We start from the raw sequence: 144179 nt of genomic DNA on the forward strand, positions 1-144179 counted from the left end.
ATGTTCCATATGCACTTGAGAAAAACATACACTGTATTAGTCCTTTTTCATGCTGCTGATAAAGATATACCCATGACTGGGCAATATACAAAAGAAAGAGGTTTAATTGGACTTACAGTTCCACATGGCTGCAGAGGCCTCACAATCCCAGCAGAAGGCAAGGAGGAGCAAGTCACATCTTACATGGATGGCGGCAGGCAAAGAAAGAATTAGACAGAAGGGAAAGTGGAAACCCTTTATAAAACCATCAGATCTTGGGGTCAGGCACAATGGCTCATGCCTATAATCCCAGCACTTTGGGAGGCTGAGGTGGGAGGATCACCTGAGGTCAGGAGTTTGAGACCAGCCTGACCAACATGGAGAAACCCTGTCTCTACTAAAAATACAAAATTAGCCGGGCATGGTGGCGCATGCCTGTAATCCCAGCTATTCAGGAAGCTGAGGCAAGAGAATCACTTGGACCTGGGAGGCAGAGGTTGCAGTGAGCCGAGATTGTACCATTGCACTCCAGCCTGGGCAACAAGAGCGAAACTCTGTCTCAAAAAAAAAAAAAAATCAAAACAAAAAAACCATCAGATCTCATGAGACTTACTCACCGCCACAAGAACAGTATGGGGAAGACCACCCCCATGATTCAATTATCTCACACCGCATCCCTCCCACAACGTGTGAGAATTATGGGAGTACAACTCAAGATGAGATTTAGGTAGGGACATAGCCAAACCATATCATTATGTCCCTGGCCCCTGCCAAATCTCATGTCCTCATATTTCAAAACCAGTAATGCCTTCCCAACAGTCTCCCAAAGTCTTAACTCACTTTAGCATTAACTCAAAAGTCCATAGTCCAAAGTCTCATCTGAGGCTGGGTGCAGTGGCTCACACCTATAATCCCAGAACTTTGGAAGGCTAAGGTGGGGGCATCACCTGAGGTCCGGAATTCAAGACCAGCCTGAACAACATGGTGAAACCCCAACTCTACTAAAAATACAAAAATTAGCCAGGTGTGGTGGTGGGTGCCTATATTCCTAGCTACTCAGGAAGCTGAGGCAGGAGAATCACTTGAGACCAGGAGGTGGCGGTTGCAGCAGTGAGCTGAGATCATGCCACTGCACTCCAGCCTGGGTGACAGAGTGAGACACTGTCTTAAAAAAAAATAAAAGTCTCATCTGAGACAAGGCAAGTCCCTTCCACCTATGAGCCTGTAAAATCAAAAGCAAGTTAGTTACTTCCTACATACAATGGGAGTACAAGCATTGGGTAAATACAGCCGTTCCAAATGGAAGAAATTGGCCAAAACTAAGGGGCCACAGGCCCCATGCAAGTCCAAAATCCAGCGGGGAAGTCAAATTTTAAAGGTCCAAAATTATCTCCTTTGACTCCATGTCTCACGTCTAGGTCACGCTGATGCAAGAGGTAGGTTCCCATAGTCTTGGGCAGCTCCACCCTTGTGGCTTTTCAGGGTACAGCCTTCCTCCCGGCTGCTTTCATGGGCTGGCATTGAGTGTCTGTGGCTTTTTCAGGCACATGGTGCAAGCTGTCAGTGGATCTACCATTCTGGGGTCTGGAAGACGGTAGCTCTCTTCTCACAGCTCCACTAGGCAGTGCCCCAGTAGGGAGTGTGTGTGGGGGCTCCCACCCCACATTTCCCTTCCACACTGCCTTGGCAGAGGTTCTCCATGAGCACCCCCACCCCTGCAGAAAACTTTTGCCTGGGCATCCAAGCATTTCCATACATCCTCTGAAATCTAGGCAGAGGTTCCCAAACCTCAATGCTTGACATCTGTGTACCCGCAGGCTCAATACCATGTGGAAGCTGCCAAGGCTTGGGGCTTCCACCCTCTGAAGCCATAGCCTGAGCTGTAACTTGTCCCCTTTTAGCCATGGCTCTGGAAGGAGTGGCTGGGATGCAGGGCACCAAGTCCCTATACTGCACACAGCACGGGGACCCTGGGCCCAGCCCATAAAACCATTTTCTCCAAGGCCTTGGGCCTGTGATGGGAAGGGCTGCCATGAAGGCCTCTGACATGCCCTGGATACATTTTCCCCATTGTCTTGAGGATTAACATTCTGCTCCTTGTTACTTATGCAAATTTCTGCAGCCGGTTTGAATTTCTCCTCAGAAAACGGGATTTTATTTTCCATTGCACTGTCAGGCTACAAATTTTCCAAACTTTTATGCTCCGCTTCCCTTATAAAACTGAATGCTTTTAGCAGCACCCAAGTCACCTCTTGAATGCTTTGCTGCTTAGAAATTTCTCCTGCCAGATACCCTAAATCATCTCTCTCAAGTTCAAAGTTCCACAAATCTCTAGGGCAGGGTCAAAATGCCACCAGTCTCTTTGTTAAAACATAACAAGAGTCACCTTTACTCCAGTTCCCAACAAGTTCCTCATCTCCATCTGAGACCACCTCAGCCTGGACCTTATGTCCACATCACTATCAGGCGTTTGGTCAAAGCCATTCAACAAGTCTCTAGGAAGTTCCAAACTTTCCCACATTTTCATGTCTTCTTCTGAGCCCTCCAAACTATTCCAACCTCTGCCTGTTACCCAGTTCCAAAGTCGCTTCCACATTTGCAGGTATCTTTTCAGCAGCATCCCACCGTACTGGTGCCAATTTACTGTATTAGTCCATTTTCACGCTGCTGATAAAGACATATCTGTGACTGGGGAATTTACAAAAGAAAGAGGTTTAGTTGGACTTACAGTTCCACATGGCTGGGGAGGCCTCATAATCACGGCAGAAGGCAAGGAGGAGCAAGTCTCATCTCACGTGGATGGCGGCAGGCAAAGAGATAACGAGAGAGAAGCGAAAGCAGAAACCCCTTATAAAACCATCAGATCTCATGAGACTTACTACCACAAGAACAGTATGGGGAAAACTGCCCCCATGATTCAATTATCTCCCACCAGGTCCCTCCCAAAACACGTGGGAACTATAAGGAGTACAATTCAAGATGAGGTATGGGTGAGGACACACAGCCAAACCATATCATACACTTTGCTGTTCTTGGGAGGGAGTGATGTCCTATAAATGTCTGTTAGATCTAGTTGGTTTATGTGTTGTTCAAGTCTTCAACTTTTTTGTTGATCTTCTATCTGGGCCTTTATGGAATGCAAGGTGTTGAATTCTCCAACTATTAGGGTAGCACTGTCTAAAATTACATCTTTACATATTATGTGCTCATTAACATAGATTTATAATTATTCTTTTATGCATTTATTTTTTAAATCCTTTTTCCTTAAAAAAGAGGAGTTACAAATCCAAAAATACAAAACTACTTACTTTTAATTTCACCTATGTAGTTACCTTTACTGATATTCTTTAGTTCTTCATATGGCTTTGAGCTACTCTCTCCTAGCCTCTTTTCAGGCTGAAGGACTTCCTTTAGTATTCCTTGTAGTTATGAACTCCTTCTGTTTTGTTGTTCTAGGAACATATTTATTTCTCCTTCATTTTTTAAGGATACTTTTGCCAGATTCAGGATTCTTTTTTGGCTTTTCTTCACAGCACTTACGTCATTCCACTGCTTTCTGAGCTCCATGGTTTCTGATGATAAGCCTACTGTTAATCTTAATGAAGATTCCTTATACATGACCAGTCATTTCTTTCTTGCTGTTGTCAAAATTCTCTGTTTTTGTCTTTTAACAATTTAATCACAATTTGTCTTGGTGTAGATCCCTTTCAATTTATCTGCCCTGAAGTTCATTGAGCTTCTTAGATGTGTAGATGCCTGTCTTTCATTAAATTTGGTAATTTTTCAGCTATTATTTCTTCAAATATTCTTTACACTCCTTTCTTTTCTCCTCTCCTTTTGGAATTCCCACTGTGCAAATGTTTGCTTGATGGTGTCCCACAGTCCTTACAGGTCTTGTTCATTTTTCTTATTTTTTCTTTCTGTTCCTCAAACTGTATACTCTTGATGTATCTTCAAATTCCCCAATCTTTCTTCTGCCTGCTCAAATCTGCTATTGAACCCCTCCAGTGAACATTATATTTCAATTATTGTGCTTTTCAACTCCAGCAACTCTATTTGGTTTCTTTTTATAATTTCTACCTCTTTAATAGTATCCTCTATTTATTGAACAATTCACTTTTCCTGGTTTCCTTTAGTTATTGTCTATTATTTTCTTTGTTCTTTGAGCATATTGAAGACAGCTGACAATGTCTGGGCTTCCCAAAGGAATGTTCTTTAAAAATTTTTTCCTTATAAATAAGCCATACTTTTTTTCTTTGCATGCCTCATAATTTTTTCTTGTTGAAAACTGGACATTTTTTATACAATATGGCAATTCTGGATATCTGCTTCTCCCACTCCCCACCAGAGTTTGTTGTTGTTGTTTATTTCTTTTATTAAATGCCTCGAACCAAAAAATAAAAAGATAAAAGCCCAAAATGCGAGAAAACACTCCCAGTCTTTGCCAGTTAGCTATGTGTTGTGGCACCCCTTCAATGCTTAACGAGGTAGTTTACAACGCCACCTTAGCCTTCACTTCCTGCTTGCATGAAAGCTGACCGTCAGTCAGAGGTGAGAGTTTACAGTGTTCTTAGGTTTTTCTCTGAGTATGCATCCAGACCAGGGCATGCCGATGGCCTTCTAGATTCCCCAGAATAAAATGAAGCTTTCCAAAGCCTTTATTCCCCCAACTATCTCCCTCTCCAGCCTCTTCCTTCCCAGGATTTTTGGTCTGTTTATTGCTTGTCCTGGCTTTCATACCTTGCTTTCTGTGACACTGGCTGTTTGCCTTTAATGTTTTTGACAAACACTGCCTGGGAAGCTGCCTGAGCCCTGAGGAAGCTCTGAGGCAGGTGAAACAAAGGCAAGCCGTTGAGTTGAACCTTCAGGAAACCATCAGAGAGGTCAAAACACACCTACAATTCCTTGAGGATAAGGTCCATAGTGCTCCCTCTGGTGCCAGCAACCCACACCAGGAATGTGGCTGCCATCTTCAAGGCCACTGACAACTTGGAGAGTAGAAGATGACCACAGAACTCTCTTACCAAAATTCAGCAGTTTTTTCTTCATTACATGTTCCCCTGGATTTTGTGAGGTTTTTTTTTTATCAGTTTCAGAGTTTCCAAAAAAGGTGCTCCTGACAGTTTTGCCAGCTTATTCATTTTTGAGTTCCCTACTTTTTTCCCATTTTTTGCTGACATCATTTCATACTATTTACTTTTGTGTTTCCCAGCCTTGCTTGAAATTATTTTCTCAGCCTGGAATGCAGAAAAAAAAGAAAGGTTGCTATCACTGAAACTATCAAAAGAATGTATTACTGACTTGTGTTACTTGACCAGCCCTGACTTGAAGGCAGGGCCAATGAGCAGTTAAAAAAGTTTTTGAACAAGAATACCATCAGCAAAACAACTTTTATCTCCCTTAAAGACAACATTCATTAAATCGTTTGCCTTGCATTTGTCAAGCCCTCCATAATAGACGCAATGTTTGAGAGCACGCAGGCTTTGGGATAAGATCTTAGTATGAATTCCAGATCTTCTGCCACTTAGTAGTTGTTTGGCCTTGTACAAGGCACTTAAATTCTCTGGGACTATTTCCTTTTCTGTAAGACTGGAAAAATATACATTTCTAGAGCTGTGATAAAGACTTAAAGAGATATTATCATTTCCAGAACTGTGGTAAAGACTTAAAAAGATATACACGTAAAATTCTTGGCATTCAATGTTAGCTATTTGTTAAATTTGAATTTTTATTTTATTTTATTTTAGAGACGGAGTCTCGCTCTGTCGCCCATGCCGGAGTGCAGTGGCACAATCTTAGCTCATTGCAACCTCCGCCTCCCGGATTCAGGCGATTCTCCTGCCTCAGCCTCCAGAGTAGCTGGGATTACAGGTGCACGCCACCACGCCTGGCTAATTTTTGTATTTTTAGCAGAGACGGGTTTCACCATGTTGGTCAGGCTGGTCTCAAACTCCTGACCTTGTGATCTGCCCTCCTCAGCCTCCCAAAGTGCTGCAATTACAGGTGTGAGCCACCGCACCCAGCCTAAATTTGAATTTTCAAGTTTTAGGTTTTTTGTTTGGTTTCGTTTTGTTTTTGAGACAGGGTCTTGCTCTGTCACCCAGGCTGCAGTGCAGTGGCACCATCATAGCTCACTGCAGCCTTAACTCCTGGCCTCAAATGATCCTCCTGCCTCAGCATCCCAAGTAAGCTTGACTACAGGCAGGTGCCACCCTGCCCAGTTAATTTTTAAAATTCTTTTGTAGAAATGGGGTCTCCCTATATTGCCCAGATTGGTCTCCAACTCCTGGCCTCAAGTGATTCTCCCACCTCAGCCTCCCAAAATGCTGAGATTACAGGCATAAGCCACGGAGCCGGCCTAAATTTTTAGTTTTTTTTTCTGGCATTACAGACACTGTTTCTTCTGGTTTAAACAGAAAAAAGAAAAAGAAACAAAAAGAGCCACTGGCTTCCTTTGTAAGAAGAGCTTAGGGTGGCCATATGCTTTTCAGGGACTGACCTTGAACTGATTTTCATAACAAGCACATTAATTTTACTTAGACTGTATGTTTACTTGGGGAGGTTTTGGGGAAAATTGCTGGGTATGTGGGGTGGGCCTCTAAAATCCTTCTAAAGCCCCTTTTAGCCTAGAGACTAATTTGCAAACACATTTTTAAAAAACAAACCCAAATATCTAGACGACGGAGGGAGCATGCCAACTCAACAGTTTTTTCAAACCAGCTTCCCTTTGTGTCTGTAGGGTCCAAGGACGTAACCAGATCATACAACACGCGCCAGGAAAGCCCAAAAGAGGGGTGATCCCTCGATGGAGGTGCCGCATCAGTGTTTTCTCACGTGGCCTCCGGGGCTCTATGAATGGCAAGAGATTGCATTCCTTCTACTATCCCTCCCAGCCTCCAGCCGGGACAAGGAACTGGAGCAAACTCGGGGCTGCAGTTCCGACTGGACTCGCCCACCTGGGCGCGCCGGCTGCCCCGCCTCCTGAAGCCTCGGGGCTGGGCCCTGCGGTGATGGGCGTGCTGGCCGTCGCAGAGCCCTCTGGGAGTTGTAGTCCGTAGCGGCGAGAGGTTTGACAGTGACCGCGGACTTGGCGCATTCAGAACTCCAACTCCCGCCGGCCCCTGCGACCCAGGCTGTTGCCGCTTCCTGTTTGGACTAGGAGCCCCGCGGTAGCAAATTGCGAGAATTTGGGAAGGGAATCTTTATCTTCTCGTCTAGTTCTCCGAGGTTGAAGGCTCGGCCTGCTCAGGTAGATCACGTTCCCACGTCTAGCAAACTCGCCCCTCGGGGAGGTGGGAAGGTATCCGAGGGAAGGCGGCGGGAAGGGTTGAGGTTGGGGCGAAGCCGGCTGTCACCTGGGATAGTTCTTTGCAGCGCATCGGAACCGTCTCTTCTTTTGGGGCTCAGGGAGGCCATAGCCTGGAGCCGCGGAGACTGCTCCGGAGGCACGGCGCGCGCTCCTCAGGGGCTCAGGGAAAGGAAGTCAGGAGTCCCTCGGGATCTGAGGGAATCCGAGTGTCTATGGGAGTCGGTGTCAGCTGGAGCCTTAGAGAAAAGATAGGGTTGGGGTAAATGAACACCCTGACCCTCGGTTGAGAGAAGGAGGGAGTAGGAGAATTGTGGGACTTGCAGGAATGGGAGCACCCTTCTTTCTCTCTCTTGAGATAGGGTCTCGCTCCGTCGCTTGGGCTTGAGTGAGGTGGCGCGATCACGGCTGGGAGCACCTTTCTCCATCCCGAGTTGGGGACATCTAGAGGGGGAACATGAGGGAGGAACCCCCTCTGGGCCTTGAGCTAGGACCACAGATGGGGTGAGGGCCATGACTGGTAAGCCCTCGCCACGCTTTTCACACGACTCAGTTGTGAGAGTGTGTGTGTTGATAGTGGGTAGCTTGACATCTCAGCATAGTAAAGCTGGAAGAGGGGTTTGAGAGCAGCTAGTCAAGCGCATTCTCCTCATTTTACAGAGAAGGAAACTGAGGTCCACCGAGTTGGAGAAACCCACTCAACACCAGGTAACCATTTAATGGCAAACTCGACCAACACCTAATTGTCATGACTCCCAGGCAGTGTCTTATCCATTGCCGTGCTCTGTAGATGAGCACACTATAAGTTGTAAGTTGTACCTCCACCTTGTTTTCTTTTTTCTTTTCTTTTCTTTCTTTTTTTTTTTTTTTTAGACAAGAGTCTCGCTCTGTCGCCCAGGCTGGAGTGCAGTGGAGTGATCTCGGCTCACTGCAACCTCCGCCTCCCTGGTTCAAGCGATTCTCGTGCCTCACCCTCCTGAGTAGCTAGGATTACAGCTGCCCGCCACCACGCCCCGCTAATTTTTGTATTTTTAGTAGAAACGGGGTTTCACCATGTTGGCCAGGCTGGTCTTGAACTCATGATCTGAAGTGATCCGCCTGCCTTGGCCTCCCAAAGTGCTGGGATTACAGGCGTGGGCCACTGCGCCCAGCCTCTTTTTTCTTTTTAATACCTTCAGACATGACAAAGATCTGACATATGTAGGATAGCAGGCAGCTGCTGAGGAGAAAGATTTTTTAAAAACGTTTCGGCCAGGTGCCGTGGCTCACACCTGTAATCCCAGCACTTTGGGAGGCTGAGGCAGGCAGATCACGAGGTCAAGAGATCAAGACTATCCTGGCCAATATGGTGAAACCCAGTCTCTACTAAAAAAAAAATACCAAAATTAGCCAGGTGTGGTGGCACATGCCTGTAGTCCCAGCTACTCAGGAGGCTGAGGCAGGAGAATCTCTTGAACCCAGGAGGCGGAGGTTGCAGTGAGCTGAGATCGTGCCACCGCACTCCAGCCTGGTGACAGAGTGAGGCTCCGTCTCAAAAAAAACAAAAACAAAAACTAAACAAAAAAAGTTTCAATAGGTCAAAATTACCCATGTCCTAACTTGAGAAAAATCTCTCTGCCTCATAAACAACTACAAACTTCGTGTTAAGATAGAAGGTTCGGCCGATTGCGGTGGCTAACACCTGTAATCCCAACACTTTTGGGAGGCTGAGGTGGGCGGATCATTTGAGGTTAGGAGTTCAAGACCAGCCTGGCGAACATGGTGAAACCCTGTCTCTACTAAAAATACAAAAATCAGCCAGGTGTGGTGGTGTGCGTCTCATCTGTAATCCCAGCTACTTGGGAGGCTGAGGCAGGAGAATTGCTTGAGCCCGGCAGTCGGAGGTTGCAGTGAGCCAAGACTGCACCACTGCACTCCAGCCTGAGCCACAGAGGGAGATCCTGTCTTTAAAAAAAAAAAAGTTGTCACCTATAGTTTCTTTGTTTCTAAGAAAATAAAATTTACCTTTCCTTCCCCTAGACTTCTGAGAACAGTTAAACTTAGATTCCTTTTCTTTTCTTTTTCTTTTCTTTTTTTTTTTTTTTTTTTGAGATGGAGTCTTGCTCTGTTGCCAGGCTGGAGTGCAGTGGCGCAATCTCAGCTCACTGCAACCCCTACCTCCCGGGTTCAAGCGATTCCCCTGCCTTAGCCTCCCAAGTACCTGGGACTACAGGTGCTCGCCACCATACCCGGCTAATTTTTCGTGTGTGTTTTGGTAGAGATGGGGTTTCACCATGTTGGCCAGGATGGTCTTGATCTCCTGACCTCTTGATCTGCCTGATTCGGCCTCCCAAAGTGCTGGGATTACAGGCGTGTGCCACACACGCCCAGCCAGTTAGCCTTAGATTTCTAATGACAATCTTAAATACTATATATTTCAGTTACATACATAAAATAATATGCTTTTAATTGTGATTTTATAATACTCTAAATACTTACAATAAAGGGTAAACTCAGCATAGGAGGATGGAATACCAACCTGAACTACAAATTAAAATAGTATTGTTTAGTATTTTTTTTTTTCTTTTTGGGGTTAGGGGCAGAGTTTTGCTCTGATACTCAAGCTTTAGTGCAGTGGCACTATCATAGCTAACTGTTACCTTGAACTCCTAGGTTCAAGCAATCCTCTTGCTTCAGCCTCCCGAAGCATTGGGATTACAGGCATGAGCCACTACACTGGACCTATATGGTATTTTTTAAAAAGTATATATGGGCTTAAAAGTTAAAAAAAAAAAAAAAAAGAAATCACTTAGAGGTTAAAAATGTCTACCAGGCCTGCATTTTATAACATACTTAAATTTCTGTCCTTTGCTAGGGTTTTTTCTTTCTTACCACTGAAACATAACTTGAGAGCATTTAGTGTTCCCATTGTAGAAGGAGAGATTCTTTGGTACCACAGCGTTGCTTTGGTAATTTCTTTGTGAGACCACACTATCCTCCAGCACTGTCAAATTTAACGCCTTTTGAAGCATTTATTGATCAGGTTGGAAGCATGTTCCAACTGTCACATCAGAATAGGAGCATTATAGATCCTATTGGCTAACCAGTAAATGATTCATCAGGAAGAGATTTAGATAAGTTTGTTATTGGAGTTTATAGCTGTTACAGACTAATACAGAAGAAAACATATATACATAGCATTAACTGCTTCCACCAGGGTGACTTTTTTGTGGTGTAGTTCCATTTGCTTTTATGTTGGCATACTACAGAGGTGAGTAAACTATGACCAAATTTGGCCTGCTGACAGATATATTTTTTTCATAAAGTTCTATTGGAACACAGCCATGCACACTCAATTGCCTTTCATGCTAACAGGTAGAATTTAGTAGCTGCAGAAACTATATGGCTCAAAAAGCCTGAAATATTTATTATCTGACCCTTTACAGAAAAAAATATGTCAACCTCTAGCCTAGGACACTGAGTATAAATGTAGTATCTGAAACTCTATAACATACACAGAAGTATTCAGTAATATTCATTTTTAGTCTCTGAGAAAGAACATATATAATAGTTGTATGTGGGTCCATAGTCACATTTATTTGGGCACAAGCTAGTGTATTCTATTGCAGATTGATGCTAGCATCTTGGCATAGATTCTATAGATTTATTTTTGCAAAGAATTATGAAAAGACATTTCTGAGCCTAGTATGGAAAGGGCTGATATTCTTTGAGATATGCCAATAATCACAGTCAATACCTTTTTAAAATAATGTCATACCAGTTTACTTTGATTGCTCTCTATGTCCTTTTTACAGAGAGAAGTGCTTCAGTACAGGCACTAACATTTTTTGTTCTTTTAGAGACAGAGTCTCACTCTGTCACCTGGGCTGGAATGCAGTGGTGCCATTGTAGCTCGCTGCAGTCTCGAACTCCTGGGCTCAAGCAGTTCTCTCACCTCAGCCTCCCGAGTAGCTGAGATTACAGGCATGAGCCACCATGCCTGGCTCAGTCACCAACATTTTAAATAAAAGTCGAAAATACCAAGCAAGTCAACTAAGCTGTTCATTCCCTACTGGGACCTATCTCAGTCTCTTGGTGCTGCTCTAATGAAATACTTGAGGCTAGGTAATTTATAAACAATAGAAATTAATTTCTAGCAGTTGTGGAGGCTGGGAAGTCCAAGATCAAGCCAGCTGCAGATTTGATGTTTGGTGAGGACCTGGTCTCTGCTTCCAAGATGGTGCCTTGATGCTGTGTCCTCACATGGGGGAAGGGGTGGAAAGACAAAAGGGGTCTAGCTAGTTCCCTTCAAACTTTTCATAAGGTTACTAACTCCATTCATAAGGGTTCTGCCTTCCTGACATAATTACCTCCAAAAGGGTCTACCTGTTAATACTATAACATTGGCAATTAAGTTTCAACATATGAATTTTGGACGGGACACAAACATTCAAATCATAGCTGGACTCCTTATTAAAACCAATCTTAAACAATTAGAGACTCATTTAATGACCTAGATTTGACTTAGTGGTCTTGCATCTGGGACTTTGTTTTAAAACTCAGAGACTGAGTGAGATGTTAAAAGTGATTATGTCTGGGTTTTGTTTTGAGACAGAGTCTTGCTCTGCAACCTCTGCCTCCCAGGTTCAAGCAATTCTCCTGCCTCAACCTCCCGGGTAGCTGGGACTACACGTGTGTGCCACCACTCCTGGCTAATTTTTGTACTTTTAGTAGAGACAGGGTTTCACTATGTTGGCCAGGCTGGAATATGTTTGTTGGTCATCTTGTATATTTAGCCCCTACCAAATTATATCAATGTAATGTCTGACAAATTAATACTATAGAAGTATTTAGCATTTTTGTTAATCATTGATAAACTATTCTGCATTATCACCTATGTAATATTTGCTATGGAACTCTAATTCACCTCTCAACCTAATTCATCAAACTTGGGGATATTTTATACTTCTCATCAAGACATTCAGAAAAGCTTTAAGACTAGGTATGGTGGCTCATGCCTATAATCCCAGCACTTTGGTACTTTGGGAGGCTGAGGCAAGAAGATTACTTGAGGCCAGGCTGGGCAACATAGTGGCGCACAACTGGGATCCCAGCTATTTTAGAGGCTGAGGTGGGAGGATAGCTTGAGCCTGGCGGGAGGAGGTTGCAGCAAGCCCAGATGGCACCACTGCACTCCAGCCTGGGTAACAGAGTGAGACCCTGTCTCAAAAAAAAAAAGAAAGAAAAAAAGAAAGCATATCTGTTGTCACCTGAAATTCTCAGGAGCAACGAGTACAGTTGTTTCTGTTGTGACAAAACTTGCACCATCTACAAAAAAAAATTAAAATTAAAAAATTTAAATAAAAAAATTCCACCTTGGCTCTGTGTGGGGAAAAAAGGAGGGGGCATTAAATTTCTGTTGAAAATTTAACATCATGCTAATTGACTGAGACAACTGCAAATTACCAATTTTCTTACAGTTCTTCATATTTACTTGAATATTATAAATCTTTGAAAGGCACCAGGGACTTTGAACTCCTCATTTATGATTTGTTATTTGAAATCATCAGTTTTCTACTTATTTAGAATAAATAGCTAATTCTACTATGCTGCAGAACTTTGGATTTGCTCAGAACAAATACACATAGGTGACTAAACTGGAAATTTTAATTCCTCAGTGGCCCTTACATTTTTCCTCAACCTTGATTTCACTTTTTGGTAAGGTTCACTGAAATCCAAGGATCTTTCTAGATTTCTCCTCTTTCCTGGTTTCTTCACTTTCAATCTTTAAGTAAAGTATTAATTTCCAGAAAGTGAAAGGATCTTCTCTCTTTAAACTCACCCACATTCTCAGTTTAGTTTAGGAACCAATACTACAGAGTATATTGGTTTACAAAGTAAATTAGAAAGTATAGCCATATATTTCTGCCATTGTTTAGGCAGATATGTTTTTGCTACTCTCACTTGGCTTCTGTCCTTTCCCTTGTTTCACTGCCACTGGAAGGGTTGTTGCTGGCTAAGGAAATATTGAGCCTTGAGACAAAAAATTTTGCAACAAAAGAAATTTACCTAAACTAGCTTGCTTCAAGAAAAACAGATTCATGGTGTTTAATGTGTAATCCGGATACCCAGGCATGAAGTTTCACTCATTCTAGCCCTGATTATGTCTTAAAGAGTTTAAAGCCGGCCAGGCACGGTGGCTCATGCCTGTAATCCCAGCACTTTGGGAGGCCGAGGCAGGCAGATCACAAGGTCAGGAGTTCGAGACCTGCCTGGCCAATATGGTGAAACCCCGTCTCTACTAAAAATACAAAAAAATTAGCTGGGTGTGGTGGCGGGCACCTGTAGTCACAGCTACTCGGGAGGCTGAGGCAGGAGAATTACTTGAAATGGGGAGGCGGAGGTTGCAGTGAGCCAAGATTGTGCCACTGCACTCCAGCCTGGGTGACAGAGCGAGACTCCGTCACAAAAAAAAAAAAAAAAAAAAAGAGTTTAAGGCCATTTGCCATTATAGCTATTATTTTATATTTACAAAACTAAACAAAGAAGACCTGATTTTCAGATGCTTCTTTTGTCTTCCAGCCTAACTCCTCCTTTTTAAGGCAGACATCAGAGTATACTGGAAATAACATTTAGAATCAAAGTGACCTGGTTTCAATCCCAAGTATGGTTTTCTTAGCTTAGTGATTTAGGACAAATTACTTCTCTGAGCTTCAATTAATTTCTTTCTTTCTTTTTCTTTCTTCCTTTCTTTTTTTTTGTAATATGAAGGTAATACCCATTTCCCAAATTCTAAGGATTTATTGGATTTAAACAATAACATGTAAAACATTAGGCCAGTATTAGGCATTCAATAAATAAATGTTAGTTCCATCTCCCACTATCTTCTATTAACTTGTCTTTTTCTCTCAATTTTCCTTCAAAAATGACACCAAGTTTTGTCTTTTTGATATCCTTTAGTGCTATCTTGTTTGTGGCAGTTCAATAATTCTATTATATAAAGGTCAACCTTTTTATTTTTCTTACCTTGCTGAGTTTGCTTACTTTATACTAAAGGCATGTAGATACATCAGCTGATTTTGTTCAGGCCGCTAAGTTAAGGCAATACATATTTTTTCTTTTTCTTTTAAAAAAAGTTTCTTCTTGTATGTCCTTCCAACGAGTAATTTTTCTAGTTTTAAACAGCCAAATTCATAATAAAAGTGATAGCTATGTTTGTTGAATATTCACTGTGTACCAGCCACGTTATATGTATTATCTCATTTTAATCTGAAACCCTGTAAGACTAGTATTTTTATTATCTCCAAAACCAGTGAATCTTAGGGAATTTAAGTAAGTTGCCCAAAGTTGCACAGTTAATAAATGGCAGAACCAAGATTCACATCCAGGCAATCTTACTTGTGAGCTATCAACCACCACACGCTACTTGATAGCACCAGAATAGCCCAAATCTCAAATTACCCAATGTGTGTAATTCAGACAAATTAATGCCTTGCAGTTCTTTCTGAAAGTGCTTTTATGCATTGTTGGAGATTTAGGAGTAATACGGTTCTGGCTACTTATCAATATTAAAATTTTTCTCTAGCATTTCTTAACAATTCTATGGATTGCTGTTCTTCCCTACAATATAAAAATTTTATTAACCTTCGTTAAGTTCAAAAATAATAATAGCAAAGTCTTACACAGAGTTTGGTAAAAGTTTGACATTGTTCTAAATGCTTGTACTTACTAACTTATAGGTTTTTAAAATTTTCATGTGTTTCAGAGTTTCCTGAATAAGTTTTTCCCAAGTTCTGTGTTATTCTTTTTGATGAAAGGATACTGGCTTCCCTACAATCATCTTTTCAACTTCTAAAATGTTTAATTTTTTAAATTGAGATAATGCTTTAAAAATCGATAAAGCTATAATACAATTCTAAATAGAACTTCTCTACAATATGTTTATTTCTTTCCTAAGCTTTTAGTTCTGGTGCTACACCCAGGCTAATTTAAAATGTATTTTCTGTTGGTATTGTATTTTATTTTATTTTTTGAGACAAGGTCTCACTCTTCCGCCCAGGCTGGACTGCAGTGGTGTGATCATAGCTCACTGAGACCTCAAACCCTCTTGCTCCAACTGTCTTCCCACCTCAGCCTCCTGAGTAGCTGGGACTGCAGGTGAGCACCACCATGCCTGGCATGCCATGTTGCCAGGGTTGGTCTCAACTCTGAATCTCCTGGCCTCAAAGGGTCCTCCTGCCTTAGCCTCCCGAAGTGCTGGGATTACAGGAATGAGCCACCATGCCAGGCCTATTTATATAGAATGTTTTCATTTATTACATCTGGGGAATCATCTTTTTCAAGTTAATTAGTCAATTTGACAGTTTTAAACTAAGAAGATTTAACAGATTCTATCAATCCTAACTTCATTCCATCTTAATGTCATAAATTAGTAGGTTAATTTTGAAAAATTCTGCCTTTTAGTTTTAAAACTTAAGACCAAACAAGTCAACCGAATTGTTAATCAATTTTATTATGTAAAGGAAGGAAGAGAAAGAGCAGGCTTTTGTTTTTTGCTTCTCAACTATTTTAATGAAATTAACAGTAATGAGTAACTTTATCTCAGTTGGTCCTATCTTACTGGGATTTTCGTAACAATTATCACTGAATTATGTACTTTATAGTCAAGAACATTTTTATGCTATAGATTTTCGAATATGTATAATACATTATATGAATCTGTGTCTCAAAGAGTCAACTTACTTATTCTTTTTGGCTTAAAAGAATAAATTTTACACTGATCTATTACTAAGCTAATTTGACAGCTAGAGCTAGCAGTTGGTATAGATTTGAGCTAAAAGTGAAATGATGAACTGAAAATTGGAATTGGTTATTAGCATCCTAATATGTTTTATTATTCAAGTGATTTAGGACAAGTTACTTGACTTCTCTAGGCTTCATAAATGATTTTTTTTTTAACTTTATTGAGGGTAGGGATCATGACTTAAATTTTTTTTCTATGTTTTTCAATACCTCAGTATATTGTAGGGACTTGTTGAGAACTTGTTGAATGAATATATTGTTCAGAGTTTACCAGTACTCAGTATTTTCGTTGTCACATCTTAAAATAGATAATCATTTTTACCATCACACTCCCTTCATAAGATATAGAAATAAAGCCCTTCTTGTTTGGAAATGGTGGTATTTTGGTTTTACTTTTTTTTAAGTTACTGTTGTAAGGTACTACTTTAATATTTTTATTTAACTTTATTTGTTTGTCTTTAGTAGGACTAAGCTAATGAGAGCTTTGACTTGCTTAAACGTTGGGCAGGAAAGCAGAAGAGAAAAGGGAAGTGGAAATCAAAACAACAGAGAAAAGAAAATGCACATATTTGGGAAATAGAACATGTTACTAACATCTGTGTCACATAATAATCAGTGGTAGGTTGACATCATTTGCCTAGATGTTCATTACTGAAGAAAAATTTTTCACTTAAAAAAGGAAAAACCTCAAGAGGCTGCCTATGTTTAAAAAAAAAAGAGCAGGTATTTTCATTTGGTTTTTGATGGAAATGATAATACATTTGAACATTTTTTTTCCCGTTACGAAGTACTAAATGAGGTCAGACATGGTGGCTCATGCCTTTAATCCTAGCACTTTGGGAAGCTGAGGCAGAAAGATTACTTGAGGTCAGGAGTTCAAGACCAGCCTGGGCAACATAGTGAAACTCCGTCTCTACCAAAAAAAAAAATAGCCAGGCATGGTGGTGCACACTTGTAGTCCTAGCTACTTGGGAGGCTGAGGTGGGAGGATCACTGGAGCCCAAGAGATCGCGGCTGCAGTGAGCCATGATCATGCCACTGCACCACTCCAGCCTGGGTGACACAGTGAGAACCTGTCTCAAAAAAAAAAAAGTAAAGCTAAAATGTAATATGTATAATCTCATTTAATCCTCAAACATTAATTTGTTTAAATTTTGAAGATGCAGAGATAGTCTCACGGAGATTAAATGGTTAGTGCTAAGTTACACAGGTAGTGAGTTAGATACAGGATTTCTAATTCAAAAACTTTATTTTCTTCCTACTGTTTCATAAATGTTACATTTAGAAAATTAAGAAAAGTGGACATATGAGTCCATTAAACAAATATGGCAACAATAAAACTGTACTTGTTAAGTAGTCTGGGCAGTAACAAGTAACAGAAGAAAGTGAAAGATACAAGGGACTGAGAAAGAAATGACAAACAGGAAAGACAGCATAGCATAGTGGTAAAGAGAACAGGCTCTGGATTTAGACTGCCTCGTTTTTAATTCCAACTCTGCCACTTACTAACTTTGTGATCAGTTACTTCTCTGCTGTGTATCCTTATCTATAAAATGAGGATAATAATAGTAATTTACAGGGTAAGTAATAAAGCTTTTACATGTTAAAACCTATTTATTTCATCAGCATCCCCGACCTCTACCCACTGGGTGTCAGTAGCACTCCCTTTAATTCTAACAACCAATTGGGTAAGGCCAAATTCCTTATTACCCTTTTCTACAATTCTTGACATGCTGTGTAGAGTACAGTGTAGGGGGATAAGGATAGAAGCAGGGAGCTCCATTAGAATGCTGTTGTGGTAATCTTGGTAACAAATGGTAGTGATTAGATTCTGGATATATTTGAAGGAAAAGCCAATAAGATTTCCTAATAGGTTGAATGTAGACTGTGAGAAAAAGAAGTCATGAGTGATTCCAAGAATTTTGGCCTGAGCAAGTAGAAAGAGATTTTATCAACTGAAATAGGAAAACACTAGGTGGGGTAGTTTTGGGGGAAGAAAATCAGAAATTCCATTTTGGACATGTCAGGTTTGAGTTGTCTATTACATCTAGCTAAAGATGTTGAGTAGGCAGTTGAATAAGCAAGCCTGAAATTCAAAAAAGAAGTTTAGGCTAGAGATATTAGTGTGGAAATTGTCATTGCCTAAATTAATAGAACTTTCTACAATGATGGAAAAATGTTTATGTCTATACTGTCTAATATGGTAGACACATGTGGCCACATGTGGATTTTGAGCACTTCAAATGTAGCTAGTATGACTGAGGTACTGAATTTTTTTATTTTAGTTAATTTAAGTAGCCACACCTAACTAGTGGCCACTGTATTGGACAGCACGAGCTATGATAGTAAAACCATAAGACGCATAAGATTACCAAGAGATCAAGGGTAGGTCAAGACTGAACCTTGGAACTCTGCAACTGTAAAGGGATCTGAGAAATGAGAAAGCAGCAAAGGAGACATAGAAGGAGGAGGGACCAGTGAGGTAGAGAAAAAACCTGGAGGCCCAGTGAATCCAGCTTGTCAAGGAGGAAAGTGATTCTTTTGGCAAATATTTCCAATAGGTCAAGTAAGTTAAGGACTGAGAAATAACCCTTGGGGTTACCAATGTGGAGATCTTTAGTGATCCAATAAGAACAGCTTCTGTATAGTGATAGGAAAGATATCATGATTAGCACAGGCTGAAGAAAGAATGAGAGGATCTTATTTATCTTGTGCTTTCTATTTTTTCCCACCTATATTTTTTTCTCCTCTTTTGCTTTCCTTTAGTTCAGTTATTTTTTATCCTTCTTCTTTCCCCTCTACTAAATTTAAGGTTATACACTGCTTTCTATTAATAGTTACCTTAAAATAACAACATCAATGTGTGATGTTGATCTGGACAACATAAGGACCTTTGGACATTTTAATTCCAAGACCTTCGTCTGACTTTTTTTTTCCCCTTTGGTCTGGGATTTTAATTCTTTTTTTTTTTTTTTTTTGCTTGTTTTATTTTTTTGAGATGGGGTCTCACTCTGTGACAACCAGGCTGGAGTGCAGTGGTGCAGTCTTGGCTCACTGCAACCTCTGCCTCCCTGGTTCAAGTGATTTTCCCACCACAGCCTCCCAAGAAGCTGGAATTACAGGCGCCCACAACCACGCCTGGCTAATTTTTATATTTTTAGTAGAGATGGGGTTTCACCATGTTAGCCAGGCAGGTCTCGAATTCCTGACCTCAAGTGATCTGCCCACCTCGACCCCCCCAAAGTGTTGGGATTACAGATGTGAGCCACTGTGCCCAGCTGTAATTATTTTTTTCAAACCCTGTAATGTTTATTCTCTTACATTCATTAAATTTCATAAATCTGTAGATAGGTATCTTTAATGGTCAGCCATTATCTCTACAGATATTACTTCTGTCTTCTTACTTTCTGATTCTCCAATTACATGCTTTTCAGACCTTCTCATTCTATCCTTCATGTTTCTTAAACACCTTCCACATTTTCTGCCTTTATTTTTCTCTCTCTGCCACATTCTAGGTAGTTTCTTCTGACTTATCTTCTACATCGTTAATTTTCTCTTCAACTTTTAAACTCATTCATTGAGTGTTGAATTTGGGCTCTTGAATTTTTTTTTTCCTAAAAATTCACTCTGGTCCTTATTTAAACATACTAAGTCACTTTTTGAAAATGTCTACTTTTTCTGTTATTTATTTAAACATAGGAAACATTATTTTATATTTTTATTCCATTGATTTTTATAGTTGAAGTTCTTGTGGGTCTGTTTCTGCTTTTGTTTCTTGTTCTCACTCATAGTACTTTATTTCCTCATATGCTAGGTTATTTTTGACTCACTGTTTGTTGTCTTTAAATGATTGTTAGCAGGACTTCTTTGAGGCCTACGATGAAGGTGTATCTTCACAGGAAAGATTTACATTTGCTTCTATTGGTTACCTAGAAGTGCTACCAAGCAGGTTAATCTTAAATTACATTCATAGCTTTAAGTGTTCCTTGCAAATTCTCATGAGGTGCAGTTTATGCTAACAAAAAAGTTCATACACACACATGATGTGGTCAGTAGTTTTGGGTGTTTTTTTTATTTATTTTTTTGAGATGAGTCCAGCTCTGTCACCCAGGCTAGAGTGCAGTGGCGCGATCTTGGCTCACTGCAACCTCCACCTCCTGGGTTCAAGCTATTCTCCTACCTCAGCCTGCCAAGTAACTGGGATTACAGGAGCGTGCCACCATGCCTGGCTATTTTTCTATATTTTTAGTAGAGACAGGGTTTCACCATGTTGGCCAGGCTGGTTTTAATCTCCTGACCTCAAGTGATCCACCCACCTCTGCTTCCCAAAGTGTTGAGATTATAGACGTGAGCCACCACGCCTGGCCAGTTTGTTTTTTTGTTGTTTTTTGTTTGTTTGATTTGAGACAGGGTCTCACTCCATCATCTAGGTGGCTGGAGTGCAGTGGCGCAATCATAGCTCACTGTAGCCTCCAAATCCTGGGTTTAAGCAATCCTCCCGCTTCAGCCTCAGCCTCCAAAGTAGCTGAGACTACAGGCATGTGCCACCATGCCCAGCTAGTTTTGTTTGTTTTTTAGTGGAGATGAGGTTGTGCCATTTTGCCCAGGCTAATCTCAGACTCCCAGCCTCAAGCGATCTGCCTCAGCCTTTCAAAATGCTGTGATTACAGGTGTGAGACACTATAGCCTCTGGTCCATTTTAAGAAGACTTCTTTGTAGTTCCCTTGTGAGGGAATAAGCCATTTTACTTCTTGTTAAACCTTACTCTGATGGCAAAGGTCTTTATAGTTCCAGCTGTATTGTGGTGGGGAAGTGGGGAAAGGGGATGATTTCTTATTATAATAATTCCTTACTTTGGATGAACACTGAGCTTTGACTTCTGTTTCCCAAATACTACACAAGGCTTTGAAAACCTCAGCTGGAATTCTTCTGGTACAGCAAATACCCTCCAGGCAGCAGCAGTTTCCTTCAGTCATTTTCCTCTCTTGGTTCTTTAATTTCACCTACAAATGGCCTGATTTTCCTTACTGTTTTTGATGCTTTTCAAAGATTTTTAAAATATTTTATTCAGTATTTTTAGTTTTTTTCTGCAGGAAAAGTGAGTCCGAATAGCCTAATCTGTTTTATTACTGAAAATGAATTGCCCCACTTATTTTTTAGTAAGCTGAAAAACAAGAAATAACTCCATTTAAGGTTAGCAAGTTTCTGATAAATATTTCAGGCATATACCTCATTAAGATATCTTCAGCAAATTCCAGTATTTTTCCAATTTGTTATTCATGAATATTTATTAGTGATGGATAATAAAATATTTTAAAATTAAACTAAATTATTTATCTTCTTTGTGTAGGACTAACTTCTTCAGTGCTTAGAGTGTGAGAAAAATGGCAGATATGAATAGTGATTCTAGGCATCTTGGCACCTCTAAGGTAGATCATGAAAGAGATCCTGGACCTATGAATATCCAGTTTGAGCCATCAGATCTAAGATCCAAAAGGTAAGCATTTAAAATAAAACACTTATTTCATAATTAGGGTCTTTAATGATTAAAATACATCTAATTATAACCAAACATGTATAGATTTGATTATAAAATATCCACTTTCTTACAGGATTTCTGTGTATACATGTGGAGAGAAGTAAATAGGAATACTATTTACTGGTTTATATTTGATTTTTTTTTTTTTTTTTTCATTAAACTCAACATCTCTGTTGGGGCAGTGGTTGGGGTAACTTTACAAAGTAAGGTATATTGATATAATTCATTTAACAAATATGTATTGATTACCCACTTTCCGCAAGGTAATATGCTAAGTGCTCGAGGTAGAAGAGTAAAAGTAATAGAAAATCTTCATCTTCATTGAGGTAAAATTTCAGCAGATAGTTTAAAATAATTTGAGTTTAAATTTTATTTCATTGTATACCTGTAAAACCCAAAAGAATCCACGAAAAAATTATAAACAGTAAGATAATTCAATAAAGTAGCTGCTTACAAAACAGGCAAAAATAAATAGACTTCCAATGAGAAAATGTAAGAAAAAATAAAATACATAGAAATGGTCTTAACATGAATGTGTAAAATCTATATGAGAGAAACTAAAATGCTTCTGACATAAAATAAGATTTAGAGTATTTCATAAAATCTGAGATGCTACTGATTATAAATTGCATATTTAAAAAAAATTTAACACTAAGAAAAACTGCTGCCCATACCTCTGATGCAATAACCTCTTAGGACTTAGAGTTTTTGTTTTGTATTTACTGCAAGAACTCTTGGGCCACGCACGGTGGCTCATGCCTATAATCCCAACACTCTGGGAGGCTGAGGTGGGTGGATCACTTGAGGCCAAGAGTTCCAGACTAGCTTGGCCAACATGGCAAAACCCCATCTCTACTAAAAGTACAAAAATTAGCTGGGCGTGGTGGCGCACACCTGTAATCCCAGCTAATTGGGAGACTGAGGCATGATAATCACTTGAGCCTGGGAGGCAGAGGTTGCAGTAAGCCAAGATCGTACCACTGCACTCCAGCCTGGTGACAGAGCAAGACTCTGTCAGGAAAGGAAAGGAGAGGAGAGGAGAGGAGAGGAGAGGAGAGGAGAAGGGTGAGGAGCAGAGGGGAGGGGAGGGGAAGGGAGGGGAGGGGAGGGGAAGGGAGGGGAGGGGAGGGGAGGGGAAGGGAAGGGAAAAGGGAAAAGGGAAAAGGGAGAACTCTTGGACTTATGTGATATTTTATCCTATATTTCTTGTGCAATTATAAAAATGAAAATAGAAACAAAGTATATTGATTAAGGTATTACTGACACCTCACATTTAGAATATGATTCTTCTGAATTATTTTTTGACGTACAGTCATCAAAATAGTTGTTTCCCCCACCACACACACACACAGAATTGTCCTTAGTGCCATTAAGAACCCTGGTGCTGTAACATTTCCTGAAAAGATTTTCTTCCAGGTCACCGACACTGAAGTTTTGATGCTTGCACTTTCCTGATCTTACCAGAAGATGTCACAAAACGTTTTCTAACAAGAACATGACCCATCTGTCTTCCTCAAATGGTCCTTAAATGGTTTGTCTGACATGACCACGGATGGCAGTTACCTGTCATGCCATCAGGAATAACTACTATCATATTGTCACTTGCTGACAGTGATTTTTTTTTTTTTTTTTTGAGACAGAGTCTCACTCTGTAGCCCACACTGGAGTGTGATGGTGCAATCATGGCTTGCTGCAACCTTGATCTCCTGGGCTGAAGCAGTCCTCCCACTTCAGCCTCCTGAGTAGCTGGGACTACAGATGCATGCCACTGTGACCAGCTAATTTTTTTTTAAATTTTATTTTGTAGAGAAGGGGTCTTGCTGTGTTACTGGGGCTGGTCTTGAACTCCTGGGCTCAAGCAATTTGTCCATCTTAGCCTCCCAAGTAGCTGGGACTACAGGTGCACACCACTGCACCTGGCTAATTTTTCGAATTTATTTTTTGCAGAGATTGCATCTCACTTTATTGGCTGGGCTGGTCTTGAACTCCGGGGCTCAAGTAATCCTCCCACCTTGGCCTCCCAAAGTGTTGGGATTACAGGTGTGAGTCACCACGCCTGGCTCTGGCAGTGATGAAAAGGTGTTCTAGATTATGAGATTCATCCTTACTTAGAAGTGTTTAAATATGTATATTAGAATCAGTAAAATATGATGTAATAAAAAGAATTAAATGAGGCATATTCTGCTCTCATTGGGAAGACTCTGAAGATGTCATAGTCTTCAAATTTTAATCCATAAATTTAATGTGATTTCCCCCCTAAAATGCCAGCAGCCTATTCCAAAGTTTATATGGATCAGTAATTTCACTTCTAAGCATTAATTAACATTGTCAAAAATTGTATGTGTACAAGGTTGTGTAATGCAGTATTTTTTATAATAGTAAAGATTAAAAGCAATCAAAATTTCTTACAGGATTGGATAAATAAGTTGTGGCACATTTATACAATGGAATATTTTTTCCTCTATTAAAAAGGAGGTGGCTTTATTACATATCAAAATGGAACAAGTCTTCAACTTATTTTGTTAAGTGAAAAATTGAAGTACAGAGCAGTGTGTATAGTATGCCACCATTTGGGTAAAAATAAATAAATATAATATGTATAAATGAAGTTTTGGGTAGTAAATAGGAAACTGTAAGATGGTTGCCCCCTCAGAGGGAAACTGAGTGCTTTAGGCGGGATGGTGTGGCAGATACTGTTAGGTAGACACCCAACAATTAATCAGCAACCCTACCTATTCCTTAATGTCAACAGAATCCTTATTTTTTTGAGTCACAATGGGTCTTCATCCAAGAGATGAAAGATGGTTGGTTTAAGCTAATCTTGATAATCCTATTTTCATTCGCACATACTTAAGTTTTTAGTCTTTCTTAAAACTAGAGGTGGAAATGTGAAATTTATCACATGAGAAATTTATCATTGTCATTTATAGTGGCCATCAGAAAAGATAATGAAATAAGACTTTCGATTCTTACTTATATAATCCAATGTCAGTAAATATAAGCACTAATGAATGCTGACTTGAATGCTCAGGGTTTTCTTGAAAATTCTAAATTCTGTGATAAATAATTGACCACTGTGACAATAGAACATAAGTCATTAAAGTGCATTCCATTACACTAAGTTGACAGGAGTTCAAACAGTTCTCTGTAAATTTGTTTAACTGCGTAGATTAAATGGCAATATATTTTCTATAATGAAACTTGTTGAAATGAGAGGGAATCAGCTATTTACAATCATGGCATAACTACCTAGGTAAGCATGTTTTAAGAAAGGCAAATATAGAGACTTAGCAGTACTAAATGCTAATTTGCTTGTGGAATAATTTGTTTAGGAAAACAAACTATTTAATGAGAAAAAAATGTGAGTACCTTCAAACATTGTTATTTCTGTTAAAATACGGATTACTTCACATTACATATATAAATAAAACTCATCTACACTGTGGGAAAATTATCTTCCATTTGAAGAACCAGATTAGGACAACTATTTCCAAAACTGTAGTCATTTTAGAGTTACCTTATGACTTTGGCAATATCTTCAATAGTACCTGTATAATATAAGTGAATGTTTCTTCAAAAATCTATTTACTTTTTAAAATTAGGGTTAATTTAGCCTCAACCCAGCTTTGTAAAACGATGGATTTGAAGTGTTGTTTATGCTTTTTTTCTAATACGCATTGCATTAAATACCAACTAGTTTAAATAGCATTTATTCTTGTGCTACTTACAATCATCTTACATATTACCATACTTTGAGAAACTGTCTTTGGCTGTCAGAGTATGTCAAGTATATATTTAGATTACTTATCCTCAGTTTAGCTTGTGGTTTTCTATCTCTTCCACTAGGTGGCAATAAAAATCACATAATTTTAATAACTGCTTTGGACTGAAAGTATGATGGTTCGCTTATCCTTTTAGTGGAACTGGGGTCTAACTAAACTTAGGTGGAGGAAGGAGCTTGTTGTTACAGGGGAATAATATATGTCAAGTCATTTGGGGGGCTTTTTCAAACTATGCAGGCCTACTTTTTATTCTGCATACCCCTCCCCCACCAGTTTTCCCCCTGATTTGGGGGTGGAATAAGGAGTGTGAGTGGAGGGACAGAAAGGTTTAGAAGTCTCCTATCTTGATATATGTGCTACATTCCATTAGCAAGTACCAGTCTAAGAGGTTATTTTCCTGTTTTTCTCAGACTTTCTGGTAGCCAAAGATAGAACCTGATTTTCAGTATTGCTTGATGTTGCTGCATATTCAGGATTGCTGCTATTCTCGGACTATGCCCTGGGGAAGTTGACCATCCAGCTAGCCTACAAACAGATTGTGAAATAGTTAATTTGTTTTTGAGCTTCTCTTGTTTTTCAGTCTTTCTCTATCTCTGTTTCCTCTTCTTCCATTTTCCCCAGGGCCTAGGGATTTCATATCCTTCTCTGTATGCCCAGTATTACCCAGGGCAGGAATTCACTCAGACTTAACCCCTTAGGCAATTCTTTGTAAACCATATTTTTCTTCTGCCCCTTATTCACCAGTACTTATCTGTCCTATTCCCTCCAGGGCTCTGTTGTCAGCTTGGTATTATAATGGAAAACAATTGGATATGTCAGAGACCTAGTCTATTACATTTCCATGGCTATTTGCAGTTTAACATGGAGAATCTGGTAAATATGAAGTCCTAACCAAAAGTTTCAAGATTTTTCTAACTGAGAACATTTCAGGTGCTCTGATAAGCCAAGTGGGGTACAGGCAGCATTCCTACTGCCCTTCAAACAACCTAGGTATGCTGTGGCACTCTTTTTTATAATGTCCTCTAGTGTGCACATCTGTAAATTGGTCTTTCTGTTTCACCTGTCACTAATACTGTCACTATAGAGCAGCCTAAATTGACTCTTTTTGGTACTTGAGGTCTTAGGAGAGAGGAAGAAGGAAAAATATATAAGGACAAAGAATTTGAGAGAATAAAAGGATTCTGATGGGATTGTAAATAAGATCCCAGTCTAACAAGTTTATATTTAGATTTAAGACATCTCTAACTCCACATCTCAGATTGTCCTCTTCGCACTTTACAAAAAGTTCCTTTGGGGAATCTAGTACATCTAGTAAAATGATATTTACTAAGGCAAATTGAAGAGTTTATCTATTAATAGGTAACAGTAGATAGATCCTGGCCCAGCGACAGTGATTGGAAATAATTGAGGCTTGGTGGTTTCATAGCTGGGATTATACAGATGTTCAACAAAAGACAGAAAAGTAGTTTTCCCAGGAGGGGTGGTTTCCAGAGTTGTATAAATTATATTTTGAGGAACTTGACATCAGTGTTAAACAGATAGACTAGGACCTTGGTCATTAATCAGTGGCTAGTGCTGATGGCCAACTTGCTAGTTGTATTACTTTTGTACCCTTCTCCATCCTCTTTCCCTTCCATTCTCTCACACTTGGGCCTCCCTCTCTTCTCTCCAACTTTCCAGTGTTACTTTTCCTCAAAGGAACTGTCTTTTTGCTAAACACTTGAAGAGTGTTTAGCAAATCCTGGCCTTAGAGTCAGAGATGCCTTAAATCTAAATACAGGCAAGGCACAGTGGCTTACACCTGTAATCCCAGCACTTTGGGAGGCTGAGGGAGGTGGATTGCTTGAGGCCGGGAGTTTGAGACCAGCCTGGGCAACATAGCGAGATATATGCAAAACTTAGCAAATTTCTACAAAAACAAAAATAATCTAAATACAAACTTTGTTAGACTGGGATCTTATTTCTAGTCCCATTAGAATCCTTTTATTCTTTCAAATTCATTGTCCTTATATGTTTTTCTTTCTTCCTCTCTTTTCAAATAGTTTTGTTTGCTCAATTGCCCTTTTGTATCCATAATTGCTTGCCTGAGTGGCTTCTTTCTTTCCTAGATCAATCTGTTCTAATTGATTTTACTATTTGTTTACTTGCCTGGAAGCTAGTTTTGCTTTATCATCTTTTCTTCCTCTCTCATTATTATTATGATGCTTCTCCACTTATTTTGGGGTGTTCCTGATAAACCCATCATAAGCCAAAAATATCCTAAGTTGAAAATGCATTTAATACCCAGATAAAACCATCATAAAGTCAAAAAATCATAAGTTGAACTGCTGTAAGTTGGGGACTGTATTAGAGAAGCCTGAAGGAAGAGGGAGCCTCGTTGGGTTTGACTGGCACTCTTTAGGGCCAAATCAAAAGTGTGGGTTTTTTGGAGGAAATAATATGAAGGGTTGGGCTAGCATTGTTCTCTGTCTGCTCAATATTGTAACACATCCAAGTATATATTTAGTCAAAAGGGTTTTAGTGCAATAGTATAATTATGCTATAAAAGCAGTAAAACCAATTGCAAGTATATAACAAGAGATTTGAAACTTCTTTTAACAAGCAGACTTAAAACCAAATATTATTGAATTGATGGAGGCACATGAAATGCCAGTGTCTTGTTATAGCTCAGTGGCTGACTATAGGCCAATGATAAGGAATTGGTGTGAAAATTACACATCGAGATTATGCATCTTTGGCTTGCCTGATACTTTTTTTAGTCTCATTCTGAAATTGTCCCCGAAGTCTATTACATAGCTTTTCTATGCCTTATTTTAAGTTAGGAGATATGTTTTCTATAAAATCATATTGGGAATTGTTTTGGTGCTATACTTATAAAAAGCCCTGGTTCATTTGCTAGAACATCATGCTTCCTTATTTTTTCTACTTCAGTAGTTTATAGTTTATCTTGGTATATTATCACTACTTCAACTAAGGTTATTTTTATCTTTGTTTAGTGTATACAGATCTGACCTGATACTTATTCTAACACTAGCTTTTTAAAATAACACTAGTTTTTACTTATGTCTATCAAAACTTTTGCTTTTTTATTTACCTATACTTCATATACAGAATGGCTTCTAGTTTTACTTCTCTTAAATTGTCTTATTAATTTCAAATAGAGGCAAGCATTGGCCTTCTTTATTATGTCTTTGAGTGTAGCTATGCCTGGGAATTTACATGTTAAAATACAATTTCATTATGTTATTTTTATTTGTTTCTCTTTTCTATTATAGTGAGTTATTTTTATTTTTTAAAAATTATGTCTCTAGGTAGTTATATATTTTCTATTTTATTAAGGCTAGTAAATGGGGTATTAAAAATAATTGCTTAAAGAGGTCATGCCCTAGGGCCGGGCGCAGTGGCTCACGCCTGTAATCCCAGCACTTTGGGAGGCCGAGGCGGGCAAATCACGAGGTCAGGAGATCGAGACCATCCTGGCTAACACAGTGAAACCCCGTCTCTACTAAAAATACAAAAAAATGAGCCGGGCATGGTGGCGGGCACCAGTAGTCCCAGCTACTCTGGAGACTGAGGCAGGAGAATGGTGTGAACCCGGGAGGCAGAGCTTGCAGTGAGCCGGGATCGGGCCACTGCACTCCAGCCTGGGCGACAGAGTGAGACTGTCTCAAAAAAAAAAAAAAAAAGAGATCATGCCCTAATTCATACATTGCTGGTGGGATTGAAACATCGTACAAAGACAAGGATGCCCTCCCTCACTACTGCTATTCAACATAGTATTGGAAGTTCTGGCCAGAGCAATCAGGCAAGAGAAAGAAATAAAGGTCATTCAAATAGGAAGAGAGGAAGTCAAACTGTCCCTGTTTGCAGATGACGTGATCCTATATCTAAAAAACTGTATTATCTCAGCCCAAAAGCTTCTTAGGCTGATAAGCAACTTCAGCGAAGTCTCAGGATACAAAATCAATGTGCAAAAATTGCTAGCATTCCTATACACCAACAACAGTCAAGCCGAGAGCCAAATCTCGAATGAACTCCCATTCACAATTGCTACAAAAAAACTAAAATACCGGCCGGGTGCAGTGGCTCACACCTGTAATCCCAACACTTTGGGAGGCCAAGGCGGGTGGATCATGAGGTCAGGAGATTGAGACCATCCTGGCTAACACAGTGAAACACTGTCTCTACTAAAAACACAAAAAATTAGCCGGACATAGTGACACGCACCTATAGTCCCAGCACTCGGGAGGCTGAGGCCAGAGAATCTCTTGAACCCAAGAGGCGGAGGTTGCAGTGAGCTGAGATCACGCCACTGCACTCCAGCCTGGGCGACAGTGAGACTCTGTCTCAAAATAAATAAATACATAAATACATAATAAGAAAATAAAATACTAGGAATACAGCTAATTAGGGAAGTGAAAGATCTCTACAAGGAGAACTGCAAACTGCTGCTCAAAGAAATCAGAGATGACACAGACAAATGGAAAAGCATTCATATGCTCATAGATAGGAAGAATCAATATCATTAAAATGGCCATACTGCCCTAAGCAATTTATAGATTCAATGCTATTTCCATTAAACTACCATTGACATTCTTCACAGAACTAGAAAAAACTTTTAAAAATACATATGGAGCCATAAAAGAGCCTGAATAGCCAAGGCAATCTTAAGCAAAAAAAAAAAAAAAAAAAAAAAAAAAAAACAAAGCTGGAGGCATCATGCTATCCAACTTCAAATTATATTACAGGAGTACAGTAACCAAAACAGCATGGTACTGGTACAAGAACAGACACACAGACCAATGGAACAGGATAGAGAACCCAGAAATAAGACCGAACACCTACGACTATCTGATCTTCAACAAACCTGACAAAAACAAGCAATGGGGAAATATTCCCTATTGAATAAATGGTGCTGGGATAACTGAGTAGCCATTTACAGAAAATTGAAACTGGACCCTTTCCTTAACCATATACAAAAATTAACTCAAGATGGATTAAAGACTTAAATATAAAACCTAAAACTATAAAAACCCTGGAAGACAACCTAGGCAGTACCTTTCAGGACACAGGCACAGGCAAAGATTTCATGACGAAGATGCCAAAAAAACTGCAAAAAAGCAAAAATTGACAAATGGGATCTAATTAAACTAAAGAGCTTCTGCACGGCAAAAGAAACTATCAATAGAGTAAACAGACAACCTACAGAGTGGAAGAAAATTTTTGCAAACTATGTATCTGACAAAGGTCTAATATCCAGCATCTATAAGGAGTTAAACACATTCACAAGAAAAAACAACCCCATTAAAAAGTGGGCAAATAAATGAATAGGCAGACACTTCTGAAAAGAAGACATATATGCAGCCAACAAGCATATAAAAAAAGCTCAATATCACTGATCATTAGAGAAATGCAAATCAAAACCACAATGAAATACCATCTCACACCAGTCAGAATGGTTATTATTAAAAAGTTAAAAAGTAACAGATGCTGGTGAGGTTCTGGAGAAAAAGGAAGGCTTATACACTGTTGGTGGGAGTGTAAATTAGTTGAGCCATTATGGAAGATAGTGTGGTGATTCCTCAAAGACTTAAAGACAGAAATACCATTCGACCCAGCAACCCCATTACTGGGTATATACCCAAAGGAATATAAATAGTTATATTATAAAGATACATGTACACATACATTCACTGCAACACTATTTACAATAGCAAAGACATGGAATCAACCAAAAGGCCCATCAATGATAGACTGGATAAAGAAAATGCATACACCATTCAATGCTATGCAGCCATAAAAAAGAATGAGATCATGTCTTTTGCAGGGACATGGATGAAGCTAGAGGCCGTTATCCTTAGCAAACTGACAGAGGAACAGAAAACCAAATACCACATGTACTCACTTTTAAGTGGGAGCTAAATATTAAGAACACCATGGACACATAGAGGGGAACAACACACACTGGGGCTTACTGGAAGGTGGAGGGTGGGAGGAGGGAGAGGATCAGGAAAAATAACTGATGGATACTAGGCTTAATGCCTGGGTGATGAAATAATCTGTACAACAAACCCCCATCACACCTGTTTGCCTATGTACATAGGCACATCCTGCACGTGAAACCCTGAACTTAAAAGTTAAAAAAAAAAGGTGCAGCCATTTTTGAAAACAGTTTGATAGCTCCTCAAAATGCTAAATACAGAGCTATCATATGACCTAGCAATTCTACTTCTAGGTATCTATCCAGAGAATTAAAAACATATGTCTACACAAATACTTGTAAACAAATGTTCCTAACATTCATGATGGTCAAAGTGGAAACAATTCAAATGTCCATCAACTGATGAACAACAATATGTATCAACCTCGAAGACATTATGCTGTGTGAAAGAAGCCACACAAAAAAGACTACATATTGTATGATTCCATTTATATAAACTTTCTAGATTCGGTAAAGCCATAGAAACAGAAAGTAGATTAATGGTTTCCAGGGGCTGGGGAAAGGGGAAAATGGGGTCTGGGACTTCTTTTGGGATGGTAAAAATGTTCTCAAATGGATTATGGTGATGGCTGTAGAGTCATTAATCTGTGAATTGACAGATTAAGGAATTTGGGCTGACCAAGTTGTTGAGAATAACTAGAAAAGCTGACAAAATGTTTTTAAAAATATGCTTGAAGACATAGGACAACTAATAAGACAATGTAGAATACCGAGGTCTAAATCAGGAAGAAGACAAAGCCAGAAAGGAGAGCCCAGCATTTCCTCAAGAATATCTGCCAATTCCAGTTTATTAGCTGAGAGGCTTAAAACAGAGCTTTTGGCCAGGCGTGGTGGCTCACATCTGTAATCCCAGCACCTTGGAAGGCCAAGGCAGGTGAATCATCTGAGGTCAGGAGTTCGAGACTAGCCTGGCCAACATGGTGAAACCCTGTCTCTATTAAACATACAAAAATTAGTTGGGCATGGTGGCAGGCGCCTGTAATCCCAGCTACTCGGGAGGCTGAGGCAGGAGAATCGCTTGAACCCGGGAGGTAGAGACTGCAGTGAGCTGAGATTGCATCGCTGCATTCCAGCCTGGGCGACAGCGAGACTCCATCTCAGAAAAGCAAACAAACAAACAACAACAACAACAACAAAAACCAGAGTCTTTGCCAGCCTTTAGGGCTAGAGGAAGAAAATTTGGAATCCAGGGCCCACTAAGAGAGACTTCACGTAAACTTTAGGTTGGAAGCCCAAAGGGCTACAGCCTAGAAATGTGAATGAATTTGAAATAGAATGGCCTCCTTTCAGGAACCGAAGCCCAACTTTAATTCATCTCAGTCCCCCAAACTGGATTAAGTTGATCTAGGATTGCTCCTGTCTCAAATTGACTTCCCAAAGCCAATATAAACTCTTTCTAAAGAAAATACTTTAGGTTTCAAGTTATTTATACAGTTTTTTTATTTACAATGTCAGGAACTTGCTAAAAACTAGCCAAGTGTAAGAGAAGCCAGGACAAGATGATTGGAAATTAAGAAACTCAATACACAATAGAAAGAGACTTACAGGTGATCCAGATAATGGAGTTATCAGGAACAGACTTTTAAAGAACTGTCTTTAACATGTTCAAGGAAATTAAAATAAGACTGAGAATTTGGCAGTGACTAGAGATAAATATGAAAAAAATAAATTTGTGGAAAATGTTTTTTCAAAAAGAATCAAATAGAAATTCTGTAATTACAGTACCCAAATTAAGAAATCAGTGACAATAATGAATGTTGACTAGAATGTGGAACAGTGGGAATGCTCATATAGTACTAGAGTAAGTATAAGTACAGTCATTTTGGAAATGAGTTTGTAATTATCTGCTACCATTGAGTATACACCGCGTTTATAATCAGTAAAAATGTATGCACATTGCACAAAGGGACATGTAAGAGAATATAAATTAAATTGATTTATAAGAGCTCCAAAGAAACCCAGATACCCATCACAGGAATGGATAAGTAAATTGTTGTGTTTTTATATAATGGAATGTTATATAGCTATGAACATGAACAGACTGTAGCTACATACAGAATATGGGTGAATGTCACAAAGATAATGTTGGCAAAAGAAGTCAGACAGAAAAATATATATCGTATTATTCTACTTTATGAGAAGTTCGAAAGCAAATGAAACTAATTTCATACATGTGTGCACATATATGTGTCTAGGAAATGCACTAAAATGTTAACAGTGGTTATTTCTGATAGGTGATTTCATTTTCTTCAATAACTTCTTGATTATCTTAAATGTAGACAATGTGCTACATTTCTAATGAGAACAAAGTTATTCCGAAAATATGGCATTCCTATAACTTAGGATAAAAATGGTATATACAAAATGAAAAACTCATTTTCTTAAAACTTTGTTTAAATTACCTTGGTAGTCTCAGCTACTCAGGAGGCTAAGGCAAGAGGATTCCTTGAGCCGAGGAGTTTGAGGCCACAGTGCACTATGATCGTGCCTGTGAATAGCCACTGCACTCCAACCTGGACAACATCATGAGACCTCATCTGTAAAACAAACCAAAAAACCTTTTGGTATATTTATTGTATTTACTCCTAGCCTTCTTTTCTATGATGTTTTTAGGTGAGATCACATAGTATATGTAATTTATTGTGCTGCTTTTTCATTTTAAATTTATATTACATGCCATCATTACTTCTGCAAATTATTCGCTAGTTGTCTGTCTGCCTGCCTCCTTCCCTCTCTTCTTCTCTTCTTCCCCACCTCCCTGCCATCTTTCTTCCCTCCCTCCCTCCCTCTTTTCCTCCTCTGCCTGCCTTCCTTCCTTCCTTCTATTCTTTTGTCAGCAAACATTCATTATGTTCCTTCTGTTTGCCAGACACTTTACTCAAACACAGCTTTACTGAAACACAGCTCCACCCTCCAGTGGGGGAGATGGATACCTAGCAAAAAAATAAGGGGTGATAAATACTTAATTTTATGTGTATAAACACACACACGTTTGTCTGTTTTTGAGGCATGGTCTCATGCCATGCTGGAGTGCAGTGGCACGATCATAGCACCTTGTAACTTTGAACTCCTGGGCTCAAGCAGTCCTCCTGCCTCAGCCTCCCTGGAGGCTGAGACTACAAGTGCATGTCAGGATGCCTGGCTGCTTTTTCTATTTTTTGTAGAGAAAGGGCCTTGCTGTGTTCCCCAAGCTGTTCTTGAACTCCCGGCCTCAATCAGTCCTCATGTTGGGATCACAAGCATGAGCCACCACACCCAGCCTATACATGTATATATTTAGAACTCATTTTTCATTAGGAAAAATACAAATTGAATTCATCCTGTACTAGCATTACCAAGAATCCTGTGGCATACTCCTGTGAGTGACTATGCTATAGGTTCTGGTTGTACCAGGAGTGGAATGAGGCCATATGTAATATTGATGACTAGGTGCCTTGGGAAGGTTTCTGTGCAGGTGCTGCTCTGTGCAAGAACATTTATTGTAGTTGTTTCGGCTGAGGTTGAGGATTTTTTGTTTGGCTTTTGTTTTTAAATGTGAGAGGTAAATTTTGCAAGGTATTAAGCCTAATGACACCTAGGGACATCTGGTTATAAATATTACTAAAGGAAAAACCTATTCAGATGCTCCCTGGCATGGATCTGTTAAGGGCATGTAGGCTCCTCCCTCATTCATCTCCTTTGCCCTTCAAGGAGGACAGCGGAAGACTCTTTTCCAGATCTGAGTCCTTAAGGAGGCCTTAAGATGGTCTAGGACAGGAGTTGGTAAATTTTTTTCTATAAAGGACACGTTAGTAAATACTTTAGGCTTTGTGGGCATACGGACTCAACTTTGCCAGTGTGGAGTGGAAGTAGCCATAGACAAAACATAAGTGCATGGGCCTGGCTGTGTTCCAGTAAAAATTTTATTTACAAAAACAGGACATTTATGAAAACAGGACATGGGCTTGGATTTGTTTTATCAGGCCATAGTGTACCGACCCCTGGTCTGCACAGAAGGACTCTAATGTCAGCAACCATAGGGACTTGTACTTCGTACTGCTGTGACACCCATAGGGATACCTCTTGCCTTGTTTCTGAGGAAGTTAATAAAAAGGTCAGGCTCGTTCACCTTAATTTCAGTCTACCCCCACAATTCTAATAAAAAATGTTCTGATCAAAATGGCTCTTTGGACAACAAAACAGCAAAACAGTCTCCAGCCTCTCCTAAACCCTGAAGCAAACCTGCAGTCCTTTGGCAAGGTCATCCAAAGATTTTAACTGCCATAAACCATAGGGGTAGAGACTGAAGCTAAGAATGATAGATAAGGGGAAAGTACTGGCTTTCAAACAGTAGTAAAAAGTTGTATGATAAAAATTGTCCTTAAGACTCACTGAAATGCCAAAAGAAGAAATTTGTTTTATAAGCACTCTTCCATATTAGGAATTCTTTCTAAATATCATCTTAAATTTAAATATACATAATTTAAGAGTGTTTTAATATTAAGATGTTTACATTTTTAATTATTTTAAATGTGGTTATTAGCAGCTTTCTACATAATTTTTATATCATATTTTGATTTCTTTCTAACAGAGTCTCAAAGGTATAAGTATTATAATGAAGGGTATGAACAGAATTAAGGTTCGTAATACATATTGCAAATTGCTTTCTAGAAAGATTGTGCCAACTTATACTTCTACTAGCAATGTGTGAAAGTTCTTATTTCAGCATATACTTTCTAGCACTACTTTTTTCTTTTTTTCCTAAAATATCTCATATTTAGTTTGTAAAACTTTCCTATGGATAAAAATTAGTTGATAGGAGCCAGTTGGCAGGGCAGGTTTCACTTTGAGCTGTTGCCTTTATCTGTTCTGTTATTCTGGGATTGATCTGCAGAATGCGACTAGCAATAGATTCTGATCAGGCTACTACAATATTTGCCATCTGGATTGAAAATACAGCTATCATCTTTTGAATGACCAGTTTGTGTAAACCATTTGTTGACAGTGTCTTTCCAGTGGTAAAGCAGAATTTCTCTTTGTCTGTCTGCCTTTCTTGAGAGCTATGATGAGGATTTCTAAGGCTTGATGTATAGAATCCTTTCCTTAAGTGCCTTAGTCCATTTGGTGCTGTGTAAGGAATACTTGGGACTGGGTAATTTATAAAGAACAGAAATTTATTTCTCACAATTCTGGAAGCTGAGAAGTCTGAGATCAAGGCACTGGCATTTGATCTGACACGGGCCTTGTTGCTGTGTCATCCATGGCAGAAGAGCTGAAGAACAAGCTAGCCAAATGCTATGCTAAGCCTCTTTTGTAAGGGCCTTAATGAGGGGGGAACCCCTCCCGGCCTAATCACCTCCTAAAGGCCCCACCTCTTAATATCATCACATTGGCAATGCCTGAATTTTGGAGGGAACACACTCAAACTATAGCATTAAGATATGGGAAAGGAACAAGAAAGAGTCTATTTTTCTTTGGTGATCTGTTTAAGGAGTAGATGTGTTTCGTTTGCATCACATCTATGTACAGTATTAAAAATAAAATGTATCTCTCTTTCTCTCTCTCTCTCTATATATATACACTGAAACCTTTACTGTCTTTCATTGTCTTTCTAGTTTTTAAGGATAGGAAATTTTAGTTAAAATGCTAGCCTGGCATTTTTCTTATTCCCCACTTTTATTTCCCCCATGGGGAATTGGGTTATGAAACTGGAAATTTTGTTAATTTTCCAGAAATTGTTCTGGTGGGTTTGTGTAAGGAGGAGAGTAATAACTGGCATGGCATTGCAGTTACTCTTTATTTATAATTAAGACATGCTCTTTATTTCAAAATATTAAGTTAATAATACTCAACTTATTGCACTTAAGTAGATTGAGACAATTTGTGATTTATTTTGACATCCTAATAAAGTGGATAAAAGGAGAAGCTGCTTGGAAAACTTTCCCACTTGGGAATTTTTTCCACATTCCTAATTTTCCTTTGTGGAATGTCACTCACCATTTCCCATTTGGAACTGCTCTTTCTAGATAGTAGATGGAATGGAGTGGTTGCAGTGATGGTGGTGGTGGTACTGTTTACATCAACCTAGAGAAAAATGGAAGCATCTTAACTTGGTTAAAATGTTTCTGTTGTTTATATAATTCTTTAAGCCTCATTCCAGTGCTGCTGCTATTAAAAAAAAACAAAAACTAAAAACTTGCATTTCTTTTACTGATCATTTTGTAAACATAAAAATAAGAGATTCTCAGCATAGTAGAATTTTTAAAAATTAATGGATTTTTTTAAAACCAAAATTTAAAAACATAAATTGCATTGAAAAGAATTTTGGAATTTATTCTCAGCAGAATCTGTAATAAAATATATGGGCCGGAGAATTAATTTTCAGGTCAAGTTCTTTGTCTATATGTTGTTGATGAAGTTGTTTTCTTTCAGCTAAGTAACAGTTTGGAATTCTAAAACAGAGAACTCATAATCTTCAACCAAGTGTTTATTAACATTTACTTTCTTCAAAAGCTTTTTCACCATGCCACTTAGTTAAAAAAAAAAATAACAGTCTTAAAAAAATGAGACTGCTTATGTGTGTGTGCATGCAAATATTCATTTGCAAATTATGTACATATACTTCTATACTTACATATTATATACTCTATAAAACATAATAGAAATTTTTAATTGTTAGAAAGACATAATCAATCTTGATAAAATTAACTTTAAATTTGATTTATTGGCAGTATAGTCAATTTTTTGTTTTCACTTTAACATTGTAATAGTCTTTATTATTTAATAGTTTGTCACACAGTAATTTAAACTGATTCAAAGTTTATTCCAGGCCAGGCACAGTGGCTCATGCCTGTAATCTCAACATTTTGGGAGGCCAAGGTAGGAGGATTACTCGAGGCCAGGAGTTAAGACCAACCTGGGCAATATAGCAAGACCTCATCTCTACAAAAAATTAAAAAAAAATTAATCAGGCATGTGGCACATGCCTGTAGTCCCAGCTACTCAGGAGGCTAAGGCAGGAGGATTACTTGAGCCCAGGAGTTCAAGGTAATAGTGAGCCAATGATCATACCGCCACTACACTCCAACCTGGGTGACAGAGCAAGACCCTGTCTCAAAAAAAAAAAAAAAACAAAGTTCATTTCAGTCTTATCCAACAATTACATGTGATGTTTTTTGTTGAAATTTGCATGATGAATTTTCATCCTCCATAATATCATTCAATTCTTACATTTAGTGATTGCAGTACTAGTTTGTATATTTAGTATTCCATGCTATTTTTTAAGCTCAAAATACTAGTGTTTTCATTGATTTAATACTGTTAATTTAGAAACAACCAGTAATTGGCTGGGCACAGTGGCTCATGCCTGTAATCCCAGCACTTTGGGAGGCGAAGGCGGGTGGCACACCTGAGGTCAGGAGCTCGAGATCAGCCTGGCCAACATAGTGAAACCTTGTCTCTACTAAAAATACAAAATTAGCTGGGTGTGGTGGCACATGCCTGTAGTCCCAGCTACTCAGGAGACTGAGACAGGAGAATTGCTTGAACCCGGGAGGTGGAGGCTGCAGTGAGCTGAGATTGTGCCACTGCTCTCCATCCTGGGTAGGACAGAACAAGACTGTCTTAAAAAAAAACAAAACAGTAACCTTGTTCACCTTTTGTGGTTTTCTGTCTAGTCTGAGTTTTTCTCTCTAGCCTGTCCCCTAAGCTCTCCTCTCTTCTACTTTTCTGCCTTCCCCTTCATTTCTGACACCCTCCTAGCTCTACTTTACCACCCAATTGTTCCAGCCACTACCCTCCCTCCCAACACACTACACACACACACACACACACACACACACACACACACACACACAAAATAAAGAAAAAAAAAAAGTATTGATTTAGAGGGACCCCTCAGAAGGTGGCAAGTCTCTCTGTTGGGGGAAGGAGAAGAGTTGATAGACAGAACAATTCTTGGGCAGGCATGTTGGCTCACACCTTTAATTCCAGCATTTTGGGAGACAGAGGCAGGAGGATCAGTTGAGATCAGCCTGGGCAACATACGAACAGCTCCATCTCTACCAAAAAAAAAAATTTTTTTTTTTAATTAGCTGGGCACGGTGGTGCACACCTGGAGTCTAGCTTCTTGGGAGACTGAGGCAAGAGGATCACTTGAGCCTCTTGTTGCTGCTGCGAGCTATCAGCACACCACTGTACTCTAGCAAGGGCGACACAATGGGACCCTATCTCAAAACAAACAAACAAAAAAAGACCTACAATTCAGTAGCTTCTGTACAGAGTGAAGGGGCTGCCTAGCTGGTCTGAAAGTTCCATTGGAGGAGTACTAAACACTTTAGGAAGGTCCTGAAGTCTTTCTGGACTGATTACTTGAGAGGTGTCATTTTGAAAGACTCACTGGGTGGAAGTTTACAGAGGGTAAAGAAGCATTGCACACAGTCATATGGAATACTTTACGTTAGAATCATAACTGTTTAATGTTTATGTTTTTATTTTTTAATGTTTATGTATTTACATATTAATGTTTTATTTGATACTTTATAATGTTTGTAAATTTCCACATTTGAAGTATGTTGAGTATTTAATTTCACTGATTTCTAAACATTGTTATACTTCTGCACACTTTTCAATTAAAATATTAGTATTAATACTTGCATTACATGGAGTAAATACCTAGACACTGGTAGTGCAATTTGCTTTAGAATTATAATTATTACTTTGATTTTTCTGTCATGTTTAATGACAGGTTCAAAGACCATTTAAATTCTTCATTTGGAAGTTTTTAAATCTTAGAAAATTTTGAATCCATGTGTGTGAAATTGCAGATGGGAGTTTTTGTTGGTGACAGACATGTTCAGCAATAAAACCATCTAACAATGGAAACATTTCTAAATATTTATTATCAGAATGTTCTTTGTGTAACATGTTTTTTTTTAAAGCAACTACTTTCTCAGACGATTAAAATACCATCTTTATCTTGAAGGGAGATAAATTAAGTATGTGGGATGGGGTTGTTTTTAATATGTGCTGTGTACCTGCGTAGCATACTATTGACAGCTATGTGTTGTCATAGAAAAAGTCATCAAATTCGGAGCAGTTGTTTCTTGTAGAGAAAAATAGGTAGCTTGTTTAAGTTTGCCACAACATAACCAATAAATTTCTGTATGATACAAAATATTTTTGAGTCTCTCTCAATCTCTCTACTAAATTTTGAAAGGATGTGTCCACTTAAAATCTATTTTTAAAGGCTTATCTTTGATATATCACATGTACAAAGAAGTGCATTGTATATGTACAATTTAAGAAATTTATAGGCCAGTACGGTGACTCTTGCCTATAATCCCAATACTTTGGGAGGCCAAGACAGGAGGATTGCTTGTGCCAGAAGTTTGAGACCAGCCTGGGCAATATGGCGAGACCCTGTCTCTATAAAAAAAATTTTTTTAATCAGACGGGCATGGTGGTGTGCGCCTGTGGTCCCAGATACTTGGGAGGCTGAGGCTGAGGCAGGAAAGTTGCTTGAGCCCAGATGGTTGAGGCTGCAGTAAGCCATGTTCATGCCACTGCACTCTGGCCTAGGCAATAGAGTAAAATCCTGTCTCAAAAAGAAAGTAAGAAAGAAAGAATAATAAAGCCAACACCCATCCAAGCAACATAAGGTCAAAACACAGCAGTAACCTGAAAGTTCTCCATGTGTCCTTCACCAAACACATCCTCCATCCTCCCTAGGGATGACCACTATCTTGACTTTGTATAATAATTTCCCTACGCTTTATAATAGTTTTATTGTCTGTATATCCCTAAATAGTGAATTCAGTTGTACCTGGTTTTGTACCTCATTTGGGGTACAGACCTTCTTAAGAGTGATGGCATTGTTATTAAATTTCAGAGAAGCATAACTGGTCAGTAGGAGGGTGGAGACAGATGTATAAGCCAAAAATTTTTAAGGAATTTAAGGAGTGGAACCTAGAAAAGGTGTTAGGTAGAAATAAGGTTTCTCTGTTTATACATGTATTAAATGAAAATATGAGGTTTGACTCATATTTTAAAATATTTTGTAAATTTTGCTTAATATTAAAAGCATTTTTTCTGTGGCATGACCATAAATATTTATAAGGTAAGACAAATATGACTTCTTTATTTTCAGTGTGGCACAGCTGAACTACATTTCAAATGAGAAGTAACATTGATAGGGAGCAGTAATGTGAAACTATGTTCAAAAAAAGAAAGCCCAAGTTTCAAAAGTCTTATTCTGAATATTGTTCTCTGTATAGTATTGTTTAATTTTAAAAGTGTTTTGAGATCCAACTAAAGTTCAATTTAAAAATATAGTTTATATTTTTTCTTCTCAAATGAAGCTTTAAGCATATGTTTCTAATAATTCAGTTAAATATGCTGAGTTGTATATTTTTTGAAGAGAATCTGTTTTGAAAAGATTCCAAAATATTTGTTTGAACAGGCACTCAGCATCTCGATGAAAACTGTTGGAAAAGAAAAACTTTCAGAGTCATTCTGCCCTCAGAGTAGTCAAGCCAACTAAACTGGTACAGTTAACACTTCTGTAAGAAACCAGGAGCCAAGAAATTTAGCACTTCCTGACTGCTTTTCAGCAAGCAGGCCTCAAACCAACTTAGTGGTTGGAACCAATAATATTGAATTTTTAAAGTAAAAGGCTAGCAGTAGAACATCTACATCTCTTTCTATCAGTATGATATTTATCAGTCTCTTTTGGTAATCCATGACTAGCTTCAATCTTTGCCTTATGTTGGTATTAAAGCTATCATTCTTTCTTGAATTTTGTAGGGCATCATTTTTGCAAAGCAAAAAGAGAATGCACTATAGAGTGTGACCCCAGGTATAATTAAACCATCTGCCAGATATAAATATTTTTATGTTGCTTTTTAGTACCACTGAGTGTCATAGTGGAGATGCAAATTATATTGGACATCATAATGCTTTGGGATAATTGGAAGTTACAGCAGACTACCAAATTTACAAGTAGGGATTGCTTTTTTAGCTTCTGATCCATTCATTTTTATTATATCCCTTTGAAATATATTGACACCACTTAATTCACTTAACAATAATATGCTTAGTGTCTTAGTTCCTTTTATTCTCCTGTAACAGAATACCTGAGACTGGGTAATTTTAAAAGAACAGAGATTTATTTCTTATAGTTCTGGAGACTGGGAAGTCCAAGGTCAAAGGGCCCACATGTAGGGAGGAACTTCTTGCTTATCACCACATCGTGGAAGGGCCAAAGAGTACGTGAGAGAGGGTAGGGGGAAGGAAGGGAACTGAACTCATTCTTTTACCAGGATCCCACTCCTATGATATTAACCTGCTCCCAAGATAACGTCATTAATCTGTTTGTGAACTCCGAGCCCTCATGACCTAATCACCTCTTAAAGTTTCCACTGTTGGGACTGTTGCATTGGAGATTTTCTTCCAACATATAAACTTTGGGGGACATATTCAAACCACAGCACTAGTATATATAATATGTCATATTGATCCCTATATCCACATATTTGCTCTATAAGTGCTCTATTTACATATTCATTGAGTTGACCTATATAGTACCCAGCATATTTAGGTTTTGCGATAGAGAACAAATAATAAAAGATTCAAAGATTCTGTATGCTAACTAGAGAGATAAAACTAAGTTTAACACCTCTGCTACCATTTCTCAAATATCACAGAATTAATAAGAAAAATAGCAGAAATTAAATGTTCAGTCACTTGGTTTTTCAAGTACTTCCCAAAAGATTAGATTAACGGCTGGGTGAGGTAGCTCATGCCTATAATCCCAACTCTTTGGGAGGCCAAGGCAGGTGGATCACCTGAGGTCAGGAGTTGGAGACCAGCCTGGCCAACATGGTGGAATCCTGTCTCTACTAAAAATACAAAAATTAGTCAGGCATGGTGGTGCACAGCTGTAGTCCCAGCTCCTCTGGAGGCTGAGGCCAGAAAATTGCTTGAACCCAGGAGGTGGAGGTTGCAGTGAGCCGAGATCGCGCCACTGCACTCCAGCCTAGGCGATAGAGTGAGACTCTGTCTCAAAAAAAAAAAAAAAAAAAAAGATTAGATTAACAGTATCTCCAGAAATGGTTACCATATGTTACTACATTTTAAGTTTCTTTCAGAACCATAAGTATAGAGGAGTTATGTGGAACCAATGATAAATCTGGATTTTTTTTCTTCTTTCTTTGGATCTGTGCCTGAAATGGCAAATTATGTGCAATTTGGGGCACAGTGTCACTTATGATTTCAAGGAGCCTAAGAATCAGCAGAGGGATACAGTCTTTTCATAAAACTCTGCCTGGTCTTTTCATTTTGGATAGTATATTACTGGAAACTTCAGAAGAAAATGAGGGAGTTTCAGAAAGGAACTGAAGAGGTTGATGACTGAAAAGGATGATTGAACACCAAAATCTGCAGTTGATTAGGATGCAGACGTGGAAAGGAAGCATGTATATAAATAAAAGGGTATATTACTAAAATCCACAAAAAGTAGAATGAGGCAAAATATCTCCATTGTCATGATGTTCCATTTTATACTGAGTTGGATAAGTCTCATAAGGGATCTGATAGTTGAGGTCACTAATCCTTAATACATGAACCAAGGAATAAGAATTCTGTTTATCATAGGAAATAACTTGGGCCCATAAGGAAGGAGTAGAGACTCTTCAGGAGAGGGACATTTTAGTCCATAATTTCTCTGATTTAGTGCCAAAAGCTTTTTTGAGAGACTATTCAAAGCTGTCTTAAGTTTCATTGTTGGAAATTGATAGCTGCTATATTTCTTTTTAATAACTGTTTTAAGTTCTTTCTGTTTTGTCTTCTCAGTTGCTAAATTCCTGAAGATTACAAAAAAGTATGCTTAAAGTAAAAGTGTTATGAGACAAAAGCTTTATTCTGTGGATAGGATAATACTTCTTTTGTGACATTTTCTGTTTGCACCAAAAGTGAGAAGTCAATGCCTTGCCTTTGTGCATCCCATTACTAATGGAGGATAAGAAGTTATTTTCTTCAAAGGCTGACTTCCAGAATTTTTGGCTGAACACTTTTTGTCAAGTGTATATTCCCTTTGTAGGCCTTTCTGTATAGAGCCCACAAACATCGTGAATGTGAATCATGTCATTCAGAGGGTTAGTGACCATGCCTCCGCCATGAACAAGAGAATTCATTACTACAGCCGGCTCACCACTCCTGCAGACAAGGCACTGGTAAGAGACAAAACATTACTAATAGTCTAAAATTCAGTTGAAATGAACAGTGAACAATATAAGCCAGGGAACCTCCCAGTGATTGAACTTCTTTCTGACTGTATTTCAAGGACAGCATCATGCAAAGTCAAAGATAGTAATTAACACACATCCTACACGTCAGGCCAGTTCATTCTTATCTAAATTTGAAACAATGTTTCTATGTTGACAACAACCTGGAGATTTTTTTGGATTAAATTCTCCTGATCCCCATTCCCCAAATCTCTGAGGAGGATAAATTACTTTTGAAATGACAAGTTAGGCCATTGACTAATAGCAAATAATAACATGTTCTGCTTAGTGTGGACAATTTTAACTTTGAAGCTGTAAGGGAAATATTTTTTTAGAAATTTTCTACAAGAATGGGAAACTGGCCAAGCACAGTGACTCACTCCTGTAATCTCAGCATTTTGGGAGGCCAAGGCAAGAGGATCACTTGAGCCCAGGGGTTCAAGACCAGCCTGGAGAAGATGGTGAAACCCTGTCTCTACAAAAAAAAATTTTTTTAATTAGCCAAGCATGATGGCTCGCACCTATAGTTCCAGCTACTTGGGAGGCTGAGACAGGAGGATCCCTTGAGCCCAGGATGGATCCCTTGAGGATGCAGTGAGCTGTGATTGTGCCACTGCATCCCATCCAGACTGAGCAAAAGAGTGTGACCCATCTCTTTTTTTTTGAGATGGAGTGTCGCTCTATCACCCAGGCTGGAGTGCAGTGGCGCAATCTCAGCTCACCACAACCTCTGCCTCCTGGGTTCCAGCCATTCTCCTGCCTCAGCCTCCTGAGTAGCTGGGGTTACAGGTGTGCACCACCACGCCTGGCTCATTTTTGTATTTTGAGTAGAGACACGGTTTCACCATGTTGGCCAGGCTGGTCTTGAACTCCTGACCTTGTGACCCACCCACCTCAGCCTCCCAAAGTGCTGGGATTACAGGCATGAGCCACTGTGCCCAGCCATGTGACCCCATCTCTTTTTTTTTTTTTTTTTTTTTTTTTTTGAGATGGAGTCTCGCTCTGTCGCCCAGGCTGGAGTGCAGTGGCGCGATCTCGGCTCACTGCAAGCTCCGCCTCCCGGGTTCACGCCATTCTCCTGCCTCAGCCTCCCGCGTAGCTGGGACTACAGGTGCCCGCCACCACGCCCGGCTAATTTTTTGTATTTTTTAGTAGAGACGGGGTTTCACTGTGTTAGCCAGGATGGTCTCGATCTCCTGACCTCGTGATCCGCCCGCCTCGGCCTCCCAAAGTGCTGGGATTACAGGCGTGAGCCACCGCGCCCGGCCGTGACCCCATCTCTTAAAAAAAAAAAAAAAAAAAAGAATGGGAAACTGAAATATGTACACGTAAATATAGTAGTTTCGTATTTAGCATTATTCTTTTATTGATCAAAACCAGGAGTCAAAGGGCCAGATATTAAATGTCTTAGACTTTGAGGTCACATGATATTCTTCATTTTGTTTATGATCATCAAAATTATAAATTATAAAATTTATAAAATTATAAAAACCATTCTCAGGAAAGAGGCTGTATAATAATCAGGTTGAAACCAGATTTGGCCTATGGGCCAGAGTTTGTTGACCCTTGATCTTCTAAAAATCTCTATTACTATTTTAGGATAAAAAATATGTAAGTAATTTGGTAGTTTATAAAAACTACCACATATGAGATAGTCAGAAACTTGCAAGTTTAACTGAAAATAAGAACATTCTGGGAGAAAATAAGATTTTGAAATTAGTATTATTAATAAAAAGAAGAGAACCAACATTCATTAACATTTAATAAGGACCAGTGATTGGGCATCACTGGAATGTAGCTATCTCATTTAAGCCTAAACAATAGCTATGTGAAATAAATATTAAGATTTCCTCTTGTATGGCCAAAATAGGGATTTCCAAAATGTTCTGGGTAGGATAATTTTTTTCCCAATTTTTTTTTTGGCTTTTTCCCCTTAGGCCTTGACATCAGTAGTTGTGGCGAACTCTTAGTTCCATAATGGAATTACTTAAGCCCTTGGAGGAGTAGAGGTAATCCTGTATCTCTGGGTCTAGTTGAGACCTTCTAGAGGCTCTGCTCTTGGAAACAAACCTCCAAGATCCCAGCTGAGCAAGTTTATACCTGCATGTATATTGTTTGCCTGGAAATAGAGTCAGCATGTGCACCAAAGTTGAATGCCATTTGTTAACGGACACTAAGATGAGTCTAGGAAGTCAAAGTATATAAACAGTGATGTAAAATTAACAATGATATAACCATTCTTAATGAATGTGTGTACACATCCGCACTCATTTTCTGAAAATCCCAAAACTATTTTGGATTTTTAAACTCTTGCTTTTTTAGTTAGATTTTCTATATTTGAAAAATAATTTTTAAATTCACTAATCAGGGATGCATAGTACTTGCATCCACACTCGTTTTCTGAAAATTCCAAAATTATTTTGGGTTTTTAAAACTCAGATTTTAAAACTTAGATTTTAGTTAGATTTTCTATATTTGAAAAGTCATTTTTTAATTCACTAATCAGGGATTCATAGTACTTGTTTATGATAGTTAAAATGTGTCTAGAGGGCCAGGCGTGGTGGCTTATGCCTGTAATCCCAGCACTTTGGGAGGCCGAGGCGGGTGGATCATGAGGTCAGGAGATCGAGACCATCCTGGCTAACATGGTGAAACCCCGTCTCTACAAAAAAATACAAAAAATTAGCCAGGCGTGGTGGTGGGCACCTGTAGTCCCAGCTACTCGGGAGGCTGAGGCAGGAGAATGGCGTGAAGCCAGGAGGCGGCGCTTGCAGTGAGCCGAGATCGCGTCACTGCACTCCAGCCTGGGCGACAGGGCGAGACTCCGTTCAAAAGAAAAAAAAAGGTGTCTAGAGTCAGGTGTTCTGATGTGTAAAAAATATCCTATTTTGCATTTCCTGGTTCTGAAATTTATCTATGTTTCCTTTTTACCAGATTGCCCCAGACCATGTAGTTCCAGCTCCAGAAGAGTGCTATGTGTATAGTCCATTGGGCTCTGCTTATAAACTTCAAAGTTACACTGAAGGATACGGTAAAAACACCAGTTTAGTAACCATGTGAGTGAAACTGCTTTTTGGAGCATGACTTAAACTGTATATGAATGAAAATTACTGGTTTTTTAAATTTTTGTCTCAATTAAAATGTTTGAAGAGTGAAACTCCATTTTTTTACTGCTATTACTCTGTGTTTTCAGTTTTATGATTTGGAATACCATGATGGGAACATCTATACTAAGCATTCCTTGGGGCATAAAACAGGTAATACTAATTTTTCAGCACACTTTTTGCCTAAATGTTTTTCTCTTTATATTGTAAGTTTTATAACAGAGGTTTTAATAAATCTACATAAAATTCATTAAAGAAAATAGATGGTTATATTTAGTTTTTCATGAGTTGTCAAGTTTTTATCATGATTGTTTAGGGTAAAATAATTGCATATGAATTTATGCTTACATGATGATATATGCTGTTTTATACTTTTATTTTTAAACAGGCTGGATTTACTACTGGAATGTGTGTCATCATACTGATGGGCCTTTTAACACTTTATTGCTGCTACAGAGTAGTGAAATCACGGACTATGATGTGTAAGAATTTGACACAGTGACAATAGATTATGGGTATTAATAAGCATTTCCCTTTGAGGCAGATCACTAGTGTGTATATGCCACATGTGTGTCAGCTGTCTACTTTGTACCTAAAGATTTACTTCTGTAATTCATCGCTTTCAGATAAATTTATTTGTTAATAATATTTAGTGGCTGCTTTTGAAATTCAGAGAAGCTGGGAGTTATTTGCAGAGTGCATTCACTTTGGTGCTAGTTTCTTCATAAGAATCATTTAAAAACTCATAAAATAATGTCTTTGCTAAAACTAAATTGAGAATTCTGTGCTTCCTGTCAATTAATGGTGACTTGTTTTGACCTATTCATACCAAAAGATCTAAATGTTAGAATCTGCTAAAAGTAGAAATTACAACTAGAAAAATATGAAAATGTAAGCAACTCTCTAGTAATGAATATTTGAAGTTGTGTAAACACCTTACCTCTACTCATATCTACAAATTCTGGATCAGGGAAATATCTTTTTTAGGTTGTTTTAAAGTAGTCTAGGACCTAAACAAACATGCATTATTTCATTAAATCTTAGCAAGTATGAATCAACAGGCCAGACTTTGCCTCCAGTTTTTTTCTGTGCCTACTAAGCAGCTTCCTTCTTTATGTTAACCAGATCTCCTATTAGTCACTGGGCAAGTATTTGTTTAAAAGTCTTGAGAAGCCAGTCCTGGTGGTGTGTGTCTGTAGCCCTAGCAACTCAGGAGGCATAGGTGGGAAGATCACTTTAGCCCAGGATTTTGGGGCCAGCCTTGGCACTGTAGCAATACTTCATCTTAAAAAATAAAAAATAAATAAAAAATAAAAAAGTCTTGAGAGAAGATTCATTCTGGTTTCTAAATGGTAAGAGGAGATAATTTTAGCCTCTGGTTTCTAAGGCAAATTGTGGCTGAACTTGGAAGACTTCTTTAAATGTATACGGTAAGTTCATGTCTTATCTAATTCAGCATCTCATTTAAAATTGGAACAGAGCCCCCACAGAGTTCTTTCTATAACTGTTTTTTCTTTTATTTTCCTTTTTTTTTGGAGACAGGATCTCACTGTCACCCAGGCTGGAATGCAGTAGCGCTATCACAGCTCACTGCTGCCCGGACCTCCCGGGCACAGGTGATTCTCCCACCTCAGCCTCCCAGGTAGCTGGGACTACAGGTGCATACCACCATGCCCAGTTAATTTTTTGTATTTTTCATAGAGACAAGGGTTTCACCATGTTGCTCAAGTTGGTCTCGAACTACTGGGCTCAAGTGATCTGCTCACCTCTGCCTCCCAAAATGCTGGGATTATTGGCTCTATAACTGTTAACTTCCATGTTATTAAACTACTCCACACCATTTAAAAAGAAGAGAGGCTGAGGCACGAGAATTGCTTGAACCCAGGAAGTGGAGCTTGCAGTGAGCCAAGATTGTGCCACTGCACTTCAGCCTGGGTGATGGAGTGAAACTCTGTCTTAAAATAAAATAAAATAAAATAAAAAGAATAAAAAGAAGAACTTCCACCAATTCATTTTACAAAGTCCACACACCCCTAACACAAAGCCTGACACTACCAAAAAGAAAGAAAATAATATAGAGACGTAAAATTTATTTGTAAAACATTATCATATAGAATCCAACAGTATATCAAAACAATATCCTGTGTCTAAGATAAGGTTTATTCCAGTAATGCAAGGATGTTTCATTATTAAGAAATCCAACATAATTGACTACATTAACAAATTAAAGAAAAATTCATAATTACATCAATAGATATCAAAAAGGCACTTAATAGAATTCAGCACCTGTTTCTGATTAAAACTCTAAGTGAAAAGCACTACTTAAAAATAGCAAAGTCTATTTATTCCCAGACAAGTACCGGCACCATTCTAAAATTATGAAATGCTAAAGCAGTTTTCATTAAAGTCAAGAAAACATAGAAATATTCATAATTAATCAGTTTTTTTTGAGATATTGTCAAATGCAGCAAAAAAACCCTAAATAATATAAAAACTAGAAGACACTTAGAATTATATTATCAGTCAAAAGATAATTTTATTAGAAATGCTAAGAGTCACTCAGCTCAATGCAACCTCCGCCTCCCAGGTTCAAGCAATTCTCATGCCTCAGCCTCCCGAGTAGCTGGGACTACAGGCGCCCACCACCACGCCTGGTTAATTTTTGTATTTTTTGTATTTTTATTTTTTTTGAGACAGAGTCTCACTCTGTCACCCAGGCTGGAGTGCAGTGGCACGATCTCAGCTTACTGCAAACTCGGCCTCCCAGGTTCACGCCATTCTCCTGCCTCAGCCTCCCGAGTAGCTGGAACTACAGGCACCCACCACCACGCCCGGCTAATTTTTTGTATTTTTAGTAGAGACGGGATTTCACTGTGGTCTCGATCTCCTGACTTCGTGATCCATCCGCCTCGGCCTCCCAAAGTGCTGGGATTACAGGCGTGAGCCACTGTGCCTGGCAATTTTTGTATTTTTTGTAGAGATGGTGTTTCGCCATGTTGGCCAGGCTGGCTCTAACTTCTGACCTCGAGTTGATCCACCTGCCTCAGCCTCCCGAAGTGCTGGGGTTACAGGCATGAGCCACCATGCCCAGCCGAAACAGTTATTCTTGATAGTGATATTGTCCTCATGTTCTTTATCTAGATGTGAATTCTCATATTCTAATGTCCCCAACTTTTCAGGCTTATGACTGCTTTCTGCCATGTACTAGCTGCCATATTTTGCTTCAAAGGTGGCAGAACTTCAGTTTTTCTGTATTCATCAAACAACAATTATTTCAAAGTAGTTCAAAGCATGGGATCATAGAGGAAAAAAGACTGTAAAATTATCCTTTGATGACAATTAAAATACTCTTTCATAGGTTATACTTATCTGTATTCTTTCTTGAACATTGAAATGTAAAACAAAAAGTTTATATTACTAATATAATAATCCTATCATGGAAAAGCAAATGGTTTTAGTTTTTTGTTTTCTTATGTAAATTTCTATCCTAAATGATAGGAATCTCTAAATACATGCTTTTTAAAGTTAATCATATTGTATTTTAGTTGTCTTCTACTTTATCACCTTTTTTTTAGTACATGTTATGTTTCTACAATCACCATTTGTGTCTCTTAATGATTGTATACAGTTGCACATGGCAGCTCTATTGTATTTGCTTAATCATTGCCCTAGGTCTTATGTTAAAGTCATTGCTAGTTTTTGCTATTCTAAAGAATACTCTTCTAAAAATATTTTATATATACTTTCTGTATTCTTTTAAATTACTTTCTTTTTGGTGCAGTGGTAGGATCATGGTTCATTGTAGCCTCAACCTCCTGGTCTCAAGGGATCCTCCCACCTCAGCCTCCTGAGTAGCTGGTACTACAGGTGCACGCTGTCACGCCTGGCTAATTTTTGTATTTTTGTAAATATGGGGTTTTGCCATGTTGCTCAGGCTGGTCTCCAACTCTTAGGCTTAAGCAGTCTGCCCACCTCAGCCTCCCAAAGTGCTAGGATTACAGACCTGAGCCACCATGCCCAGCCCTGTTTGTCTTTTTCATTGTAATTTGTTTCTTCAGTTGCTAGAAGATAAACTTTCATGTTCTATTTCTACATTATGTTTTCTAACTTTTTTATTATTTGATTTCTTTCTTTTGTTTTTTTTCTCTTTTTTTTTGAGATGGAGTCTCGCTTTGTCATCTAGGCTGGAGTGCAGTGGCATGATCTCAGCTCATTGCAACCTCTGCCTCCCAGGTTCAAACAATTCTCATGCCTCAGCCTCCAGAGTAGCTGGGACTACAGGCACGCCACTATGCCCAGCTAATTTTTTTGTATTTTTTGGTAGATATGGGGTTTCACCATGTTGGCCAGGCTGATCTCAAACTCCTGACCTCAAGTGATCTGCGTGCCTCGGCCTCCCAACGTGCTGGGATTACAGACATGAGCCGTCGTGCCCGGCCTGTTTGACTCAGTTTTCTGAAATTTATATTGGCATGTGGTAGAAAGTGTGACTCAAGAAACTTTCCGCAATGTTGTTATCTGAATATGCCAAATATTAAGTAATATTTTCTGGCCCTTACTGATGCATTTGTCTAACCTTAGTTTATCACCTGCTTTTATGAATTATAAAATGTTATGATACTATAATCTGTTTCTCAGGTTATCTGTACTATTTTATCTACATTTCTTTTATTTTTCTATAATGTTTTAATTTTATTATATTATAATATATTCTAATGTCTAGCGATAGAATACCCATAATCTTTCGCCAAATATTTTGAGTTTATTTGGGGAACACAAATTATGAATATGGAATATATGTTCAACATTTAGTTTTATTCTTTCTCTTATTTTATCTAGCTTCGTTGGATACCACTACCTGGGAATATCCAGATGTCTGCAGACATTATTTCGGCTCCTTTGGGCAGTGGTCAAGTCTCCTTTTCTCCTTGGTGTCTCTCATTGGAGCAATGATAGTTTATTGGGTGCTTATGTCAAATTTTCTTTTTAATACTGGAAAGTTTATTTTTAGTAAGTATCTATATCATATGCTTTTAACACAGTACTTTCAAATACTATTACCACTGTAATGTTAGTTCTAGCCTTAAATTCTAGGACTTGGGATAAATAAAATAAGTAACATATATAATTTTGGAAAATATATTTTATTCAGTTTGCTTTCTATGGTTGTGATCTCAAATATAGTGTATGCTTATTTCCAAACATTAATCTTTGAAGGAATAATATTCCTCCAAAATCTTTAGTTAAAATAAAATATGTCTATAATCCAACAGATCTTTTAAGTTTGTTTCACTAAAGAATTTGGTATGTAGACTCTAGGGAAAACAAATTTCAGCCACTTATTTTCAACATGTTAGGATATAAGATTAGGAAGTCAAAGAATAATGGAATTTATGTGATAAATATATTATTAATATTTACATATCACAGAATTATAATTTACCCAAATCAGCTACTTAAATTCTGAGGACAGTCTTAGAAATCAGTCCAAATACTTCTTATAATTTTTTTTAGGTTAGATAGAGGAAGTTCATTTTTTTAATTAATGAATTTTTTTTTTCTTTTTTTGAGACAGGGCCTTGCTATGTTGCCCTGGCTGGTCTCAAACTCCTGGGCTCAAGTGATCCTCCCACCTCAGCCTCCTGGTTACAGACTCACGCCACTGTACCGAGCTGGAAGTTTATTGTATAAGATACCAAACCTTTTTCTGTATAAAGGTTTTACTAACGTTTTCACTAAACCTGAAGTTTAATATATGTTTAGCAGCTTTAAATAAAACATATATTTAAAATCTGGATTTACGTGAAAACCAAATTTCAAAGTAAGTCCTAACATAATCACAACAGCTAATTTCCCTAAGAGCCTTTGAATGAGGGAGATAAATTCTATTTCATTTTAAACATTAAAGAATAAAATTAGCTTTATAATTTTTATTGCCAAGCATTTTTATTTTTGGGGGGGTTTTTTGGAGACAGTCTTGCTCTGTCACCCAGGCTGGAGTGCTGTGGCGCGATCTCGGATCACTGCAACATCCACCTCCCAGGTTCAAGTGATTCTCCTGCTTTGGCCTTCCGAGTAGCTGGGATTACAGGCACCCGCGATAACACTCAGCTAATTTTTGTATTTTTAGAGATGGGGTTTCACCATGTTGGCCAGGCTGTTCTCGATCTCCTGACCTCAAGTGATCCTCCCACCTCGGCCTCCCAAAGTGCTGGGATTACAGGCATGAGCCACCGCACCTGGCCCCAAGCATCTTTATTGTTTAAAAAACTATGAAATATTTCAAACTACAAAAAAATGCAAAAGCTAATATAAATACCAGTATACTGACTAATGAGTTTTTGTGTCTCATTTTGTCATATTTTTATTAGATCTCCTTTTTTTTTTTTTTTTTTTTTTTTTTTGTAGGGACAGAGTATCAGTATGTTGCCCAGACTAGTTTCTACCTCCTGGCCTCAAGCGATTCTCCCACCTCAGCTTGCTAAGAGGCTTGAATTATAGGCACAGGCCAGGCACGGTGGCTCACGCCTGTAATCGCAGCACTTTGGGAGGACGAGGCTGGTGGATCATCTGAACTCAGGAGTTCAAGACCAGCCCAGCCAACATGGTGAAACCCTGTGTCTACTAAAAATACAAAAATTAGCTGGGTGTGGTGGCACATGCCCATAATCCCAGCTACTCAGGAGCCTGAGGCACGAGAATCTCTTGAACCTGGGAGGCAGAAGTTGCAGTGACTGAGATTGCACCACTGCACTCCAGCCTGGGCAACAGAGCAAGACTCTATCTCAGAAAAAAAAAAAAGAATTATAGACACAAGCCACTATGCTTAGGTTGTTCTGTATTCCTATAAAAAGAAAATATTATGGATAGAGTGGAAGCCCCACATGCACTCCTTCTCAATCTCATTTTCCTTCTCTGAATTTGGTGTTTATCAATCCCATGCACTTTTTGGACTTTTACTACATGAATATATGAGCAACATATACTATTTGTTTTGCATTTTTTTTTGTTTTTTTGAGACGGAGTCTTGCTCTGTCACCAGGCTGGAGTGCAGTGGTGAGATCTCGGCTCACTGAAATCTCTGCCTCCCAGGTTCAAGCGATTCTCCTGCCTCAGCCTCCTGAGTAGCAGAGATCATAGGCGTGCACCACCACACCCAGCTAATTTTTGTATTTTTAGTAGAGACAAATTTTCACCTTGTTGGCCAGGATGGTCTCGATCTCCTGACATCGTGATCCGCCCACCTCAGCCTCCCAAAGTGCTGGGATTACAGGTGTTAGCCACGGCACCTGGCCGCTTGTTTTTAATCTACATAAACGCTTTTGCAACTTGCTTTCTGTCTTTCATCATCTCTGTTAATACACAAAGTTCATTCTGATTGCTTATAGTATTTATAATATGAATATACAACTTTTTTATCTGTTCTCGTTGATAAACATTTAATTTGTTTTCACTTATTGTGCTATTACAAGCAAGGCTTTATTAAACATCCTTATTTCTGTCGCCTTGTATACATGGGGGAGAATTTCTCCAAGTTATGGACCTTGTAGACACATTTCTGGAATTTAAGATATTCACATTTTCAACCTTACTTGAAATTGCAGAATTGTTCTTTATCATGCTTGTACTACTTACACTCCTGCCAACAGTTTATGAAAGTTCCCCTTGTTCCACATCCTCACTCACACTCAGTATTATCAGACTTAAATTTTGCCATCAGGATGTGGTTTTAATTTGCATTTCTCCTCATAAGGAGTGGCATTAATCATCTTTTCTTAATTATATTGACCATTAAATAGCTTATTCATATCCTTTGCCCATTTTTCTATCGGGTTGTTGGTCCTTTTCTTACCTATAGGAACTCTGTAAAGTTCGGATACTAACCATTTATCCATTATTGTGTTGCAAATATCTTCTAATTAGTGGCTTGTCTTCTCTTTTTATATGGTAGCTCTGTGTTATTCAAAAGTTTTTTATTTTAAAATTAGTGTTTTTCTCCATTATGATTCACAACTCTTCCATATACATTTTAGAATCAACTAATCAAGTTCCACAAAATTCCAATCAGAACTTGATTGGAATTGCATTGATGTTATCAGTTGGTACACTGTATAGTAATTGATATCGTAGCGTATTGAGTTAGAATTTGATTGACATTGCACTGGATTTATTGATGTGGAGAGAATTGATATCATTTAGATACTGAGTCTTCCTTTTTTTTTTTTTTTTTTTTTTTGAGACGGAGTCTTGCTCTGTCACCCAGGCTGGAGTGCCGTGGCGGGATCTCGGCTCACTGCAAGCTCCGCCTACTGGGTTCACGCCATTCTCCTGCCTCAGCCTCCCCAGCAGCTAGGACTACAGGCACCCACCACCATTCCTGGCTAATTTTTTTGTATTTTTAGTAGAGACGGAGTTTCACCGTGTTAGCCAGGATGGTCTGGATCTCCTGACCTCATGATCCGCCCACCTCGGCCTCCCAAAGTGCTGGGATTACAGGCGTGAGCCACTGCGCCCGGCCTAGATGCTGAGTCTTCCTACTCATGACTTTGGCATGGCATAGTTGTTTGTTTATTTAGGTCTTTAAAAAAAATTTTTTTAAGTTTTTCTTGATAAAGATCTTGTGTATCTTTTTTTTTGGACTTTTTCCTTGGGATCTTAACGTTTTTTCTGTAACAGTAGTTCTAATATACAAATATGCAGTTTTTATTATAAAAAATCTCAAACACATACAAAAAAACAGAATAGTATAATTTCTCCTTACCTAGTTTGAACAGTTATCAACATTCTGTCATTTTTAAATCATCTATAGTAGTGTTTTTCAACCATTTTTTCATTATTGTCCCTTCAAGGAGCCTTTTAGATATTTTTTTCTGATCACCCCTCCCATGAAATTTTAATACCAAAGATATACTGTAAATCTCTTTATGAACTGTATGCATATATATGCTTTATCTGTAGGAAGAGTTTCTTTCACACCCTGAGAATGAATTTTGTCCTTCTCGAGAGTAACATCCATTAAGAAGACATAATCCATGCTATTCCCACTCCCCACCTAGTTCAGCTATTAGTATATGTATAGTTCTTCTTTTAGATAGAATTTATTCATTGAAATAAACAAGTCTTAATTATACATACATACATCTATACACCTCCTTCAAGAAATAGAACATTTCCATCTTCCCAGAAAGTAATGATAAGTTTTTGATTATACATTCAAATTATTTGTTGCTATTATAAAAGAACCTAATTACATTTTGAATGTTTTTTTGAGACAGAGTTTCACTCTTTCACCCAGGCTCTGGGGTGCAGTGGTGTGATCACAACTCACTGCAGCCTTGACCTCTCCAGGCTCAGGTGATCCTCTCACCTCAGCCTCCCGAGTAGCTGAGACTACAGGCAAATACCACCACCATGCCTGGCTAATTTTTGTATTTTTTGTAGAGACAGGTTTCGTCATGTTGCCCAAGCTGGTCTTGAACTCCTGAGTTCAAGCAGTCTGCCCGCCTTGGCCTCCCAAAGTGCTGGGATTACAGGCGTGAGCCACCGTGCCCTGCCCCTTGAATGTTTATCTTTAATCTAGCAAACTTGCTGAACTCTTACTGATTCTAAAAATTTTGTAGCCGGGCGTGGTGGCTCATGTCTGTAATCCCAGCACTTTGGGAGGCCAAGGCGGGCGGATCACGAGGTCAGGAGATCAAGACCATCTTGGCAAACACGGTGAAACCCTGTCTCTACTAAAAGTACACAAAAATTAGCCGGGCGTGGTGGCGGGTGCCTGTAGTCCCAGCTACTTGGGAGGCTGAGGCAGGAGAATGGCATGAACCTGGGGGGCAGAGCTTGCAGTGAGTGGAGACCGTGCCACTGCACTCCAGCCTGGGCAACAAAGCTAGACTCTGTCTCAAAAAAAATAAATAAATAAAAAATAAAAATTCTGTAGATGCACTTTGTGTTTCCTATTTAAATAATCATATCATCTGTGAATTAAAAAAGCTTTCTGTTTGGGCTTAGTGGCTCACGTCTGTAATCTCAGCACTTTGGGAGGCCAAGGCAGGTGGATCACCTGAGGTCAGGAGTTTGAGATCAGCCTGGCCAACATAGTGAAACCCCGTCTCTACTAAAAGTACAAAAATTAGCCAGGCGTGGTGGTGGGCACCTGTAATCCCTGCTACTCAGGAGGCTGAGGCAGGAGAATTGCTTGAACCCAGGAGGTGGAGGTTGCAGTGAGCCAAGATCGTGCCACTGCACTCAAGCCTGGGCAACAAGAGTGAGACTCCATCTCAAATCAAAATAAAATTAAAAAAAAAAAACCTTTCCAGTTTTTTTAATAGTTCATATATGTATACATACATTTATATTTATATTTATATACGTATGTAATTATATATACAAACAGACATATACGTATAAATGTGTATCTATATGTACATATTGATGGGTTTTTTTTAGTGTGAAGTTGCATTGAAGCAGTGCTTATAGATATCCTTATATTGTTCATAAGGAAATCTTTCTGATGTTTCACAAATATTACGTTTGTTGTGGGATATCAGTTGTACCCTTTAATAATTTAAAGACATTCCCGCCTATTGTCTACTTAAGCATTTTTATTAAAGTGGTTGAATTTTATCAAGTATTTATTCTGTATCTCGAGATAATCAAAAGATATGAAGAGACAATCAAGAGATTATCTTAATTAAATTTCCTCCTTTATCAATATGATGAATTAAATGAATACTTTTTGTAAAATTTAAACCATCCTTGTATTGTGGGGTAAACTTAAATAAGTTCATTAGTCATGACATATTTTTCAAATGCCTTACTGGATTGAATTTGCTTTTTTGGAGGGGTAGGAGCTAATTGTTTAGATCTTTTGTGTCTTTTCCTAACAAATATTGGCCTATGGTTTTTCTTTTTCATGCTGTCCATGAACCTTGGTGTGTTAGTTTCCCAAGGGTGCAGTAACAAATTACCATAAATATGCTTACAACAACACAGATTTCTTCTTTCATAACTATGGAGACTAGAGATGTGAAATCAAAGGGTGAACAGGGCCCTGATCCCTCCTAAGGCTCTAAGGAAGAATCCTTCCTTGCCTCTTCCTAACCTTTGTTGGTTGCTGGTGGTCCTTGGCATTCCTTGGCAAGTGGGTACATCACTCCAGTTTCTCCCTCCATCTTCACATGGCCTTCTTCTCTCTGTGTGTCTGTGTCCAAATTTCCCTCTTCCTATAAATTGGGCTGGGCGCGGTGGCTTATGCCTGTAATCCCAGCACTCTGGGAGGCCAAGGCAGGCAGATCACCTGAGGTCAGGAGTTTGAGACCAGCCTGGCCAACATGGTGAAACCCTGTCTCTACTAAAAATACAAAAATTCGGTGGGTGTGGTGGCAGGCACCTGTAATCCCAGCTACTCGGGAGGCTGAGGCAGGACAATTTCTTGAACCTGGGAGGTGGAGGTTGCAGTCATGCGACTCCACCCCAGCCTGGGTGACAGCAAGATTCTGTCTCAAAAAAATTAAAATAAAATAAAATAAAATAAAAGACATCAGTCATTGGCTTTAGGGCCCACCCTAATCTATTATGATCTCATCTTAACTTGATTGTATCTACAAAGACGCTATTTTTAAATAAGGTCACATTCTGAGGTTTCTAGTGGACATAAATTTGGGGTAAGGGGAATGCTATTTAACCCAGTACACTTTGTGTCAAGATTTTACTAGCCTTATTGTAAGTCTTTGGCATCAAGAAATTACACAAAGATTCATAAATTCCAATCTTAAATCATAAACAACCTTTGGAGATATTATAAAAACCCAGAGTACTACACTGTTTCTTTTATTCTATCTTGAGAAACATACAGTGAAGATGAATAATTTAACTATTTAACTTACTTTTATGACCTTAAAACCTAACCCAGCACCTTTTACTATCTTATTCAAGTTTCACAACAAATACTTTTATTAATGCTTACTCAGGTTATAGAAGGTTAATATAAAACAGAATAAAGTAAACCCCCTGAGGCAAGTAAACACATTCTCTGCCTGTTCTCTCTTTCACTGTAGAATGATGAATGCTCAGCCATCTGCATGTGCTTTGTTCTTTGTTACTTCCTTTAGTCTCAGTGGTTCTTATGTAAATAACAATTCGCATATGGCCTTAGATCTATAAAAGTATGTATTGTACTTTGTAAAAAAAAAAAAAACTTTGATTTTCCAGGTAAGATCAGCTGTGTATGAGTGTTGGTTTCCCCTTTTTGCACACTTTAGAACTGTACTCTGTGTGAAATATAACTTTAGTGTGAGGATAAGAGAAAACTTACATACATATCTTTATTCTGGGGCTTTAAACTATCATTAATTCAGTGTTGTGGATAGATTTTTTTGAAATCTTCAATTTACACGTAAAGATTTTCCACAGTGGAACTGTGAAGACACTAACATTATCATGCCCATAAGTGAAGAAAACTGTAGAAGGTGAAGCTATGTTAACAGTGAAGTAGTCTTTGTTCAGTGTACTAGATTACTACACAGATATTAAAAGATTTTTATAGGCTGGGCCCGGTGACTGACTTTGGGAGGCCGAGGTGGGTGGATCACGAAGTCAGGAGATCGAGACCATCCTGGCTAACACGGTGAAACCTGTTTCTACTAAAAAAATACAAAAAATTAGCCAGGGGTGGTGGTGGGCGCTTGTAGTCCCAGCTACTCGGGAGGCTGAGGCAGGAGAATGGCGTGAATCTGGGAGGCGGAACTTGCAGTAAGCCGAGATCGTGCCACTGCACTCTAGCCTGGGCAACAGAGCAAGACTCCGTCTCAAAGAAAGAAAAAAAAAAAGATTTTTATAAATAAAAGACCTTAAAGGGTAATAGATTTAGTATCTTTCATTCAGTGTTAAACTATATTTTTTCCTTTATTTTTAGATTTTATTCATCACATTAATGACACAGACACTATACTGAGTACCAATAATAGCAACCCTGGTAAGTAGTTTGGGATGTTGTTTGTTTCTTTACTCTCCACCTTGCTCCAAAAAGGATTTAAGGTAGAACGTGTGACCTTATTTTAGGTAAACGATTAGTAGAAAATTATTATGTTTACTGAGCTGCTACTAAATTGTTGGTAGTGTGTTTAAAAAAAAAAAGAACCTCCAAAAAGGCTGTGTTAATGTAACCAAGCAATAGGTTGTATTAATGTGAGCTAGGCAACATTTAGTTCATATTATACAATTCACAATTTTATCTACAGTATCCATATTTGCCTGTGAATAATCAGTATTTTCAAGAACCTATATCACTATTAATTATATCAGATGTCTAGAAGCATAGTTCTCAGTTTAACTTAGTTTTAGAGATCTATTGTTTTAGTTATTAATATATATGCTATACAAATTTGTAACCTGTAAAAGAAATTAATTTCTTAGAAATTTTTCTTTATTTTTAAAAAATAAACCCTTGTGGGCCAATGAGTTTAATCCAGTATGGCCATTACAGGGAAAGTGAATATAAACATTAATATAACTTTGGTAACAGTTATGCTGTTAAACTTGAACATCACCTAAAGCTTTATGTATTTAGATTTCAGGGATACTAAATTGATGTCATGTTGATGGAGATGCACATTGATCACTAAGAGGATGATTCATTAAACACATTTATTAAGCCTACTATGTGTCAGGAACTGTTCTAGGCTCTAGGGATATAATAATGAACAGACAAAAGTCCCTCCTCTCATGAAGTTTACATTCCAGTGTTTGCTACTCAGTGTCTTACTTTTCCCCCTAATTAAACCTGTCTTTTGTTAATGCTAGAAAATGAGTGAGTAAAGTACTAGCTTTTATTCCTGTGGACACATACACATATACCTTTGAATTGTTATCCTAAAATCTCTTGTGCCCTATCCCTTACTTCAGAATTTTCAAAGGACCAAATAACATCCTTGTATTTAAAGAGAAAATTATTTTACTATACCTATTCTGATATTAATTGATGAAACTAGTTTACTAATATCTAAAGTTAATAGTACTTCTCCAGTAGGGAGTCAGTTCATCCTTAGGGTAATAAATATTAATATCACAGTCACATTGATGATTTAGAGAACCTCATCAGCAAAGTCAGTTTACTTTATATAGTGATATCTTATATCCAGCACTTCTTGATTTCTCTGCTAATGTTTATTTTGAACAGTGTAGTAAACAATGAGAGTATGAAACAATCCATTTCAGTTAATGTAAAAAATTTTAGCTGCTGAGCATGGTGGCTCACGCTTTTAATTCTAACACTTTGGGAGGCCGAGCCAGGAGGATTGCTTGAGCCCAGGAGTTTGAGATCAGCCTGGGCAACATAGCAAGACCCTGTCTCTACAAAAACAATTTTTAATTAGCTGGCCATAGTGGCATGCGCCTGTAGTCTGAGCTACTCTGGAGGCTGAGGCAAGAGGATCACTTGAGCCTGAGGGGTTGAGGCTACAGTGAGCCATAGTTACGCCACTGCCCTCCAGCCTGAGTGAGTGAGACCCTGTCTCAAAAAAAAAATTACAGCTAACATTTATTGAATGTTAACATTTATTGAATGCCTGTGTGCAGGCATTGCATTAAATGTTTTATAGCAACCTTAAATGGTAGATACTGTCAACTCCATTTTCCAGGTGAAGAGACCAGGGAACATAGAAGTTAATTTCATCCAAGGACACCTAAATATTAAGTGGCAGAGTTGGGATTCATTATTCAGTCAGTTAACTTCCATCCACAGCCTGTGCTCTTTTTTCTTTTTTTTTTTTTTTTGAGACAAGATCTCTCTCTGTTGCCTAGGCTGGCCTATAGTGGCATGATCATAGCTCACTGCAACCTGGTGCACCTGGGTTTCAGCAATCCTCCCACCTCCACCTCCCGAGTAGCTGGAACTACATCCCATCCAGCAAAATTTTGTTATTCTTTTAGAGACAGGGTTGCCATGTTTTCTAGGCTAGTCTCAAACTCTTGGCCTCAAGTGATCCTCCTGCCCCAGCCTCCCAAAGTGCTGGGATTAAAGGAATGAGCCACTGTGCCCAGCTGCCATAGCCTGTGCTTTTAACCACTATAATTAGCACAAGAAAATTTCTGTCCAGAGCGTAGAAGAAAAAAAGCACACTAAAATGTTGACTAAGAAGGAGAAAGAAAATTAAATGTTTGGCTTTGTGGCATGCCAAATAATGGATAGAGAATAAAATTAAAAATAGAACCGACAATGAATATTCCTTCTCTTTGACAAATGATGAGCATAAGGATTATTTAATACGAGTATTTTCTACCTGCATTAAGAGTTCTTTACGAAAAGCTGATTATTAGCAAAAGCTCTACTGTGACATTAGAAACACAATGAGAATGGCTGGTACTCTGTCTGATAACAGAAGAAATTGCCACTTGTAGATCAGTATTTAAGAAACATACGTTTAGGCCCAGTGCGGTGGCTCAGGCCTATAATACCAGCACTTTGGGAGGCCAAGGTGGGCAGATCACGAGGTCAAGAGTTGGAGACCAGCCTGGCCAGCATGGTGAAACCCTGTCTCTACTAAAAATACAAAAATTAGCCTGGCATGGTGGCATGTGCCTGTAATCCTAGCTACTCAGGAGGCTGAGGTAGGAGAATCACTTGACCCCGGGAGGCAGAGGTTGCAGTGAACCGAGATCGCACCACTGCACTCCAGCCTGGGCAACAGAGCGAGACTCCATCTCAAAAAAAAAAAAAAAGAAACATACATTTTACTGATTTCCCAGTCATCTGGATACCATCTGGACTCTTAGGCTTCTATCAAATGTGATCAACTTCCAGAATTATTTTGGATTGTTGGGATTCAAGATTCTTGCATTTTTATCATTGATTATGATATCATGGCAACTGTTTCAATGATGTTTGCTTTTTATTCCAAACCCATATATTTTGTTTGTTGTTAAAATAAATCTGCTCTTTGGCCTTTTTATGGGTTATTCGTGTAATAAACAGTCACCCTAAATGATATTTTTTATATTATTGTGTAAATAAGACCAAATACCGTCCAGCCCAGTATTTTCTCTCTGGCAATGGAACCAAGGGATATTTGGTGGGATATTTTTATAGTTTCCAGTAGAGTTTAAAGATAATATCTCAGGGCTGGGCTCAGTAGCTCACGCCTGTAATGCCAGCACTTTGAGAAGCCAAGGTGGGTGGATCACCTCAGGTCAGGAGTTTGAGACCAGCCTGACCAACATGGCAAAATGCCCTCTCTACTAAAAATACAAAAATTAGCTGGGCATGGTGATGTGCGCCTGTAGTTCCAGCTACTTGGGAGGCTGCGACAAGAGAATCGCTTGAATCCAGGAGGCGGAGGTTGCAGTGAGCCGAGATCACGCCCACTGTACTCCAGCCTGGGCGACAGAGCGAGACTCTGTCTCAAAAAATAAATAAATAAAAATAATGATAATATCTCAGAAATTTTAAAGATTCCCTCACCCTTATTTATTTTTAGGTGAAGGAGTTCTAATATTCCTAAAATTAACCCTCTATTTTTTCCAGAAAAGAGAAATTTAGGCTCCTAGGAAGAGTTGAGGTTGGTAGAGCAAGTGTCTGTCTCTAGAGGCAGTCATTTTCTGTTTTTTGTTTGTTTTGTTTTGTTTTGTTTTTTGTCATCTTCTCTAATCTGGTGCTTTCCTATTGCAGTGATTTGTCCAAGTGCCGGGAGTGGAGGCCATCCTGATAACAGCTCTATGATTTTCTATGCCAATGACACAGGAGCCCAACAGTTTGAAAAGTGGTGGGATAAGTCCAGGACAGTGCCCTTTTATCTTGTAGGGCTCCTCCTTCCACTGCTCAATTTCAAGTCTCCTTCATTTTTTTCAAAATTTAATATCCTAGGTAAGTAGTAGCACTGAATTATGGAGACTTTGTGTAATAGAATACACGGTGGAGTCTAGGGAAATATGGTCTGATTGGGGAGTTACCTTCCAAGCCTGTTCATCTGTGTTTAATTTGTTCATTTTTTTCTTTTTCTTTTTTTTTTTTTTTTTTTTTTTTGAGACGGAGTTTCACTGTTGTTGCCCAGGGTGGAGTGCAATGGCTCAATCTTGGCTCACTGCAACCTCTGCTTCCGGGGTTCAAGCAATTCTTGGCCTCAGCCTCCCAAGTAGCTGAGATTACAGGTATGCGCCACCACGCCCGGCTAATTTTGTATTTTTGGTAGAGGTGGGGTTTCACCATGTTGTCCAGGCTGGTCTCAAACCCCTGACCTTAGGTGATCGACCTGCCTCAGCCTCCCAAAGTGCTGGGATTACAGGTGTGAGCCAGCACGCCTGGCAATTTGTTCATTCTTATGATAACCTGATTTTTTCTATTTTTTTAATCGAGTTTGGCATGGAGAAAAGTGTAGATGACCATTTTTGGTTTTGTTGTGTTTTTTTTTTTTTTTTGAGACATGAATTATTTGGTTTCTCATTCTAAACTTACTGAACAATTCTTCCTCATTTTCTCTGAGGATACAACTAGACGAAATACACGAAAATTTCAGGAGGAGAGATCCAAATTGGATATTATAGGAATTCTCGATTCTAACGGTTGGAAACAGTACTTACTAAGGAAAGTTATAGAATGTTTTCTCCTACAGTCTCTAAGAGTATTATGCAGAATTGTCACCTGACTTTGAACCTGGGAAATCATTCTCTATCTCAGGCTTCTTAGGTTTATTCTGCTTTTGCTCTCTTCCTCAGTGCTTTTTTTTCTTAGAACGCTATTGCCTTCTTCAAGGAACAGACTTCTTTCTGTGAGCCCTGCTTTTCAGAAACCACTAAACGAATGTTTTTACTCCACTTAAGATGGCAAAAGGGGCCAGGTGTAGTGGCTCACGCCTGTATTCCCAACACTTTGGGAGGCTGACGCAGGTGGATCACGAGGTCAGGAGTTCAAGACCAGCTTGGCCAAGATGGTGAAACCCTGTCTCTACTAAAAATACAAAAATTAGCCGGGCGTGGTGGCTGGTGCCTGTAATCCCAGCTACTTGGGAGGCTGAGGCAGAGAATTGCTTGAACCTGGGAGGTGGAGGTTGCAGTGAGCCGAGATTATGCCACTGCACTCCAGCCTGGGTGACAGAACGAGACTCTGTCTTAAAAAAAAAAAAAAAAAAAAGATGGCAAAAGGAACCCCCCCAGTGAAAGTTCAGATCTGGCTAACCAAGGACAAGGATATCATTCATAAGGAATCGATAACTCCACATAAACCATACGATTTCACTTCCTCCCTGTGGATGTGATCTCTGGCAGGCAGTCTAGAGCATAAAATAGATAGGCTGAGTGCAGTGGCTCACGCCTGTAATCCCAGCACTTTGGGAAGCTGAGGCAGGCGGATCACCTGAGGTCAGGAGTTCGAGACCAAGCTGACCAACATGGAGCAACCCTGTCTCTACTAAAAATACAAAATTAGCCAGGCATGGTGGCGCATGCCTGTAATCCCAGCTACTTGGGAGGCTGAGGCAGGAGAATTGCTAAAACCCAGGAGGCGGAGGTTGCAGTGAGCCGAGATCATGCCATTGCACTCCAGCGTGGGCAACAAGAGCGAAAACTCTGTCTCAACAAATAAATAAATAAATAACCCATCATATCAAGGAACAAGGCAGTGGCTTCTAGGTTTCCAGAAGACCAAAGGAAAAGTTAAAATTATTTCTCTTTGCCTGTCTGCCTCAGGAACAGGATTCACTGTAAGCTGCCATAGACACACAGAAGATGAAGAGTTGTGGTTATATAAGCTCTGGCATCCTGTTTTCATCCTCTCTGAATCAGCTAATCTCCAAACCCACAGTACTGCTTATATCGCTCATTCGTGGTTTCCTGATTTGCTTGCCAACTTTTCTGTGAAACAGATCTTTTAAAAGAATATAAACTTATAGAAGGATTTGCTCAGTTGGGCACAACAATCACCAGACTTCCAACCAGGTTGATTGTTCATTCTTCAGCTCCTTAAGGATATTCTGCTTTTGTTCTTTTCCTTGGTACTTTCCCTTTCTCTTAAAACCATAGCTTCATTAGAGGAATTAGCATCTAAGGGCTTCCTGAATTTTCTGACTCTACTCCATAATGACTAGACTTAATTTCTTAAAAGGAATAATTTTCTACCTTCTACACTACTAAAATATTCTGAATGCCCATTTTACCTTGTATATAATACCTGAGAATGGAGTCTGGAATCTCTGTCTAGCAAGTAGTGCTACCCAATCAAAACCTCATCTAGATACTAGATCAGGATTGTTCATGTATTTGGCTTCTCACCTTTCTCAAATATGCTTTTGATCCACATTCACTGCTTTTCTTTCTTTACCTTCTTACCATCTCACATTAAATACCATGACAGACTGACTCTAACACTTCCAATTCAAACAATAAAAGTAAGTTTCATATTGTTTTTTTCAATCCTATGTAATCCTACAATTTTGTAATGGACTCTCTGCTTGTATCTTCTGCTTAAACTCAACTCATAAGTAAATGAAGCAGTTTTGCATTCAGCAATGTATGAGCTACCTTCATCTGATTCTTCTTTTCTTATTCTTTTTTTTTTCCTTTGAGATGGAGTCTCGCTCTGTTGCCCAGGCTGGAGTGCAGTGGTGCAATCTTGGCTCACTGCAAACTCTGCTTCCCGAATTCAAGTGATTCTCCTGTCTCAGCCTCCCAAGTAGCTGTGATTATAGGCGTGTGCCACCACACCTGGCTAACTTTTGTATTTTTAGTAGAGATGAAGTTTCGCCATGTTGGCCAGTTTGGTCTCGAACTCCTGACCTCAGGTGGTCTGCCCACCTCAGCCTCCCAAAGTGCTGGGATTACAGGTGTGAGCCACCATGCCCAGCTCATCTGGTTCTTCTTAGGCCTACTACATAGAGTGTTTTTGTTTTTTTTCTGGTAACTCCCTCAGCTTGTTTCTAGTCTTTAGATCCCAGCTGGGTGTTAGTGGAGATAATCAATGCAGGTAACAGTTTCCCACACTTTGCTGAGACTATGGAAACAATGCTTGATTTTAAAATAATCTGTAAAACACACAAAGATAATAAATAGTTTCTGAATTTTTTCCTCACAGGCACAGTGTCTGTCCTTTATTTGATTTTCCTTGTCACCTTTAAGGCTGTTCGCTTGGGATTTCATTTGGAATTTCATTGGTTTATACCAACAGAATTTTTTGTACCAGGTGAGCTGTTTTGGCAAAATAATAAATTATAATAATGTGATCTTAACCATTGTCATATGCTATTCTAAAACAAGTAATGATTTTTTTTTATGCTGAGCATTTTTATAAATGCTATTAAGTAAAAAACAGGACTACAGTTGAGATTATTTTGGATTTCCTGCAGTTAGTGGTAACCAGGGCCCTTTGTCATTTCTACTTGTTAGTTGAAATTCATTTAAGTTATAGTGCACTAATACTTGCATTTTCTGTGTTTTTCATCTAGCCTTTCTTATGGGTATATAATGTGCTATTACATTGTGGTTTTGTGGTTTTTAATTAAAAATTTTTATTGACATATAATAGTTGTACATATTTGGGGGGAACATATGATATTTTAATACCTCTATGCAATGTGTAGTGCTCAAATCAGGGTAATTGGGATATCCATCACCTCAAACATTTATCTTTTTTGTTGGGAACATACAATGTGGTTTTAATTTGCATTTCTGTAATGATCAGTGGAGTTAGCAACTTTTCATATGTTTATTGGCCATTTCGATTTCATCTTTTCTGAAGTGCTTCTTCTGTTTTTCTATTTAACTGTCTGTTTTTTTCATACTGATTTGTAGGAGTTCTTTACACATTCCAAATATGAATCCTTTCTCAAATACATGTAATGCAATTATCTTCTTCCTGCTTACATCCTTTCTTGATATGCCTTTTCAAAGGAATAAAGTAAGCAGTTTGAAAATGATGAGAAGTTTGGAGCTTCTTTAAAACCATTTTGTGAAGGAGTCTGTTATTTAATGTATTATGTAATAATCATGGTGTAAATGTCTATGTTCTTTAAAAAAGTGTATTTTCCACACAAAAACTTGTACATGCATGTTTATAGCAGCATTATTCATAATAGCCAAAAATAGAAACAGCCCAATGTCTATCACTAACAAATGGATAAATAAAATGTGGTATATCTTTCTTTTTTCTTTTGAGACAGAGTCTCACTGGGTTGCCCAGGCTCGAGTGCAGTGGCGCAGTCTCAACTCACTGCAACTTCCCCCTCCCAGGTTCAAGTGATTCTCCTGCCTCAGCCTCCTGAGTAGCTGGGATTACAGGCGCGCACCACCATGCCCGGCTAATTTTGTATTTTTAGTAGAGACAGGGTTTCACCATGTTGGCCAGGCTGGTCTCAAACTCCTGACCTCAGGTGATCCACCTGCCTCAGCCTCCCAAAGTGCTGGGATTACAGGTGTGAGCCACCACACCTGGCCAAAATGTGGTATATCTGTACAATGGGATATTATTTGGCAATAGAAAAGGAATGAAGTGCTGTGGTTATGGTTGTACAACTCTGTGAATATGCTATTCAATTAAAAATTAGTTGTACACTTTAAGTAGGTGAAATATGAATTTTATTTCAATAGTGCTGTTAAAAAGAATCTCAGGTTTTCAAGAAATTTTCTCAAAAAGATAGCTTTTGTTAGTTAATGGGAAAAAGCTGACTATTTACCCACTGTAATATGACAAGTTAGAAACCTAACAGTGGTCTTACTTGCCTTAATTAGAAAAGATAGAAAAGGATAGCTAACAAATTGCTTTACAGGGTATCTTAACTAAGTAATAGAATTGATTACTCTGAGAGACAGGAAATTCAGCTAAATTGAAAAGAACGTGTTGAAAACTAATAGATCTTATTTTATTTAGATTTATTTATTTTATTTTAGAGCTAGTGCTTGATTCTTAATTGTTTTCTCTTCTTTTCCTAAAATAATATAGCAGAGTCAGTGGACTTTTTATACATTTCTACTTTTTACACTAAGGAATCCTCTGAGATGGGTTTGGCTAGACCAGCAGTATTTTCAAGTAAATCATGGTTTTATTCTACATAAAATCATTTTTTTCTTTCTATTAGCAGTCAAAACAGAAATTGGCAGTGCTTTTGCAATGTTATTTTATTCTCACTTTAAAGTAGCTTTGTGTTTATTGCAGAACATTTAGAGATTATAGGTAAGTGGTTAATTTAAAATAAATTGCAAAAAAATAAAAAATAAAAAATACAATAAAATAAATTGCATAACCTGACATAACCACTATTTATATTTTTGTGGATACCCCCTCACCAGTCTTTTTTCTTTGCATACACACATCTATATACACACATATATTTTAAAAATGAAAGTAGGCCAGGCACAATGGCTCATGTCTGTAATCCCAGCACTTTGGGAGGCTGTAGTGGGAGGATTACTTGAGCCCAGGAGTTCAAGACCAGCCTGGACAACATGGTGAGACCCTGTTTCTACAAAAAAATAATTCTTTTAAACTTAGCTGGGTGTGGTGGCATGCACCTATAATCCTAGCTACCAGGGAAGCTGAGATAGGAATATCACTTGAGCCCAGAAAGTTGGGGCTGTAGTCAGCTGTGTTTGTGCCACTGCATTCCAGCCTGGGTGACAGTGAGACCCTATCTCAAAAAGAATAAAACAATAAAAAGTAAAATCACAGTATGTATGCTATTTCAATCATAGGGAAAAAAAGAAACTGCCTCTACAACATAATTTTTGATACCATATACCACTGCACAACTATCTCAATTTAATGAATCCCCTGTAGGTGGACATTTATTTCTAATATTTTTAAACAATGTTTTTTAGATTTGTCAGTGAAGAATGTTAAATGACCAGTTTGCCATTTCATAATTCCTTTTCTAGAGGTACTTTTCTGGCAAATTCAGGTATTAAAAAAATGAAGGACTTTAAAGTCAGACAGACCCTAAATTTGAATCCTGCCCTTCTCCATACCAATTTTATGACCTCAAATAGGAATAATTGATATAAAGCGCCTGCACAGAGTATACTCTTTTTTTTGAGACGGAGTCTCGCTCTTTCACCCAGGCTGCAGTGCAATGGCGTGATCTCAGCTTACTACAACCTCTGCCTTCTAGGTTCAAGCGATTCCCCTGCCTCAGCCTCCCAAGTAGCTGGGATTACAGGCTTCCGCCACCACGCTAATTTTTGTATTTTTAGTAAAGACAAGGTTTCGCCATGTTGGCCAGGCTAGTCTCAAACTCCTTACCTCAGGTGATCCGCCCACCTTGGCCTCCCAGAATGTTAGGATTACAGGTGTGAGCCACCACACTCAGCCAGAGCATACCTTTTTTTCCCCCTTTTGAGTGCTTCGCACAAGTATAATGCTGGCCTCGAGGAACTTTGTAAAGACATTTTAATATTCTTATTCCCTGGATAAAACAGTGACAACTGATTTTTAGTAGTCAACTTTTGGCTACCAATACTCATTTTCTAATTGTCAGTTTTAATGTTCTTGCTTTCATTTTTCTCCTAGAGATAAGATTTCAGTTTCCACAGCTGACTGGAGTGCTTACCCTTGCTTTTTTTATTCATAATTGTATCATCACACTCTTGAAGAACAACAAGAAACAAGAAAACAATGTGAGTAATTATCTTTGGAATTGACTTTTGTATCTCCTGAGGATAAATTTTTTAAGTCAGTATTTGAGGCACTTTATATTTGGAGTACAATTAGGCAATTTTGTTACAAGATCTTAATTTTTAAACTTAAACCATAGAGTAGTCATCAGCAAATTTTTCTGTAAAGGTTCAGATGATAAATATTTCAGGCCTTGTAGGCCTTATGGTTTTTGTTGCAGCTCCCCAACTCTGCTGTTATGTTATGAGAGCAGCCATAGATAATACATAAACAAATGCGTGATGGCATTGTTTCGATGAAACTGTTTACAAAAACAGACATCAGACAAGATTTGGCCCATGAGTCATAGTTTGCCGGTGCCTGCCATAGAGCAACCACTGAAAAAATAGAGGTATGGCTAATAAGCCATTAATGGTGGTAAAATCTTTTAAAGATACCCTGGACGTGGTGGCTCAGGCCTGTAATACCAGCACTTTGGGAGTCCGAGGCAGGAAGATCACTTGAGCCCAGGAATTCGAGACCAGCCTGGGCAACATGGTTAGACCCTGTCTCTACAAAAAAAATTAGCCTGGTTTGGTAGCACATGCCTATAGTCCCAGCTACTTGGGAGGCTGAGGCAGCAGGATTGCTTAAGCCCAGGAAGCCAAGGCTGTGGTGAACTGTGTTCATGCCACTGCACTCTAGCCCGGTCAACAGAGCAAAACCCCATCTTAAAAAATAAATGCGGCTGATAAAAAATGATGAGTTCACGTCCTTTGTAGGGACATGGATGAAATTGGAAATCATCGTTCTCAGTAAACTATCGCAAGGACAAAAAACCAAACACCGCATGTTCTCACTCATAGATGGGAATTGAACAATGAGAACACATGGACACAGGAAGGGGAACATCACACTCTGGGGACTGTTGTGGGGTGGGGGGAGTGGGGAGGGATAGCATTAGGAGATATACCTAATGCTAGATGACAAGTTAGTGGGTGCAGCACACCAGCATGGCACATGTATACATATGTAACCAACCCGCATATTGTGCACATGTACCCTAAAACTTAAAGTATAATAATAATAATGTGGCTGGGCATGGTGGCTCACGCCTGTAATCCCAGCACTTCAGGAGGCCAAGGCAGGTGGACACGAGGTCAAGAGTTCAAGACGAGCCTGGTCAAGATGGTGAAACCCCGTCTCTACTAAAAATACAAAAATTAGTCGGGCATGGTGTTGGGCGCCTGTAATCCCAGCAACTCAGGAAGCTGAGGCGGAGAATTGCTTGAACTGGGAGGCGGAGGTTGCAGTGAGCCGAGATAGCCACTGCACTTCAGCCTGGGCAACAGATCCAGACTCCATCTCACAAAAACAAACAAACAAAAAATGCAACTGATCCAAAAGAAGCCATGGAAAAGGGACCAAAGAATAGATGTGACAAATAGAAAACAAATAGCAACATAGTAGATTTAAACCCATTGTATTGATAATTACATTAAAAGACACTGCAGTTAAAAGATTAAAAGAGGCCAGGTGTGGTGGCTCACACCTATAATCCCACCACTTTGAGAGGCTGAGGCAGGTGGATAACTTGAGGCCAGGTGTTCGAGACCAGCCTGGCCAACATGGTGAAACCCTGTCTCTACTAAAAATACAAAAATTAGCCAGGCATGGTGGTGCACACCTGTCATCCCAGCTACTCAGGAGGCTGAGGCAGGAGAATTACTTGAACCCAAGGGGTGGAGGTTGCAGTGAGCAGAGATCGTGCCACTGCACTCCAGCCTGAGCAACAGAGCAACACTCCATCTCAAATAAATAAATAAATAAATAAAAGAGATTTTCAGACTTGTTAAAAAACAAAGCCTAACTATATGTTGTCTACAAGGAATTTATATTAAACATAAAGATATACCATGCAAATATTAAACATAAGAAAGCTGGAGTGGCCAAATTGATATCAGATGAAATAGACTTTAGAACTGGGAGTATTGCCAGAGATAAAGAGGAACTTTACATAATGATCTGTAGGGATCAGTTCATCAAGAAGACATAATAATCCTAAATGTATATGTACCCAGTGACAGAGCTTCAAAATAAATGAATTAACAATTGCAAAACTGAAAAGAGAAGTAGACAAATCCACAATTATAATTGGACATTTTATCACCCTCCTTCAAGTAATTGATAGAACAAATAGATTAAAATCAGCAAGGGTAGAGGAAGCATGAAAAACACTGTCAACCTACTTAATCTAATATATATTTATAAAGTTTTCTCTCAACTGCGGAATGCACATTCTTCTTAAATACATAAGAATATTTTCCAAGATAGACCATATGCTGGGTCATAAAACAATTCTCAATAAATTTGAAAGGATTTAAATCATACAGAGTATGTTCTCTAACCATAATGGAGTGAAGATACAAATCAATAACAGAAAGAAATTTGGGAAATTCACAAATTGTGGAAATTGAACAGCATACTCTTAAATAACCAATGGGTCAAAGAAGAAATCACAAGAAAAATTAGAACTACTTTGAGTTTACTTAAAGCAGTGCTTACAGGGAAATGTATAGGTGTAAACACCTACACTAAAAATGAAGATCTCAAAAACCTAACTTTCTACCTTAGACGATAGAAAAGTAAAGCAAACTAAACCCAAGGCAAACAGAAGTTAACCAGTTACTTGTTGGCTTGTCTGCAGATTTTGTGCTCAATTTAACAGCTTCTGACCTTGTAAACAAAAGTCATAATGAAGTTCTAATAGAGGTCTATACAGTTGTTACTGAAATGCAAAAGAAGGAAGGATTTGCTGTGCCTGGAGATTCTGAGAAGGCTTTGAGTAAGGGGTAATGTTTAGCAGTCATTAAGAAGGCAAAAACCTTTCTAAGTAGAGGAAGTAAGCTCTCTAGAGCAAAAATATAAATTAAGCTTTTCCATCTTCATCTTTACTGACCATACATGTAGCATGTTACCTGTAAATGGAGTTGGACTTGAGTCAATCTGGATTTTTCATACTTCCTATCTTGGTGAACTTATCTCAAATTCCATTTTTGTCATATGTAAAAATTATAGCTACCTATCAGGGTTGTGATGTTAACATGATCTAACATACAATAGAGGCTGGAAATTTTTAGTATTTTTACCCCTCTTACCCTTTCTTTCCTGATATTTACAGTCTGTTCTTGTAAGCCAAGTTAGCCCAAGTGCCCTAGAAACTCATTTTGTTAAGTAGAATTCTCATCTATTGGATGATCCTATCCATAAGGCTGTGCTTCTCAAACTTTACCACCAAAGTCTCCCTAATAACAGAACAACCTCATATACCTAGGAATCTAGGGAAGACAAACACAATCTTATTGAAGTGTCATGTTTTATCTTAAACATTTACACATATTTTTATCATGCTCATTATTTGTTTGTATTACTAGAAAACAGTCTCAGGCTGGGCACGGTGGCTCACGCCTGTAATCCCAACACTTTGGGAAGCCAAGGCGGGTGGATCACAAGGTCAGGAGATCGAGATCTTCCTGGCTAACACAGTGAAACGCCGTCTCTACTAAAAATACAAAAAATTAGCCGGGTGTGGTGGCACATGCCTGTAGTCCCCACTACTCAGGAGGCTGAGGCAGGAGAATCACTTGAACCTGGGAGGTGGATGTTGTGGTGAGCCGAGATCACGCCACTGCACTCCAGCCTGGGTGACAGAGTGAGACTCCGTCTCAAAAAAGAAACGAGGAAGGGAAAGGGGAAGGGGAAGGGCTCAAAATGAGTTAGATTACAGGCAGTTCTCATGTTGCATGGTTCTTACATGCACCAGTTTCATTAATCTGGTTTAGTTAAATTACATCAGTTCCTCCTAACAACATTTGTTCAAATCTCAGTTACCAAAGAATTTGAACTATTAGTACTTGTAAAGTAGTAGCTGCTAGCCCTCACTTCACAAAGCACTACATAAATAACAAGTGCACGTGATAATTAGTAACCAATCACATAACTTCTTTCAAAGTCTGTCAATGGCTGGTCACTGTGTATGTTTTTCACTGTACAGTCTGCAAAGCAGATAGTTGTGTTAACTCCTTGTCTCCCAGTGATAAACTGACATGATATTTTACAAAAAATGGATACTTGAACGGGGAATTGTCAAACAAAGTGAAAGTGCTGCAATGAAACAAAACAATAATGCAAGAAGTGAAATTTGAATTGAACTCTATATAGAGAGTTATAAAAGAAATAGCCAACTGTGGAAATGTTGACACTGCTGCCATACAAGAGACTCCAGATATGCAGCTAGAGAAACTTAAGGAAGGTGAGCTTATCAACGTGCATTCGGAAAGTGGTTATGATTACAAGAATGAAGATATCCCAGAGGAATTGACATTGTCAGAAAACTTCACATTAATCGAATTCTCAGAGATGTCTCACAACATTGAAAGCACAAAAGATGAAATGTTAGAAGCTGGTGCACAGTAAGGATAAAGGAGTATGGCAGTTCACCAAGGCATGGAAAAGATGCCTGCTCCATATTGTTAAGTTATACAGTGAGAAGAAGGAGGCGAACATAGTTCAGACTACTCTTGGTACGTTTTTACCAAAAAATAAAATATTTTAAGCTCAATATTTTTGACATTGCAATGTACTTTAAAAGATGTTGGCCGGGCACGGTAGCTCATGCCTATAATCCCAGCACTTCGGGAGGCCGAGGTGCGTGGATCACCTGAGGTTGGGAGTTCGAGACCAGCCTGACCAACATGGAGAAACCCCATCTCTACTAAAAATACAAAAAAAATTAGCTGGGCGTGGTGGCACATGCCTGTAATCCCAGCTACTAGGGAGGCTGAGGCAGGAGAATCGCTTGAACCTGGGAGGCGGAGGTTGCGGTGAGCCGAGATCGCGCTGTTGCACTCCAGCATGGGCAACAAGAGTGAAACTCTGTCTCAAAAATATATATACATATTTTACTTTTTCTTCATTTCCCTATACATTTATAACTGACAGTAAGAGTATTTAATGTTTTGACAATTGTTAAAGATCTTAGAACAATTATAATTTTTCCCATTGATTATTGTGATCACTTTGCACAGTTTCAGATTGCATAGTAATTTTTATAATCTCATACTACCCTGCAAAGTGAGGACTGTCTGTGCTTAACTTTTCACTCGCCAAAATTCTCAAGTTGAATTGCTTTTCTGGAAAGTCACACCAGTTTATCTGGAGATGTATACGCCCCATTGTGAGAAGCTCAGGGCTGGATTGAGATGGGCGTTCTTAGTTCATGGTCTCCCAAAGACTGAGGACATGTCTTTGCCTTTCTTAGTAGGACACTCAGTGGGCCTTGAAATCCGTATTTCATATGTAAATACCATAAAATGAGTTCTTTCCACTTAGCATTAGGACTAGGGCTTTGTAGAACTATTATGTTAGGTTCAGCTAATACAATTTGATTCACCTTTTGTCACTTGTGGAAACTATTTTTAAAACAAAGGCTTAAAAGCAAAGGTTTAAATGGCTGGGCATGGTAGCTCACACCTGTAATTCCAGCACTTTGGGAGGCTGAGGTGGGTGGATCACCTGAGGTCAGGAGTTTGAGACCAGCCTGGCCAACATGGCAAAACCCCGTCTCTACTAAAAATACAGAAATTAGCAGAGCATGGTGGTAGGCCCCTGCAATCCCAGCTACTTGGGAGGCTGAGACAGGAGAATCACTTGAACCCAGGAGGCAGAGGTTGCAGTGAGCTGAGATCACACCACTGCCCTCCAGCCTGGGCGACAGAGCGAGACTCCATCTCAAAAAAAAAAAAAAAAAAAAGCAAAGGTTTAAATGGATTTTTTTTTTTACTGTCTTAATTGAAATTGGGTTATGAAGTGATGGTCTACCTTTCAAAAAACTAGTTGTACTTCATGTTAACTTCTTAAAATATTAATAATTGCTAAGGATAAAGCTAACATTTATGAAGCACTATGTGCCAGCAACATTCTAAACACTTTGACTATATGTAAATATATATATTCTCTTTTTGATTATACTGAAATTGGCTTTTATGTTAGCAAAAATCAACCTAAATGGGTACTATATTCTGAGGAAAACTTTTTGTCATTTCATCTATTTAATGATTATACCTCTCAGCAAGTTTCAGTAAGTACTATGAAAGAAGTCCTGTTAATATCATGGCATAATATTTTCTTGAGATTAAAGTCAGAAAATGTAAAGCTTGCCAGGGACTCTGAATTCATAATGTGGATACTGGATCATTCCAAGCTCAGTAAACAAGAGTTTGAAAATAGAAAAGAAGACAAAAGAATAGAAAAGGTCTCCTCTTCTGTATAAACTATAGCTGGACTTGGAACTAAAGACATTTGCAAAGAAAGAAACAAACTCCTAAATAGGTGTAGTGAGCAAATTTTCCAGGTTTTCCAAGTTCAATTTCATTTCATACATTTTTTTTTCCCACGAAATGTAGTTTGTTATATGTGTAAATGGGATATCATTTCTATTCTTTTTTTTTAGACAGTTTCGTTCTTGTTGCCCAGGCTGGAGTGCAGTGGCACCATCTTGGCTCGCTGCAACCTCTGCCTTCCCGGTTCAAGCAGTTCTCCTGCCTCAGCCTCCCAAGTAGCTGGGATAACAGGCATGTGCCACCACGTCCGGCTACTTTTGTATTTTTAGTAGAAATGGGGTGATCCGCCCGCCTCGGCCTCCCAAAGTGTTGGGATTACAGGCGTGAACCACCGCGCCTGGCCATCATTTCTATTCTTTTGTCGTATCTTACCAAAAAAAGGGGATTAGGGAGCTGAAGACCATCCAACTAGTTTATCACCAGAATATGTAGTCCCTATAACCCTCCTGGTTGTGTGGATTGACTTCTTGATATTTCCTCATTGTATTTGAATCAGAACCTCTAAGTGCTTCTTTTGTTTGGTTTTGTTTTGTCTGTGTTTAGTTGTATTACCCTGCTTTGTTCTTTAAAACGATTTGAAATACCTCATATTGTGATTTGTTATTTACTTTTTCCTTCTTCGTATGAATCTGTGGTTTACTTGGCTATATACCAGGAGAAGTTATGTAAATGTTTGGGGTCAGTCTGTGTGGTCAGTTTCTGTCATTTTTGTTAGTAAATGCTCCACTGAATAGTATTTTCACTATGAACGGTACGTGGAACAAATAATAAACCATGTCTGACAAACAGAATGTGTTCCCAAACCTACTTCTGGGCCTGTTGTAGATCCAGTTTTCATTCTGACTTGACATTCTACCTGTCTTTAGTTTTCTACCGTCAACCCTGCCAGCCATTTCTTATTCACAAGACAGAATCAGTTACCTTATTAATGTATAGGCTTCTTGACATAATTACCAGCTTATATTGTCACTTGTGTCTCTTTTTAAATATATTTTTTACTTTGAGCCTCGTTTTCTAAATAATAGCTTTTTTCTATCCTGTTCCATTAAATGGGCTTTCAAGGCTGTTCCATTAAATAGGCTATATCTTTAGGCCTAATGACTTGTGTTTGAGCCAGAGAATAGCAAAGCCCACATATGTATATACTGTTCATAAGTGGCATGTTTCCCTGTGTCATGCTAAACCTCAGCTGCTTTTATAATAAAAGCATAATTTCTGTTCATTGGAGTATTCAGATGAAAACACATATGCAGCTCCTGAGCCACTTTTACTTAAGGTATGTTGGAGTACTGTGAAATAAAACTTTTCTGATTTTAGTATCTCAAAATGGAAGCATCCCTGTATGTGTTCTGTTGTATAGTTGTTACTCATAACTTGTTACCTCTCTTTTTTTATTATTATTGTTTATTAACTATGACACAGTTGCATTGGAGACTGGTCAGCTCTCCATCATAGTAGCTAAGGACCTGCAATCTGGAACTAAAAAGATCTTGATTTGAATATTGGTTTCACCAGATACTCACTTTGCAGCCACAAACGAGTTTTGTAACCTTGCTGCACTTAGTTTACATCTGTAAAATGAAGAAAATGACAGTATCTACATTATAAGGTTGCAATGAGGATTAAATGAGATGACACTTGTAATGTGCTTAGCAATATAGCCTGGCACCTACAAGCACTTAATAAAGCCAGTGTGGCTATTATTCTTTATCTACATTTACCAAGTTCCTCCTATGTACCAGGTGTGGTCCTGGGTATTGGGGATACAAAGAAGAAAAAGACGTGGTTTCTCTCCTCAGAATCCCAGAGTCTTGTGGTACAGACACATTTGGAGAAAAATTAAAATACCAACATGATGCAAGAACTATTAACCTTGGCTATTTTAGGGATGTCAAGGGACATTTTATTTCCACTTGAAATTCTTTATATCATGCACATGGTTTACTTTTATAATAAAAATTAATGACTGTCACAATACAGTAGAATAGTTGCTGTATTTGAGATATGTATATAGTGCCGTGAGAACAGAGAAGCGGAAGGGAAAAGTCTTATTGGAAGCTGTGCACCATAGCCTTTGCATCTTAATCAGATTTCCCCCTAGGTATGCTATGGTACACTTCTTTGCAAGAAGTCAGACCAAAATAACGTGGTGATCAGGTAGTAGATAAGCTGAAAACTGTCTATGGGATGGTGGCTGTCCCACTTTACAGAGAGCTGTCTCAGGCCCAGCTGCTTTGCCTCCCAAGATTTTTTTACAAGGCTACCTCTGTTCTTGAGTGGCATTGAGTAGGTTGAGTGTAGAATGACTTTCAACCATCATAATGGGAAACTACTACTTTTGACAAAAGAGTAGATTTGGCCTGGTTCATTGCTGTTCATCCCACACAAGATCATGAGGCAACCCTAGGGGTGACTGAACTCTGACCTCCCGTCAGACCTAGAGCTTCATGAACTAAAGAGGAATGATTTTGAAACCGCGCCCGGTCATCCTCTTCCTCATTCCTAAGCAATTAGACGCATTTTGAGAGGGCTGGAACCAATCTGCATAAGCCTTTAGCTCCATGGGCTTATCCACCATCTAATTTAGGGTTTAAAACCCTTGACTTACTTTCAAGCTGATTGTCAATTTAGACCTGACCTTAAGATTTCTCATAACTTGTTACTTGCTTTTTAACTGAATTTGTCAACATTCAAGTTTATAAAACTCTACTACGTTAGCTAGCCCATTTAAGGAAGAAAGTAATCCAAAAAGTCAGAAATGTTCCCTAATACCAAATGTCTAGTTTTTTTATTGTGCTATCAAATGTTTTTAAGTTTATTTTTTTCTAATTTGTTTCCTTAGCTTTCAAAGTAATTTTTGTTTAAAATGAAAAACGAATAGGCTTGTTGCCATAATTTAATTGTGCTGAATTGTTTGGCCATAACTTTAGTGGTGATGAAGACCAGATTTTTGAGCTGGGGAATCTGTTCTGTTTGGATCTGACAGCTGGCTACGTTAAATATCTTGGAGCTTTTTACTTTGCATGGAGATGGGAGGTTGGGAGGGTGGGAACCGCAATAGAAGAAAGCAGTCCGCTTTATTTAATGTTCTGCATTTGTTTGCTGATTCCAGTAACATTGTGCAGCTGTTTGAACAGCTGCCTTTTGATTTCCTTTTGTTTACTGTTTAGATTTATTAAGCTTGTCTTTAATACTGCTTGTTGTCTGTTCTTTAACTAGCTTTCTTTCTTTATTAAATATATTTTAGTATGTTCTGCTCTGCTGTGGTCTAGGCATGTTTTAATAATATAAGTTAATTTACCAAAGGACGAATTTTTAAAATGTTGCAGACCATACTGAAGTGGCTATGCTTACTTTCTTGTTGTCCCTTAGTTTTATTATTGTAGTTAAATATTTTGTAATTTGGCAACTAAATTATCTTTTGAAATTAAGTCAGAATTTCAGTCATGTTAAACCACTATTTTAACTTCTAAGTCTGCCAACAGGTAGCTTAGTCTACATACTTCAGAGTACTTTTTTAAAAAAAAATTGGCAGACTAATTGTAAAGTGTGTGGATTTTGTTTTAACTACTTTCTGTGAACAAATTGAATATCTAGAAGTATATACACACATGTACAAGGTAAAAAGACAAATTTTATATTTATTTGTTAGTCTCCTTAGCCTATTAAGGTAGACTTACTGCAAGGTTCTTCAGTATTATGGGACTTTTGTTCTGTATTTACAGGTGAGGGACTTGTGCATTGCTTATATGCTGGTGACATTAACTTATCTCTATATTGGAGTCCTGGTTTTTGCTTCATTTCCTTCACCACCATTATCCAAAGATTGTATTGAGCAGGTAAGGCACCGTGTACCCTCTCTGTGTGATTGTGTACACTTTCATGTATTTATAGTAGGTAGGGTGATACAGTGGCAAGATATAACATCAGATAGGCCTGGGTTTTAATACCATCTCTGCTATCTACTCCAAGTATGGGAATTTAGGCACCTTCCCTTTTCTTTCTGAGCTTTATTTTTCTTTTCCATTAAATAGTATAATAAGTACCCCCATTTGATTTTAGATGGACTCTGAGATAATGTACTACATGCCAGACACCTTGTGGTACTCAAATAAATGTCTACTATTATGTACATATATTTCTCTTTTTGTGGGGAACTGGTACAAGTAGTTCTCATGTAGTTATAAAACCTCACAGAGAATACATTGAAGGAACTCCCTATTTTTAAAAGCCTGTATCAGGAATGCCTTGGATAAACTAGAGTCTTAGTTTATCAGACTCTAATGATTAATCAGACTCTCATTCTTATGTTGAGTGACAGGCAGCAAAACAAAAAAAGAGTATTTGGCTGTTAAAAAAAGAGAGAGAGATGTCCTATGAGTCACCAGAGGGTTTAAAAAAAAAAAAAAAAGAGACAGAGTAAAAGAAAAAATATTTTAATAAAAGATTGCCATAACTAATATTTTCTTTGATTTAACCCATCAAAAACTTAGCAATAGTATAGTCTTTAGTTATAAGTGACTGAAGAGTTTCTCACAAAAAACAACATTTCACAAGTGACTTTCTGGTCAGAAGAAATTCCTCTTATAGAGTGCAATGGAATATACAATGTGATTTATTACAGCTGAATTATAATGGTTATTTCAGCAAAATAATGTTAATAGTGTTCTCATCTTTATAAGAGAAATAAGTTTGAATTACTGCTATTATGGCAGCTTGGAAATGTTCTTATTTTCTTGATTTCCTTGACTCCAGAAGTTCTTTGGCAGCCAAATGTTTGCTGGAAATTTCCCTGATATGAACAAACTCATACAAAGCCTACTCCCTTGGGAATAGGAATATTTGTGGTATTTGTATTTGAAAGAAAAGATAAAAATTCTGAGTAATTAACTTTTTTTTAAGATACCAAACCAAAATGGAGAAAAGGGTCATGAAAGGAAGTAGAGATAAATCCTTTTCAATTTAGTGATAGACTAAACAATGATGTAGTAGGTGATAGACATACTCTCACCTTATTCTGTCATCTTTACTTCAAAAGTGCTTGCAGTGCTTCAGAGGAGGAAAGCAAGAAAGCCAGAGAGGGTAAAATAACACTGAATTAAATTAGCTCTTTAAATCTTTAAAGCGGACTGGTATTTTCCTTGAACCACATAAAGCAATGCTTTCTCGATCTATCTGTGGTGAAGGACAAAATTGTCTTTGCTGTTGCTTTAATGTTAAATAAATTGCAGGCTGATACTTTTGTAAAATAGAATAAAATTGTGGCAATGTCAGATTTCTGTAAACGTTTCTGAACACTTTCGATTTCTATACTTACCTCATTGAAAAAATACTTAACAAGTAGTTGTGGATGGGCACTAGTCCACAAACCACAATTGGAGTAGCACCTGTGTTCAAAATAAGCAGAAGACATTCCATTTTATGAATGTGTGTACTGAATTTGATTTTTAACATGACCTCATTATCTTTCTTGGATTAGAATTTTTTAGACAACTTCCCTAGCAGTGACACCCTGTCCTTCATTGCAAGGATATTCCTGCTGTTCCAGATGATGACTGTATACCCACTCTTAGGCTACCTGGCTCGTGTCCAGCTTTTGGGCCATATCTTCGGTGACATTTATCCTAGGTAAGGGCTCTTCTCTTGACCAGCAGGATGTGCCAAGCAACAAATGACTGTGCAAGCAGGTCAGTTTAAAGTGTGACTGATCCTTTTGATATAAAAATGCCTAATGCAAGTGGTGACTAAAGATAGATCATTGGTGTCCTCTTCCCTGAAGAGCTTTAAAAATAGAAGCCACTCCCTTGTCTAGAATGATTTAAAGTTCATTCCTTCCAGTATAGTTAATGAGCTCCGATACCATTTATATTTATCTTATTATTTAATTGCTATTGATTTACATATTGTCAAGAAGTTTATAGTGTATAGTACCTATGTTGGCAATGTGTAGCTAATGAGAAGCAACACTTTTAATTATTGGTCATTGAAACTATCAGGGCCAAGGGAAAACTTCCCCTTTGCCCTCTGAAGTTTTGTTGAAAATGACCGACAAAAGGCAGATTAATAGGCAAAAAGGGCCCAGCTCAGTGGCTTATGCCTGTAATCCTAGCACTTTTGGAGGCCAAGGTGTGTGGATCGCTTGAGCCCAGGAGTTCAAGACCAGCCTGGGCAACATAGTGAAACTCCATCTCTACAAAATTTTAAAAAATCAGCCGAGCATAGTGGGCATGCTTGTAGTCCCAGTTACTCAGGAGGCTGAGGTGGGAGGAGGAGGATCGTTTGAGCCCGGGAGATCGAGGCTGCAGTGAGCTGAGATCACGCCGCTGCTCTGGGTGATACAGTGAGACCCTGACTCCAAAAGAAAAAAAAAAAAGGAGAAAAGGCATATAAATGTATTTGAATGTGGTTTTATGTTACATGGGAGCCTTTAGAAAGAAGACCCAAAGATACAGGGGAAATTGTCCATTTTTGTGGTTATGTTTATGTGAACAGCCATGTCTAATGCTAATAGACTGCGTGGGGAACTCCAGCAAGGCCCCTCTGTCTAGATTCTTAGCCTCTCTGAGCATGTGTTTTTTTCATCTGCGTCTGGGGCAGGACCCTCTCTGGAATGGGAGTCTTATGACCTGCAGTCAAACAAGACAGGTCAGATCATTTCTTTATGGCTAGTTTTTACACAGAAATAGAGGGAAATTGGAGTGATATTTTTAGGTTTTACGGCCAGCTTGAGGGAAAAGGTTTCCATGTTCCACTTTGGGGAAGAGGGATTCTAGTTTCTAAGCTAGCTTCGGGAGAATGGGACTGAGATTCAGAAGGTCAGAGAAAAACTTTTGTTTCTGAGGCTTTCATTTTAGGGTATGGTTTTCTGAGTCCAACAATCCTTACTTTTATATTCATTAACATTTATGCAGGTTTTTTTGTTGTTGTTTTTTGTTTTTGTTTTCTGAGACTGAGTCTCGCTCTGCCGCCCAGGCTGGAGTGCAGTGGCGCGATCTCGGCTCACTGCAAGCTCCACCTCCCGGGTTCACGCCATTCTCCTGCCTCAGCCTCCTGAGTAGCTGGGACTACAGGCGCCCACCACCATGCCCGGCTAATTTTTTGTATTTTTTAGTAGTGGTGGGGTTTCACTGTGTTAGCCAGGATGGTCTCAATCTCCTGACCTTGTAATCCGCCCGCCTCAGCCTTCCAAAGTGCTGGGATTACCGGCGTGAGCCACTGCACCCGGCCTACATTTATGCAATTTTACATAAATGATCAATTGTTTAGAATTGAAGGTCAGATATATAATTAATTTTTATTTGATATATAACAAGTTTAAATTACTGCTATAATTGTTAACCTCTTATTAGGGATGAAGGAGTTGTGAGTTCTTTTGAAAATCTTTTCAAAGCTGGTTACCCTCATCCAAGAGAAATTTCTCTTTTTTTTTCTTTCTTTTTTTTTTTTTTTTCCAAAAGAAATTTCTATATGTCATTTCAGAGTTTCCCAGCAGCCTTCTTGTGGACCTTTGGTTAACTCCTACCCTTACATTAAGTCTTTTTATAGGTTCGTCCTAGTGAAAAGAACCTAGTCCACTTTTATTAGGAATATGATCTTTTAAAGAAAGATAACTTAAATAAAATTTGAAAAAAATTGCATTTACAGTAAGCAACTAAACAAGTGGTCTTAATCAGTTCTTGTTTAAAATGAACTGATGTAGTCTGCTTCTTCAATAAATAATTTTTGCCATAAATATGTTGGTTTCAAAACAAAGCAAAAGTCAGGAGTTACCAGGTCTCAAGCACTGATAAGTATAGCAGCAGCTATGGTTCTAGTGTTATTATCCAGAAGATTGGAGCTCAATAAATGTAAGCCTCTGATTGTGTTTCTACTCTGCTGTATTTATATTCATCAAAGAAAATAAATACAGTGAAGTCATAGATGAAAAAATGCTAAGCAAATACATTATTCCTGTTTTCTACCATTATTTTGCAGAATTGTGGCTATCTTTACAAGAATGTTTTTTCTTCTTGGAAAAAGTCAGAGATTTCCCTTTTGTTTTCACATTACAGTTCTTCCCCTACCACCAAGAACACACTGTCATTTTCATTTATCCAACAGTTATAAGCACTCTATAGAGTGTGCATACTTTGGAGCATAATTTTTGGTCTCAGGACCCTTTATGCTCTTAAAAATGTATTGAGGACTCCAGGAGCTTTAGTTTATGCAGGTATAGCTATCAGTATTTAAATATTAAAAAATAGAATTTAGGTTTTTTGTTTTTTGTTTTTTTGAGACGGAGTTTCACTCTTGTCGCCCAGGCTGGAGTGCAGTGGCATGATCCTGGCTCACTGCAACCCCTGCCTCCTGGATTCAAGCAATTCTCTTACCTCAGCCTCCCAAGTAGCTGGGATTACAGGCACCCACCACCATGTCTGGCTAATTTTTTGTGTTTTTAGTAAAGATGGTGTTTCGCCATGTTGGGCAGGCTGGTCTTGAACTCCTGACCTCAGGTGATCCACCTGCCTCAGCCTCCCAAAGTGCTGGTATTACAGGCATGAGCCACCGTGCCCAGCAAAGTATTTTTAATTTCTTTACAATCAATAATAAAACCATTACTTGTTAACATAAGTAACATTTTTGTAAAAAAACACTTTCAGGGGATGGATACCCCAGTCTCCACGATGTGATTATTATGTATTACATGCCTGTATGAAAACATCTTATGTGCCCCATAAATATATACACCTACTATGTACACACCAAAATTAAAAAAAAATAAAAATAACTGCTTTCAAAAATTTTTTAATTTAGCCGTGCGTGGTGGCTCACCTGTAATCCCAGCACTTTGGGAGGCCAAGGCGGGTGGATCATGAGGTCAGGAGATCGAGACCATCCTGGCCACCATGGTGAAACCCCATCTCTACTAAAAATACAGAAATTAGCCTGGCGTAGTGGCAGGCGCTTGTAATCCCAGGTACTCGGGAGGCTGAGGTAGGAGAATTGCTTGAACCCGGGAGGCGGAGGTTGCAGTGAGCCAAGATGGCACCACTGCACTTCAGCCTGGGTGACAGAGTGAGACTCCATCTCAAAAAAAAAAAAACAAAAACAAACAAAAAAAAAACCTTTAATTTACATTTGCAAAACTCTGATGTTTGTTTTACTAGCAGACAATTGGATTCTCCTCTCTACTTCTGCATTCCATGTTATAATATCCTGTTTTCGTTTAGATTTGTGAAGAAAATCCAGCCTCACATAGATAGTTGGAAAAAGAAAGAGTACTTTTAATAGCCTTTTCATATAATTGTGGATATTCTTCTTTGATACTGTGCCAAAACCTGACGAGTGGTAGCTTCTTATGAGTTGCAACGTGGAATCTGAAACTTGTTTACACTAAAACCAATTGGTCTATCGTGCACTTTGGATCTTTTACGCATGCATGATTTTGTAACATCTGTTTGATCATTTGGAAAATATTGGTTCACTGAGTTCTGTGGATCTTCCAAATGTTGACACACTTCATTTTACAATATCGAAACCCACTTTCATTAATACTATCACTAATTTCATCACAAGAGCCTTTAAACATTGGGAAACTGTCAAGCTCAGGGTAGCAAATACAAGTTTTCCAAAATTCTAGTTTTTATTTGAAAACTTTAATTTTATCTTTGGCAACAAATACTGCCAGTTGTTTTCCTTGAAGTGACAAGCTTATATAATTCATTTTTCTGGAAAATATCTGTCAAACACCTGAGTTTGAATGACCATAGTTTGACTGCAATTCAAGTAAAAGTAGCATTTGGTAGGCAAAACAGCTAGGTCCCCTTCAGCTCAGCCACACAAGTACTTTTCCTCAAGACTTCCAGCGTACTGTACTGTAGTATGCGCAGATGTGCTTTATTATGACCTTCCTATTTGATCACATAGAATATTTAAAAGATATATATTCAAACATGAGATTTAGCAAAATTAATGTTCTACTCCTTTATCAAGGACCTTTTTTATACTTTGGAGAGTGTTTGGCATTAAAGAATACAGTATGGAAAGCATGGGTGTTAGCCGGGCATGGTGACACATGCCTGTAGTCCCAGCTATTCAGGAGGTTGGTTTGAGCCCAGAAGTTCAAGACTTCAGTAAGCCATTATTGCCCCACTGCACTGCAGCCTGGATGACAGAGCAAGACCCTGTCTCTTAAAAAAATAATAATAATTAATTAAAATTTTAGAAAAGGAGTACAGATGGATGCAACTGCCTCCCTCTGTGTATACAAAGTTGTTTCCTTTTATAATGCAGAAATAACAAAAGCCCAGCCAATACCTCAAAGCTCTGAAGCAATTTTAAGGTTAGAGTTTCTGGGTAAACAGTAAGATCTGTAAGCCTAATATCTTTCTAATTCATCAGGGTATATGACTAACCACTTATTTATATAAATAATTTTCTTTGTTTTTAATTCTCTGTAATCTTTATCTGGGATTAATTAACCTCTGATAACTTGGGCCCAAAGGGTTGCTTTGATGTGTACATTTGGCTTTTGAGAATCATTTTCAGGGGAAATGGAGTTATTTCTTCAGCATCAGATTTTCATCTACATTATTTTTGTTTGTGTCCAAAATTGATTCCCAAACCTTGAATTGTTAATATCTAGTTAAAGTATTTAGTAAATATTCTCTTCATGGTAGTGAGTAGCTTTAAGTTCTTTCTTTATGGTCAAAGTATGAAGTATGACCACTTCCTTTAAGTGGTTAAATCTGGAAGATAAAAACCTGCCCATTTTGTCTTTCCCTTAATATAATGTGTTTAATATAAAAGTAATTTGAACACTTTATGAAAAGTTTGTTAAATATAGAAAGAGGGAATGTTATCCAGAACCCCAAATTGTAACATAATCACTACTGCCTTCTCAGTGTATATCCTTCTGATTTTTTTTTCCAAATGTTTTTGGGGTTTTCTTGTGTAGTGAAAACCTAGCTGGCTTTTTTTCTGAATTGCCTAGATAGTATTTTACCTGACAAGGTAATAGTGATGTTATTTTAAATAATTTTTAACATATTCTGTCAAGTAAATTATTGTCTTGCTATGTCCAGGATTCTTCTGTTTTTTCATAAATATCTTGATATTCATAGCATTTTCATTGTTTGGATTATTTTCTCAAGATATTCCAAATGGAATAATAGATCAAAGAATGTGAATTCTGATACACACTACCAGTGTACTTCTACAAAATTTAACCAGTATAATTGCACAGAAGAGCTAATTTCACTTTCTCATTACCACAATTGAGGACTACTGTTACCTTCTATTTTTGCTGTGATTTTATCAAGCTTAAGACATTTTGATTTTAACGATGTTAAGAATGAACTGTAGTCTCATATTAGTGGTTATAATTTGCCTATTTTTATATTTTTTCTTTCCTCCAAACTCTCTTCTCAACTTCGAGCATTTTCCACGTGCTGATTCTTAATCTAATTATTGTGGGAGCTGGAGTGATCATGGCCTGTTTCTACCCAAACATAGGAGGGATCATAAGGTACTGCCTTGTAAGGGAATGGTGCCCTTACATATATTCGTCTTTATTTTTAGGCTTTTCCTGTTGTTGTTGTTGTTGTTTTAATTTAATTGTATGAAATTCCTATGAGTATTTAAAACTAGTAATATTCAAATGCAGCCCCTTGGTATCGGTTAAGATGCTCATTATCTTCCCTTTCTGTTTGTTCTGGTGGATAACTCACTCTAGAAGCTCCATTATCCCTTAGCCTCAGGCATCATTTTCTTTTTCTTTCTCTCATCATCTTCCACTTTATTTCCTCTCTATATCCAAAATTAAAAGTTATTTTTAATATGTGTATAACTTTTTGGGATTACCTGGGAGATCCTTTATTTGTCAGAGCTTCCTTAATCCATTCTAAGTTCCTTAATCCATTTCTACTCAAAAGTATTTTTCAATGTCAATTGTAGTCAAAAAGTAAGAGTTTAAGTAAGAGTTTAGACCCTAGATGGCTTTCTTTAATATCCTTTTCCTAAAAACGTGACAGGATGAATAGAGTAGCAATAAAGTTGTACCTCAAATTCTCATGGGAAATTGGGATTTAGAATGATCTGATTTCTCTTACTATAGACAGCAGGAAGGAGTCATTTTTTTTGGAACACTCTTACCTAAGAAAGTAACAAGGAACAAGAAGGGGAGATTGTTAGCCTGATGCTTACTGAATATAAAGGGCTTACAAGTTCCTATTGAACTGTTCCTCAAGAAAACCCAAGTATAGAGAAAAGGAGAAGAAAGTGCATATTTCTCTGTCACAGTCTCATGTTTAAGTATTTTTGTTATTATCTTTCGTAATCATGCTGAATGCCATGGTAGCATTTATCTGTTCTTATACTTAAACCGGGATGCTAACGGTCCCTCAGAAACTGAGAATGAGTAATTAGTTTATAAAAGATCAAAGATAGGAGGCCTAGCTCCAGATGTTTCTGAGGAAGTAGCCACAATCACCAAATACAGAGGAACTACAGAGATTTGAGGGATGAATAAAAAGTCTTTGTTAAGCAGATGCTATAAAGATGAGCAGGAAATCATATTTTATATTAACTTAGCAAGTAAAGTAAGTTTTAAACCCAGATGTTTTATGTCAACAACAAATGAATCAAAAATAATTTTTGTTGCTATCAGACTGAGGAGGATTTAAATTGTACTATGTTTACCTTAATTGTAAATCAGAAAAAAACAAAGTGCAAGATGAATATTAACCCCAAAAGCTTTTATTTTGCAGATATTCAGGAGCAGCATGTGGACTGGCCTTTGTATTCATATACCCATCTCTCATCTATATAATTTCCCTGCACCAAGAAGAGCGTCTGACATGGCCTAAATTAATCTTCCACGTTTTCATCATCATTTTGGGCGTGGCTAACCTGATTGTTCAGTTTTTTATGTGAAATACCTCAACTGTTTTTTTCAAGAGCTCTCATGATATTTTGAGCCTTGACAACAGTTCTATATAAATTCACTTGTAAATGCTGCTGTTGTGTAATTCTAAATATTTTCTAAGATAATTTGAAAGCAAGGGAAATAGTGGCCCCTTAATAAGTATTTTTTTACTGGGGTGGGGAAAGGGGCAAAAAGAATGATCTTAATGTCTTTACCTTTCTCATATTAACTCACCTCTTTATTCTGTGGTCTTTTCTGAATAGAAATGTATGCCCTAGGAAGAAATCATGCTGGGTTTTGCTTTTAGAGATAAAAGGTGGTGGATTTATTTTGCCTGCAGTAAAGATTCTCAGGGTGTCAGAGCAGCATATTGCCAAATCCTGCTTCTGTTTTATGTTTCAGTGTATTCACTTTCATTTTCTTACTTACTAGACCATTTCTGCAGTTTGCCCAAACCTCTAATGTTTGGGACAGTAAGCCAAATACCTCATTTTTAAAAAGAAGTTTTCATGGCATCAGTGTTAATAAAGTACATTTTTAACTGAGTCTTAATCTCTATTTGAAGAAAAAGTAGAGAGAAAAGTAATGTCAATGTAATCCCCAGGATCATGAAATGTATACAGAATAAATAAAGTAGGAGAGTTTGTTGCTGTCTAACTCCTCTTTTATTTCTAATCCAGTACCAGTGACTTAGATCGAAATTACAGTTCCCCAAGCCAGACTTTGCATAGGAACAAGAATGATTGTCCCCATAGACCCAGGGGGTGCTTTTGCTTTTTGGATCCCTGAGATCCCAGCGTAGGCTGTCATGATGGACCCAGTGGGGAAAGCATGGCAGAGAGGAGCCTGAGAGGCCCATAGGGGAGAAGGCGAACAGAGAAGGGGCCAGGGAGGAAGAGGCCTCAGCCCAGCATATTTTGTGTCCTCTGGGGGTGGACTGGTTTCTGCACCACAAAAAAGGATTGATTTTGTTTGAGGTATGACCTTCAGAAAGAGACCTCCATCTGCTTACTTCTGTAACTGGCAGTACTGTTACAGGAAAGGGGTCCTGATCCAGACCGTGAGAGAAAGTTCCTGGATCTTGCGCAAGAAAGAATTCCAGGCAGGTCCATAGAGTAAGGTGAAAGCAAGTTTATTAGGAAAGTAAAGGAATAAAAGAATGGCTACTCCATAGACAAAGCAGCCCCGAGGGCTGCTGGCTGCCCATTTTTATGGTTATTTCTTGGTGATATGCTAATCAAGGGGTGGATTGTTCATGCCTGCCCCTTTTAGACCATATAGGCTAACGTCCTGACATTGCCATGGCATTTGTAAACTGTCATGGCGCTGGTGGGAGTGTAGCAGTGAGAAGACCAGAGGTCACTCTCATTGCCGTCTTGGTTTTGGTGGGTTTTAGTCGGCTTCTTTACTGCAACCTGTTTTATCAGCAAGATCTTTATGACCTGAATCTTGTGCCGACCTCCTGTCTTATCCTGTGACCTAGAATGCCTTAACCATCTGAGAATGCAGCCTGGCAGGTCTCAGCCTCATTTTACCCAGCTGCTATTCAAGACAGGAGTTGCTCTGGTTCACATGCCTCTGACAGTACAGAGTTAAAACCCTGTGAGAAAAACTCCTTAAATCTGAGAAAAAGATTAAGGAATCTGGATCCTTGGAATTGACACTCTTCCCTTTTTTCTTCTGAACTAAAAGCTAAACTAGTATCCACATTCACGTTTTCCAAGTAATACAGCCTCTGTGTCCAGGTCAGGATACAACATGGTGATTTTTTTTTTTCTGAAAAAATTAGATTTCTCTAATTTTAAGCTAAAGTTTAAAAATCTATTGTATGTTCACCTCTCAGGATAGTGTATGGATTTGTGTTATTTCCTTCCTTTGAAAAAGAAAAATGGTTTTTGCAAACCTAGTAAGGAGCCCAGATTCAAGATCAGCCTTAATTTCTTTCAGCAAAGCTTTCTGTCCTATTCATAAAGCCATAGACCTATATTAATGATGAACTGTATTTCCTAAAGCTCGTTTGTTTTAATAAAAAGTCTCATTATGAAAATCTCAAGCCCACACAAAAGTAATATGGAGTAATATGGTGAACCTCACAATGCCTATCCCCTAGATTAATAGTTATAAAACTTGGCTGTATTTGCTTCACCTATCTTTTTTTTTTCTTTTCCACTGAAATATTGTCAATCTCAGATGTTATTTCATCACTACAAACCTTAATTTACAGCTATTAGTAATAGCCTTTTGAACATAGTTACATTGATGGAAATAGTCTCAAAAGTTTTTGTTCACATAAATTGCTGGTAGTAGGAGTTCGGTTAATTGGAAAATTCTGCAGTAGGTGTCAGATCACTGTGTTAATTTCTCTTAGAAAAGGAGTATAATGAATGGAGAAAGTGCTTCTCTGTGCTTGAGAGCCCCTGAATCTTTATGACTTCAGAATCTTATTCAGTTAAGAGACATAGGATTCAAAAGCCAGACAGCACTGTGAGCGATCTAGGCTTAATCCCAGTTTATCCCCAGTCACCTTCCTTCTCTGTAAAAACTTCAGAAACAGGGCTGGGCACTGGCTCATGCCTGTCATCCCAGTTCTTTGAGAGGTGGAGACAGAGTTTTCATTGCCACTTTTCAATAATGTGCTTGAATGTTCTAACACATGGAAAAAATGAGTTAATATATTTTTGTCCATTTAATGAACTAAGTGAATATGACAATGAATGTGGTATTTACTAAACTAAAAGACAATGTGAATCTTTGCTATTGTTTTCTTTAAAAGACTTGATGTGAGGCCGGGCATGGTGGCTCATGCCTGTAATCCCAGCACTTTCGGAGGCCAAGGTGGGTGGATCACATGAGGCCAGGAGTTCAAGACCCAGCCTGGCCAACACAGTGAAACCCCGTCTTTACTAAAAATACAAGAATTAGTTGGGCGTGGTGGCATGCACCTGTAATCCCAGCTACTCAGGAGGCTGAGGCAGGAGAATTGCTTGAACCCAGGAGGTGGAGGTTGCAGTGAGCCAAGATCACGCCACTGTACTCCAGCCTGGGTGACAAAAGCGAAATTCCATCTCAAAAAGAAAACAAAACGAAAAGACTTGATGTGGGCATGGCTGTGATCCCAGCTTTTGGAAGACTGAGGTGGGAGGATCACTTGAACCCAGGAGTTCAAGACCAGCCAGGACAACATAGTGAGACCCTGTCTCTACAAAAAATAAATTAAAAAAAAATTAGCTGGGCACAGTGTCATGCAGCTGTAGTCCCAGGTACCCAGGAAGCTGAGGTGAGAGGATTGCTTGAGCCCAGGACATCAGTGAGCCCTGATTGTGCCATTGTACTCCGGCCTGAGCAACAGAGTAAGACCCTGTCTCAAAAAAACAATTTTTTTAATTAAAGAAAAAAATAATTGGCTGGGTGTGGTGGCTCACACCTGTAATCCCAGCACTTTGGGAGGCCGAGGCAGGCAGATCACCTGAGGTCGGGAGTTTGAGACTAGCCTGACCAACATGGAGAAACCCCCATCTCCACTAAAAATACAAAATTAGCTGGGTGTGGTGGCGTATGCCTATAATCCCAGGTACTCAGTAGGCTGAGGCAGGAGAATCGCTTGAAACCGGGAGGCAGAGGTTGCAGTGAGCCGAGATCGTGCCATTGCACTCCAGCCTGGGCAACAAGAGTGAAACTCCATCTCAAAAAAAAGAAAAAAAGACTTGATAATTTAGAACTTCTAAAATCTTGTATTAGACTTATGCTGTATGACTTTGCCTTCTTAAGTTTTTTTTCATGAGATCAACTCTTTGGCCTATTATTTGGCTTGGTCAGAGAACTCTTTGTAAGTGTGTATATCCTGGCCCACACATTAGAATGATGAGATATGAAGTCATTCATATCACAACTAATTTTAGACCTTCTTTGTCTGCTGTCATCTCTTTGAATTTTCTAATTGAATTTCTTTCACTTTTTGCTCTCATGCTTAACTCTTGAATTTAGCTTAACACACAACTGAGGATATTATTAAGTAAAATATGGATTATTTAGAGGGGTCTTCCTTAGAAAGTCTATATATGAATATGTGGTATGCTAATAGCCAGAAAGGACAAAGAAAATTAAGTTTGACACCTGTGGGTGATCATCCAAAATCAATTTTATCATCACACCCAAAAAATGCTTTGATGTAAGGAATAAATTTATTCATAAAAGGGGACTATATTAAAGGGAAATACTTTATTTATATTAAGTATATTTTGTAAATGCAATGCAGCTACTAACTATAGAAGTAAAAGACTTCTGTCCAGTGCTTTGGAGGAGATAAAGATGTATAAGATATCATTCATATCTGAAATGAACTTTTAATCTAGTAAAGGAACTGTGTATATAATTAACTATGATGCAAGGCAATTTATACTGAGGACTATTAGAGAAACAGATCCCTTTCAGCTGGGAGCCTTGAGGAGGGTTGATAAAAGAAGCCGAGAGGTCAAGCAGCAACGACCCATTTTCAGGTTCCTCCTCATAACTGTCCAAAATTTAATATTTGGTACCTTCACCAGCAAATGCAATCATATAGGTTAAATGTATTCACTTTTAGTTTGGTAAATTTCCTCTAAGATAAGTTTTCTGCGACTTGTTTAATGCTTCTGTATGCTATTTATTCTCTGCATTTTGAACACATTGCATTATTCTGTTAATCTTGGACAGCAAAGCACAATGGATTAATAGGGCAAATAATTAGTAACACATTGGGTGGTACAAACAGAAAAATGTATAAGTTTTTCTCACCAAAGATTTGACTTATTTAAATATCAGTATTCAAAGTGTCAAATGTTTGAACTCATTGATAAGAGCAGAAAATATTGATGTTGTATGTTTTCTTTACAAAGCACTGACCTAATTGCTTTTTAGAATCTGGTGGTGGTGGTCTTTGTTTTTTCTAAACTCAATTTCATCCCCATTTGAATATCCAAAACCAAATCCAAATCTAGTTGACACCTAAACAATAGAATGTTACATTAGTTTGCGATCCAAAGTGAAATTAATCCCCCACATGCACACAAACTGGCCTGGCTGGCCGGTTTTACAGTCCACTGCTGCCTTCACTTCAGATTATGTAAACACGTGTTGTGAAACAGCTCTGACGGGAACCTTATAACCTAAACATTATTCTCTGAAATGTAATTTGTTGTCTTTTTTTATAAAAGAAGAAATTAAATCAAAGATAATTTGAAGGAAAACAACTCTGGGATTTTGTTTAATTGAATTTTGATGGGAAATATTATTGCTTGGTAGCACTGGCCCCAAGGTCAGGAAGAAGCTGGGTTCCATCTTTCGCCGGGTCAAACTTCTCAAGTGACTTTGCTCCTGTGCCTCACATCAGGCCCCAAGGAGCCCCGCAAAGTGTTCTGATCCTAAAGAAAGGCATTACATTATGTTAACTGAAACCTAAAATGACTATCTCTTTAGGACAATATACTGTTGTGACCTCTCCCTCTAAGAATATTTCCCATGAATGTTAAGTAGAGCCTAGTTCCTGGAAGAGCTTGATGTCCTAATCCTCCAGAGCCACTTAAGCCAATAGAGGGCTCTAATTTTCCACCTTCTCTAAGTAATATTACTTCTTCCCCAGTATTATTTGTCTTTATGTTCCAGCTCTTCGGCAAAAATAAAATAAGGCTATGTCTTTTTCAACTTCTCTATTCTTTTTTGAGATGGAGTCTCGCTCTGTTGCCCAGGCTGGAGTACAGTGGTGCAATCTTGGCTCACTGCAAACTCCACCTCCCGAGTTTAAGCAATTCTCCTGCTTCAGCCTCCCAAGTAGATGGAATAACAGGCACCAGCCACCACAACCAGCTAATTTTTGTGTTTTCAGTAGAGACGGGGTTTTGCCACGTTGGCCAGGCTGGTCTCTCTCAAACTCCTGACCTCAAGTGACCCGCCCCAACTCAGCTTCGTGGAGTGCTGGGATCACAGGCCTGAGCCACAGCGCTTGGCCATTCTTACTTATCTCAGGCCATAAAGTACAGGCCTGTGACGGGGATGGGAAATTGCTCACACTCCAGATTTTTCCTCCTTTGGCTCTCTCTCAATCCCAAGTGATCCTATTGTTTGGTCATAGTAGGCACTCAATATACACTTGTTTAATCAATTAATTAACTAGTCAGGATTCTTTATGGAAAATAATAAGGTAATTGCTATTATCTAGGATGTTGTTCCATAGCCCCAAAACCATTACAAAATAAAATTGGGGTCAGCAGGTTCAATATTAGTCATTCAGTCAATAACTAAGGACTGACTGGTTGCCAGACCTTATGCCAAGCACTGAGCATACAGTGGTGAACAAGCCAGATGTGGCTCTGACACTTTAATATCCCTCACCAACCTCTAGGCATCAACAACCAGGTCATCCTTCCAGGTGTCACCGAAATGCCAGGCTATTGCCCCTTCCTGCTGCCTGTCTCAACTGAATGCTGGGCTGTGGCCACATCATACACATGTTTTGAAGAGAAGAATATAGGACAATGTTGCAATAAGTAGGTCTCTGTAAAGTGAATCATTTTTATCAAAATAAAACTGCTTTCAAAAAGTTAGAGCTGGGTGCTGTAGCTTGCACTTGTAATCCCAGGTACTCAGGAGGCTGAGGTGGGAGGATCACTTGAGGCCAGGAGTTTGAGACCAGCTTGTGCAACATAATGAGACGCTGTCTCTGAAAATAATAAAAGAAAGTTAACCAGGCATGGTGACACACGTGCCTGTAGTCCTAGCTACTTAGGAGGCCAAAGCGAGAGGATCGCTTGAGGCCAGGAGTTCAAGGCTGCAGTGAGTTGTGATTGTACCACTGCACTCCAGCTTGGGTGACAGAGCAAAAAAAAAAAACAACAACAAAAAACCTAGGTTAATGATAATCACATAAGGTTATGTGGTCACAGAATGAACATGAATGACCTTTTATGGGGGATTCTAAGTGACTCATTTATGTTATTACTTTATTATTTGCTTAACAGATTTTTCTAAAAAGATGTCTGTCTAAGATAAATCATGGAAAAGAAGACTTGTAGAAATATAGCTACAGTCAACCCATTAAATCAAGAACCTACCGACGGAGAACCTTTAGGATAGGTGAGAAAGATCCTTGGTGAAAGGGGTAGATTCAGGTTTTGTGGGGCCTGAGGCTTATACAGTTTGGAGTTATCTCTTTAAGGAAATACACAACATTAGGAGTCCCAAATTAGAAAGGAAGCCGACCAGGCGCAGTGGCTCACACCTGTAATCCCAGCACTTTGGGAGGCCGAGGCGGGCGGATCAGCTGAGGTCAGGAGTTCAAGACCAAGCCTGGCCAACATGGCAAAACCCAGACTCTATTAAAAATACAAAAATTAGCCAGGCATGATGGCGGGTGCCTGTAATCCCTGCTATTCAGGAAGTTGAGGCAGGAGAATCACTTGAACCCAGGAGGCAGATGTTGCAGTGAGCTGAGATCGCACCACTACACTCCAGCCTGGGCAACAAGAGTGAGACTCCGTTTAAAAAAAAAAAAAAAAGGAGCCCATGCAAGTGAGGAGCCTTGACAGCAGCTTTAAGGCAAACCATCGACAAACCACTCTGCGCAGGGGCAACTGGAAGGAATGTTAGAAGGAGGAATAAGAAGAAATGTTTCAGTCACCTTGTTTGATTATGTCAAGCTCTGAGTTTCTCCACTACCTTTAAGAACTGCAACTTTTACCAAACCTAAGCATTATTTCTGGAACAGTTAAATTGGATTTAGCAAAATAGCATGGGATACAAATTCAGTAATGGTTGAGATCAAAGTAGGACATTTTTCTTTTTTAGATTGGAAAGTTTTTACCTGGGTATGGGTCTTTTAAAAGATACTTTCAGCAATAATAAAGAATTCAAAGGACTGTTTAATTTTCAAAGAGTTACTAGTATTAGTCCATCTTAGCGATGAGGAACCTTTTAAGGGCTCTTGATGCATAAAACAAACAACCAAGAGCAACATTAGAGTAAGGCAACATTTCTTTATACTCCATCTTGTTCCAGAAAGGATCTAATTCTACTGCACTAAAGTGCCCAGCTTTAAAGGATTAATGTTAAGTTTTTTTTAGAAACTAAATTAGAAATTTATGACACTCCTTGAGGAGAGGAAACTAAGACTTAATTCAAATAAATAATTTTATCACTCCTCGGTGCTGTATTATATATAAAACCTTTATTGCAGATTAAAGCCCAATCCAATGCAGTAAACTTTTACTCATTGTCCTAGAGTTGGAAATGCAAAGACACAGCCATCATTTCTAGTGCTGCCAGAGTTATCTTTAATTAATATGAAACTGATTATGCCCTTCTCTGTAAAATCCTTCAGTGCCCCAGTAGAAAAATAGGCACAGGGCTGAACATGGTGGCTCACATCTGTAATCCTAACACTTTGGGAGGCCAAGGCAGGAGGATCACTTGAGCCCAGGAGTTCAAGACCAGCTTAGGCAACATATCAAGACCTCATCTCTCCTAAAAATTAAAAAATTTGCCAGGCATGGTGGCATGTGTCTGCAGTCCTGTATCCAGAGTTGGTTCCTTCCAGTGGGTTCTTGGTCTCGCTGACTTCAAGAATGAAGGTGCGGACCTTTGCGGTGAGCGTTACAGCTCTTAAAGGTTGCACAGATCCAGAGCAAGCAGGAACAAGATTTACTGTGAAGAGCCAAAGAACAAAGCCTTGGAAGGGGACCCAAGCGGGTTGCTGCTGCTGACTGGGGTGGCCAGCTTTTCTTCCCTATTTGTCCCCACCCATATCCTGCTGATTGGTCCATTTTACAGAGCACTGATTGGTTCATTTTACAGGGTGCTGATTGGTCCATTTTACAAACCTCTAGCTAGCTACAGAAAAGTTCTTCAAGTCCCCCTCCTGACCCAGAAGTCCAGCTGGCTTCACTTCTCAATCCCCCCTCTAAACATGACACCCCAACTACTGTTGGGAATTGGGCAATGACCACTCTAGCTACTTCCTGCTGGATAGGGGCGAAGAAGGGGCCCTGCAGTGGTAGTATCCTCCAGAGGGGAACTCTCTAGGCCAGTCAAAGATCCAGGGGTCCTCAGTAGAAGTTTTGAGTTGAGCTCATTTGGGGTTCCATTTGTAAGACCATCTGTAGCTTGATGGCCTCGATCCTGGAGGAAACAAATTTGACAAGCAGGTTAAAAATACAGGGCCCGAAGGTGAGTAATAGCAAGATGGCTGTCACGGGACCTAGAAAGGGGAGAAGCCATATTGCCCAACTCCAGAGGTTGGTATAAGAGTTTGAAAGGTGTTGTCTGATTCAGAAGCCTTTTCCTGTAAATGCCAGGCAGCGTCTCATACTATCCCTGACTGGTTAGTGTAAAAGCAACACTCTTCCCCTAAGAAGGCACACAGTCCTCCTTTCTCAGCAGTGAGGAGGTCTAGGCCTTGGCGGTTTTGGAGAGTTACTGCTGCCAAAGAGTCTATTTGGCATTGTAGAGTAAAGATAGATTTTGTTATTTCTTGTAAACTGTCAGAAATCTTTTGAGAGTGTGTGGTAGTAGGATAGTGAAGTAGATAAACTGGCTATTCTGGTTCCTGTAGCAGTGGCCATTCCTAACCCTTTAAATAGGGGTATTAGTTGTATGGCTCTGTGCTAACTGACTTGACCTTTGAGGGGTACTGATAGGGTCTGATTTCCACAAGCTTTGAAGTTAGGATAACACATTTTATACTGTTAACTTTTAGCAAACTTTACTTCTGTTGAAAACCTTGTAAGTTTGGGATATCAATTATTCTTTGCTATTAATAAGACCTCATTCAGTCCATATTAACTTAAAATTGGTATAGATGGCTCCTTCCTGATTCTGTAAGTACTTTAAGGTTTAGCTGAGTGCAAATAGCTTGCATGTTTGAGCAGATCAATTATTAGGCAATTTTCCTAACTCGCTTTTACAAGAGTTTCCTTATCACTTACTGAATACCCATTGTTGTCTTTTTCCCTTAATTGCCTGGGAGGAACCATCTATCTTCCTGTCCTGAAGGGAGTTCTTCCTAAGTCTGGTCGGACCTTTGTATAGTAATTAACTAAGATTTAGATCCCCTGTTAGGAAACCTGCTGGGTTAAGGATTTTTGATAGGAAGGCTATGGGTTGTCAGTGCCTCAGTGTTTTTGGGCTATGCCCTTGTTTACACTGACAAGGTGGTAATGGAGTGTTATAGGGTCATGGAGAAGACATTCAATTATCAATTATAGGTTTTAAATTTACCCTGGCTTTTAAAGGAATAGGGTACACTGTTTTTTCTTTACTACTTCTCTCTTTCTCTCTGACTCCTTGTCTGTCTCTCTCTTTCTCTCTGACTTCCTCTTTGTCTCTGTCTCTTCCTCTCTTTCCTTCTCTCTTTGACTTTCTGTCCTCCCCCCCATTCTCTTTGACTTTCTGTTTTTGCCCTCTCTCTCTCTCTCTCTCTCTCTCTCTCTCTCTGACTCCCTCTTTGTCTCTCTGTCGTTAAGCACCCCGGGGGAGACAACTATGCCCCCGTGAAAGTCCCTATTCTGTTTCAGTCGGGAATACTGGGGCTTAATCTCTTGGAGAGGGTTGTTCTATACCAAGGGTCCTTCCGTAGGTATTTCCGATGGGAGGTTCTGCCTGGCAGCAATTTTGGCCTCAGCATCTGCCCGATGGTTTCCTTCTGCCTTTTCTTCTTCACCTTTTTGATGGCTTTGGCAGTGTAAGACTGCCACTTCCTTGGGTCTTTGCACTGCATGCAATAGCTTCATGATTTCCTTGTGGTATTTAATGGAGGTTCCCCCAGATGTTAGGAATTCCTTTTCCATATTGCAGCATGGGCACGTAGGATTAGATAAGCATACTTGCTATCTGTATACACATTTATCCTTTTTCCCTTTCCCAGTTCTAAGGCTCAGGTAAGTGCCACTAGTTCTGCTAACTAGGCGCTGGTTCCTCGGGGAAGAGGCTTACTTTCAAGTACTGTTACATTACTAACTATGGCATAACATCACTAACTATGGCATAACCTGCCTTCCGTATCCGATTATCCACAAATCAACTTCCATCGATACATAAGATTAGGATTAGCTAAGGGGACTTCTAAGAGATCCTCTCCGGTGGCATAAGTCTGGACTATAATTTGTTGGTAGTCATGCTTGATTGGTTCTCCATCCTCTCGGAGAAAAGTGGCAGGGTTGAGGGCCGCACACATGTGTATTTGAAGCACCGGTCCCTCAAGGAATATCACCTGGTATCTAAGCAGGCGGTTGCCTGATAGCCATAAACTTCCTTTGGCACCTATGCCATTTACATCATTAGTAGTCCAGACGGTGAGATCCTTTCCTTGCATTATTTTGATAGCCTTTGATACTAAGATGGCCACCGCTGCAACTACCTGTAAACAGTGAGGCCAGCCTTTTGCTACTGTATCAATTTCCTTACTTAGGTATGCCACTGGTTGCAGGGTTGTCCCACAGGTCTGAGTAAGGACCCAGAGCCCTTTCCCACAAAGCCTGACACCTATGTCTTTAGTCTGGTGGCCGCGCTAGTTGCTTTTAACTGGCCGACAGGTGCCCGGTGTTTAGCCCCCAGATTCTAAGGAAAAATAGGACAAAATAGCAAGCAAAAGGGGTCCAGTTGTGTCCGGAATTGGTGGGTTCTTGGTCTCACTGACTTCAAGAATGAAGCCACGGACCCTCACGGTGAGTGTTACAGTTCTTAAAGGTGGTGTTTCTGGAGTTTGTTCCTTCTGATGTTCGGACATGTTCGGAGTTTCTTCCTTCTGGTGGGCTGGTGGTCTCGCTGGCTTCAGGAGTGAAGCTGCAGACCTTCGCAGTGAGTGTTACAGCTCTTAAGGCAGCGCATCTGGAGTTGTTCATTCATCCCAGTGGGTTCATGGTCTCGCTGGCCTCAGGAGTGAAGCTGCAGACCTTCGCGGTGAGTATTACAGCTCATAAAGGCAGTGCGGACCCAAAGAGTGAGCAGCAGCAAGATTTATTGCAAATAGTGAAAGAACAAAGCTTCCGCAGTGTGGAAGGGGACCCGAGTGGGTTGTCAATGCTGGCTCCGGCAGCCTGCTTTTATTCCCTTATCTGACCCCACCAACATCCTGCTGATTGGCCCATTTTACAGAGAGCTGATTGGTCCGTTTTACAGAGAGCTCATTGGTCCATTTTGACAGGGTGCTGATTGGTGCGTTTACAATCCCTGAGTTAGACAAAAAAGTTCTCCAAGTCCCCACTAGATTAGCTAGACACAGAGCACTGATTGGTGCATTTACAAACCTTGAGCTAGACACAGGGTGCTGATTGGTGGTTTACAAACCTTGAGCTAGACACAGAGTGCTAACTGGTGTATTTACAAACCTTGAGCTAAACATCAAGGTTCTCCAAGTCCCCACCAGATTAGCCAGATACAGAGTGCTGACTGATGCATTCACAAACCTTGAAGTAGACACAGAGTGCTGATTGGTGTGTTTACAAACCTTTAGCTAGACACAGAGCACTGATTGGTGCATTTACAAACCTTGAACTAGACACAGGGTGCTGATTGGTGCATTTACAAACCTTGAGCTAGACACAGAGTGCTGATTGGTGTGTTTATAAACCTTGAGCTAGACACAGAGTGCTGATTGGTGTATTTACAATCTCTTAGCTAGACATAAAGGTTCTCCAAGTCACCACTAGACTCAGGAGCCCAGCTGGCTTCACCTAGTGGATCCTGCACGGGGGCCACAGGCGGAGCTGCCCGCCAGTCCTGCGCCATGCACCCACACTCCTCAGCCCTTGGGCAGTCAATGGGATCGGGCGCTGCGGACCAGGGAGCGGCGCTCGTCGGGGAGGCTTGGGCCACGCAGGAGCCCATAGCGGTGGGGGGAGGCTCGGGCATGGCAGGCTGCAGGTCCCGAGCCCTGCCCCGTGAGGAGGAAGCTGAGGCCCAGCGAGAATTCGAGTGCAGCACCTGCGGGCCAGCACTACTGGGGGACCCACACACCCTCCACAGCTGCTGGCCCGGGTGCTAAACCCCTCCCTGCCTGGGGCCGGTCGCACTGGCCGGCTGCTCCGAGTGCAGGGCCCACCGAGCCCACGCCCACCCAGAACTCGCACTGGCCCGTGGGCACCACACGCAGCCCTGGTTCCCGCCCCTGCCTCTCTACACCTCCCCACAAGCAGAGGGAGCTGGCTCTGGTCTCAGCCAGCCTAGAGAGGGGCTCCCACAGTGCAGCAGCAGGCTGAAGGGCCAGAGTGGGCACCGAGGCTGAGGAAGCGCCGAGAGCAAGCGAGGGCTGCGAGGGCTGCCAGCACGCTGTCACCTCTCACAGTGGTACTCACTGCTTGGCGATAGTCCCATCTGGGTCACCAAGATGTGTCCAGAGTTGGTTGCTTCCAGTGGGTTCTTGGTCTCACTGACTTCAAGAATGAAGCCACGGACCTTCGTAGTGAGTGTTACAGCTCTTAAAGGTGGCACAGACCCAAAGAGTGAGCAGCAGCAAGATTTATCGTGAAGAGTGAAAGAACAAAGCTTCCACGGCGTGGAAGGGGACCCAAGCGGATTGCCACTGCTGGCTCGGGTGGCCAGCTTTTATTCCCTTATTTGTCCCCATCCATGTCCTGCTGATTGGTCCATTTTACAGAGCACTGATTGGTCCATTTTACAGGGTGCTGATTGGTCCATTTTACAAACCTCTAGCTAGCCACAGAAAAGTTCTTCAAGTCCCCACCCAACCCAGAAGTCCAGCTGGCTTCACCTCTCAGTCCCAGCTACTCAGGAGGCTGAGATGGGAGGACTGCTTGAACCTAGGCGTTCGAGGTTTCAGTGAACTATGATTCATTCTACCACTGCACTCTAGCCTAGGCAACAGAGCAAGACCCTGTCTAAAAAAAAAGAAAAGAAGAGTGGGCAAGGGTCTTAACAGACTTAACTGAAAAAGGCCAGATGCAAAAGACTACATATTGTCTGGTTCTATGTATATGAAATGTCTAGAAAGGGCAACTTTATAGAAATAGAAAGCAAAATAGTGGTATCCTAGGACTGGGATGGAAGCAGACGTTAAATGGCCAGAGGGGAACTTGCTAGGGTGTTAGAAATGTTCTAAAAGCAGATTGTGGTGATGGTTGCAGACTATATATTTTCTAAAATCATTAAATTGTACACTTATATTGGCTGAATTTTATGATAATTTATGGTAAATCAATGGCTTCATTTTATGGTATTTTAATGTAAATTGTCTCTCAAAGTTGTTAAAGAAAAAAGTTCAACTTCACTATTAAGGAAAATTTTAATATTTTTTGCTACTTGCCAAATCTAGTATTACTAATACCCTGAAAAAAGTGTGGAACATGGACACTCATACACAAATGGTAGCTGTAAATGTGGGGACAGACTTTTGGAAGGTAATTTAGCAATGTATATCAAAGCCTCAAAATGCACATATGCCTTGAATCATTTCCAGTGTAATATCCTAATGAGACCAGGCGCAGTGGCTCATGCCTGTAATCCCAGCACTTTGGGAGGCCAAAGTGGGTGAATCACCTGAGGTCAGGAGTTCAAGACCAGCTTGATCAACATGGTGAAACCCTGTCTACTAAAAATACAAAAATTAGCCAGCCGTGGTGGCAGGCACCTGTAGTCCCAGCTACTCGGGAGGCTGAGGCAGGAGAATCGCATGAACCCAGGAGGCAGAGGTCGCAGTGAGCCGAGATCATGCCACTGAACTCCAGCCTGGGTGACAAAGCGAGACTCTGTCTAAGATATATATATATATATATATATATATATATATATATCCTAATGAAATAATTGGACAAATGTAGAAACACACACACAGATGTTCATTTCTTTAATATTTGCGATGGAAAAATTAGAGACAACCTAAACATCCAACAGTAGGAGGTAAATTAGGAAATATTTATCTCTTAGAATACTGTGTAGCTATCTTAAATGGTGATGCAGATGTATATATGTAATGTCAAAAAGATGTTTATAAATATAAGTAAAGAGATTACAATTAAATATGTGTAAATTAAAAATGTTTGTTTATATACATATGCATAGAAAAAGGGCTGGAAGTTTAACAAATGTGAACATTAGTTGTTTCTGAGTGCTAGAACTATTGGATGTTTCTTTTTATTGTCTTGTTTATCTGTATTTTCTAAAGTTCTAAAGTAAAATGTATCATGTCTTATGGGGAAAAGGAAATAAAAGTTTTTTTCATAAGAAAAAATCTCTGGCTGGGTGCGGTGGCTCATGCCTGTAATCCCAGCACTTTGGGAGGCCGAGGCAGGCAGATCACGAGGTCAGGGGTTCGAGACCAGCCTGAACAACATGGTGAAACCCCATCTCTACTAAAAATACAAAAATTAGCTGGGCATGGTGGCACACGCCTGTAATCCCAGTTACTCGGGAGGCTAAGGCAGGAGAATCCCTTCAACCCGGGAGGCGGAGGTTGCAGCGAGCTGAGTTCGTGCCACTGCACTCCAGTCTGTTCGACGGAGCAAGACTCCATCCATCCAAAAAAAAGAAAAAGAAAAAAATCTCATTGATTTATCACTTAAAACTAATTATAAGGACTTCTTTCGACATTAATAACAAAAATCCTTTGTACCTTCACACAATAGTAGTTGTACTTTTAGTGTTTATTGATTGATAGAAATAATGACAAAAAGCTACTCTAACTTCTAAACCACTTACACACAGCTTTGAATGTATTATTACAGTGTCTACAGACATTTAAACAATTACACACACATTTCAGGCTTATTTATTTAGTCTACGTTACAAAACCTTTTGAAACAACTCTGTGGCCTGCAGGTTTGGCAGGACCAAACTAGAGAATAAAGTCTAAATTCTTTAGCTTGGTATCCAGGATCCTTTTTATTGCAATTTTCATACTTGTCCAACTTCATGCCAGTTCACACAGAACTACTTATTATTCCTGGACTGGCCCTGTTCCTTTATTGCATCTACATTTATATAAGGTATGCCCTGGGCCTTGAATGTTCTTTTTCCTCCATATCTTTCAGGACACTGCTTGAAAATCTCCCTTCTTAAGTACTTAACTATCTTATCCCAGATAGTTTTAATGTTTCCTTTTCTGTGCTCTCCAGAACTTAATGCATGCACTTATCACATTGGATTGTAATTAGTGGCTTATGTATCTTTTTCCAAATAGATTAGGAACTTCATCTTTGTATCCATAGGGTTTAGCAAGTTGCAACAGAAAGAGGTACTTGCAATAAACCTCAGCTGATTGAATGAGTGCACAGAAAAAGACCCAGCACTTGCCCTTAGTGGCTTTCAGGCTGCTTAGGGAGACAGATACATGTCCAATATATGATTAGTCTTGTAATAAAAGATGTCAATGAGCCGGGTGCAGTGGCTCACGCCTGTAATCCCAGCACTTTGGGAGGCCGAGTCAGGCAGATCACTTGAGGTCAGGAGTTTGAGACCAACTTGGCCAACATGGTGAAAAACCCCATCTCTACCAAAAAAAAAAATATATAAAAATTATACACACATGGTGGCATGCCTGTGATCCTGGCTACTCAGGAGGCTGAAGTGGGATAATCACTTGAACCCGGGAGGCAGAGGTTGCAGTGAGCCAAGATCGCGCCACTGCACTCCAGCCTGGGTGACAGAATGAGATCCTGTCTCAAAAACAAACAAACAAAACAATAACAACAACAACAACAAAACAGAAAAAAAATGTGAATGACTACACAGAAGAGGTAGTGATACATTCTGACAGGGTGATTAAGAATTGCTTCCCAAAGTAGGGTCCATTTGAATTAGACTCATTTTGACAAGAAAGGACAAAGAAAAGCCTTGAGTTTATTCTATAGAAAAATGAGGGTGACTTATTTTGCACCCTCAACCTCAACTCTCTAGCTATCCTCACTGCCCCAGCTTCCCTTCTCATCTCACCGTCAAAAGTGACTGACAATAAATTCCTTGTCAGGATGCTGAATTGGCACTCTAATCTCCTAGCAGAGTTTGCTTACCTGGCCAGATATACATTTGAGTGGTAAGAAAAAGTGCTAGATGAAGCATGCAAGAATAACTCATTTCTCATCCTGGGTTTGTCATAGTCTAGCTGATTAGACTGGATACATGATGCATCACGTAGCTTCTTGATTCTCAGTTTCTTCTTTTGCAAAAGAGGGGTAGTTATAATAATGACAATCCTCTCTAAAGTATATCACAGTTGTTCAGAAGAATTTAGAACATACTATATGTAAAAGCACTTTTCTAAGCTGATACACTATACCAATACTCAGTGTTAGGATTATATCATTACATTTCTGAGAATACTTGTTGGAATTGGCCAGACCACTCCTCCTGAGGGGCTTTCCAGCTTCAGGAAACTTTGACAGTGGTTTGGGGAAAGAAATCCTGTCTCCCTTGTATAATCAGATCAGTAGTGGTTTTCAAGTGAATTTAGGTAACAAAGTATCTGGTAATCATAGAAACAAAATATTGATGTATTTAATTACATCACCCAAATCAGGACTATGTATTCCTAATTTTATTGGCAAAACGGTGAGTCTATTACATGTATGTAAATAAAAAGTAATGGAGATACCCTTCTCTCCAGTTCCTGCCACAGTCTGAGCCCAAGTAGTTACCTTAGCTATGTACTCACTATGGTAGTCAGGGTTCTCCAGAGAAACAGAACGAATAGGACAAATGCGTATATAGATGTAGATATGTGTGTGTGTGTGTGTGTGTACAGGGCTACCTCAGAGATATTGCAAGTTCCATTCCAGACCATTGCAATAAAATGAATATCACAATAAAATGAGTCACGGGAATGTTTTGGCTTTCCAGTGCACATAAAAATTTATGCTTATACTATATACTGTAGTCGGTTAAGTGTGCAATAGCATTACGTCTGAAAAACAATGTACATGCCTTAATTTAAAAATACTTTTTTTTTTTTTTTTTTGAGACGGAGTTTTGCTCTTGTTGCCCAGGCTGGAGTGCAATGGCGCGATCTCGGCTCACCGCAACCTCCGCCTCCCAGGTTCAAGCAATTCTCCCGCCTCAGCCTCCCAAGTAGCTGGGATTACAGGCATGCGCCACCATGCTAGGCTAATTTTTTTGTATTTTTAGTAGAGATGGGGTTTCACCATGTTGGTCAGGCTGGTCTCGAACTCCTGACCTCAGGTGATGCACCCACCTTGGCCTCCCAAAGTGCTGGGATTGCAGGCGTGAGCCACCGCACCTGGCAAAAATACTTTGTTGCTAAAAATATATATATATATTAACAGGAGCCTTCAGGGAGTCATCATATTTTTGCTGGTGGAGGGTCTTGCCTTGACCTTGATGGCTGCTAACTAATCAGGGTGGTGGTTGTTTAAAGGCCAAGGTGGCTATGGCAATTTCTTTCCTTCCTGCCTTCATTCCTTCCTTCCTTGCTTGCTTCCTTTTCTTTGAGACAGGGTCTTGCTCTGTCACCCAGGCTGGAGTGCAGTGGCACAATCATGGTTCACCATAACCTCATATTCTGGGGCTCAAGCAATCCTCCCATCCTGGGAGTAGCTGGGACTACAGGCATGGGCCCCCATACCTGACTAGCTTTTTTTTTTTTCTTTTGAGATGAAGTCCCGCTCTTATCCCCTAGGCTGGAGTGCAATGGCAGGATCTCTGCTCACTGCAAACTCCGCCTCCTGGGTTCAAGCGATTCTCCTGCCTCACCCTCCTGAGTACCTGGGATTACAGGCATGTGCCACCAGGCCCAGCTAATTTTTGTATTTTTAGTAGAGATGGGGTTTCAGTGTGTTGGCCAGGCTGGTCTCAAACTCCTGCCCTCAGGTGATCTGCCTGCCTCAGCCTCCCAAAGTGCTGGGATTACAGGCATGAGCCACTGTGCCCAGCCACTAACTTCCAAACAATTTTTTGTAGAGACAGGGTCTTGTTGGGTTGCCCAGGCTGGTATCAAGCCCCTGGCCTCAAGCAATCCTTCCACTTCAGCCTCCAAAAGTACTAGGATTACAGGCATGAGTCACCAGACCCAGCTGTTGTGACAGTTTCTCTTTTTTTTCTTTTTCTTTTCTTTTTTTTTTTTTTTTTGAGACAGAGTTTTGCTCTTGTTGTCCAGGCTGGAGTGCAATGGCGCAATCTCAGCTCACGGTAACCTCTGCCTCCCGGGTTCAAGCGATTCTCCTGCCTCAGCCTTCTGAGTAGCTGGGATTACAGGCATGCACCACCATGCCCGGCTAATTTTGTATTTTTAGTAGAGACGGGGCTTCTCCATGTTGGTCAGGCTGGTCTCCAACTCCCGACCTCAGGTGGTCTGCCCGCCTCAGGCTCCTAATGTGTTGGGATTACAGGAGTGAGCCACTGCGCCAGGCCAACAGTTTTCTTTTTCTTTCTTTTTTCTTTCTTTCTTTTTTTTTTCTTTTTGAGATGGAGTCTCTCTCTGTTGCCCAGGCTGGAGTGAAGTGGTGTCATCTCAGCTCACTGCAACCTCTGCTGCCTGGGTTCAAGCAATTCTCGTGCCTCAGCCTCCCGAGTTGCTGGGATTACAGGTGCCCACCACCACGCCTGGCTAATTGTTTGTATTTTTTAGTAGAGATGGGGTTTTGCCAAGTTGGCCAGGCTGGTCTTGAACTCCTGACCTCAGGTGATCCACCCACCTCGGCCTCCCAAAGTGCTGGGATTACAGGCTTGAGCCACTGCGCCCGGCTGACAGTTTCTTAAAATAAGACAACAGTGAAGTTTTCTGCATTGATTCTCTTTCACACACAAAAATTCTCTATAACATGCAGTGCTGTTTGATAGCATTTTGCCCACAATATAGAACTTCAAAATTGGAGTCAGTCTTCTCAAATCCTGCTGCTGCTTTATCAACTAAGTTTATGTAGTATTCTAAACCTTTCTTGTCATTTCAACAATGTCCACACCATATTCACCAGGAATATATTTCATCTTAAGAAACCACTTTCTTTACTCATTCATAAGAAGCAACTCATACGTTCAAGTTTGATCATAAGATTGCAGCAATTCAGTCACATCTTCAGGCTCCACTTCTAATCCTAGTTATCTTGCTATTTTCATCTCATATGCAATTCTTCGTCTACTCTAGTCTTGAATCCCTCCAAGTCATCCATGAGGGTTGGAACCAACTTCTTCCAAACTCCTGTTTTGTTGTTGTTGTTAGCGGTTTTTGTTTGTTTTTGTTCTTTGTGAGATAGGGTCTCACTCTGTTGCCCAGGCCGGAGTGCAGTGGTGAGATCTCAGCTCACTGCAGCCTCAGCCTCCCAGGCTCAAGATCCTCCCACTTCAGCCTTTCAGGTGCACACCACCATGCCCGGCTAATTTTTAAATTATTTTTTGTAGAGATGGGTTTTCGCCATGTTGCCCAGGCTGGTCAAGAACTCCTGAGCTGAAGCGATCTGCCTGCCTTGGCCTCCCAAAGTACTGGGATTACAGGCATGTGCCACCACCACACCTGTCACCGATTTTGCTATTTTGACCTTCTCCATGAATCACAAATATTCATTTTTTTTTTTTTTTTTGAGACAGAGTTTTACTCTTGTTGCCCGGGCTGGAGTGCAATGGCGTGATCTTGGCTCACCACAAATTCTGCCTCCTGGGTTCAAGTGATTCTCCTGCCTCAGCCTCCCGAGTAGCTGGGATTACAGGCATGCGCCACCACGCCCGGCTAATTTTGTATTTTTAGTAGAGACAGCGTTTCTTCATGTTGGTCAGGCTGGTCTCAAACTCTCAACCTCAGGTGATCCGCCCGCCTTGGCCTCCCAAAGTGCTGGGATTACGGGCGTGAGCCACTGCTCCCAGCCCACAAATATTCTTAAAGGCATCTAGAATGGTGAATTCTTTCCAGAAAATTTTAAGTTGACTTTGCCCAAAGGCATCTAGAATGGTGGATTCTTTCCAGATTTTCAGTTGACTTTGCCCAGATCCATCAGAAGAATAACTGTCTATAGCAGCTATCAACTTAAGAAATGTATTTCTTAAATAATAAGACTTAGCCTGGTGCGGTGGCTCACGCCTGTAACCCCAGCACTTTGGGGGGCCAAGGTAGGCAGATCACCTGAGGTCAGGAGTTCGAGATCAGCCTGACCAATGTGGAGAAACCCCGTCTCTACTAAAAATACAAAATTAGCCAGGCATGGTGGCGCATGCCTGTACTTCCAGCTACTCGGTAGGCTGAGGCAGGAGAATCGCTTGAACCCAGGAGACGGAGGTTGCGGTGAGCCAAGATCACACCGTTGCACTCCAGCCTGGGCAACAAGAGCGAAACTTCGTCTCAAAAAAACAATAATGATAATAATAATAATAAGACTTTAAATTTGAAATTATTCCTTGATCCATGGGGTACAGAATCAGAATGGATGTTGTATTAGAAGGCATGAAAACATTAATCTCCTCTTACATCATTTTTTTGGCAGGGGGATGTGGTGCTTGAATGGATCCTGGGGTCGGCCATTGCTCAAGCACACCACCAAACAGTGCCCTTGCAAAGCAGGCCTCATCCCTGTCCACCGGGCCCAGCACCTCCCAGGTCTAACTCATCTCAGACAGCCCTGCTACTCTGAATCCTGATTTGAAATCTTGGTGAAGGTATGTTTTGTTGTTTTTCTAAGTCTTTTAAAAAGAATTATCTTGGTTTCTTTGCTCCTGATGACTTTTTGCCTAATAGCTGGAGCATGAATAATGCTCCATGACTAATCAGATTTAGCCTGCTGCAGAAACTGTTTTAGTTTATCAACTTAAGGGGCATTCTCTGGGAACAAAGTTAAGATTTCAAGAGGTTCCAATGGTTCGCAACCCTGCCCGACTTCGCTTAGGCTTAATACTGCGCTGAGAGCAGTCAAACCACCTTATGACAGCTCTCCCCAGTTGCATGAAAATCACCTGTTGTCACTCGCTCATATCTCCTCTCCTACTCTAAGCATTTTGGTTACCATTTTATTCCTAACAACTACATCTTGTCAGACTCAGAAGGGCACTCAGGAAATATTTGTTGATGAAATGAATAAAATTTCTGATAAGAATAAAGAGTTCATTGTAAAAAAAAAAATCAAACTGCAAACAAAATAGATGAAATTATACATGAATTTCTCTCAACTCTCTAAGTATAATGTTAAATCAAGTTTAGCCTAAAGTTGCCCTATTACATATTTTAAATTTGGCCTAAAGGTTTCTCTGTACATCATGAGCTATAACCTAAATGGAAGGGTAAACAGACTATAGTCTACTCTTGTACCAGTCACTGAGTTTTGGCCGATCAAATGTGGCCAACTGTTCAAACCACGCTCAAAGAAGGCAAACAGCTGAGCTGTAACCAATCTAGAGCTGTTTCTGTACCTCACTTCCGTTTTCTGTTTTCGTTTTTCTGTCCAGAAATCTTCTTCCACCACGTGGCTGCGCTGGAGTCTCTGAGCCTACTCTGGCTCAGGATGCTGCCCAATTCACAGATCATTCATCACTCAATTAAACTCTTTTGAATTTAATTCAGCTGAAGTTTTTCTCCTAATGGTAAAAACTCTCCTAAGTTTAAGAGCCATAGTGGAAATCACATGGAAAAAGCTGTAGATTTGATTACATAAAACTGCTAAACTCTGTAAATCAAAAAAAATCACAGACTAAATTAAAAGAGATTGAACTGGGAAAATATTTGCTACATATATGATAGATTTACATGGAAATAAGTAGGGGCACCTAAGATATTCCGGGAAAAAATAAGAAAAGAACATGAAACAGACAATTCACAAAAGAGAAAGTATGAATGGCTAACAGCTAGAAAATAACTAAAAACTATTATTAACAAAAATTTAAAAATTAATTATAGTACTCATTTCTGACTGGGGCACAGTGAGCTGGGCACACTACTTCTTTCTAGATCTTCAGAGCCAAGTTTTTAAAACTCAAAGCTAGACATTGACTCAGTTTCTTTGTCTGCATTTTAGGTGTTTAGACCCCACCTGAGGAGCTGTACATAACAAAAGCCCTCAATGCCACTAAACTAATGGGAGAGGGGTAAGAGTACAAAGAATTTAAAACCACAATAGACTCATATTATTCTATTACCAGTAGATAGAAATCAAATACATTTTATCAATTTGAAGAACGTTTTCCACGTCATCCAGTCACCCAGGCCACAAGATCCTCAGTGACGACAGATAATTATGAAATTAGTTGTATTATTGATACTGCTTTTTCCTGGGTATTGGCTTCCCAGAGGTACTGAGAGAATGATGGAATAAAGCATCGACTTTGTCATATAGAGCCATGTATTACAAGTAAAACTTGCTGTTTCAAAATCTTTTCCTTCTCTTTCAAAAAAAACTATCATTTTCTTCTCTCTGAGCAGATTTTGATAGAGTTCATCATTAGCAGGGGCCTCAAAACAGAACATTGCAAATCATGTCAGTTTCAGAATGATTTTTTTTTTTTTTTTGGCTTGCTGATCGCAAACTGCAATGTGAATTTCTGCAAGAGCACAGTGCCATGTCATAAATCATTAGTCTGGCTTCAGAGTCTCTTGCTATTTTCCCTACATGGAGGACAGATGCTTTTTTGTTGAATCAGGACCATAATTTGCATCTGGTAGGACAATGGATCATATTCTCTTCTGTCCACACACAGAGCTGCATTGACAACAGCAAGAGTTGCTCAGAGATAGAGGCAAAGTTTGGCTCAGCCAGTGCTAAATTCAGCTTGATTTTTAAAAATAAATGATCCAGTTAAAATCCAGTGAAGAGCAAAGCACATAGTGGATTTGGAAGTTTCCTTTGAAATTTCCAGCTCAGTGTATGAAGTAATTCCAGACTCTAATGAGCCTCTCCGACTGCAAGCAACTGAGACCCAAAATGATTGTCTGTATCAGATCCAGGGCTTTCTGTGACAGCAGACAATTTATTGTTATGCTTTACACCCTGGTTTTCCGTCTGTGATTGATGTGTGCTCTTCCGCTTTCAAAAGACTTTTCTAATAGTCACGTTTCTTCCAACTGACCCTGCAAGATGAGTCAAAAGTTCCATACTTGCTTTCCACATGGGGAAGGGAAGCTGGGGACCCAGAAAGTTGAAGCAAATTTGCTACTCCCACAAGGAACTCTGGGTTTGCAAGTGGTTATGGAAATTTTGTCAAAATGGAAATGAAACTTCTGCTTCCTTAGGTTATCTTTTCTGTTTAAAATGAAATTCTTTCCAGTTCATCGGTTCCTGGGAGACTGGGTTTTTTGACACATGTAAGTTTAGAATCCCTTCTAATTATTTTATTGTATGTATTTTTTTTTTTTTTTTTTTTGAGACGGAGTCTTGCTCTGTCACCCAGGCTGGAGTGCAGTGGCACTATCTCGGCTCACTGCAAGCTCCGCCTCCCGGGTTCACGCCGTTCTCCTCTCTCAGCCTCCCAAGTAGCTGGGACTGCCGGCGCCCACCACCATGCCGGCTAATTTTTTTGTATTTTTAGTAGAGACGGGGTTTCACCTGTGTTAGCCAGGATGGTCTCAATCTCCTGACCTCATGATCCACCCGCCTCGGCCTCCCAAAGCCCTTCTAATTATTAAAACCAGTTTTCTTCAGGACACTCCAGTCTCTGAATTATGAGCACCCTCTTTTTAGGCCTCTTCTCCTACTTAGAAGCACAGCCCTCTTCTGGCTGAGCAGATAATTGTTGATAAATTTCACCAATATTTTAGAGAGGGTTTAGGGATCCATTTAATTGTTGGCTCTGGTGTATATTGTCTTTGAAACTCATGTGTTCGGGTATTTTTTTTTTCTCAGTAAAACTGTTGAAACATATTTCCCTTCAAAGTTTCCTTGATTAATTTTAGATTCCAAGATGCTTTGATCATTTGAATTGGGAAAGAAAGCAGATTTAACTTTGATGAAGGAGAAAAGGTAGAGAGGGAGTGCATTAGTATTGTGAATTTTAGATTTTCCCAAGGAAAAAAGATGAAAAAAAGATTTTTTTTTATTTCAATAGCTTTTGGAGTGCAAGTGGTTTTTGGTTACATGGATGAATTATATAATGGTGAATGATGAGATTTTAGTGCACCCGTTACCTAAGTAGCATACACTGTACCCAACATGTAGTTTTTTATCCCACACTTATCTCCCACAATTCTATTTTTTAAGAGTATAAAATTCTTGGCCTCTATGACATACTTCCCTTTTCAGAGGATGAAGTTAAAAGAAATCTTAGAGATCTTTTGCATCTTACAGATGAAGAAACTGAATTCAAATAAGTTGTGACATGTCTTAGAGCTATTCCTATGACAATATGTACAAATTTACCTTATTACTATTATGCTAATGATGATGTTAGAGATGTGGTCTCACTGTGTTGCCCAGGCTGGTGCAGTAGCTATTCACAGGTCCAATCATAGCACACTACAGCCTTGAACTCCTGGCTTCAAGTGATCCTCCTGCCTCAGCCTCCCTGTAATTGAGACTACAGGTACACACCACCATGGCTGACTTTTATCTTATTCTCTTATAAAGCTGCATAACATTCTATTAGAATTAGTTAGCATTTTTTAGACATTTTTGTTCAATGAATATTTTGGTTATTTCTAATTTTTCACTATTATAAATAATGCTGCAATAAATAACCTTGTACAGATATCAGAGTTCAATGTGTATTTTTATAGGACAGATATCGGAAGAGAAGTCAAAATTTTAGTAGAAATAGTCCTCCTATGAGATGGTATCTGTGGCTGCATATCCTTAACGACACTGGACCTCATTTATTTTTTGACTTAAGTCCTTTAAGTAACTGTGATCTTTTACATTTAGCTCAATAATCTATTTGAAATTTACTCTAGTGTATTATGTGAGGTGGGCGGAACCTTTTTTTTTTCAGTATTTAACGTAGAGGAGAAACGGAGCGCTAGGTGTCAGAAAAATAAGGGAGGTAGCTAAAAGCAACCTCCAGTGAATTTTGCATAATCCACTCTGCAAAATAAAAGCCATCAGGTGGCCAGACCTGCCCCCTGTGGCCACCTAAGAAGGCTAGTTAGGGACCATCCATTGTTACAGTAAAGTTGCATCATATATGCATTTGGAGATTTAACTATTTGGCTTTTAAGCTTCTTAGGACCGGATACTAGTGATTTGTGGACATTGTTTTAGAGGCTTTTAAATGTAATTTTGCCTAAGTGATTTTTACCTTCCTTGTTGATAATAGAACCTGAAATGCCACCTCCACCCCCAACAGATATACCCAAGATGTGACTAGAGCATGACTAGAACATGCTGCCGTTGGGGGTTTCATTGTTTCCCTCACCCACAATCTTCAAGGATCTTATCAAAATATTCCTTCCAATCACATGTATGCTCATATAGTAAGTTCCTGAAAGGAATTCGAATATATAGTTTGGAGTTTTGGAGTTTTCCAGTGATTTCTTTTTTCTGCACCCCTTATGGGTTGGTATTAAATACTTAGCTGACCTAATCCATAATCAGCCTACTCTCTCTCCCTGAGCCTCAGAATCTCAACATAGTGCTTTGGGCAGCCACTACCGATTGATCAGAGCTGGCACACAGGTGAAATAAGTTTGCCATCTCTGGTCTAGATCACTGTTAATAAACATCCCACAGTATAGAGCGGTGGGAGATTTCTGTGGTGAACATATGCGGGTTATCGATATGATGTAAATATCAGTGATCTAGCCCATGGATGTGAGACAAAGATTATTGGAGGTCATCTGGCCACCCATGGAAAAGTAGAATGTAGCTTTTGGGGGAAGAAGTCTCTTCCCTTTTCCATTAAAAGGCCGAGATGAGTCATAGGTCTTCCTACTTTCTATGGAAGGGCAGTGTCGGTGATATAATTTCAAATCAAGAGTTCAGAGGTTGCAGAAAGGAAGTACAGCAGAGGCCTTCGGTGCCACATCCATATCCGATAGGCACTCACTGTTATCTTGACAGCAGGTGGCTTATGTGACTCAGACAAAAGACTTGCTCAGGAGCTCACATGATTTGTGCATAGGGCAGGTGGAAAGTGTTGGGTAATCTATGCCATCAGGGGCAGAACTCAACCAATAACAGAGGGGAATTATGGTACAACACACCAAGGTATAACTCCAATGGGTACTCCTTGCAGTTTTCCAGGGGTCTTCAGTTACCCTAGTGGGTAATCAGCTCATTAACACATGCTGTCTAATTAAGGCAACTTCCCTATCTCATTCATTCCCCTACTGGGATCCCCTTCCCAATAACCTACTTACGCTTCAATCCTTGTCTCAAAATCCATCTCTGAGAGAAACCAACCTAAGGCAAGAGGGAACATCAACTTTTTTTTTTTTTTTGGAGACAGAGTCTCACTGTGTTGCCCAGGCTGTACTGCAGTGGCACAATCTTGGCTCACTGCAACCTCTGCCTCCCGGGTTCAAGTGATCCTTCTGCCTCAGCCTCCTGAGTAGCTAGGACTACAGGCGCGTGCCACCACACCAGCTAATTTTTGTATTTTTAGTAGAGACAGGGTGTCACCATATTGGCCAGGCTTGTCTCAAGCTCGTGATCCGCCCACCTCGGGCTCCCAAAGTGCTGGGATTACAGGTCTGAGCCACCGTGTCCAGCCAACATCACTTTTTAGTGTAGGAGAACATGTCATTTTGAAGAGCTGATACTGCATTCTAAGAAGCTACCTGTAAGTAATAAAGAATTTCACAGGGGGAAATGGGGATGATTAAGGGGTGCAAAAAATAGAAAGAAGGAATAAGAGTTAGTATTTGCTAGTATCAGAGGCATGTGAACCAGGGGCTGCTCTGTCTATAGAGTAGACATTCTTTTATTCCCTTACTTTCCTAATAAACTTGCTTTCACTCTACTCTGTGGACCCACCCTGAATTCTTTCTTGCGTGAGATCCAAGAACCCTCTCTCAGGGTCTGGATCAGGACCCCTTTCCTGTAACACTAGCACAACAGGGTGACTATAGTCAAAAATAATTTATTGTGCATTTTAAAATAACGAAAAGAGTATAATTGGATTGTTTGTAACACAAAGGATAAATGCTTAAGGAGATGGATACCCCATTTACCCTGATGTGCTTATTACACATTTCATACCTGTATCAAAATATCTCATGTACCCCATAAACAGATACACCCGCTATGTACCCATAAAAATTAAAAACTAAAAAGAAAAGAATTTTAATTCTTCACTCTGCAACGGGATACAAAGACTTTTGGGGGTGGAATGTGGAGGGGGATCTGTTTTTGTAGACACAAGGGAGGTACAAAAGGGAGAGGATGAATCTCAGGCAGGGAACCCCTACCCTATTGGACCCCTCCTGGCTGAAGCAGTGAGTATGCTGGGATTGCTAAGAGGACTCGCAGACTTCCTGTGCCACATGCCCCATGAGAGCCTGGGACCTCAAGGAGAGGGGCCAGGCTCAAGCGCCAGGAACCGCACCAGAGGCGGCAATGATAAGTAAAAGATTACACTGTGATTTTTTCCATTTGGAAAAAACATTATAAATACTGTATGTCCTTTAAACAAACAAACAAAAAAAGTCACTTTAGGGTTGCCAAATGTCATTTGATGGAAAGGTTGTCATTGTTCTTAGGTCTTGTATTTTTAAAAATTGTTAAAATTTCCCTATTTTTAGGAAATGCCGTTAATAGAAGAAACTTTTTCTTTTTTTGTTTTTGTTTTGTTTTGAGACAGGGTCTAACTCTGTTGCCCAGGCTGGGGTGCAGTGCTGCAATCAGGACTCACTGCAGCCTTGACCTCCTGGGCTCAAGTGATCCTCCCACTTCAGCCTCCCAAGTAGCTGAGACCACAGGCACGCACCACCACGTCCGGCTAATTTTTAATTTTTTTAGAGATGGGCTCTCCCTGTGTTGCCCAGGCTGGTCTCCAATTCCTGGGCTCAAGCGATCCTCCTGCTTCTGCCTCCCAAAGTGCTGAGATTACAGACGGGAGTCACTATGCTTGACCAGAAGATACTATTCTTAATAATATTCTTATTTAGCAGAAGTAAAAGCTGCCAACCATTTTTCACTCTCCCCTTCGGTGGGGTGGAGGGGCGGTCATGAAATCCTAATCTCTGGGAGCAGCTGATCACATATCCACATGGACACACCCCTACTGTGATACAAGGATTTATACAAGCTGGCCACGTGGTAAAGCCAATGTGTGACCAGCCTCTAGCAGCATAGACCAGCTCAACTAACATCGTTTGGGTGGAAGCAGAGGCACAGATTTCTCACCGTATTCTTCTGCAGCCAGCTGGCTAATCTCCATTCCCTCATGCCCAGTGTCTGTCCCTGGCTCTTCACTGGTCCACCAGGCTTTCTCCAGGAAATCCCTAAGCTTGCACCAGGCCGTGAGAATGCTTTATGGTGCCTGCCCCTCCCTCAGCACCCAGACAGAAGGGAGCATAGAGCCTTCTCAAGTTCTCAGACAAGTCACCTGATCTCTTAATGCCCTCTTAGGGGGACCTTACTTTGGAAGAAAGTCTAGCTTAATAGTAAACGTTGTTTTTGGCTGGACACAGTGGCTCATGCCTGTAATCCTAGCACTTTGGGAGACCAAGGCAGGTGGATCACCAGGAGTTTGCAACCAGCCTGGCAACAGAGTGAGACCCCATCTCTACCAAAAACAAACAAATGAAAATAGTAAAGGCTATTTTTGTTGTTGATGGTGTTTTTCCAACTTCTTTGAGGTCAGAATTTCACTCTATTGTGAAGAGTTATTGCAAAGTATTCATATCATATCATTCCTCAAATACATCCCTCCAAAAATAAAGTGCCATTGTTTATCTGTATAGAAATGGAATTCAAGCCCACCATTCATGATTTTATGATGCCATTAATAACAAATAAGGGACTGGGTGCAGTGGCTCACACCTGTAATCCCAGCACTTTGGGAGGCTGAGGCGGGCAGATCACTTGAGGTAAGGAGTTTGAGACCAACCTGGCCAATATGGTGAAACTCCGTCTCTACTAAAAATACAGAAATTAGCTGGGTGTGGTGGGGGGACACCTGTAGTCCCAGCTACTTAGGAGGCTGAGGCAGGAGAATTGCTTGAACATGGAAGGCAAAGGTTGCAGTGAGCCGAGATCACGCCGCTGCACTCCAGCCTGGGTGACAGAGTGAGACTCTGCCTCAAAAACAAACAAAAAAAAAAGGAACACAACTTTGGGGTAGAAGTTGAGAGTGACTAAGCTGAGAAAGTTCTCACAAAAAGAGATACTGAAAGAGGAACCTGTGGGCCTCTACTTACACACACAGGTTCCAGCATGGATGATCAGAGATGTTCCTCGCCAAACGTTTAGACAAATTGTCCCTCCTGAAAAGCACCCTGATTTTCTGTAAAAATAATCACATAGTACATCTCTAGTCTAGGGGGCAATGAAACCAGAAGGAGCACAGGACAGGGAGTCAGAAGACCCAACTCAGTCATTTTAGAACTGAGATTCCAGGTGTATTAGTTTGCTAGGGATGCTGTAACAAATGCACAAAGTGGCTTAAACACAAACACATTGTCTTCTAGTTCTGGAGGCTGGAAGTCCAAAATCAAGGTGTTGGTAAGGTTGGTTCCCTCTGAGGGAAGTGAGGGAAGGATCTTCCTTTCTTTGTGCCTTTCTAAATCATCTCTAAATATGGAGATGTTGTCGGGCATGGTGGCTCACACCTGTAATCTCAGCACTTTGGGAGGCCAAAGCAGGTGGATCACTTGAGGTCGGGAGTTCAAAACCAGCCTGGCCAAAATGGTGAAACCTGGTCTCTACTAAAAATAGAAAAAATTAGCCGGTATGGTGGCACAAGCCTGCAATCCCAGCTACTTAGGAGGCTGAGGCAGAAGAATCTCTGTAACCTGAAAGGCGGAGGTTGCAGTGAGTTGCGATCACGCCACTGCACACCAGCCTGGGCGACAGAGCGAGACTCCGTCTCAAAAATAAATAAATAAATAAATAAATAAATAAATAAATAAATAAATAAATAAGGAGATGGTTATACAATTGCATTCTTCTCAACTTAAAAGCCTCTCTCTGAGCTGGACGCGGCCATTCACGCCTGTAATCCCAGCACTTTGGGAGGCTGAGGCGGGTGGATTGCCTGGGTCAGGAGTTCGAGACCAGCCTGGCCAACATAGTGAAACCCCATCTCTACTAGAAATACAAAAAATTATCTGGGCATGGTGGCATGCAACTGTAATCCCAGCTACTAGGGAGGCTGAGGCAGGAGAATCGCTTGAACCCGGGAGATGGAGGTTGCAGTGAGCCAAGATCGTGCCATTGCACTCCAGCCTGCGCAACAAGAGTGAAACTCCATCTCAAAAAAAAAAAAAAAGCCTCCCTCTTTGGCTTGTAGATGGCCATCTTCGTGTTCATATGATGCTCTCTCTGTCTGCGTGTCTCTGTGGCCAAGTTTCCCCTTCTTATAAAGACAGCAGTCATATTGGATTAGGGCCCACCCCAGTCAACTCATTTTAACTTGATTACCTCTATAAAGACCTATCTCCAGATAAGGTCACATTCTGAGGCACTGGATATTGGACTTTAATATATGAATTTTGGGGAGACACAGTTCAGCCATAACACCAGGCAACCTCTCTGGCTTTGGTTTCTTCATCTTTAGAGGGGAATGTTGGCCTTATTGCTCCTTCAGGGCTCTTTCAATCCCAGTGTTCAAGATTTGCTCAGCCCTTTTGAAGCTGCCAAGCCTGTCCCTGCTATCCCCAGGGTTATAAATATAAGAATTTTCCCTCCCCGGGCCTGCCAACCAGTCCTGGAGGGTGGGAAATGAACAGAGAAATGCTGCGAGGGTGGAGTTTTCCTTTAACCTTTTGTCACTTGCATGAGTGCTGTAATCGGACAAACATTCAGGGCGTGGTGAACTGGGGTTCCTGACATCCTAAAGCAAATAAGCAAATGACATTTGTTCTTTTCCAAGTCCCGAGGTTTTATGTGCTCCAACTATAGATGACAAAATAGTTCCAGGAGAGCTGCAGTGTTTTGTTCTCCCTGCCAATTCATTAGCAACAGAACCGTTGCCGGGCTCTAATCCAGCCCGGCTGACAGCAGTTCCCCAGTAAAGCAAGGACAGAACTGGAGCTGTCTGTGCAGCCAACAGGGATCAGGAGTGCTCAGATGTACTGACACGTTGGCAAAAAAAAAAAAAAAAAAAAAAAAAAAGAATTAAAGAAAGAAAGGAAACTTACAAAAGTTTATTGAACTGAGAAGTTCACCCGGTTTCTTCAAGGAACTCAGACAGGAAGGTAGGAAGGAGGGGCCCCCGGCATGGTGATAACACAAATTAGGGGCTGGCCAGCATCATCTTTGGTGAAAATTTAGAAAAATTGGGGTTTTCTTACCTATAAATAAAAACTGTTGGTTTTAGAAACCTAAACTAAGAGTATGTGTGCAAAAGGAAATCTATATAAGGAAGCAGGGCTGGACTGTAGTTACAGGAGGCCCAGGAACAGCCCACTTCCTTTCTTTGTGCCTTTTTAAATCATCTCTAAATGTGGAGATGGTAATACAATTGCACTCTTCTCCACTTAAAAATACTTTTCTTCTAAATCACCTGACACATCTTTTTTTGCCCCTGCATGGTGCTCATAGCCAGTAAGAGATCTTTCAGAGCCTCTTTATCAGTCTAGTAGATCTTGCTGGAAGCCGCCAGCACTCCAGATGCTGAATGCAGTCAGACTATAGCTCAAGCACTGACCCTGACCATCCTCCTGGTCTTAAGAATGTGCCAAACCTTTATGTTCGAGCTGCTTTATTAGGAACTTCTTGAGCTTTCTTTCCATGCAATTTCTCCATTCCTACTTTAAACTTTTCCACCCAGCTTTTATGATAATAATGAGCGAGGCTTGGATGCTGCTTTATGGCTTTTGAAAAGCCTGGATAGTATATGAGTGTGTCCATATCTTACTTTTTGTTTCTACCATGTGCAGCAGTGCAGGGGAAGGAAAAAAGCCATTCTTGTGGCCCCCTCCCGGCTTCCTGGAAGCTGCAATGTGCCTGATGGGACAGGCATGTTCCTGGCTACACTGTAGCTGAGCAAAAGGTCTCTGCATACAGAAGACCAGGAGACCGTAAGTTCACCATCAAAGAAAAGTCTGCAGCTGGTGGGTTGAGCCTGAATAATAATACATGCCACAACTCACTGCTGTTCAACTCATTCCTCAGCTGGGTTCACTGACTTGTGTACCTCAAAATGCTATGTTTTGCTGTCTCTTCCCATCTATACTCTGAGATACTAACTCTTGAATCCTCCCAATTAAATAGGAGTCTTGGATACTAAACCTGGCCCTTTAGAAATCACATCCATTTATTTGTTCCTGTAGTCATTAATTCATTCAGAAGCAAGGAGTGGATGTCTCCCACCTACCAAGCACAGGACTCAGCCATAGGGATGCACAGAATAACAGGAAAGGCTTTTCCTGCCTCAGAGGAACTCCTGGCCAATGGTCTCCTCTGACGCATGAAGGCTTCTGGACTTGGATTTTCATTCTGAGTTTTTGAACTTGTAGTACCCATGCGTCCTTTTCAAGGAAGAACTTGACTTCCTTGCTAACGCAGAGCGTAGATGTCTGCCAAATCCCTGTACTCAATCAGACTTCCAGTCCTGATTTCTCCTAGTCCTTCCTGTTCCTATTCCTGAAGCCCAGCACAATAGCCTGAAGTGTCCACTTGAGTTTGGAAGCTCTGTCCCCATGGGAAGGGTCATACACTAGAGCCTTTGGGGCTGAGGAGCCTCTAAGACATGGCTTCTTTGGAGTCTCTGTCTTGTTTGTTTTCTCTTGGATCCACCCTGAGCATGACCACCACTGGACTACGATAGAATTTGAAGAGCCCAGTATATGTGAGAGGTCATCTGCAACAAATGAAAATGGGGGCCAAAGGGCAAGTTTTAGTTGTCAGAGTGGTATCTGGTGGCAGCAACCCTGCCAGTTCCCCTGGGAGCCCAGGTCTGCCCAGCACAAGTTCCTCAGCCATCCTTGCTGCTTTGCCTTCTGCCAGGCTGGGAAGAGGAAGGGGATGGTTACTGTGCCGTGCAGAGAAAGGCAAGTGGGCATTGGTCATAGCCTGTGCTTAAGAGGCAGTCACACCTGTCGAGTATTCCTGCCCAAAATGCTTAACCTGAATCAAATTGTGACGAGATAATCAGATGTCCAAAAAACCCCCAATTGGCCTGAACTCTTCAAAAATGTTGATGTCAAGAAAGAATTTTTTTTTTCCTTTGAGATGGAGTCTCACTCTGTCGTCCAGGCTGGAGTGCAGTGGCACAATCTCGGCTCACTGCAACCTCTGCCTCCTGGACTCAAGCAATTCTCCTGCCTCAGCCTCCCAAGTAGCTGGAATTATGGGCAAGCGCCACCACGCCTGGCTAATTTTTGTGTTTTTAGTAAAGACGGGGTTTTGCCATGTTGGCTAGGCTGGTCTTGAACTCCTGAGCTCAGGTGATCCGCCCACTTCGGCCTCCCAAAATTCTGGGATTACAGGCATAAGCCACCATGCCTGGCCAGGAAATATTTTTTTTACAGGCAAGGGAAATGGGCTGGGTGCAGTGGCTCACACCTGTAATCCCAACACTTTTAAGGATCTGAGGCAGGTGGATCACTTGAGGCCAGCAGTTCGAGACCAGCCTCACCAACACGGTGAAACCCTGTCTCTACTAAAAATACAAAAAATTAGCCAGATGTGGTGGCACACACCTGTAATCCCAGCTACTCGGGAGGCTGAGGCATGAGAATCACTTGAACCCAGGAGGCAGAGGTTGCAGTTAGTGGAGATCACGCCATTGCACTCCAGCCTGGGCAACAGAGGGAGACTGTCTCAAAAACAAAACAAAAATAGCAAGAGAATTGTTCTACATTAAAGAAAACTAAAGAGACATGACTAAATGTAATGCATGATGCCAATTTAGATCTGGGATTGGAAAAAATATAGCCATAACAGACATTATGGGGACAGTTATGAGTGTGTGTGTGTGCAGGAGAAAGAAAAATGTGGCAAAATGCTAAAAATTAGTAAATCTAAATGAAAGTATGTGGCTATTCGTTGTACTGTTTTCTCAACTTTGCTGCAGGCTTGGAATTTTTCAAAATAATAAGTTTAGAATTCAAGCATCATCCAGTGGCAGGTAAATGGGCAGTAAGATGGAAAAAATGGAGTGAGCAGACAGCAGGATCCAGGTGGCAGCATGGCAGCCCCAGACAACTTCTGGGCTGGGGTCTAGTCCCAGTAAAAAGTCAGGACCCAGGCTAAAAACCAGGCAGGCAGACAGGCATGAATACAGGGAAGCTGCAGCTTAGTGTGCACCTGGAAGCCTCGGGCCAGCCCCACCATCTGGGGACCAGGTGTGGGTACAGCAGGTAAATTCCAGATCCACAAACAAGCAAATAACTCCCAATAATGCCACCTGTAGCCTTTGGAGGCTCAGGACTTACCCAAGTCCTGAGTGCTGAGTGATCAAGAGGCCAGACAGGACTGGAGCCAGCAGGAACTAACATGTCTTCCTGTTGCCCAAGGATGACAAAAGCTCAAGGCGGAGATGGGGACTCCTCAGGAGGTAGGAACCTTACTGGGTTCTGTTTCCTCTTAACTGGCTACGTTCTGCGTTGCCAGATTAAGTTACTGATTAAACCCACAGATGTCACTCTAATTTCCAACTTTTTCCATCTTTTCTGCCTCCTAGTCTCTATTTGCAATTCTTCCTAGCTGTCCTTGTTCTTCTCCTAGTTTTATGCCATTACGATGTGTGGAAAATATTAGACAACCTCTCTACAGTGTCTTAAAACGCCTGAGGACAAAGATTCCAAAACAAAATTTATCAAAGCTGGTTTTGGACTCAATAGTGTGACACGTAGTTTCCAAAGGTCATAAAGCTGAGTGCTAAAGTGATCAAGCTCCCAAGCTCCCTGGCTTTGTCATCCTTTGGCATTTTCCCAAGTTTTCTGGTCCTTAAAGGAATTGCTGATTTCTCCTTCCTGACTCTTTTTAATCTCAGCTGTGCTGAGCAGAGCTTCCCAAATTCTGGGCAGGCCAGCAGCTTAGCCTTCTCCTCTCCAGGGCTCCTGAGCATTCCCCCTGTACATAGGGATGGACAGTGCCGGAGGTCAGCCAGGGGTTGGTGGGATGGATCCAGTCAAACTCAGCTCTGCTTGGTTTCCACCATGTGGCTCAGCAACAAAGCAGCCATGACACGTGTTGCCAAGACCATGTGTTGGGAGCCAGGAGTAGATGAATTCCTGGTGTACATAAGGAAAACAGCAACTGAGTTTGCTACAACTGTGATTAACATGCAAGATTCATCCTGGAGATAGCTCATCTTGAGAAAACATAAGATTTGCAGAAGGGGATTTAAAGAAAGCCCCAGTGGCTTTTCATCTCAATCTTTCTCTCTCAATTTTTTAAAGCACCAAATCCCTATGTTCAAATATAACTTTTAGGCAAGAACCAATATACAGGCCAGGCATGGTGGCTCACAACTGTAATCCCAGCACTTTGGGAGGCTGAGGCAGGCGGATCACCTGAGGTCAGAAGTTCGAGACCAGCCTGGCCAACATGGTAAGACCTCCCCCCCGATCTCTACTAAAAATACAAAAAATTAGCTGGGCATGGTGGCATGCACCTGTAATCCCAGCTACTCGGGAGGCTGAGGCACAAGAATCGCTCGAACCCAGGAGGCAGAGGTTGCAGTAAGCTGAGATGATGCCACTGCACTCCAGCCTGGGCAACAGAGTGAGACTTCATCTCAAAAAAAAAAAAAAAAAAAAAAAAAGGAAAGAAAGAAAGAAAAGAAAAAAGAACCGATATACAAAAGAGATAACCTGGCTTGTCTGATTTTTGTGTGTGTGGGAGGGGGACCACAGACCTATGTGGTCTTTCCCAGTAGCCCAGGATACTTTCAAAGTATTATTACGGCTCTCACGGGATCCAGGGTTTGAGAACCATTGCTCCCATCTTTCCTCCCCACATGCAGAGGAACTATGGCATCTTTGCTGATGCCTTCTTTAATGTTTGTTGCTCGAGCTATTTTTTTTTTTTTTTTTGAGATGGAGTCTCCGTCTGTTGCTCAAACAGCAGTACAGTGGCATGATCTCAGCTCACTGCAACCTTCATCTCCCAGGTTCAAGTGATTCTTCTGCCTCTGCCTCCCAAGTAGCTGGGATTATAGGCGTGTACCACCATGCCTGGCTAATTTTTCTATTTTTAGTAGAGACAGGGTTTTGCCATTTTGGCCAGGCTGGTCTTGAACTCCTGACCTCAGGTCATCTGCCCACCTCAGCCTCCCAAAGTACTGGGATTATAGGTATGAGCCACTGCGCCCGGCTTTTTTTTTTTTCTTTTTTTTGATGGAGTCTCACTCTGTCACCCAGGCTGGTGTGATCTCAGCTCACTGCAGCCTCTGCCTCCCAAGTTTAAGCGATTCTTCTGCCTCAGCCTCCTGAGCAGCTGGGACTATAGGTGTGTGCCACCACGCTTGGCTAATTTTTGTATTTTTAGTAGAGACGAGGTTTCATCGTGTTGGCCAGGCTGGTCTTGAACTCCTGACCTCAGGTGATCCACCCGCCTCATCCTCCCAAAGTGCTGGGATTACAGGTATGAGCCACCGCGCCCAGTTGAGCTATTTTTATGCTTCAATGCATACCAGGACCTCTATCATATGAGATGTTTTATTTCTTTCTTAAATGTCTAGAAAGGTCCTTTGATGGAAAATGAATAACTCATGATATCTTCAAAAACCAGCATTGGCCTGAAGTTAATATATTGCATCCTAATAAAAAAATAAGGCCAGGTGCAGTGGCTCACGCCTGTAATCCCAGCACTTTTAGAGGCCGAGGCGGGTGAATCATGAGGTCAGGAGTTCAAGACCAGCCTGACCAACATGGTGAAACCCTATCTCTACTAAAAATACAAAAATTTGCCAGGCGTGGTGGCACACACCTGTAATCCCAGCTACTCAGCAGGCTGAGGCAGGAGAATCTCTTGAACCCGGGAGGCGGAGGTTGCAGTGAGCTGAGATTGTGCCACTGCACTCCAGCCTGCATGACAGAGCAAGACTCCATCTCAATAAAATAAAATAAAATAAAATAAAATAAAATAAAATAAAAGTGTGATCACAAAGTCTCACTTTCATGATGCTGAAAAGGCAGAGCTCATGAATCCTTCCCTTTCCTCCCTTATGTGATAGAAGAACCCCAGGGTGTGGCTCTTCTCACAGGTTCTGTTGCACTGGCTTTCTGTGAACTCAACATCTTGGATTCAGTTGAACTTGCTTCATTTTTTTATTGTTACACACTACGTCATTCATTACTTTTCCTGCCATTGACTGCTAGTTACATTTTCATCTATAACCGCAAACATCATGGGATAGAAAACCGTGGGAAAGTTAATCTCTAAAGCAATGGGAAGTTCCCACATGTGAGAATAACAGGGCAACCCATGGTGGGAAAGGCTACTCAACAGCTTTATTTCATCACAATAACAATGACTCTTGAGATGGAAAAAATTTTTATTTGATAAGGCTACCATTCATCCCAAAATGGACAATGTGTATTTAGTCATTCAATTCAAATTTGTGTGGCTCATTCCTCAGCTACTTAGTTATTTTTCATTAGATTTCATTAGTGGTTAGACTGTATTTCCCTAGTCCACAGCAGCCAGAGTGCTGTACACTATTAACATACAAATGGGGATGTCTCCTGCCCTTATCATCACTTGGAGTCCCCATCAGTGTTCCACCTGGGAGTCCCTAGAGAGCCTCTCACCTGAACTCACCAAAAACTTTAGGACCACCATAGGCTTCTACCACTGTCTTCTTCTGCTCGGTCCCTCTTCAGTGATGTCAGCTTCCCAGGCCTCACCACCAACACAGCTAATGAAGGTGTTTCAAGGCTACCTCTAGTGTCCTCAAACGACCCCCTTTACAGGCCCATTGTCACTGCCACCACCCTGATACATGGGTACATGTGGTGTACCAATATGGAGATGAATACTCTGAAGGTCATGGCATTTGTTGCCCAAGTGAGAAAAAGCCTCTCTCTATTTCATGTAATGTACATTTTGTGTAATGTACATGGGCAATTACTGAGGCAATCTTCCCTTGCATCCAAGATCTTAGAGTTTTTAATGAAAATAGGGGCTGGGCACGGTGGCTCACGCCTGTAATCCCAGCACTTTGGGAGGCCGAGGCGGGCAGATCATGAAGTCAGGAGATCAAGACCAGCCTGGCCAACATGGTTAAACCCTGTCTCTACTAAAAATACAAAAATTAGCTGGTCATGGTGGCTCGTGACTGTAATCCCAGCTACTCAGGAGGCTGAGGCAGGAGAATTGCTTAAACCAGGAAGTTGGAGGTTGCGGTAAGCCAAGATCACGCCACTGCACTCTAGCCTGGCGAGAGGGTGAGACTCCACAAAAAAAAAAAAAAAAAAAGAGAGAGAAAGAGAAAGAAAGAAAATAGGGCCAGGTGTGGTGGCTCATGCCTGTAATCCCAGCACTTTGGGAGGCCAAGGCAGGCGGATCACCTGAGGTAAGGAGTTTGAGACCAGCCTGGCCAATATGACGAAACCCTGTCTCTACTAAAAAAAATACAAAAATCAGCTAGGCATGGTGGCACACGCCCATAATCCCAGCTGCTCAGGAGGCTGAGATAGGAGAATCGCTTGAACCCAGGCGGTAGAGGTTGCAGTGAGCCGAGATCAAGACACTGAGTCACTGAGTGAGCAACAGAGTGAGACTCTGTCTCAAAAAAAGAAAAGAAAAGAAAAGAAAAAAGAGTTTTTAATGAAAATAAGGCTTTCAGATTTTAACATAGGCCTTTCTCTTCTAGGATTCAGTCCTGAGTTCATGGAGGCAGGACTAGGGTTGGGGGGGCACAGTCGAGTATATTCAGAACTGGCCCCCCCAACCTTAACAAGCTTTTCTGGTTCAGTCTCTCTTCCTTTAAATGAGTTCTCTCTCCCCAGCCATCAGTTCCTCTTAAAAATCGGCTTTTGGCAGCTCAGTCTACAAAACAGGTCTAGACACGTCTGAATCCCAGTGGGAGATGGCTTAGGTTTAAACTAAGGCTGCTATCACATGACTTTCCACTTAAAATTTACTCAGGCTCTTTTACCCATCAATATGCGTAAAAAAAGAAAGATAACTTCGCTTACATCAAGCATTCATTCTGAAGTTACTAATTTTCTTTTGCCTTGTCCTTATGAGCTCTTGGATTTCAAATGGTAGATTGGTGAGGTTATTACTGATCATTTGACTCATACACATTAACCACATGACTATTAAGTATATAATTTCTATTTCTCCGTGTCAGCATTCTGTTTCCCTAAAATAAATTTACTCAAATGAATCTTCAATAGGATGAGGAGAAATTGGAACCATCGTACAATGTTGGTGGGAATGTAAAATGGTACAGTCATTTTGGAAATCAGTTTGGCAGTTCCTCAAAATGTTAAACATAGAGTTACCACGTGACCCAGCAACCCCATTCCTAGGTATACCCAGAGAATTGAAAACATAATCACACAACAACTTGTACACAAATGTTCAGTATGATTTCCTTTAGATGAAGAGTTCAGAATAGGCAAATATGCAGAGACAGAAAACAGATTAGTGATTGCCAGGGACTGGGAGAAGAAGGGAATGGAGAGTGACTGCTAATGGACATGGGGTTTCTTTTTGGGATGATGAAGATCTGAAATCAGATAGTGATGATGGTTGCACAACCTTGTGACTACTCTAAAAATAACTGGATTATATATTTAAAGAAGGTGAATTTTATGTGAATTATGTGTCAATTTTTTTAAATGGATCTTTACGATATATTAAACAATCAGCAGCCTGCGTTTTATAGGAAAAATTAAATGGTTGCTTTACTGATGTTTATAACAAATTACAGCCTTCTTGTAAAAGGCAAGATCCTTTGAAAGCCCAAATAGAAAGAATAAATGCTTTGGCTGCTTGCGGTGGTTCATGCCTGTAATCCCAGCACTTTGGGAGGCCAAGGCAGACAGATCACCTGAGGTCAGGAGTTCCAGAGCAGCCTGGCCAACACAGCAAAACCCCATTTCTATTAAAAATACAAAAAATTAGGCGGGCATGGTGGTGCACGCCTGTAATCCCAGCTACTCGGGAGGCTGAGGCAGGAGAATCGCTTGAACCTGGGAGGCAGAGGTAGCGGTGAGATGAGATCATGCCACTGCACTCCAGCCTGGGAGACAGAGGGAGACTCTGTCTCAAAAAATAAATAAATAAACGCTTTTAAAATTTATTCATTTGGCAACCATTGAGCATGTAGTATGGCAATGTGCCAGCATTGCAGAGATAATGGTGACCAAAACAGACACAGAGATATGGGCAGTCTCCAGACAGTCTGAAAAATAGCTATGCCCGGAAAAGCACAAGGCTTGGTGGGAGCATGTGAAAGGAACATTCAACTCACACGCGAGGGCTCGGGGAGATCTTTTCATAGCCCCTGACTCCTATCAGAGCCCTGGAGTTGAGCCCGAGTCAAGGATGCAAAGAGCAGAGGGAGGAGTGTTCCAGGAGGAAGGAATGGGGTGTGCAAAGACCCTCAGGTGAGAGAGAACGTGGACTATCCTGGGAACCCCAAACCGTTTGGAATGGCTCTTGAGAAAAGATCCAGTCTAAGTATTTGGTCTGAACTGAGTCTTGTTCAAACTTTACTCTGTATGTCAATTAGAATGTTTCAGCTGCAAGTAACAAAAAGTTTGACTTCCACAGACTTAAAGATTAAGGACATTTATTATTCCACCTAACAGGAAGACTAGAGGTTGGCAGACTTCAGAGTTGGTAGATTCAGGGGCTTAACCATGAGGAACTGTCTTTAGGGACCCAGCTTCTTTCTTTTTTTTTTTTTTCTCCCTCTGTCCCTCTCTCCCTCTCTCCGTCTCCCTCTCTCCCTCTCCCCACCCCGACACACACACACACATGCTGCCACCACCTTCTAACTGTCTCTCTGCTATCCTCCTGTTCAGCTTCTTTCTAAGACAAGTTCCCCTTGAGGCCACATGACCTGGGACAACATGCTTTCCTATTCTCTTTCAGCAAGAAAGACACTTCTCTTTTCTGAAAGTCCCTAGCAAGCCTCCCCTGATATCTCATTGGCACAAATTTCTGAACTGACCCCTGGCGAGAAAGGAGGAGTTATCCTAAGTGTCTTGGATTCATTATCTAGCAGTGGAATGAATGCTGGGGGGTCAGCCTCAATGTGGCCACAGTGGGCCATAAACATAGTTGGCTGCCTTGGGCTGGCACTGCCTTCACCAGCCCCTGCCTTGGGGCCTGTCTCCCCCTTTTGCATCAAAGACATGGCCAAGTTGAACTTTAAAGCATGACGTATAATGTGGTTTTCACTGCAAGTTTTGTGAGAATCAACTATCATACTGATAAACTTCTCAAAAATTATCTTTAAACCTCTTCCTTTCCTCAAATTTCCACTCCTTACCACACCCACCACATCTCTTTCTCTCCACCCCATCTTCCTCCCTAGGCCTGCTACAGCCATACTGGCTGTTACCTATTTTTCCACTCCTTTTCTTTAAACCACTCAGCTTGCATTTTCCATCCAGCAGAAGCCAGTCCCCTCAGCCCCCATGCCAAGGAACAGAGTTTCAGGCCACCTTCTACATGCTCCCCAGGGTCTCAGTTCTCGCCCTGCCTGGAATGCAACAGGAGATCTGCAAGCTGACTTCAGTGTTTCTACCAAAAAACCCCTGTATTCTGTTTACTTCAAACTCTTTCAACCCAACAGTTTCATTAACCATCAATCATTATTAAAAGCTATGAAGACATCACACAGAAATTGTTCTATGTGGAAAAAAATGAACTTTAATATGGCTTAAAAATACCACAAACCCCCACAGAAATACAAACTACCATCACAGAATACTACAAACACCTCTACGCAAATAAACTAGAAAATCTAGAAGAAATGGATAAATTCCTCGACACATCCACCCTCCCAAGACTAAACCAGGAAGAAGTTGAATCTCTGAATAGACGAATAACAGGCTCTGAAATTGTGGCAATAATCAATAGCTTACCAACCAAAAAGAGTCCAGGACCAGATGGATTAACGGCTGAATTCTACCAGAGGTACAAGGAGGAACTGGTACCATTCCTTCTGAAACTATTCCAATCAATAGAAAAAGAGGGAATCCTCCCTAACTCATTTTATGAGGCCAGCATCATCCTGATACCAAAGCCAGGCAGAGACACAACCAAAAAAGAGAATTTTAGACCAATATCCTTGATGAACATTGATGCAAAAATCCTCAATAAAATACTGGCAAACCGAATCCAGCAGCACATCAAAAAGCTTATCCACCATGATCAAGTGGGCTTCATCCCTGGGATGCAAGACTGGTTCAATATAAGCAAATCAATAAATGTAATCCAGCATATAAACAGAACCAAAGACAAAAACCACATGATCATCTCAACAGATGCAGAAAAGGCCTTTGACAAAATTCAACAACCCTTCACGCTAAAAACTCTCAATAAATTAGGTATTGATGGGATGTATCTCAAAATAATAAGAGCTATCTATGACAAACCCACAGCCAATATCATACTGAATGGGCAAAAACTGGAAGCATTCCCTTTGAAAACGGGCACAAGACAGGGATGCCCTCTCTCACCACTCCTATTCAACATAGTGTTGGAAGTTCTGGCCAGGGCAATTAGGCAGAAGAAGGAAATAAAGGGTATTCAATTAGGAAAAGAGGAAGTCAAATTGTCCCTGTTTGCAGATGACATGATTGTATATCAAGAAAACCCCATTGTCTCAGCCCAAAATCTCCTTAAGCTGATAAGCAACTTCAGCAAAGTCTCAGGATACAAAATCAATGTACAAAAATCACAAGCTTTCTTATACACCAATAACAGACAAACAGAGAGCCAAATCATGAGTGAACTCCCATTCACAATTGCTTCAAAGAGAATAAAATACCTAGGAATCCAACTTACAAGGGATGTGAAGGACCTCTTCAAGGAGAACTACAAACCACTGCTCAATGAAATGAAAGAGGATACAAACAAATGGAATAACATTCCATGCTCATGGGTAGGAAGAATCAATATCATGAAAATGGCCATACTGCCCAAGGTAATTTATAGATTCAATGCCATCCCCATCAAGCTACCAATGACTTTCTTCACAGAATTGGAAAAAACTACTTTAAAGTTCATATGGAATCAAAAAAGAGCCCGCATCGCCAAGTCAATCCTAAGCCAAAAGAACAAAGCTGGAGGCATCACACTACCTGATTTCAAACTATATTACAAGGCTACAGTAACCAAAACAGCATGGTACTGGTACCAAAACAGAGATATAGATCAATGGAACATAACAGAGCCCTCAGAAATAACACCGCATATCTATAACTATCTGATCTTTGACAAACCTGACAAAAACAAGCAATGGGGAAAGGATTCCCTATTTAATAAGGGGAATTAAATGGTGCTGGAAAAACTGGCTAGCCATATGTAGAAAGCTCCCTTCCTTACACCTTATACAAAAATTAATTCAAGATGGATTAAAGACTTAAACGTTAGACCTAAACCATAAAAACCCTAGAGGAAAACCTAGGCATTACCATTCAGGACATAGGCATGGGCAAGGACTTCATGTCTAAAACACCAAAAGCAATGGCAACAAATGCCAAAACTGAGAAATGGGATCTAATTAAACTAAAGAGCTTCTGCACAGCAAAAGAAACTACCATCAGAGTGAACAGGCAACCTACAGAATGGGAGAAAATTTTCCCAACCTACTCATCTTACAAAGGGCTAATATCCAGAATCTACAATGAACTCAAACAAATTTACAAGAAAAAAAACAAACAACCCCATCAAAAAGTGGGGCGAAGGACATGGACAGACAGTTCTCAAAAGAAGACATTTATGCAGCCAAAAACCACACGAAAAAATGCTCACCATCACTGGCCATCAGAGAAATGCAAATCAAAACCACAATGAGATACCATCTCACGCCAGTTAGAATGGCAATCATGAAAAAGTCAGGAAACAACAGGTGCTGGAGAGGATGTGGAGAAATAGGAACACTTTTACACTGTTGGTGGGACTGTAAACTAGTTCAACCATTGTGGAAGTCAGTGTGGCAATTCCTCAGGGATCTAGAACTAGAAATACCATTTGACCCAGCCATCCCATTACTGGGTATATACCCAAAGGACTATAAATCATGCTGCTATAAAGACACATGCACACGTATGTTTATTGAGGCACTATTCACAATAGCAAAGACTTGGAACCAACCCAAATGTCCAACAATGATAGACTGGATTAAGAAAATGTGGCACATATACACCATGGAATACTATGCAGCCATAAAAAATGATGAGTTCATGTCCTTTGTAGGGACATGGATGAAACTGGAAATCATCATTCTCAGTAAACTATCGCAAGGACAAAAAACCAAACACCTCATGTTCTCACTCATAGGTGAGAATTGAACAATGAGTACACATGGACACAGGAAGGGGAACATCACACTCTGGGGACTGTTGTGGGGTGGGGGGAGGGGGGAGGGATAGCATTAGGAGATATACCTAATGCTAAATGATGAGTTAATGGGTGCAGCACACCAGCATGGCACATGTATACATATGTAACTAACCTGCACATTGTGCACATGTACCCTAAAACTTAAAGTGTAATAATAATAAAATAAAATAAAATAAAAAATACCACAAACCAAATCCAAAGACAAAAATTGAGAAGCAGTTGTAAAATACACAATAGTTTTTTATATAATCACTCAGAAATAAAAGAACAGCCAGGGCAAAGGATATGAGCTGTCAGTTTATGAGAGAGAGAGAGAACATTTATTTCAATTGTTTGCCTATCAGATTGATAAAGATTTAAAATCTTACTAATATCCAATGCTGGAGGGAATAAGGAGCAATAGGCACTTTTTTTTTTTTTTTTGAGGCAGTGTCACTCTGTCACCCAGGCTGGAGGGCAGTGGCATGATCTCGGCTCATTGCAACCTCCGCCTCCCGGGTTCAAGTGATCCTCCTGACTTAGCCTCCCAAGTAGCTAGGACTACAGGAGCATGCCACCACACCCAGCTAATTTTTGTATGTTTTTTTCGGTAGAGATGGGGTTTCACCATCTTGGTCAGGCTGGCCTCGAACTCCTGACCTCAAGTCATCCACCCACCTCAGCCTCCCAAAGTGCTGGGATTACAGGCGTGAGCTGCCATGCCTGAACAATAGGCACTTTTGATGGGAACATTAATTGGAACAACTTTTCTGAAAGACGATCTGCATTTATATCAACATTTAAAATATATTTACTTTTGATCAAATAACACTTCTAGGAATTTATTCAAAGGCTATATTCAGGCAAGAACACAAAAATATAAGTACACATATTCGTCATAGATCTTTTCATAGTAATCAAAATTATAGGGAGTTAATTAGTGAATTATGGTAAATTTGTGTTTTCAAAGACTTGCTTACCTATGACTACCTCCCCAGAATCTAGCTCAGTGCGTGGTCTATATATGAATATTTACTGAGTAAATGAACAAATAAATATAGTAGGAAATTCTATAGCTATTAAGAATGATGATGTATAGGCCAGGCACAGTGGCTCATGCCTGTAATCCCAGCACTTAGGGAGGCCAAGGCAGGCAGATCACAAGGTCAGGAGCTCGAGACCAGCCTGGCCAACATGGCAAAACCCCATCTCTACTAAAAATACAAAAGATGGCACGCGTCCATAATCCCAGCTACTTGGGAGGCTGAGGTAGGAGAATCACTTGAACCCGGGAGGCAGAGGTTGCAGTGAGCCAAGATCGCGCCATTGCACTCCAGCCTGGGTAACAGGAGTGAAACTCTGTCTCAAAAAAAAAAAAAAAAAAGAATGATGATGTATAGATGTATTTCTATATGATGTATATGTATCTGTGTATGACGATGTATAGATGTATTTCTATACATCGTATATTTCCATAAATTTTCCATTTATTACAATGGAAAATTATCCATCATATCTTACTAAAAGGAAAAGCAGATGACAAAACTGCATAGATAGAATCATCTCATTTTTGTATAAAAAGCAAATGTGTGTGTGTGTGTGTGTGTGTGTGTGTGTATCTATGGAAAAAAGTTTAGAAGTATATACCAAAATATAAATTGTGATTCTTTCTAAATGGTGAGATTATAGATGTTGTTTGCATTCTTATTTATACCTTTAAGTAATGTCTGGATTTTTTACAATGAGCATAGATTAACAGATGTGACTTCAATAATCACAAAAATTTCATTTTGAATAACAAAAATACTGCTGTCTATGAATATATGTGCTACAGAAACACACATATATGAAAGTAAGTATAAACTACTTTGCAGTTTTGTATATCTTTCCAGGATCACCTGAAGATGACAATGTCCTTGTAGCAAGTTACTACCAGGAAAAATCAACAAGTTGTCCAAAACTCGTTCAAAAGAGGCCAGGCATAGTGGCTCATGCCTGTAATCCCAGTACTTTGGGAGGACAAGGAAGGAGGATCAGTTGATGCCAGGAGTTCAAGACCAGCCTGGGCAACATAGCAAGACCCTAGGAGGCTGAGGCAGGAGGATCATTTGAGCCCAGGATTTCAAGGTTAGAGTGAGCTGTGACTGTGCCACTGTACTCCAGCCTGGACAACAGAGAGAGACACTGTCTCTTAAAAATATTCAAAGAAAATGCAAACAAAAAGTCTCAGGGAGTTCTTCAGCAGCACATTGTGTACTAATGCACTAGGTGGACAGGAGGTGGACTGGATCAAGACAGACCTTTCCCAGGCCAGACACTATAGAGGGCCCAGCTGTGATTATCCTCCAGCCATGGTCCTCCCCCGAGGGCCAGGAATCCAAGGAGCCAAGCTCTCTCCCTTCTAGATTGTGTTCCAAGTATCTTGGCACTAAAACAGCACCCCTGCACCTGCTTCTTGCACAGACCATTTGCTGAAGTCTGAATACCAGTGGGTCAACTGTGCCTCTAGTGTACACTTTCCAAGCCAAAGAGTTGGCCAAGGGGGATTTATGTATGGGGGTATGAATAACTAGGGTATCCACACATGTGTGCAAGAGTCCCTGGAAGAGAGATGCAGGGTGTTCAGGGGAGGGAGGAGAATGGAGAACAGGCTAGAGGCTGTTTTTTCCCCATGTTGCCACATTCCAGAGTGAAACTCTGATAATGCCAAATTTGAAGCCAGCCTTCCTGCTCATTATGAAGGTATATTTGTAAATGTAGGAGGATTAAATATGCCATTTACAGCTATATTGGCTTGATTTATAACTTTTAAATATTTAGACACATGGTATGTGGGCCTTCATTTGTATTCTTGCCCTGCGTTCCACAAATGTTAGGGATAGAGCCTGGAGACAGAGAGAAAAACCAGTAGATCAGTTTGCCCTGTGAGAAGTTCCAACTGTCAACTGAGAGGGTCTGCAGAAGAGCATAGATGTTGCTCTCTAACCTCATGGACAACTTAGACCTAGACCAATCTTGGATGACATCCATGGCTTCCCAGTAGGTTCACTGGTATCATCTGGACTCTAGTGAATATGTAAAGCAGAAAACCAATGATGAAAGAGGCCTAGGATGCATCCAGTCCATCAGTGGAAGCAATGCTTATTAAAGGTTAACTCTGATAGGCTAAGCATTTGCTAAGAATGGACAATAGGATTCCCAAGCACTCAAGAGCCTGAAGCTGTATAGATAGCTCGGATTTATTTAGTAAAGAAAAACTGCTTCCCATACAGCTTTCTGGAAAAGCACTGCTTCCTGGAAGCCCTGACGTGGGACTCTGCCTGAGTTTGAAGCATAGTCAAAAATAATAACAAAGGACAACTCAATAGAAAAGGAAAGGAAAATACATTTTGAATATATAAAAATATTTTCAACCTCACAATGTGAAGAAACAAATTTAAAGTATGCTTTTCACATGCACATTATCAAAGATTGAATGATTTGATTATATGAAGCATTAGGTTAGATGTAAGACAATAGGCAATCCTGTGCATTTTGGGTGGAAGTATAAAATGTTACATCCTCTTTGAAGTTATGTTTTGGCAGAATCCATCGAAATGCAAAATATTCAGGCGAGCAGATCACTTGAGGCCAAGAACTCAAGACCAGCCTGGCCAACATGGCAAAATCCTACCTCTACTAAAAATAGAAAAGTTAGCTGGGCGTGGTGGCACACACCTGTAATCCCAGCTACTCGGGAGGCTGAGGCAGGAGAATCACTTGAATCCAGGAGGGCAGAGGTTGCAGGGAGCCAAGATCGCACCACTGCTACTCCAGCCTGGGAGACAGAGGGAGACTGTCTCAAAAAAAAAAAAAAGAAAGAAAGAAAAAAGCAATACATTTATACTCTGACACAACCACCTCACTGCAGGAAATTTATCAGACCGATACATAACTCTTTGCATATGTACACAAAGAAATTTGCATATTGCATATTGTGTGTAGTAGGGAAAGATTGGGAACAATTTGAAAGTTCATCGTGGCCGGGCGCTGTGGCTCACACCTGTAATCCCAGCACTTTGGGAGGTCGAGGTGGGTGGATCACAAGGTCGGGAGTTCAAGACCAGCCTGGCCAATATGATGAAACCCTGTCTCTACTAAAAATACAAAAAAATTAGCTGGGCGTGGTGTCACATGCCTATAATCCCAGCTACTCGGGAGGCTGAGGCAGGAGAATTGCTTGAATCCGGAAGGCGGAGGTTGCAGTGAGCCGAGATCGTGCCACTGCACTCCAGCCTGAGCCTGGGTGACAGAGTGAGACTCTGTCTCAAAAAAAAAAAAAAAAGAAAGAAAAGAAAAGAAAGTTCATCAATATGATACTGGTTAGGTAAATTATGCCTCATCCATTTAGTGGAATGCTATGTGACTGTTAAAAAACAAATAGGATGATTTATGAACTGCTTGAAATGCTCTTCAAGATAGATTATTGAATAAAAGATTAGGGTGCATGAAAAACAACCGGCCTGTACTCTTTGACAAACATCATGAAAGACAGGTGAAGTAAAGAATGTATCACCGTGAAATTGACTAAAGTCTCATGACAGTCAAATGCAGTGGGTGATACTGGATTGGAGCTTAGTGTGAAGAAAAAGACAATTGCCACAAAGGATAGTATTGGGACAACTGAAAAAATTTGTATTTCAAACTGTATATTAGATAACAGTATTGTATCAATGCCAAATTTCCTGAATCTGATCATTGTGTCATGGTTATGTAGGAGAATGTCCTTGTTGTTAGACAATATACTAACAAGTACTTAGGGATAAAGATGTCTGTAACTCACTCTGGAATGGTTCAGTAATAATAGTAATAATCAAAATATATGTATGAATATATAAAATACAATTGTGGCAAAATGTTAAAAGTTGATGAATCTACATAAAGGCATATGAGAGTTCATTTTACTATTTTTGTAACTTTTCTGAAGGTTTAAATGTTTTTTAATAAAAGGTTTTTTAAAAAGAAAAAGAGGTGTAGAAGAACCTCTAGTGTATTACTTTTTAGGAGAAATTCATAGACTGGAAGAGAACAGAAGAAACTGATATCAGTGGTTGCTTCTGGGATATCAGAAATTGGCCTGAGAGAGCAGGTAGAAGGGAGATTTACTATATTGTGTACCTAACTGTAATGTTGGGACTAAAAAATTTTTTTTAAATCTTGTGTACGCATTTCCTATTCAAAATGAGAGATGAAGCAGCAGGAGTGGGTGGGGGAGGGAACCAAGACATTATTTTAAAAGTAACCACAGCTACTAACCAGCAAACACAACTTCACCTTCATTGTGTGCATTTAGAGTAACAATTAGTTTTCCTAATTCATTTTAGGCATTCCCGTGTACACTGATCAAAAGTAATCAGTATAGTTTTTTAAAATGAAAAGCAGAACCAAAAATGACACTGCTCAGAGACAAGCACTCTTCAGATTTTCCTATGGCTCCCTGTAGTCTTTTTCCCAAGCACTTTTTTTTTTGTTAACATAGTTGAGATCATACTTAATATATAATGTTATGATCTACCTCCTTTTTGGCTTAATATATCAAATACATATCTATAGATATCTATATCTATAGATGGATAGATAGATAGATACATACATACATAGATACATAGATAGATACATAGACAGATTTTTTTTTAAGACAGGGTCTTTCTGTCACCCAGGCTGGAGTGCAGTAGTGCAATCTAGGCTCACTGCAGCCTCTGCCTCCTGGGATCAAGCGATCCTCCCACCTCACCCTCCCAAGTAGCTGAGACTACAGGCCTGCGCCAGCATGCCCAGCTAATTTTTGTATTTTTTGTAGAAGTGGGGTCTTGCCATGTTGCCCAGACTGATCCTGGGCTCCTGAGCTTAAGCGATCTGCCCGCCTCAGCCTTCCAAAGTGCAGGAATTACAGGCATGAGCCACCTTGCCTGGCCTTCAAATATTTTCTCAAGTCCTTAACAATTTGTTTTAAACAAAAACCTTAATAGCTGCATAATGTACTATCCTATGGATGTCTTACAATTTATTGAACCATTCCCTGTTGTTGGACATTCAGGTTGTTTGCAGTTTTCTAAGTAAATCTGCAGTGAACATAATAACTTATAATTCTCCATCTGCATTTCAGTTTCTTTTCTTCTTTTCTTTTCTTTTCTTTTTTCTTTTCTTTTTTTTTTTAAGACGGAATCTTGCTCTGTCGCCCAGGCTGGAGTGCGATGGCGCGATCTCGGCTCACTGCAACCTCTGCCTCCCGGGTTCAAGCGATCTTCCTGCCTCAGCCTCCCGAGTAACTGGGACTACAGGCATGCGCCACCATGCCCTGTTCATTTTTGTATTTTTAGTAGAGATGGGGTTTCGCCATGTTAGCCAGACTGATCTTGAACTCCTGACCTCAGATGACCCCCCCACCTCAGCTTCCCAAAGTGCTGGGATTACAGGTGTGAGCCACTGTGCCGGCCTGTTTTCTTCAGATAGATTCCTAGGGCCATTCGCAGTGGTTCACGCCTGTAATCCCAACACTTTGGGAGGCCAAGGCAGGAGGATCACGAGGTCAGGAGTTCAAGACCATCCTGGCCAACATGGTGAAACCCCGTCTCTACCAAGAATACAAAAAATTAGCCAGGTGTGGTGGTGCATGCCTGTAGTCCCAAGTACTCAGGAGGCTGAGGCAGGAGAATCGCTTGAACCTGGGAGGCGGCGGCTGCAGTGAGCCGAGATCGCGCCACCGCACTCTAGCCTGGGCGACAGAGTGAGACTCCATCTCAGGTTAAAAAAAATAAAATAAAAAGATAGATTCCTAGTAGGGAAATTACTGGGTCATAGGATATTAACACATTTAAAGACTCGTGGGACATATTGTCAAATTCCTTTATCAAAAGATTGTTCCAGCTCCTTCTTGCAGTGTCAAGGACCTTCTGAGTCTGCAGTGATGGGAGTCTCACGTGTTGTAGACTGGACTAGAAGGCAGAGAGCTGTGTGGCGGTCTCTGCTGTGCCACAAATCACTACCTGGCCCTGAGAAAAGCAATTTTTACAAAACACCAACAATAATGATTTTTAAATATATGTAAACCTGAAATAATTTTTAAATCATTTTCTTTTTTTTTTTTTTTTTTTTTTTTGAGATGGAGTCTCTCTCTGTCACCCAGGCTGGAGTGCAGTGGCGCCATCTCAGCTCACTGACACAGCCGCCTCCTGGGTTCAAGTGATTCTCCTGCCTGAGCCTCCCAAGTAACTGGGATTACAGGCACACGCCACTAAAAAATCAGCACACCCAGCTGATTTTTTTGTATTTTTAGTAGAGATGGGTTTCACCATGTTGGTCAGGCTGGTGTCGAACTCCTGACCTCAGGTTATCTGCCCACTCGGCCTCCCAAAATGCTGGGATTACAGGCATGACTAACGCGCCTGGCCTTTAAATCATTTTCATATGTTTGTTTGTTTGCTTGCTTATTTGTTTTGAACCTTGCAACTAGCCCATGAAACAACAGGGAGGTATCATTCCCATTTGAAAGATCAGAAATACTCCTGGCAACATTGCAAAACCCTGTCTCTGCAGAAAAATTAAAAATTAGTCAGGCATGGTGGCACACACCTGTAGTCCCAGCTACTAAGGAGGCTGAGGTGGAGAGGATCTCTTGAGCCCAGGAAGTCAAGCTGTGGTCATGCCACTGCACTCCGGCCTGGGTGACAGAGCAGGATCCTGTCTCAAAATAATAATAATGATAATGATAAAGCTGGGTGCAGTGGCTCACACCTGGAATCCCAGCACTTTAGGAAGGCGGGGCGGGCAGATCTCTTGAGCTCATGAGTTTGAGACCAGCCTGGGCAACATGGCAAAACCCTGTCTCTATAAAAAATACACAAAATTAGCTGGGTGTGGTGGCCTGCACCTGTAATCCCAGCTACTCGGGAGGCTGAGGCGGGAAATGGCTTGAGCCTGGGAGGCAGAGGTTACAGTGAGCTGAGATCGTGCCACTGCACTCCAGCCTGGGTGACCGAGTAAGACCCTGTCTCAAAGAAGAAAGAAAACAAGGTTCAGAATGGTTAAGTGATTTTTTTCCAGAATCACCAGCTGGT

General features: G+C 40.1%; 1 protein-coding gene across 18 annotated transcripts; it reads left to right on the top strand.

Annotated features, from left to right (window-relative positions):
- Positions 1-6962: 6962 nt before the first annotated feature.
- Positions 6963-91279, top strand: SLC38A9 (solute carrier family 38 member 9). 18 transcript variants are annotated; one of them, XM_055367865.2, is made up of 18 exons: positions 7105-7228; positions 7946-7993; positions 15324-15421; positions 16532-16684; positions 21417-21563; positions 44464-44596; positions 47582-47703; positions 47841-47904; positions 48140-48233; positions 52591-52761; positions 60665-60724; positions 64415-64609; positions 67808-67915; positions 71234-71340; positions 81444-81557; positions 83198-83346; positions 89135-89224; positions 90465-91279. In XM_055367865.2, the coding sequence occupies exons 5-18, from the start codon at positions 21451-21453 to the stop codon at positions 90628-90630; spliced, it is 1686 nt and encodes a 561-aa protein (XP_055223840.2). In that variant the 5' UTR covers positions 7105-7228; positions 7946-7993; positions 15324-15421; positions 16532-16684; positions 21417-21450; the 3' UTR covers positions 90631-91279. The 18 variants fall into 18 exon arrangements, 17 of the variants coding, with proteins under 17 accessions (XP_018869202.3, XP_055223839.2, XP_004058897.3 ...); XM_055367867.2 differs by having other exon boundaries at positions 7111-7228; positions 16529-16684; XM_019013657.4 differs by lacking the exon at positions 15324-15421 and having other exon boundaries at positions 6963-7228; positions 16529-16684.
- The last annotated feature ends 52900 nt before the right edge of the window (positions 91280-144179 follow it).

The sequence above is a fragment of the Gorilla gorilla genome, chromosome 19 (genome assembly GCF_029281585.2).
Source record: "Gorilla gorilla gorilla isolate KB3781 chromosome 19, NHGRI_mGorGor1-v2.1_pri, whole genome shotgun sequence".
Lineage (NCBI taxonomy): Eukaryota > Metazoa > Chordata > Mammalia > Primates > Hominidae > Gorilla > Gorilla gorilla.

Coding starts and splice junctions, on each gene's coding strand:
- SLC38A9 (XM_019013657.4), top strand. CDS start 21,451: ATGGCAGATATGAATAGTGATTCTAGGCATCTTGGCACCTCTAAGGTA. Junction 81,558..83,197: donor CCAAAGATTGTATTGAGCAG/GTAAGGCACCGT, acceptor TTCTTGGATTAG/AATTTTTTAGACAACTTCCC. Junction 83,347..89,134: donor TTCGGTGACATTTATCCTAG/GTAAGGGCTCTT, acceptor CTCAACTTCGAG/CATTTTCCACGTGCTGATTC.